Genomic DNA, 144,179 nt, shown 5'->3' on the forward strand with positions numbered 1-144,179 from the left:
TTGTGAAGACACTGTAGCATATGGTTAAGTGCTACCTTGGTAACATGAACAAGTCAATCTACCTGAGAGAGCAAGCACTTTCCACCTCTCAAAAAAATAAGACAACAAAGCAAACAAACCACCCATGAGCAACAGTGTGAATGAGCTATGATCTCCATCCCGAGCACCACAGGATTTGCAGCATGCCTGGTGATGCGGTGGTGAGGTGGCGGGGGGGTTGGGGGGGGAGCATCTTCTCTGACTGAGAGGGTAAGGAAGACCTCTCCAGAGGAACTGACCGTGCAGGCACTCTCGGGGATAAGGAGGAGTAGGCCAATAGACTGTTGAAAGACTGAGGCAGCTTCCAAGTATCTCCCAGTTCTAACTCTGGGAACTTCATCTCTCCCTTGCATTCGTCCAACGAGATGCTAAAGGCGCTGGTGCGTGTCCTGAATCTCCTCTACTAACATTGATCTTAACGTCCAGTGAAGGGACCAGGACAGGACGCCTGAGAGGACCAAAGAGGAACTTTAGTAGGGAAGGCTAATAGGAGGGCTCTGAGTCAAGCACTCTGTCTGCTTCCTGTGGAAGAGGGTGCTGCAAACTCTTCCAGATGAATGGTAAGCCAAGGACCCCATCCAACTGGCACCCCAAGCCCACTAACAAAGCCTAGAGCCAAAAACAACTCCAGCCCAAAGATACTGGTTTCTAATGGAGGGTCAGGACGGTCTGAAGAGACAGTTTCTGATACCTGGCATCTACAGAGGAAGCACCAAGAACTTCCAGCATGGAAGTGTTCAGTGGGCCAGTGGCAAAGCCGGAGGCTGTGGTCTGGGAGCAGCTGCACGGGAGCACCTGGCTTCTGACCCCTGACCCTGCATCCTGCTAACTTTGGTCTCATAGCATCTCTCCAGACACCTAAGGGCAACTGGTCACCGAAAGATCAAAGGCCGCAGGAAAGTCCTCAGGCTGTCCTCACAACGATCTCAGGAAGCTAGGGAGACATGTGCACCGAGAAGATGGAGAGATGCTGGAAGCAGAGTCTGACCTCCCAGGTGAGGGAGAACTTGAGAAGGAATAGAAAGACTTCCCTGTTTACTGTGCACTTAATCTTTGACGTCGTTATTGTTCACGTTATTGAAGAACTGGGTCTTGTAGCAAATGCTTCTAAGAGTCAATATCCACCAGTAGTAACAATATTACATGAGTGGAACCTACTGAGTACCAGCTCTATCACTGGCAGTAAAACATGCCTGCACCAAAACACACTGTGGTATGTCCATACACAGAGTTTGTTTTAAATGCAAGAAATTCTGACCCAAGTTTCAACCTTAAGGATAGCCTAGGAAGTGAAATAAGGGTGTCACCAGAGGACCAGGCCTATATGAGGTACTTAGCACAGTCAGGTTCAAGGAAGCAGAATGTTTGAACTTGGAGGGAGGGTTATGAGGTGTCCTTGTTAAATGGGTGTGGCTGTTACCTCAGGAAGATGAGACAGTTCTGGAGATGGATGTACATTGCTCACTTAGAAGGGATTCAGGGTCTGGAGGTGTGGCTTAATGCTAGAATATTTGTTTAGTATACACAAGGTCCTTGGTTCAATCCTTGGTATTGCAAAACAAATAAAAGTAATACAAAGTTGGGCAGCTAAGAGGAGTCAGAGAGTAAAGCTGGCCTGCCTGAAAGAACTGATTGTTAAAAGATGTCTTCTGATTTCTATACATTTGCCAAGGCGCGCGCGCGCGCGCGCACACACACACACACACACACACACACACACTCGTGCACATGCACTAACTCATCTAAAAGCAACTATTTGAAAAGTAGATGTGCCTCTAATCACAACAAATGTATTATTTACAGGTAAAGCTAGGCTAAGAAGTGAGCCATGAACTTCCGAGTTAGCCAGATCCAGGCATGGATCCCAGTTGCTGGAACATTCTTTGGCAACTGTAACTTGACCTCTGAGTGTTGCCGCCTTCTCTTCTGTGATTGGAAGAGACATAGAGGATTGAGTCAGGGTCGAGCTCACTGCAGTCATTCTGCAGACATCTCAGCTCTTTGAGGCAGATAGAAAGGTACCCGGAAGTCAGGCCTCACAGAAGCTATGTGATGTGTCTTAAGTGGTATAGACACACCAGCAAGCGGTAAGCCGGGGCTCAAACTATTGATGTACCTCTGCATATGCAGCAGGGTTCCAAGTCTGCATGCTATAACCTGCCAGATACCCCATGCAGCACATCAGACTCTTACCTTAGATCTGAAGACTGGGGGGGGGGGGGTAGGAGGGTGGGCACAAGCCCAGATGCCTGCTTTAGGGACTCCCCTTCAGGTGCTGATATAAAATGCGTTGTTTTTGAGACTGTTAGCCAGCCTCTCCCAGTTTACAGCCTCTTTTATGTTTACAAGTCCTATGAATGTGCGATTGAAATAGACCAAAAAATGTGTCTCAAGAATCTTACGTGCCTGGAAACCAAAGCAAGATGCCCTGGTGAAGGGAGAAGCCGTTCCAGAGGCTGAAATCTGAATTATGGGAAGCGAGTTAAAAGCTCTATCCTAGAGGGATGTCACAGCAAGCAGATGAGGTGAGGCATCACTCTGGAGGAAAATGCAAGGAAGATCTTCCCAAAATGCTCACCCTACAGTTCCCAGATACCAGGGATCCTGCCAGGGCAGCACCCAGAGCCCCCACCCACTCACTCAGTGTGCTGTGCATTGACATCAGGCCATGCTGTGTGCCAGACTCATTACTTCCATATCCTGGGGATTCCTGAGGGGATAGAATATGGAGGGGCATCAAAGAAGATGGTGACAGAGAATGTGGGCAGTAGTTCAACTTTCATAAAACCTGGAGCCTGAGGTGAAGAAAGCAGAGAACAGCTTTGCCCATCTTGTCTTACTTAATTCTTAACACCCCCCCCCCATGTAGGTAAGGAAAGAAGCTCAAACAGAGTTGACTTGCCCATGGTCACATGGGGTAGAGCCAGAACAGTGAGGAGCGCCAGCCCCTCCCTTATCCAGTGAGCAGCTGGGAGGACCCTGAACTGGGTTGGTCAGGATTATATCCAGGACACACCTGGCTGAAAGACCTGTGTCAGGCAGATAGGAAAAGTCAAAACCTTAGGGGTGGATTAGGTAAGGGGATGACTTGTGAGCCTCCTCAGTGAAAACTGAAAGCTGAGCCTAACCTGCTTCCTCCTCATTCTATGTCGTGGATCTCCGTCCTCCCAGGTCTTGGTGATTGATGTGCAGGCTGTCCCCTGGGTCCTGGATATCCCGAAGATGGCACCCAGTTGGTCCCGAGGATGATCCCCAGTTGGTCCTTGGGGGATGGGAAGGGGAGAGTCCTCTTTCTTGAGAGCCAGAAGGACTAAGTCTTCTCTTAGCCATATTGAACCCAACATTGGGCACATGACCTCTATCCAGTACATGACCTCCTTCAGCACAAAGAGGCTGCTTCAGGTGGTGCTTTAAGCCTCTTCTTTCTCTAATGCATTTTGGTTTGCTTCTGGAGTCTGCTCACTTCTATCAGAAAACCTGGACTCAGCCCATTTTACAGGGCAAGCTCCTTGGCCTGGGGCTTTGGATCCTGCCTACCTCTGCTAGTCACATGCAAGGGGTCTGGCCTTGTTAGCAGATAGAAGAAGAAATGGGGGTAGAATCATCTCACATTCTTCCTTCCCTGACTCTCCCTCCTTCGTGGATTTTTTTTTAAGTGCCTTTAGTCAGAATTCATCAAAGATTCATCAGACTTGGGATTGGCACAAGCATATGTAGGAAGAGCCCTGTCTGGGAAGGAAGTTGAAGAACAGACGGTTGCAGGTATGGGGAGGGAACCTGGAGAGGCATTGAGGCTCTGCCAAGGTGTTATTAATTCCTGAAGCCCACTAGGAGAGACACTGGAGACAGGGAGGTGTCCTGCCTCCCTAGAAGGAGTCCCAGCCACCTGTCCTTCCTTCTTAGAAGCAGGAAGATCAGTGAGGTGCTGGGTCACCCGTAATAGTGTTTAAATCTAACAGAAGGGGCACTGAGGGTGTAGCTCAGTGGTAGAGTGCTTGGCTGATATATACAAAGTCCAGGGTTCATCCCTGTCACCTCATAAAACAGACCTGTTAACGGCACACCTGTGGTCCCAGCCCTCTCCACGTGGAGGACAGAGGGTCACAACATCAAGGACATTCTTGGCTACTTTCAGGGTTGGGGGTCTGCCTGGGATGTGTAAGACTGTCTTCAAAGAGAAGAATTCTACAAGAAGACTATGTGCATCTGTCCTTGGCAATGGCTTCTGGGAGCTGGGAGGTCCACCAGATTCCCTCTCCTGGTTTCCAACAGTTTCTCCTCTTACCAGCTACTTCTCTTGCCTGCTACTGAAATTTTGTTCGGAGCAAAGGGCAGGGCAGGGCTCATTTTTAAAGCTCCTATATCACAGGAGAGCCCACCCCTTTAGTCAGCAAAAGAGGAGATTGAGGGCTGGAAGAAAGAGTGATCTCAGCTGATCAGTGGCAGAACAGGATTGGAACCCAGGGTGCTAGCCCTCAGACTGGGGCTGGTCTCCTCTCCAAAGCTGGTATCTTTTCCATGAGTGTACCTGGTCAACACACAGCACTGACAACATCCCCTCACCCCTCATCTCTCACCCCTCACTCCCACTGCCACAGCAGTTACCTGCCATACTACAGAAGTGTATTTACAAATCAGCATAGCCAGACTGGGGATGCAGACTGGATTTTTGTCAGCCCTTCAGCTCAGAATATTCTGGTAGGAGCCATTGGTTCAGATATTCACCATGGTGTCCCCTAGCCTCGGTGGCAGCTCTCAGAGCACCAGTTCAAACTGGTCCAACTCTGATTTTTAGAGCTGAACTTGAAGCCTAGGTCTTGAGTGGCATCAGCAGCAGGTGCCAGGCTGGAGCACTGCATCTGGCCATGTCCTGCCTCAGAATTGTCACTGCCACCTGCTCCTGGAGGTGTGGCCGGTGGGAGGGAGGGGACCCTCTGTGTTGCAGAGAATTTGCTCCCTTTCAATACTGGGACACCCACAGAGGACCACAGCAAGACAATAAACCACGATCATCACATTTTAATAATCTCATGGAGTTTGTTTAACAGTCATGGCCAGCAATAAATCCAAATTAAAAGCCCACCTGGGAAGTTTGAGTTAAGCTCCCTAGCTGGAAATAGAAGTGTTGAGGGAGAGAAGAAGAGAGGGAGGTTAGGGCCAGGGGATGGGCAAGGATGACCTTATGAGTCAGCATGTCCCCACCCAGCTCTACTCCCTAGAGTAGAGGCACAGTGTTTACTTTCACATCCTAGCAGGTTTGCTCAGTGGTGCTGATGAAAGAAACAACCAAGACTCCAAAAGTCTCAGCCTATGGTCAGGGTCTTCTTGCCATAATCAGTCTAGGTCTTCAGTCTCTGGCTTCTTGTAGGTAGTCAGCTGAATGAATGAATGAATGAATGAATGAATGAATATAAACAAATGAATGAACGAGATGAATAAGTGAAATAAGAACTGAATGAATAAATGAATATAAATAAATGAATTTAAACAAATTGGTGAGTGAATGGGTAAATATAAATGAATGGATGAATGAATGAGTGACTGAGCATAGATAAATGCTTGCCTATTCATTCATTAATTCATTCATTTATTCACTCTTTAAGAATGTTCCCCCGTATTAAATGTGCATCAAGTACCTGCAGTTCCTGGGGATACAGTCATAAGCAAAATCCTTACTGTCTAGGAACTCGGTACAAAGGAGACATATGACACATGATTCTGGTCCCTGTACTATCTGCTCAGAGTCCCCACAGGGCCCTGGATAGACCTGGGTGAAAGACAGGAGTCACAGAGGCCTCCAGGAGGAAGTCTCTTGAAGTTGAAGAATAGGTCTTGAAGGACAACTGGGTAATAGTCAAACTGACAGAAACATGGTCCCGGGCAGGATAGGTGACAGTACCTGTGGGACAATATGTCCAACCAAAGGAGCAGCATGTGCAAAGTGGAGCAAAGGGAGGGAGGGTTGGTGTGCTCAAAGACTGAGGAGAGTTCTGTAGGAGTGAAGAACAGACCTGGAATCAGGGTGGAGGAGGGAAGGGGAATCCTTGGCAAAAATGACATGTGCAGGGTGACTTCAACCCTGTAGAAGCCTTTAGGCTTTATTCTGAGGTAAAGAACCCACAGTAAAGGCTTGGCTAGAGGATAACATGGTTGCAGCGTAGCTTGGACCATTAAACTGGATTGTCAAGTTGACTGGATCCAGAATTGCCTAATAGTTGTGCCTTATGCTGATAAGGGATTTCTAGAGAGGTTTAATAGAGAAAGGAAGACTCTCCCTGTCAGTGGGCAGAACCATCCCACAGACTAGCGTCCTGGACTGAAAAGACAGAAAACGGAAGAAGGAGGCTGAGTACCAGCCTCTATCCTTGCTTCCAAATATGAATACGATGTGACCCATCACTGTGACCTATCACTTCACCCTGACCTCTACCATGACGTACACTAACCTCACACTGTGGGCAAGAATCAACCCTTCCTGCCTTTAGCTGTTTTTGTTTGTTTGTTTGTTTGTTTTGTTTTGTTAGGTATTTGGTCACAGAGATGAGAAAAAATAACTTAAGTAGAAATATGCAGGAGTGGACCGTTGCAGTGATGAGTCTGACCAGGAGGCTGGCAGGCCTTTGGAATTGGTTTGTAGTAGGAATGTGGAAGACTTTGGGGCTGTAGGATAGAGACGCTCTGGAATGCAGTAAGCAGAGTTTATTGTGCCATTCGGATAGAGTCTTCAGCATTTGGGTCGGCAAACGCCATGTCTGCAGCTGCCCTGAGGTGAGAGCTCAGAGGTCATTCGAGCCTTTGGTTGCTAACTGTGGGCAGGAGAGACAGGAAAGAGCATGGGATACTAGTAGATCTGGCCACCTAAACCTTGCCTCTTCTTCTAGCATGAGCTATGTGTGCAACACCCCAACCTCTGAGGAACAGAAAGGAAATCAAATTGGGGAATGATGAATCAAATAAGAATACATGCATGAAAGGATGGAACTACAGCTTCTTATTTGCACTGTTACTGCGGTGTGGTCTGTACCTTCTGGTCCATTGCAGATGTACATCTAGTCAACCTTTGCTGATCCTATCCTATGGATTGTGCAGATGCTGACCTGAAGGAAGCAGGACAAAAGCAGGGCCTGGCACTCTCCAGTAGACCTTTCTTCCTGCCAATGTCCCCATCCGTATTCTGCCACCTTTCCCACTTTGAGACTCACTCAGACACTACCTCTTCATTGCTAGAATACTCAGCAGCTGTTTTGAAATGCCACTGACACCACCTCTTGTGAAAGGTTCTGCTCAGCCTCTATGTGCAGTGACACCCCCCCCCGACACTCCTCCCCAGCACTTTGAATCTCCCTCAACTCACCTTCCCTGTAAAGCAAAGCCTGGGTCCAGTGGCATGCTCTGGCACACAGTAGGATCAGACAATACATCAGTTAAAATAATAAGCAGTGAGTGGGTGACTCAAAAAAAAAAAAAAGATACTGTTCTTTGGAAGGCAGAGGCAGGAGGGAAGATGCAGGGATGGAACAAGCACAAAGAAGCCAGCCTCCTCTCCAGGTTCTGAGTACTGGAGCAAGAAACAGGAAAGAAGGGGCTGGATCATCTCCAACTGAAGAGAAAGGATGATGAGGCTCCCACTGAGGAAGTAGCTGGGAGAGACAACTTGAAATGGGGCACAAAGAACTTGCTGACAGGGTGAGGATGGCAGGACCACCAGATCCAGGCAGCGGCCATTCCTCCAAAGCAAGGGTGGGGGTCTTTAACAAATGGAGCCAGCATTCAACATCTCTTCACCGAGCTCCAGAACAGAAGTAATCTCTGGGTTTGCGGTTAATTTGTTCTTTTAATAGACCCATCTTGTTATCAGCTACTAAAATGGGCTCGCCCATTAGCTGATGGCACCCAGAGAGGTTGATTTCCAAGGCCCTCATATGTGTGCAGGGACTGGGGGGGGGGGACCATGGCTATTCACTTTCCTATCAACACCAGCTCAACACACACACACACACACACACACACACACACACACACACACACACACACACACGGGGTTTGGGGACAGGGGAGAGAGTAAAAAAATTGAGTCTCTGTTTTGGAACAGAGACTCAGGCCCGAGACATTTGAATATGAATAAGCCTACTAAGGTCCACACAGGGTAGAAGGGAACCAGTGATCCTTGCTTTCAGAGACAAGCAGAGCAAAGAACAGCCCTTGAGAATCAATCAATCCATTCCTCATTCACCCTTGTTTTTAAAACCAGTTTGTAGGTGTGTGTGTGCATATATGTGTGTATGGGGGTGCACACATCTGTGCATGCATGCCTGTGGAAGTCAGAGATCAACATTGAAGTGTCATCCTGTTACTTTCCCTCTTGTCTTAACCCAGAGCTCAGTGACTGGCTCGACTGGCTGGTCATCGAGGCCCTGGAGGAATCCTCCTGCCTCTGGCTCCCAGCACTGTATTACAGGCTCACACTGCCATGCCTCGTTTCTTACATGAGTGCTGAGGGCCCAAACTCAGACCCTCATGCTGTGCCGCAGGCATCTTACCACTGACCCATCTCCCCAGTGCCCCACCTCAAGCCTGTCTTGAGATAAACTCAGAGAAGGAAATTGACTATCCTGAGGCTAGACAGCACTTGGATGCAGAACTAGACCAAGAACTAGAGTTTCCTGGGCCCAGTCAAAGGAGTCCCCAAAGGAAAGGCAGGTGCCAGAAGTCCAGAGGTGGGTGCTCACACTCCCGTGGGGCCTCAGGGCCTCACACTGGTTCATTTTCTGTCTCCCCACCTGCCTCCTCACACAAACCTAGCTGCAGCATCACAGCTCAACTCACAGCACTTACACTCCTGACACGTGGGGGGAGGGGGGTTTACAGTTTAGAAACCGCTATTCATCATTAACATTTGGTCTCAAAGGTAGATAGAGCCAGCGTTATTTTAATCTCCACTTTCCAGATACAGGAACCCAAAAGTAGAGGATTTGCCTGAGCTCATAGCTACGAAAGCTGAAGCCAGCATTCAAAGCCAGATAATCCCAATCCAAGTCCCAGTTCTTCCTCGTGCTGGTGGTGGGCTGAGCAGACTCCGAAGCTCATTCTTCCCAGGCACAAGCACCAAGAAAACACACACACACACTCACACACACACACACACACACACATGCGCGCGCGCGCCTGTTGAACAAATGAGCAGGGTTGAAAAGTGTCCGCAAGCAGACGCCTCCCTGACTCACGCTCCCTCCACCACCCAGCCAAGGCTGGCTCAAATCTGCCTACACTCTGGGCACTTAATAAGCAAAAACATCAACTCACTCAATCAATAAGCCCAGCTGTCGACAGCAAGCGAGGGCTGAGCACTCCTAAGAGCTAATAATGCTTTGAGCTATAAACATGGCCATTAGCCTGGCTCCCACCCTGCCAGGCAGCCTAGCCACTCTGGCCAGGGGCATTTGCAGCCAGAGGTTGTGGCATTTTATGGCTGGCTGAACCCATTCAGCCTGTCTAGGCCAGAATGGTACTCCTGCCTTCCTTTCCTGACATCTTCAGGTTACTTGACCATGACCCAAGGTGAGGAAAGTCGAATCTTTCCAAAGCACATGGAAACCCTGACTCCTAACGGGGAGACCATGCCAGCTTTACAAACACACAGTGTCACCCTCAGAGGGCTGCCAGTGAGGGGTGGGGGAAAGGCACACACAGCCTTTGGGGAAGCTGTCTTCAGGGAGGGCAGGCTGTCTACATTTGAACCTAGCTATTTACTAGCTGTGGGGCGTTGAGTGACTGACTTAATTGCTTTGTGCTTCAGCTGAATTATCTGTAAATGTGATTCCTGTGACAGGTAAGTTTCTTCTCCTTCTTGAGTCAGGAGAGTGCTCCCTGGAGCCACATGCACAGGTGAGAGGAACCAGAACAGGTGAAGGAGGAAGGAGCCAATGAGTGCTGTCTGTCCCCTCCTGGCTCCCTGTCTTGAGACTATACCTGCTTCTAGATCTTTCCCTCAATGACTTCAAGCCTCAAAGCTCTGACTTGGGTTCAGTTAGCCAAGTGTGGAGGTGAGAGATCAGCAAGCCTGGATGGCACAGGATGACAGTGACCCACAAAGATGCCAGCCCCTGCTGAGGGCAGACACCAGGCCCAAATCTGGATCCAAAATCTGAGCTGTCGGCTTCTCCTTTTGAAAGTGTCTCAGGCCACCGCAGGAAACAGCAACATCTGAGAATCAGGAGGGCAAATACTCTCCCAGCTTCCCAGAGGAAAATAATGTGTCTTTTTAGCAAGTAGAGTTATTTGAAAGTGATGTCAAAACAAAAGTCTTTTCCTCTTCTCTGAAGTCTCTAAGAGTTTTTGTCATCCCAGCGACATCTCCTGCCTGCCCACTGCCTGTCTGTGTGTCTGCCTGTCTCTCTGTCTCTGTCACTCTCTGTGTGTCTCTTCTCTGTCTCTCTGTAGGTTTGTGGCTTGCTTGGGGTTCTTTGTCAAACTGTCTCTTTATCTTTGTCTATTTTTTATCTCTCTTTCATCTCTCATTCTGCCTGTGTGTGTGTGCGCGCATGCATGCGTGCACATGTGCACTTCAGAAAAAAGAGGGAAGGCAGACAGATGGATGGACAGATAGACAGATGGGCAGACAGAAATATTCAATCTTATTCCCTAGGCTTTGTGCCTACTACGAATGAGGTTCAGGACCATGGACAGAGTTTCAGGCTCTGGAAGGGCCTCTTTCTCTGAGGAAAGGGAAGTCCATTGATTGGCTCCCTGGATCAACATAGGTAGAAAAGAAGGCCCTGGGTGGATGTGACTGGGGGAGGCTGAGGACAGTGTCCAGGTGAAAGGGTTGTTGAAGGTGCCAGGCCAGGCCAGGCATAAGCTTCTTTGGTACTTCATGTGACCTGATTGAAGCAGTGAGTTAAGAGACGCCGAGTATACAAGTGAGATGCCCATGAGACAGGCATGAGGGTAGGCAAGAGCACAGGGCTCTTCTAGCTCCTCAGGCATCTTGGCATTCTGCTCCCTGCTAACTCCTGGGAGGCCAGAAGAAGCCCTGGGGCTACCGAGCCCAGGGATCAGTAGAAAGGGCAAGCATTCACAGTTGGGACTCTATACATGGATCAGAGATGGGAGGTGAAGCAGGATGTCCCACCAGGCTGGTGAGTAAACATCCACAGGGCTAATCTCTATGTGGATACAGCTCAGAGCATCTGCTAGGTGGGGTCTGCAGGGAAAGGTGCAGTCGAACGAAGCCAACAGTGAAGGCAGCTAAGTCCTAACTCTCATGGCTCTCCCATCCCCTAGAGCAACCAAATCCTGGTTACTTCTAGGCTGAATGGCCCACTGGTATGTGTGCTCACACACCAGCATATGGAGACATAACTAGACATACACATATAGCTCACTGGTTCCTAAACATGTGAAGCCACACACACAGTACCTGGACACATACCACATATACGCACCCAATACAAACAAATAGCTAGGTCTGAGGAGATGGCTCAGTGGGTAAAGTGCTGGCTGCACGAGGTGAGGACATGAGTTCAGATCTCTAGAACCATTTAAAAGCTAGGCACGATGGTGAACATATGTAATCCCAGATCTGGAAGACAAGGGTGTGTGGAGACAATCAGAACCCTCAGGCTCACTCATCCATCCGAACCAAATGAATGTGTTCAAGCTCAGTGAGAGGCTCTGTCTCAAAAGAACAACAACAAAGCAAGGTAGGGAGTGATTAAGGAAACAACTAACATCAACCTCTGTCCTCCATACATGTATACATGGGTGAGCACATCCACCCACACACATGCACACATCCACATGAACACATACCACACATACACAAGAAAAGCAGTGACAGGCTGCATGCTTACACACACACAGACACTCCCCACCCTCCCACGCCACACTGCCCCCATACCCAAACAGACCCCTATCACTAGAAATACCCACAGTGGCCCCACCACTTTACATGAAAACAACTGACTCACACAGTATTATCCACAGCTGTACGCATGATTTGTGTAGATGAAGCAATAGCACATCCACAGAGAGTGTGCACGATTTCATGTAAGGACCAAGTGTGCACTGCAATTAGCACATCACCTAAACACACTGAAACCAGACCTTGCCCTCAACTGCCTCCATCTTGACTCTAGAACCCTGGAGTTATATTGGGGTTCATTTCCAGGATACCTATTCTCGCTGTTCATAGGAGCCTTTCGCTGACGGTAGCAGGAGCTCTTCTCGGGCATGTATTTTTCCTAGTTACATCTTAGTCAGGATCAGCTGTGTTACTCTATAATAACAAAGAAACAACCCAAATCTCCATGCCTGAAATCCACACCATCTGGCTTACCTCACACTTCCATCCCCAGCATCAGAGCACTCTTCCCAAGGTCATCCTTAGACCCCAAAAAGATGGAGTCATGAGGAGCGGTGATCTTGCTTGTTGCCTGTATGTGTGTGTGTGCATGTGTATATACTCATGTGTGTGCATATGTGTGCATGTATGCATGTATGTGTTCATGTGTGTGCATGGATATGTGTGCATGGGTATATGCATGTGTATGTGAGCATGGGTGTGTGCATGTGCGTGCACACATGTGTGTTTCCACATGTGTGTACGCAGGTGTGTGCATGTGTGTGTGTATGTATGTATGTGTATATGTGTGCATGTGTGAGTGCATGTGTATATATTCATGTGTGTGCATGTGTGCATGTGTGTATGTGTGTGTGCATGTGTGTATGTGTGTGCATGTATGTGTGTGCGTGTGTATGTGAGCATGTGTGTGTGCATGTGTATGTGCACATGTGTGTATTCACATGTGTACATGCACATGTGTTTGCATGTGTGTGTGTGTATGTATGCATGTGTATTGGCCTGTCTGACCTAACTCATCTACTCTCTCACCTCACATGGTTTTCATATACTCACAATGTCTACATACAAACGTTTGAAGCCATGTATTCATTCTACATGACTTCAATGCCTCCTCTGGAGCAAGCACTGTTCCAGGAGCTATGGATACTGAGATGAAAGGCTTGGTCTCTCTGCCTTTGGCAAGTTCTCAGTGTCAGTAGAAGGCAGAGGAGGACCAGGCTCTGCAGGGCAATAGCAGGGGTGTGTGGGAACAGAGCAGTGATGAGCCCTGCAGGTTAGGCAGAGGTAATTAGAAAAACTCTCCAGGGAGGCAACCTGATGGAGGAAAGGTCTTGGGGTATGTGGGAGGGCTACACAACACAAGGAATAGCAGCTAACCGTCTCCTGTAATACAGTCAGAAAGAACTCTTTGTCCAGGTATCCAGGGTCTCTGCAGAGACCTCTGCAGGCCCCTAGCAGAGACCAGTGATAAACCCTTTGCCAGACCAGGTAGCTTCTACTTCCTCTCAGCTGCAGCCTAGTGCTGATGTTGTCCCCTGAAGCCAATTCCTCTTTATCCCCACAAGTCTCTTCTATAAACTCTCCTTCTGCTGCAGCCAGAAGTCACCAGCCCTTGAGTCAAGTCTACCCCAAGTCCAGCAGCTAGACTCCAAGGGGGCCCATGGCTGCCTGTTACAGTGAAGTTAGGGCAGTCTGTGCTTTATCAAGTCCCTCAAGACATCAGAGGAAACCCTTAAAGAATGAATGCCATTGTTCCCTGAACAGGGCAAGGAACAGCTAGATTCCTGACCTGAGCAGACAATACAAAGATGTAATAAGTGCCTGGAAGAGTGAGCTCCACCTGGGTGTTCAGAAGCAATCCTGGACACCAGAGATGCAGGAGCACAGAGGAAGTGATGAGGCTCGTCTTACTTAATAGCTTCACAGAAGGCAGAGCTCACCTACCCAACCCCCTCCTGTGGACAGGGGCAGACGCCTTGCTCAAGGTCACAGTGGAGGACCCTATCTGGGCTTGGGCTTAATCTCTACTCTACTGTGGCTGAGTTTCTTTGTTACTAGAAGTGGATAAAGAGCCATCCCAGGAGAGGAGCCACTTCCAAGTACAGCTCCATCATAGGGTCCTGGTGGATGCAGCTGAAATCGGGAGCCCAGCTTCTTTTCCCCTGCATTTTTTTCAAACATTCTGCATATAATTGGCAAGTTCACTCCTGGGAGGGTCAGGCAATAGGGTCTGAGAAGTCATGAGAAGTGGGGACAAGGGCTCTAAAAAGGGGAGAGACAAGGATTCTGAAAGAGGTCCTGGCATCCCCCTCCCAAGCACCTTAGAAGAAACACACCCTGAAGGCACCCCCATCTCAGCCCCAACCCTTCACTAACACTGAGTCCACTGACTAACTCTTCATTTTAGTCTGTTTCTGGGTCCCTTCCCTTCCTTTCTTTTCTTTAAAAAACAAAAACAAACAAACAAACAAAACAAAAACAAAACAAAACAGGGCCAAATGTAGGCTGGGCTGGCTTTCACATCACACCATGACTAAGGATGACTCTGAACTTCTGACCATCTTGCTCCACCTCCTGGGTGCTGGGATTAGAGGAATAAGCTACCATACCTATTTTGTGTGATGTTAGGACTCTGCCCACAAGGACCTGGTGCACACTAAGTGAGTATCCTACAGACTAAGCCTCATCTCCAGCCCCACAGTGGACTGTTTCGACTCAGTTTTACCTCCAGCAAGCAATTGGGTCCGGAGTTAAGACCATCACACAGAACACAGAACGGCTGTGGTTCTGCCCCACCGACAGTAGCCCTCAACCCTTCGCACACTCCTATTCTTCTCGAGGCCTCTGCCACTTCCACCTCCTCACTGTTCGTGGGGGTTCCCTTGCAGCTCCCTGTCCTGATCTCTGTCTATCCGACTCTGTATCTGCCCAGATCTTAATGAGCCTTCGGTCTGGTTCTTCCCAGTTCTCTCGAGGTCCCTGCTGTGGGTCTCCAAGTGTCAATGTCTCTCTCTTTCTATCTTGTTCCCTGTCTCTATGACTCTTTCTGTGATTCTGTCATAGGCTAGACAATAGAAACAGCTTAACTGGGTCCAGACGTGCACTGGGAGGATGAGAAACTGGAGCCAAATTACAAAAAACAAAAACAAAAACAAAAACAAAAACAAAAACAAAAACAAAAACAAAAACAAAAACAAAACTCTCTTGCTTGTAAGCACACATCATTCAGCTACGGTTAAAAGCTTTCTTATTTTCTCCAAAGTAGAACTTTCCCACTGGCTTGTGTTGCTGCCCAGAAGACAGAGGAGCAAGATGGGTAGGCCACAGCAGGGAGGCACAGGAGGTTGAGCTCCAGGCCAGCAGGAAAGACGACAACTCTAGATATAGCTTGCCCATCAACATGCTGTGCAACCTTGAATGTATCAGTTACCATTTCTGAACCTGCTTCCTCTTCTGAGAAATGAAGATATCTAGAGCACCCCTGCCTGCTTTACAAACCTCTGGGTAATCTCTTATTTGAGAAGGGATATGGAGATGCTTTAAGAAAAAATATTATCATGCAGGAATAGAGAATAGAGCAAGGACAGTGACAACAGTGGTGGTGGCGATGGTGGCTGCAAAGGTGGTGGTGGTGGTGATGATGAGGGTGACGATTATGATGGTGGTGATGATGGTGATGATGGTGGTGATGATAATGGTGGTGATGATGGTGGTGGTAGTGATGATAATGGTGGTGATGATGGTGGTGGTAGTGGTGGTGGTAACAGTGGTGGTCATGGTGATAAGGGAAATGATGACGGTGATAGTGTGTTGGTGATGATGATGGTATGGTGATGGTGCAGTGGTGGTGATGTGATTAAAATGATGGTAGTCATGATGCTGAAGGCAACGATGGTATTGATGGCAGTGATGACAGGTGGGAGGTGGTGAGGGTAGCATTGATGTGGTGGCAATTGGGATGTTGTCAGTATTAGTAATTCTGTTTACAATAACACAATGCTCCCAGCACTGAACCAAGAAATACTGGGTTTGCTTAGGGAATAGCTGTTCCCCTACTATACACTAAGAACTTCACCTCTCTGGACCAACCCAGGCCTACTGTGTACCTCATGTCATCCGAGACCTATGAGAAAAGTTTTCCACAGAGCTTAGATGAGATGTCATCTGCTTCCTAAGCCTTGGTGCCACCCAGCCAGTTCTCACCAGGCTTCAACCAGAGCAGAGATGCTGTGGACAGACAGTGAGCTTTCTGTGACAGGAAACAGATATGTCCTCTTCTCCCCCACTCAACACAGAACCAACCAGGGGGATCACAAGGATAAGAAGGAGGAAGGAAACAGAACAGCTCGACAATCAAAAGTCAAGTTCAGAGCCTCCTCTCTGTGCCCCAGGTCAGCCATTGACCAAGGCAGAAGTCTGTTGGATAGCTTTCTTGCAGAAGTAGGCAGAGCCTGGTAGCCTTTCTACCCTGGCCTCTCCAGGGGCTTTTCCAGCCCACACCCTTCATAACTTCTCACCTGCAGTGACTGTGTTTGATGGGACCTCTGGGGGATCAATCATACCAGCTCAGCAATTCCCAGCCTCTGACATTCCAATTAAACACTTCCCCTCTGACCTTGGTTGCATCATCCTGGTTTACAATAACATCGTCTATCTTCTCTGAGTAGACAGACAGATAGATGGGCAGACAGACAAACAGATAAAGACCATGAGGCAGACATTTGGACTAGCAACCACACAGCCCCAGAGTTGCTCTTGGCATCATGAGGACACATTTCAATCACAGGGAACTGCAGTATGCTCAGGGAGGGAGCCGTCAGCCTTCTCAGGGACAGGCATCCATCTCTGTGGAGGAGACAAACAGCCTTGGTCCCCGCCAAGGGGCACCCTACATTTATCCCACAGCCCTACCCATCAGTCACCTGTCACCACCAGCCGGAAAGTCTAGAGTCCAGGTAACAAGTGCAGGGGAGAGATACCAAGGGCATGGGCTGATGGCCCCTGGCAGGTGACCCTTGTCTGATAGGGGACATTCAGCCATTCAAAAGGGGAATCTGAGAAAGGAGAGGGGTCTCTGCTCCAGAACTCCAAACTGTAATGGAGGCAGACATATCAGGGAGATGTCCGACTCCTGGATACCTCTTGGAGAATCATCCTTGTCTTGTAGAGAGCCCAGACTAAACGGCAGGCAATAGAAGTTCCTCTTCAACTACTGTTACAAAGTACCTGCCTTAGGATGCTGTACCTGCAGGGAAGGCATGATCTCTGTCCAATCATGAGCAACCTCCCTGCCTCCACTGAGGACCTGGAGAAGCAGAGCCCTCCATCTAGGGCTACCCAGAGGAGACTTTGTGATCTTTGCTTTTGGGCCAACCTGATATGAACACAGATTCCTGTGTGTCCTTAAATCAGTCACCTATCCTCTCTGAGCCCCCTTTCTTTACCTGGGGAAATTGAACCTGACAGAGGGTGGTGAGGAAAGCTGAGCAGACTACCTGTAGCATGGGAGATCCTCTGTGGAAGATGGGTCTGGGTTAGACCAATTCACAGGAGTGGACTGCCAGGAAAGGACTAGGTGCCTAGGAGGAACCACATCCATTATCTGGGGGCAAAGACTGCAGGTCTGGAGACACAACATGCCATCAATCAGCCTCCCATTTAAACATTAGACTCAATTACCCCAGGAGCAGCCAAAAAGTTGCCTCGTTCGCCCCCATCTCTCAAGAACCGCTTCTGAGCCGGCGCTGTTTCCTCTGCAGTTATTTTTAGTTTGTTTTCCCAGTAATGATTCTTTTGGGTGAATTTCAGGGTTGTAGCTGTGTGCTCTCTGGGAGACGGGAGCCGTATCCATACAAAAGAAGAAGGAAAAGGGAGGCTGTTATTCATAGTAATTCAACTAGATTTGTAAAGTTATTATTAAGCATTTGTCACCACAAAAGTCACTTTGATTTGGCTTTTCCTTCGAGCTGTTCTCCCAGCCCAATTTTGTTTCTTTGCCTTACATGGGAGGCCCAGAGAGCTCAGAGGCCTGTCCAGCACACCCAAAGGCATCCTTGTAGGGAGGGTAGGTAGACCCCTTCATTCTTGTGTCTAGGGGAGCATGATAAAGGAGATGAAACTGGCCAGCTGTCCAGGGCACCAGCCTCTACTACGAAACACTGCATTGCTAAGCAGAGGAATATCAGTAGTCCCAAGGGCCAATGCTCAGCTGGGCACTGAGAGAGTAAGGAAGCTGTCCAAGGTCATACAGTGAGAGAGCTAGGATTTGAACTCAGCCACCTGGATCCAGAGCTTGGGTTCAAATTGCACAATGAACACTGGCTGAAAACCCCTGAGCTGCCCCCAAAGAGACAGGGCTGAGGTAGAAGCGGGGCATCTGTGACTACTGACAAGTCCTTTGCGTTGTCTCCTGAGCTTAGAATATGGCTTTGACCTGAAGAAAACAGTGGGGCCTCCAAGGATCTGCAGGGTCCTTGTCCTCTGTCTGGGGACACTGCAGTTTCTGATCTTCCTCCCTCGAGCTGATTAGTTGCTACGCCAGTGGGCACCTATGCACCTCCCTACCCTCCTCTCTCTCCTAGTGGTGGGATTGTGAAGTGGGCTTGAGGTGTCCCAGGGAGATCAGTTTCAGTCAGGCATGGTCTGAGCAGGGATAGTGAACAGATGTTCATTTGGGAGCCGACAGACTTGGGATTGAACTGCAGCTTTGCCACTTCTGGAGGTTGTAACCCAAAGTGCACTACCTTGTCCCACTGAACTCAGCCACATCCTGTTTAAGGGGACATAAAAAGTGCACGGAACTTGTTGTCTAGTGAAGATACAAAGGGGTGACAGACAGAAAGTATCTGACAAGATGCCAAATGCCAGCATCTAAACTTTCACCTCATGTTTCTGCTATTCATGCATGCACTCATTGGACTAGTAGATGCCTAGAACCACGCTTCTCTATATGAAAGTGTACTCACCGTTGTGAGAGGTTAAAAGATGAATGAAACCCAGCTTTTTGCCTTCAAGGGTTTTACAACTGAATAAAGGTAGCTGAGACAGAGGCTGGGTGAACTCTAACTGGGAGATAGGGACTAATCTATCTAGGCACAAGACACAGCCTTTGCAGAAAAGCCACCAGAGATGGAGAGAACAGAATAGAACCGAGCAAGGGAAGGTTGCCTTAATGGAGGTGGACTGTAAAGCGCTAAATGCAAGGCTGCAATTAATTCTGTAGGCAAGAGGGAGCCACAGATGGCCATACAGCAAGAGTGGGACAAGGAATATGAGAATTAAGATTTGAGAGGTAGGTTGGGAACCTGAAGCAAGAGTACCCATCTCAGGGGAGCAGGAAGGAGACTCTGGGTTCCACTTCCAGTCTGGACCAAGCTCTTATATGAAATCAGGTGAGGTATCTGCAGCTCTGAGGCCTGTCTTCCCCTCTCAGCACACAAGTCCTCTAATAGCTGTCTAGACATGCAGTCTATAGAGAGCTTCTTCCCCAGTCCTGCCTCTGCAGAAGCCAGGACTGAAATTGTCCTCTCAAGGAAGGAAGATTTGTCTGTGCCAACCCTAGAGCCAGGCAGTGCTGGGTGAACAGCTCTGTGAGGCACAAGAACAGCAGAGGTTATGGGGGACACTCAGGTCCCTGCTCTTCATCTCTCAGAATTTACTGCTACTTAGCCAATGGGCTGGGACACAGATAGGGCATTTTTTCTGTTTCTCTGTTACACTTACACACACACACACACACACACACACACACACACACAATGTTCTCAGTGTGTCGCTCGCTTATATGCATTGTTCTCTCTGTGTCTCTGTCTCTCATATACACAGTGTTCTCTCTGCATGTGTCTCCTCTCTGGCCCCCTACACACACACACACACACACACACACACACACACACACACACACACACACACACACAGAACCACCACTTTGCTTTGGAATTAAATGAGGCTATGTGGGGGTGGAAAGAAAGAGGGGAGCCCAGAGTCCAGCCTGCCTGGCCCAAATCCAAATCCTTTCTTGGCTGAGAGCCCAGGGTGGTCCCAGCTTACTGGCCATGTGTATTCAAGGGGAGAAGGGAGGGGACAACCAGGCACGGATGGGGACTGGAAGGAATGTGTGTTGAGAGAGTAACAGAGTGAAGATTCTAGGAAAATATGAGCCCAAGAGTCTTTAAACAGAAAGATGATAGATATGCTATACATTGGCAGTGGATGCATGTACACATGTACACACATACCATGATGGTACTGTGTAAGAATCCTGATGTCTTTGCCTTTCCTTATGAAGTTTCACATGACTGAATGTGACTTTGATTGGACAGTTCTTATGGGCATACATTTTTGCATCTGCCGCTCTCTTCAGTTTCTTTGTCCACTCCACCCAGGCCAGTGCCCTGGGCACGATGAAATTCTCAGTTCTGAAAACACTCTGCAACCCCCAACCTCCTGTTTAGGAAAACTGATCTCTCTTCTGGTATGGCCTCCTTCCTTTGCCAGACCTTCCCATATCAACTCTTCTTTCCTTCCGTACAGTACCAGGTCACCTCCTCCAGGAAGCCTTCCCTCACCTGCCTGATTCATGAGGGCCCAGGGCTTCCTTCTGTAGTGGCACCCGCTGCCAAAAACACTGCATCTGGAGTGTGGTGCCTCTACTGGGTGGGTCCCTAAAGGTTAGGGGCCATTTTGTTCACCAGAGCTCTGGACACACAGTGTGTCGGGGGTGGGGGTGGGGGGAGTAACAGTTCAATAACCTAGTGGCCACTGACTGAGACATCAAGCAAACAGCACACAGTGGGGAACAACACAGATGGTCTGTGTTCCTGGGTCTCCTCTCTGCAGGGAAAGTCAGACAGATCAATACAACCCCAAAGACACATAGCTGCAGGAAGCAGAGGGCCTTAGGTGACGCTTCGCATAGGGCTGAGCCTGGATAATGACTGGGAGTGCTTTACAGAGGAAGACAGATCCAGAGTTTGTGCAAAAACAAACAACTCTTGGTATTTCAGTCCGAGGCCTGAGCTGAGCCAGGGTTGTACCTGGAGCAATGAGACAGGGAGCCTCGTGCACTCTGGGAAAGAAAAGATGAACTCCTAAGGCTGCCTTATGGCTAAGGCAAGCAGTGACACTGGTGTATCACAATGGGTTCATGGAGGGGCAGGAGCCAGGTTCACTTCTTGTCTGTCATCTTCTTTTTATTTTATTTTATTTTATTTTCCATTTTTTATTAGGTATTTAGCTCATTTACATTTCCAATGCTATACCAAAAGTCCCCCATATCCACCCACCCCCACTCCCCTGCCCACCCACTCCCCCTTTTTGGCCCTGGTGTTCCCCTGTACTGGGGCATATAAAGTTTGCAAGTCCAATGGGCCTCTCTTTCCAGTGATGGCCAACTAGGCCATCTTTTGATATATATGCAGCTAGAGTCAAGAGCTCCGGGGTACTGGTTAGTTCATAATGTTGTTCCACCTATAGGGTTGCAGATCCCTTTAGCTCCTTGGCTACTTTCTCTAGCGTCTGTCATCTTCTTGACTGTCAAGTAAATGCCTGTGGGTCTTGAGGTCCATCACTAGCTCTCTGTGTGCCGTGGGTTTTTTTTTCCTATAAAAAGGGAAGAAAGAAGGCTGGGACTCAAGTCCTGCGGTGGAGCACTAGTATAGCTTATCTAGAGTCTTAAGCTGATCACATGACACGATGTTTGCTGGGGGGTTAGGGGTGGGGTTCATCTACTAGTGATGACCAGATAGGGAAGGGAACTGAGCAGGGAGAGGCAAAATTCTCAGAGCACAGGAGGGATTTGGGGCTTAAAACAAAGTCACCAGATGAATGATGAGACTCACTCGCGCCCAGTGTTCTGGTTTCCCTCGATTGCTCATGTAAGGCTGCTGCTCCGACATCATTATTCTGAGCATTCCTCTTCCTCTCAGGGACACCCCAGTGTGGATGGTGAGTTACAGATGCTGTTAGGAGCTAAATTGTGAACTCTTAAAATTGACACATTGAAGTTTTGCCTCTAAGTAACAGAATGCAGCTGTATTTGGAGACAAGGCGTTTGAACAGGTGATTAAATTGAAATGGGGCCGCTGGCGTGGGGCTCACATCCAAAGGACTATTGTCCTTATTAAAAGAAAAGAAACCAAGGATTCATGAGTACCGAGAAGTGGCCATATGACCACACAGAAGACATCCATCTGCCCTCCAAAGACGCAACCCTGCCAACACCTTCATATTGGACTTCCAGCCTTCAGCAAGAGAAGAAGTAAATGTGTTAATTCGCCCAGCCGGTGACATTTTATTACAGAAATTGGAGGGAACTAGGCAGAACTTGCCTTACAGAACGGGAAACAGGTCTCTCTGCCTTTAGCTGCTGATGTCTTCAGGAACAGAGATTAGTGATGACTGTGGAATTGTAGCTAGGATCCCATCAGGCAGTGGGAGGTGAGGAGCCTGCAGACCAGAGGCAGGATGATGGTGATGATAACCCTATGTACAAGTAACCTTGGGGTAGACTCCACAACGAATGCACAGAGTTGTGAGTCAGTGCTGTGGTGGGATGAGGGGACAACAGGCTGAGTTGCTGTGGACAACACAGGGGTACAGGAAACAGTGACCCCTTGTTCCTGGACATCTTGTACTGGATCCTTTGCTCCAATGACTTCTCTAAGCTGAAAGTTCTGTGTATGCTTAGAACCCTCCTGGCCATTAAGTACAACCAGGGATAAACAGAGGCTGGCTGTCTGTGGAGCTCAATGGGATGCAATGGTCAGGTGGCTACTTATCTGACCTCTGGATCTCACATTTGGTTTGGTGCTGTTGGTTTCTAACCCAGTCAGGAAACATCTTGTCTCTGAGGCACCACTGGAAATGGAAACAGTATAGGGGCGAGGCAAGCACCCACCAGAATGCATGCAGATTCCCAAGCCCAGCGGCCAGCACCTCAGAGGCACTCCTGATGCTAGTGCTCAGTGCCACTGCCTCCCTGAGGGTTTGGAGGCTCTCAAACGTCTACCATCTGGGTGTTTGTCTTGCCCAGCCTATTCATTCCAATCCCGAGCACAGCACTCAATAAAAAGGATTTGTTCCTGCCTAGGGAGATGGCTCAGTGGCTCAAGTGTTGTGCAAACATGAGGACCTGAATTCAGATCCCCATGTAAAAATCTGGAAGTAGCCATGAATACCTATAACCTGGGCAGGGTGGAGGCAAGTGGATCCCTGCTGGTCTAGCTGAAACAGTTAAGTTCCAGGTTCAGTGAGAGACGCTGTCTCCCAAATTAAAAAACAAAACGAAACAAAGCTGGATAGCTAAACCAGCTTACACACACACACACACACACACACACACACACACACACAGAGAGAGAGAGAGAGAGAGAGAGAGAGAGAGAGAGAGAGAGAGAGAGGAGTAGTGGGTAGGGGGTAAGTACATCCTAAACATATACATACACCACACACTCACAAAATCAAAGTGGTTAATAAAATGGCAGAGTTAACATAGTGTGATGTTTGCAGTGATTACAAGAGTGAGGGCTAACTTAGGGAATCTGATGAGAAGCCCCAGGAGGTCCCAGGAAGCCCCCCCCCCCCCCCCCGCCTGTCTCCTCCTAGTGGTAGGCATTCTGAAAGCCAGGACACTCTCACAGGGGCTGGTCAGACAGGGAGGAAGCAGTACTGGCTCTGGATTGGGTCTTGATGAGCACCTGTGCAAGGTGCTGGAGCAGAGCCCCACTCCCTCCCCTCCCCCTACTCCTTCTTCTCTCTCCCAAGCATCACAAAGGAGCTGGCAAAGGAGATGGTCCCAGCCATTGACAAAACTCCATCCAGAAAGACACTCAGAAAGGAAAAACAGGAAGAAGACTGCCATGCATGCCAGCCCTCTCTCTGTTCCTCCCTACATCCCTTCCTCCAGCCTAGGCCCCATTTGACCTCTGCCATCTAGGTCCCCAGGGCATGGCTCACAGGAACTCCAAGACCAATACTTCTTGGTGAGACCACAGGTAGCTTATCACATGGCCTGGAAGATCATCCTCTCTCCTGACATCCTAGTTGTCAGGCTAGGGACAACTGGATAAGTACATTTTACTCCAGTTATCTTCTTCCTTGAACTCCAGAATGCAGCTGACAAAAGTAAGGTGTCCCTGCACAGTAAAACTGAGACTCTTTTGGTATTGTACTTTCCAGATGGCTCACTCCTCTGAGTTGGACGAGAGGAGTATGTGGAACCCAGGAACCGACTGGGTCATCAGGCATGCTGACACGGCAAGTCTTCATTGTTAGTGACGAACGTATCACCTTGGGAGGTATGGAAAGAATAGGGCTGGAGTCCAGACCACCACTCTGTGAGGATGACAGGATCACGGGCTAGCAAGAGGTCAGCAAAGTGCTTACAGCACAAGCATGAGGGCCCTAGTTCACATCAACGTCAAACATGTAAGAATCAGGCATAGTGAAGTGTGTCTATAACCCACAGGGTGAAGAGGCAGAGATGTGCAGATCCTTGGAATTGGCTGGCTGGTCAGTCTAGCCCAAACAATGAGTTTCGAGTTCAGTGAGAGACAACGGCGACGATGATGATGATGGTGGTAGTGATGATGATGGAGGTGAAGATGATGTAGAGAGAGATTGAGGAAGACAGTTCACTTTGACCTCTAGCTTCCACAGGCTTGTGTATATCCCATAAACACACACACACACACAAAGATGGCAGTACCCTCAGGTGTCCCCAGAGTCTAGTTCACATGCTTAGCATCTACCCTTCCCTTCCAGAACAGAAGATCCATGGGAACAAGGGCTAATTCTCCCTTGACACCTGTGGCATTGGAGACATCCACAGTACTGTTATGGAAGTTGGGGTGCAAGGAGGGGAAACTGAGTTGGTTTCTTCAGAACTCCATGATGCCCAGCCTACCAGCACCCTACCCAACACCGTGTGCTACTTCCAGCCAGGGCTAGGAGGGTAGGGTGGGCCCTCACCTGAACTGGCTCTTGAGTCAGCTACAGAAGCTGTGGAGAAGGGCAGCCTGGGCAGCATCTTAGAGGAAGCAGCTTTGTCTCCTTCATCCAGCCATCCCTAAGTTCTGGATCCCCAGTGGGCTGGTGGTCAGGGCCAGAAGGATTCTGCTTGTGTTTAGTGGGTCCTGTACTCTATGCCTCAACATCACAGATTGGGGGTGGAGGAGAGAGAGCTGGTAGCTGGCTTGCCTCTCCTTGGGATGGTTAATAAGCCCTTAGGTGACATTAATTGCCACCAGGCATTAGGGACCTAATGAGAATCATCTTCTTTGACTACTACAGCATAGTCTTTCCCCAGGGCCTCCAATAGACTGTTAGCTCTCCCCACTGAACCTCTGAGCTATGAGGGAGGAGCAAGAACAGCTAGGCAGGTTCCAATATGAAACCTAAGCAGGGATAGTCAGCAGCTGGGGGGGGGGGGGGCAAGGAAGGTTCCTATCGTCATCATCCAAACCCATTTTCCCAAAAAGGACACTCACAGGATCAGGAAGGCTAGAAAAGACCCGAGTATGACAGATAAAGTGTAGACGGAGAGTCCCACCAGCCATTGCTCTGATCTGTCTAGCCCATACTCCATCTGGTATAACGGGTGACTCTCAAGTTCTATTCTCTCACTATGGGCTATGCCCATGGGACAAGAGACTGCCCCTCCAGAGTAGGACTGATAGAGATCAGACCTCTCAGGATTCCCTCGTGACATCCAATAATGCTGTCAGATCATTGCCATTGATCTCATGCCTGATTGACTATTGGCGGTTGACGGTCGGGTCTGATTTGGGTTGCGTTCTAATGGAAAAGGCGCGATGGTGGGAGTGAATGTCTGCCTCACACCCCCCTCTCTTCAGCTGATGACTGGGTGAGAGTACAGAGGGGCAGTTTCTCGCACCCACCCACCCACCTCCGCGCCCGGACACCTTTCAGAGGTTTGCAAAACAACCTGTAGGCAGAGGCAAGTCTCTCCTCGGCCTCCAGCGGCGCCCCTTGCCTCTTACCCGAGGAGCTCCAACCAGAGGAGCTGGGCGCGGCAGCTTGTCTGATTCCCACCGGGTGCCCTGCAGACCCAGGAGGACTCAGAGGCTGTGGGAGGCTGCCCCCTACCCGCGCCTCGGATAGAACCACCGAAAACATCTCCGGCACCCTGCGGGGAGCTGGCATTCCCTGAAAAGGGACCTCGGTCGGCTTCGGCTGTGGCGTCTGCTCAGGAGAACCGCAGTCGCAGCAGCCGACCGACCCCTCTCGGATCGCACCAACCTTAATCTCAGAGGGGGAAAAAAATTAAATGTAAAGCGGAGTAGAACTGAACGGCGAGGCCAGCCCTGGGCCGGCTCTCATTAAGGAGCCGCGCGCGCCCCCAGGCTGGGAATGCGGAATGGACACGTGGACAGACAGGGGAGCCGGGGGAGGGGGAAGTCTCCGTGGCGCGCGAGCCGTGGGCTGCGCGCTCCGGGGCCACGTGATCACGGGGAATCTGGGAGGGGAGGGAGGAAAAGGGAGCGAGCGCGCCAAGCTGGGCGCCCGCCCGCTACGGTCCTGGTGGGCGCTGGATGCCGGACCGAGGAGGAGGGCAGCGAGCATCAGTGTGTGTGTGTGTCTTTCTTCAACCATTTACCGAGGAGCGCCGTGGAGGTGGCAGCGACTGCTTCGGTCAACTGTGGCTCCCCCGCCTCTTTTTTTTTTCCTCTGGTCCTTGATTCTTCTTCTTCCCCAACCCCACGTCCAAGGAGAGCTGGACCCCTATCGGCATCTCTATCTTTTCTAGGCCGCCTAGGTACCCGCTGCTGCCTCTCCGGCCAGGGGCTGCGCAGGTGCGGTTGCCTTAGCCCACTGGCCGCGCTCCCGCTTCTTGCCACCCGTAGCTGGGACTGGAGCGGCGATCTACTCGCCCAGACTGACTCCGAAAGAGCGACAGCCTGTGCCCTGCCGCACCGAGGCAACGGGCGAGCGGGTGTCCAGGGGCAAGGCGGGGGTGATGGGTAGGACGAGGGATCGGAGACTGTGAACCTCGGAAAAGTTCAAGGTTTGTGTAGGTTCCCCCGGGAAAGCGAGGAGAGGTGTGAGGCGGGGCAAGGTACCCCTGTGCTGAGACAGCGACACCCTACCGGAGAGGAAAGAAAAGGGTAGCCGGTGCTGCCGAGGGCTGACCACCCCATCTCTCATCCTACAACGCTTACGGGCTGGATACTGGAGGAGACGCTCTGGGAAGAAACGGCTCGAGCTGGGGCGCCTTAGCTGGCGCTTCCGCTCCTTCGCTTCTCCTAGCTTCATCTCCATGGGGCAGCGAGTGCCTAGAGCTCCACCCTTGCTCCAGCCACCGAACCCCAGCCTGGCCAGGCGGCGCCGAGTTGGCCTGTGCTAGCGCAGACCCCGGTCGAGACTGGAGAGAGTGCTGGAGTCCAAGACCGAGCACTGCGAAGGGACAAACATCTGGTCCCCCACCTCAGACGTTTCGTCTGGGCGTCGCCTAGGGTGGTGGCGACCCGCGTCGCCTGTCTCATCCCTGCAAGGAAACTTTTCCTTCCCCGGATGGATTAAAGTTGCCTGGATTTTCTCTCTTTGCGAAAGAAATCATCCGTTTCCTCCCGACCTGGGATTTTCCCTACTGCTGCAGGGCGCTTGGGAGAGGAAGAAAGCCGCGCTGTGCATGTGGGGTTACCACCGAAACCGAGGCGATTCGAGTTCGCGTTGGGGTTCTGTACCTACGAGCGAGTACGGATCTGAGCGGCGCGGCGAGGCCAGGGGCTTCGGCACGCGGCCCTCGGCAGCCACCGGGACGTTGGTGGCCACCGGGCCCTGGGACCGCACGTGCGGCTCCCCCCTCTCCTCGCAGATCCTGCAGGGGGCACCAGCCCGGGGAGGTGGAGACTCCTCCCGCCCCGAGCTGCGCCCCCGCCGGCTCCGAGGGTGTAGCCGGTGGTGCCCGGGACGCCCCTCCCCTCAAAGTGTCCCCGAATTGCGCTTTCTGGCCCCCGAAGCCTCAACAGACACAGCTGGGCGCCAGTGAGTTGGAGGCGACCGAGCCCAGCCTGAGACCAATTCGCCGTGGATCTCTACACCCTCGGACCCCTCCTGCCCCCGCTTCGGCCATGGCCCCAGGGATGTCGGGCCGCCGCGGCGCCGCCCTACTCTGCCTCTCTGTGCTGCTCGCCCACGGTAAGTGTCGCGGCGCAGACTCGGGGTGAAGATGCGGCGGGCGCCCCTGGAGGGGGCGCAGAGAGAACCGAAGGAAGGAGCACCTCATCCCAGTGTTCCCCTGGACTCTCCGCCGTCGCTACCAGCACGGTTCCCGGCTGCAGCGGGAGTCCGCTGAGGGGACCGAGGTCGGTCCAGGGGAGATTGGGGCGGGGGGGGGGTAGATTCCTCGGTCTCAGAGTTAGAATTCAGGGAAAAACCCGAGACCCTGGGGGCGTGTCAGCTCACGGATATCTAGAGGGGTGCGAGAGATCAGCTAGGTCGAGTCTCGGGTACCCGGCCGCAGCTCCCCATGCAGCGCGAGGGGCTGGGGACCACTGGGACCGGCGAGATCGCGGCTTCCGGGCCCGGCGCGCAGGCGGGTGCGGGCCGTGCCGCCGGCTGTCTGGCTTCCTGCGGCGGGCCTAGGACAGGGACGCGCACGGTTGGGGCCCGGGAGGCTTGTGAGCAGCATCTCAATGGCCGGCCGGCTCGCAGAGCAAGTCGGGCGGGGGTCTGGGCAGCGGGCGCGGGCCGGGAGACTGGCGGCGCGCGAAGGCAGCGGGGCCGCGCTCCAGCGTTCTGCAATCTGTTGCGTCTGCTCCCCAGGCTCGCCCTGGGCTCTGGGCTCTGCCGGAAAGGGGTGACGGAGGGAGGAACCCGGGGATGGTGCGCCCCAGCAGTGAGATGGGGGATATGAAGGTTGGAGGCAGGGGGTAGTAGGACAACCTCCCCCACCCAGAGTGGGAACTCAAGATGAGCCAGGAGGGCGCTGCGGCGGGCTTCCGCAAGCTGGAGATGCTCCAGGAGGAGAGGGGCGCAAACCTAAACGAGAGAAAGGGAGCTGTGGAAGCAAGGGGGCAGGGGCGGCGGGGAAGCGGCCCTCTGCTGCGCCCAAGTGAAACCAGCTGACCCGGGACAATTCCCCAACCAGCAAAGGACTAGCTAGGGATATAAGACTCTGATGCCCCACTCCCGAGAGGGTGAGCCAAGGACAGAATTGGAGAAGGCCTTAGTGGAGCGAGCCATCTGGATGTTTGAGAGAACCGTCCGTTTGTAGTGGTCAGCTTTTGCCCGAATCTGTGCAGTCCCTGGCAGCCTGATTTGAGTGTGCTGTGAACCTCCCCACGGTCTCTTAATTCGTTTTTGCTCCGCAACGAACCCCCCTCCGCGCCCCTCGCCCCGAGTAGGGTGTATTTTCAAGGTTGAAAGAGTAAAGAGAAAGTGGTCTCAAGGAATCATAGGGCCCAAGAGCTAGGAGGCAGAAGGGAACAAGCTGAAGCTCCTCTGGGTGTCTGGGTTTCTCCTGCTGTGGAGTAAGCTGTTTTGCCTTTGGTTGGATTCCCTGGGGATTGCTTTTCTCTTGATTCTTCACGGGAGCAATGAGCAGGCATTGACCAGCAGGAATAAGGTATGGAGTTGTGACTAGGGATGCAGCCAGAGAGAAATCTTCATCCCGCCCCCCCCCCCAGGATGGTTGACAGTGGGTAAGGGTAAGACAGCTGTGTGGGGCTGGTGGAGTCCTAAAGCTCAGCCTAGCAGGCTTCTTGTCTAAGCATGGCTCTTGCCCTTGTTGGAGCTCCATTCCCAGGTCATTTTGGCCCTTGGGTAGCTCAGTTGCTGTCCCTAGGTCCCAGCTACTCACTAGCATACTCTCAGGCCCAGCCACAGATCTGTTCTTCCTGACCTGCCAGAACTGTCTGCTTCCCAAGTCTTTGCCCTAGGCAGGCCTTCTGGAGCGTCTTGCCAGCTGTGAGCCTTTTATCTAGGGCTCCCGGCTGTCCCTGGGCCTAGGGTGTCCCAGAGCACTGAGCAGGGACGGTCATCCATAACCTGTCCACACACACAATGCTAGCACCGTGCAGGCATGCTCAAGACAGAGGTACCGACTTGCGGAAGGAAGGATAGTGGAGGCAGTACCACTTTGTCCCCACTCCTAGCTCCCTTTCTAAGTCCTTCTCTGAGATCTAAAGTCCCTTTGTCAAGCCATAGCCCCAGTTCTACTCTCATCCCACAACAAGCGAGAGCAAAATGAGAGAAATACATCTCGTAAAAACAAATCAAACCTGAGCCTCAGGCCCTCATCCTGCAGGACCGACTGCCTAATGCTCCTCCTGCCAACCTCTCCCAGTTAGAGGAAGGTATGTGGACATATTGTCACTCATGCCAATTCTGAATAGGTTTTGTAGGCTGTTCTGAAATCCAGAAGTTGGGGGCAGGGGCTGCAATTTTTAATGCCTGCCAGGCCACTGAGGTAGCGGGTTTCTGACCACACAGCCAGACAGGAGACCAAGCAGCCTGGGCTGCTGTTTGACAGTGGCGCCATTGGGCCGGATGACCTTGGGTTGCCTTCCTAGCATCACGTCCCCATCTCCCCTCCCCCGAAGCCACAGCATGTGGTCTCTGATGCACCACTTCCCTCCTCATGGTCTGCCAGACTGTTGGGCAGAGCCCTTGTATGACCAGAGAGAGCCCCACACCCCTTGTGGGCCCAGCTCAGGGTGGGCAGAGTGAAGTGTCTGGTTATCTCCTGCCCTGTTCCCAGTCTTAAGGCTACCTCTGAAGAAGAGCTAAGAAGGTGGTTTTCTTGTATCTGTCTCTGGAGAGATGAGGTTTTATCTTTAGTTTGAGGAGTCTGGGGGTCAGGGCGGTTGGTAGCTGTGCCTGCTGGAGATAGGATTGCCTGTTCTCTTACTCAGCAACTTTACTGGCTTCCTATGGGACCAAAGACCCACTCTCTGCCCTAGTATCAAGGTCCTGCTTGATCCTGGTCCCAGGTACATCTTCCCTAGAGTGCTCCCAACCTCTCTCCTTCTTCCATGTGCCTTATGAACACCCCTGTCTTGACTTACGAGTCTTCTGTAGGCAGCACCTCGACTCTGGAAACCCTTACCCAACCTTTAAAGCTGAGCCCCAATGGCAGGTCCCCCAAGGGACACTGAGGCCACCAACAGCATCTCAAGGTCCTTTCCTGGCTCTTCCAGCTGGTTGCCTCTTGGGCCCAGTTCACAGCCGGCATCCGCATGCATTAAGCCCCCCTCCCCAACCCCAAGGCTTTCACACACTCCCTCGTGGTAGTCTCATCTCCAGTGGGGCATACACAGCTCAGAAGAAATGCATGGGTGAAGCAAGAGAGGATAGGGAAAGAGAAGAGTCAGCTTTTATAAGAAGAGAGCAAGGTGGGAACAGGTCCAAGCTATACTCTTTGAATGACTCCCTCAGGCTGTACATTCCAGGTGACACATTGGGTCATGGTCTTAGGAGGCCGCAGGCTGACACCCACAAAGGCTTTTTCCTGTAGGTTGTATCTGCCAACCCTACTGCATCTCTCAGAAGGATTGGGCAAGCCGCAGGCCAGGGAGAGAGGCCTGTGTTGGCTGTGCAGCTCAGCTCTGTTAATGAGTGAGGCCAGTAGGTGGGGATGTGTTCTAAACTTGGTGGCAGAAAATGAGCTTTACTGGAATGCTTTCTGATGATGGCTGGGTGCTGGGCTCCAGCTTCACGAGGCTCTGTGGAAGGCCAGGACAGAGACTGAGCCTTGTAAAGGCATCCATGAGGTTGGGGTGGACAGGGTGCTACAGAAGCACTGCCTCCCACCCCAAGGATGTGGTCCATATCCCTGGGCAGGGTCTGACCTTGTCAGCATCCAGCACTGAAAGAGGGGACCCCAGGATAGCTGAATCCAACCCTAGAGTATGCATAAATGAGGACAGTAGACATGCAGGAAAGAGCCTGGAACTCATGTAGCAAGTCAATGCTGGAAAAATAACAATGCCTGGAGCCTAAATGGGGTTCCCGGTTTAGCCCAATGTCACCAAAGGTGTTTTCTATTTCTGCCATTCCAAGAGATTCTACCAGTCCCAAGCTAGCCCCTCCCCCCATGACTAGCCATCCTAACATTATCCTTATTAACCTTCCCTGATACCCCTGGTGACACAGCACAGGACAGCCAGTAGAACTTGAGGGCTGAGTCTCACTCCCTGCTGGACTTCGCAGCCCAGTCAGAGCCCAGACAAAGACCCCACCTTGCCTCTCTTTTCAAGGCACTTTGTCACAGTTCTGTTGGTACACACTCATCCATGATCACTCTAGCTTCTGAGGGCTGAGACAGGAGGAACCCAAAACCAAGATGTTTGGCTGCAGATCCAAGTTCAAAGCCAGCCTGAACAACTTGGTGAGGCCCCCCTACCCCCACCCCCACCCCCGTCTCATAAAATGAAAAAGAAATCTAGGTCATTGCCCAGTGGTGCCATGCTTGCCTGCCCTGTGCAAGGGCAAAAGTTTGAGGCACACACACCCCTCCTGCCGCCCTATACCACAAAGGCAGTTTTGTAAGGCAGTGTGACCCAGAGTTTGCAGACTACAGGGCATTCAGTGTGCCTCAGTTCAGGGAACCCACTTCCTCCTGAGCCTGCTCTCCTCCTCCACTGAGAGACCCTCCTTAACCTCCTAGTTCTCTGCTCCTTTCCACTCCTCCGCCGGCAGCAAATGCCAACCCAAGGCTCTGACCGCCCTCCTCACCCCTCTGTCCCATCCCCAGCTGTCCTCCCTTCTTCCCTGCTTGAACTCGACACAGAATTTTAATAAGAAATTAGTGAGCCAGGTGTGTGTGTGTGTGTGTGTGTGTGTATTTTGAAGAAAATAAATGTCTTTTCCCTTCTCTGCCCTTTTAGCTGCAAAGCAAAGTAGGTACGTCTTGCCATCAATTCAGGTGGGTTGTGTTCTGCCTCACCATCCCCGCGGTTAGGCTCCATATCTGGCAAAGACTTGCCAGTGCTTAGGCAGCCAAATGCTGTCAATGAAGAATGACAAGGTGTTTAGAGAAGGGGACAGGTGAGCCCAGAGGCAAGCCAACCATCAGGGTAGTCCAGCACCCATGGGCTTGGAGGCCAGAAGTCACTGCTGTGTCTTGCCCTTCATTTTGCCTCCCTCGTCATCTTCAAGAAGAGTGCACACATGCAAACACACAAAACACATACATACACACACAAGAGGGGGAGGGGAAAAGGGAGACCAAGCCCTTTGGCTCTCAGCACCCAGCAGGATGAGTGGAAAATGGAAGCAATTACCTAGATAATTCAATGCTTGTTGCATGAATGAATGGATGCAAAAATGAATAATTTGCTGCAAAAAAGAAGCAAGAGTAGTAAAGATAATTGAAGAAAACCTTGGTTTTCTTCCTTTCTCTCTCTCTCTCTCTCTCTCTCTCTCTCTCTCTTTCTTTCTTTCTTTCTTTCTACAAAATTATCTAGGTAATTATCTACTTTTAGAAAGCACCCCCTTTATCAAACCTGAGTCCTTCTCTTTGCATTCTCTTCCCCCAAACTTTTGTTCCATGGGAATAAGCAAGTAGTTTGCCCTCTTCGCTCAAATGGCTTTTCCAGTTCTGTTCAAATAGCTGGGAAGTGATGAACTTGCTCATAGAGCCAGCCAGCTCTTTTCTGTTTCCCTGGCCCCATCTTTGGGCCTCAGGAAATGACATGCCCAGGATCCTCAGGATGGATGCCTATCTCTTGCAACGGTCAGACATTCAGAGACATCTCCATCACCTATCCCAAGTAGGAATGCTGTGGGCTCTTAAAGAGCAGAGACAGAGACTCCTTTCTACCTACCCACACTGTGACCAGTGGTCCCACTGTGTCCCGAGGTGTCCATTGTGTGAAGCCATTTCCCAGAGAGCAGTGCCGGCCATGTCTACAGCCAGGCTTTCCAACTCTGTATCTGGATCTGTCTTGCCATCAGGAACAGCACTGGCATGGGCAGCGAGATGCAGGAGCTGGTGAACCCCCAGGCTGCTTGAACTCCCCCTTCTCCCTTGGTCTCTTAGGTGTGTCCAGGCTCTTAATAATTTACACTTTCTCTCATGTCATTCCCTAGACTAGAGCCTTCTTCTACCTTCTCGCCAACCTAGTCTCCAAGAGAGAGCACATCCACTCATTCCATCCAGAAAGCCACTGTCTTAGGGTTTCTATTGCTGTGATGAAAAACACCGTGATCAAAAAGCAAGTCGCAGAGGAAAGGCTTTGGCTTACATGTCCATATTGCTGTTATTATTGAAGAAAGTCAGGACAGGAATCTAATAGGGCAGGAACCTGGAAGTAGGAGCTGATGCAGAAACCATAGAGGAATGCTGCTTACTGGCTTGCTCAGCCTGCTTTCTTACAGAACCCAGGACCACAAGCCCAGGAGTGGCTCCACCTACAGTGAGCTGAGACTTCTCATATGAATCACTAATTAAGAAAATAACCCCACCAGACTTGTCTGTGAAAGCATTTTCTCAGTGGAGGCTCCTTCCTCTCTGATGACTCTAGCTTGTGTCAAGTTGACAGGACAGCCACCCTGATTCTCAGATAACAGAGGACTCACTAACATTGCCATACATACTGATTTGCCCCCATTGGAATGATACAGTGCCTGGCTTCCCTCCTGGTCATGATCATAAATGTCTATGTGGCATATGACCCTTTCTCTGCCGTTACCATCCTGTGTTCCAAGGAACACCCTGGTGCACAGTGAGTGAGTGATGATTGTCTATCAGCTGGTCTCAACCTTCCTAACGCTGTGACCCTTTCATGCAGTTCCTTATATAGTGGTGACCCCCAACTGTAACATATTTTCCTTACTACTTCATAGCTGTCATCTTGCTACTGTTAGGGAATCATAATGTAAGTATTGGCGTTTTCTGATGGTCTTGGGCTATCACTGTGAAAGGGTCATTTGACCCCCTCCAAGGGATCACAACCAACAAGTTGAGAACCTCTTGTCTGAATGAACCAGTGCACAAAACTTTGCATATATCCACACGTATATAGACAAGGTCCTCAGCACTCGGAAAATACTCAGTGGGTGCTTCCTGCAGGGGGCCAGACAGTCTTCTAGTGAAATGCTTCAAGCTGCTGGCGAGCTGTCCTTGGGCTTAAGCAGGAAGGCAGTAGCCAACAGTATACATGGTCCTTGGGTATGCTATGCTTGGTTGAGACAAAATGGCTAGTAAGGAGAGTAGGGAGTTCCAGAGGTACTGAGTGGTTTGTCATACAAAGTGAAATCCCGCTGAATGGGGCGTCGTTAAGTATGTGTCAAGAGATGAGGAGACAAGGGTCACCATCAGCATCTACAAGCCTCCACCCTCCACTGAGGGAGCATGATGAAGAGCCCTGGATAGCATGGCCACTTGAGAAGGTGAAAGGCCAGCAAGACTGGGGTCTGAGAGAACAAGAGAGAGCAAAAGAGGGCGGGGGAGAAAGGGAGGGAGGGAGAGAATGAGGGAGGGGGACCACCTGACAACCCCAGAGGTCTAAATGCCAGTGTCCTCACCTCACAGGACCCCAGGTGCCACACTGCTTCTCTTTCTCACAGTCTCATCTTTTGGCTAATTATGTAACTTTGCAAAAATCCTGCTCCCTGAGACCTGGTCATGACATGCACTCACTTGGTCTGATTTTACACAATTTTGTTTGGGGTATGTCAATCAAGACGTGGAGGCTTTGCCAGCATTCAGGGACCACAGAGCCTGCTATATGCCAGTCCCCGAACAACCTGCAGCCTAATCTGTTCCGGGTCACCTGCTCTGGTACGCTTCAACTTGCCTCGTCACTGACCTGCAAGTGTCTTGGTATTATTGGCTTAGCCTCCCGCAACCAGACACTAGCCATTGATCGTCTCTGGTGTCCACAAGGGGGGTCCATCTGTCTCCTGCCTTGTTCTTCCTCCGGTACCATAGCTGTTTGGGGCCTTTGTCTAATAGGAAGAAACTCTTCCATTTGAAATAGGAAAAATGGCCATTTTCTCTGCTGCCAACACAGCAGAAAAATGATCTCAATTTTCTGTGGCTGTTCTGGGAGGGAAACGCTGCCAGTAGCCAGCCCATGAGCGAGAGGGCTGAAAGGGTAGGGAGGATGGGCAGTGATGGGCTTAGCCCCCCCCCCAATGGGGCACTGACAGCCCTTCCCTGGATATTTTCCCTGCTCCCTGTTCCCTGCTTGGCCACACACCTGTGTTGGGCAGCCATTGCTCTGTGTGCTGAGCACTTAATTGTGCCCTCCAGTTGGTACTGCGTACTGACCCGTCCCCTGGTGCTAGCGCAGGACTCTGATCTGTTTCCACCTGGCTGTGACATCCATAGCTTTCCTCCTCCATCCTCTCCCTGTGCACAGCGATAAACTGCCTGACTCCACGGCCCCTTGTGTGATTTGTGCCCAAGTTACTTAGCCACTCTGTGCTTAAGCTCCCCACCTGTGCACAATGATGATCAGCCCGCTGCCCGGACTCCACCTGTGGGCTTTGCTGTGACAATTCAGTGAGTTACTACATGCCAAATGTTTCAAACTGAACCCAGCCTAGCTCAGAGCAGACTCGTAAACATGACGGTTGTCAATATTATCATTACTAATGTTATTAGTATATGCTAGGCACCATGTTGAGTGTGAAGATGAGATGACTTGCCTCTGCTAATCTGTTCTTAAATAGGTTTGTAATGTGATGTCCTAGAGAGAAGAGACTGGTCTGCAGAGATGGTGACCAAACAATTGGAGCGACTATAGAAGGGACTGGAAATGTATGCAGGGAGGGAGAGCTGTGTGACTTGAGCGATCTGGCTGGGCGTCTGGGGAGAGGTGTCTCAGGAGCTCTGGTCAAGTTCCAGAATGCTGGTCTGGAAGTGAGGCAGTCAGTGTCGTCTTCCCCAAGGAAGAGAAAGAATGGGGGCAAGATGGCTGCTTGCCTGGTGCTCAGAGCCTAAGGGTGAGATGAGCCAGTGGAATGTGGTTGCTTGCTGGGGTGCAGTATGGAATGCTAAAGTTTGTTATGTCATGTAAGTTTGTTACTGAGATCTTCTGTCTAGAGACCTCTCAAAATGGTGACCCCCACTATGTTCCACGAAGTTCTCAGAAGCCATTGAGAGTTGTGAAGAGAGAAGGACCACAGAAGCTGTGTTCTTAACAATGAATGACCAGGTCAGGGAAAGAACTGTCGATTGGTCCAGAGTGTGGAGGGGAGTTGTAGTGCTGCCATCTGCAATTGTGGGTCTTGGCATGGAAAGTGTCCGTTAGCTGTCATCTCAGGGACCATGGTGGATGGTGAAAAGCCACTTTGAAGGCTGGATTTGAGGATGAGGGCTGTCTCCATGGGGAGCTGGGAGCTGGCACTGCAATACTCTGTGTCTACAATGCTGGTTTGCAGATGTTCAAATGGAAGGTGGGGAACCTGTGGCCCAAGGCTCAGGACATGGAACTGTCAAGACCCAGAGTTCCTGAAGGCACTGGTTTTATAGTCTCCTGGACAAAAAACTCATCAGAATCCAAGCCCAGAGACCCCAATTGGCCTCACTGTGTGATGGAGGCCCAGCCAGTCTCACTTCACACCCCACCCATCAGTCACAGGGCTTCTGCCAGCCTGTGGCCTGCAGGGAGACCTCAGGAGCCAGGCATACGGACAAATGTTGGGAGGACTCCACAGCACCCAGCCGGTTCCAACCCTTCCCAACACAGTGCAGCCAAGAGGCCCGAGAGCCACAGCAGGCACCTGCCACAGGGATTAGTAAGCATAGGTTTCTTTCTTTCTTGCCCAGAGTCATGGACAAGCCAAAGCCTTCCAGGAAGCGTGACTAGAATGTGCCAAAGACTTCCCAGAGAGAGGGTTTCTGCTGATTGGGTTTTTTGTTTTGTTTTGTTTTGTTGGCGTCTTTTTTTTTAAGCCTTAATGCCTTCTAGCAACACACGGTTGGGTTTCAGGACCACAGAAGCCATCCCAGTCCCTCCGTCCTTCTCACCGTCCCTCTCCCCAGATCTCTGCCGCAGACCAGGCAGACCAGGTCCCCCCTGCCTCGGACTCTGCTGTAGCACAAGCATGGCCCTTGCCTGGAGGGGGCGTGGCCTCTTGAGATTCACATCCATATCAGGCAATTCTCAAGGTAAACAAGGGTTACTTACCTCTATTTAGCCAGCAGCGCCTAGGTTGTGGATAGTTTCTGACTCAGGACCCTGGTCGCCTTGATCCTGTAGCCTGAAAGCTCACAGGGAGACAGCATGGAAGGAGTCCCTGGACGACTCATTATATGTGCATCAATACACATCTACAATGGAAAGAAAACCTCTTCTGTCCTAAAGGGTCCTCGAAGGTGGGTAGTTAAAGCAGCATGCCCTGCGTGGCACCTTATGACAAAGTCACAGAGCCACTGTTTTTAGTGATGTGTCATTGACACCAAGGAACCCTCAGGAGTCGCTTCATGCAGGCCTGTCCCAGCAGCCCTCACACCCACTCCTGCCCCCACCATCTGCACTCTTCTTCCTCTGTAATTTTCTTTCCTGCCCTGTCCTCTAGTGATGGTGCTGGATGAACACACATACCTTCCCAGGGCTTGGGGGTGGGGTTTAGGGCCTCTGTCTGTATAGCCCAATAGATACCAGAAGCCATATGTATGTTTGTGCTGCAAAGTAATTTTAACAATATATCCCAATCCATCTGTCCAAAGCATGGTTGTTTCCTTTCGGAAGCCCATAGGAAGCTGGGAGTTGGGAGTTGGTGTTTGTAGCTCCTGCTTCCTTCTGGTGTGTGTGTGGGGGGGGGGGGGGGGCGGGGGGGGGCTGGGTCACAGCTTCAGAAGTCTGAACTTCCACTCTGCCAGCAGCAGGCAGAGTTCAATTCTGAGCCCCATCCCTAGGCAGTGCTGCCCCCTGCTGGCGAGGTGCATCCAGGGCCTCCTTCCCTCAGAGGCAACTTCTGAGCCCTACTTTCTGAGGCCCCCACTAATCCCGAACAGCTCCTCCTCCTGATTCTTGGAAGTCCCTGCCTACTTAGAGCTGGCTTTGCCCTTCCCAGCTGGGGTGATTCATGCTGGCACTGGTGACCCTGTCCTCTTAGAAGTAGCTGTACCCTGAGCTCCTGGGCCTCACCTCCAACCACTGTCACACTCTGGAGATCAAGGTCAAAGGCAGTCACCCTTCTGCTGAGAGTCCCCTCCCCACCCACCTCACTAGGAGAGGAAGCCAGTCCTTGCAGCATCTCCCAAGCCTACAGGGACTGTCCTTCCTTCCCACCCTGCCCCTGATCCCTCAGCAATAGCCACGTAGACCTCGAAGCTGTCCTCCACATGCTGGGTGTGGTGCCTCAGAGACTTGGTCTTGTGGTCCCTCTGTGTGTCCTTTTAGATCCCAAACTAATGCTTCTTACCACATGGGCACCTCTGTCTACTCCCTTAGCTCTGGGGTTTCTCCTATGACATAGTACAGAGCTATGTGTCTGATTGCTCAGAGGTTGGGCCTCCAGCTGAAGGGAGGCTCCTGCCAGCAGGAAACACATTCATTTTGTTGAGTGTGGTACCCAGCACCTGGACCAGGGCCCAGCACAGGGAGTTTCATCTATATCTCAAAAGGAATATGTCTTAGGTGTGGCTCCCTCCCGTCTGCTCTCTTTTCCCACCTAGAGTGCTGCTAGAGAGACAAACCAGTCCTTAAATGGGTGACAGGAGCCAGAGGTGGGGAAGTTACTCCTTCCTTCACTCACTCATTCACACATTTGTCTGTCAAATTCTAACTGTGTGATCTTAGAGAAGTGGCTTACCTTCTCTGGGCTTGCTTTCCACATTTACATAATGGTGTACTAGCAGTATGATCCTCTTAGTCATTACAGTGAAGGAAGGAAGGAGATAAGGTGGCCTTGGAGGAGGGTTTGGCTTATGGTACAGGCTTAATAAATGGCAGTGATTGTTAACTTACTGCAGTTGAAAGCTTCCCCCCCCCCCATGCTGAGTGTGTAGCACACAGCAGGCAGGCATCTGACAGTCACAGGCTGGCATGGGGCGAGTGTGCAAGCAGGTTCGGTGCAGTGCGGTTGTCGGTGTAGTGCGGTTGATGCCAGGTGGCAGAGGTATCTACAGGACACCTAGTCTCACCTGGGTTTGGAGAGGGCCCGTGGTGGCTTTCGGCCATTGAAACCACAACTGCCAAACTATGGGCCAAGCAATGTGTTGAATCCCAGGAGCGCCATGGCAGAGAGGTTGAGGGGGTGGGGGGTGGGGGGGAGGGAGAGGGAGAGTGAGGGTGGTGGTGGTGGTGTGTGTGTGTTTTGTCTCGACCCTGCTTACTGGGCCCTATAACATGGAAGGGGTATTCCGAGGAGGCAGGAGGCAGGATGTGTTTCAACTCTGGACCACCCTGGGGGATGGAGTACTGTTCTCTGGCTTCATCCGTGAGTTATCGAGCCAGTAGGAGCTGGGGGCTCCAGAAGCAGATGGTAGGTACCCTGTGGGCAAAAGGGGAAGCTGAGGCTTGGAACGACAGACATCCTCCCTCACTGTCTCAGCTGCTCCCTGTCCTCGTCCACAGCTGTCCCTCAGGTCCCCTCCTCTGTCATAGGGAACCATAACCCTACAGCCTTCACGCCAAGACTAACACTCCTGCTCTGAGGCCAAGAAAGTTGGTTTGCATAAAACTATCTCTGGGCCGTGCCTTTAAAAGTCTTCATCTTTTCTCTAAACAGCCCCTAAATGGTTTCCATAAATTGTTCTAAGTAGGAAAAATCAGAAAAAAAAAAAAAAAGAAAAGAAAAGAAAAAGAGAAAGAAATGATAATGTCCGTGCCTGACTGAAATGTTGATGACTCTCTCCTGTCTCTACTTGCTCCTTCCCACAGGGTACTGGGACTCAGCTTGCCTGGGGCTTCATGGCCACAAAACCCAAACTTTGTTTCCTCCCTCAGGCAGGAGGTGACCATTAGACAGGAAGTAGTCCATCTCTCCCCCCCCCCCTCCGACATCTCTGCCACTCCAGGTCTCCTTGGGGAAGTGGGCCTCCCTTGTCCAGTCTAGGACTCTTCTGGAGGAACTGCCCTTTTTGTCAATCTAGGGGCATCGTGGGAAAAACTGGGCTTGCCTATCAGAGGGATTCGGAGTCCCTCTAGGCAAGGATTGGGTGGGGAGCATTGGGATGCCCTCTAAAGCCTGTTTTCCCCCTCCCCCTCCCACCTAGTTCAGAAACGGCACAGGCTGGCTCCCATCCCTTGGGTACTGGCTCCTCTAAGCACATGCTAATTGCTTTGGTCATCATTCACCCTGCAAAGCATCCCCTAGGACCTTTGTGTGTCAGGCCTTCAAAATGAAGCTCCCCCAGATAAGGCCTGAGTCTATGGGTATAACATAAATATTTAGACACCGTTTGATACTATGTACATTTAGCAAAATAATCACGGGAGGGGGGATGATCTATCCAGCTATGGCTTCCTGTTTCTGTTACCTGTTCCAGGCATGATTTCCATTCTGAGAAGAGGGCCTTAAACAACCAAAGTGGTTGGTTACTTTTTCCTGCAGCTTTGGCCCCTTAGAGGAGATCTAAAACCAAGCCCCAGGTTCTAGGTGTGTGACCTGGCTCTCCTGAGGCAGAATCTGCAGCTAGAGGCTCAGCATGGAAGTCATGGCCTTGGACTTAGGCTCAACCCAGACCACTCCCATGCCATCATGACCACAGCTCTGTTGTGGCCAGAGGGCAGGGGTGGGACCAGCAGCTCTGGGGGGTAGGGGGGTCCAGTTTGGGCCTACTTCCTTCAGCATCTGTCCTGTGTGTTCACCACACTTGCTACTGTGAAGTGTCACTGTTACCTGGTATGGGAGCCAGAAACAAGGGTATATTCTTCCTGGTAGCCTAGCCCTGACATGATCATGTACGAGCCTGGACCATTTTCTCTGTGCGAAATGTGACAGGATTGGATGAAATCAGTGACTTTCTGTAACTTTAAGCAGGGGAAATGTATATCACACACTATATACAACACAACATAACATTTTCATGTTACATACAGATAACAGGTGACACAGACGGAAGCCAGCAGCTGGGTGAAGGAAAATGGAGGGGCTTCCCAAGATTGCATGAGTTCCCCTTTTCCCATGACCCTGTGGCATCCCTGGAACACATCCATGGAACCAATAGACAGGCACCGAGTCTGCCATCCTCAGCCTACCGAACACCTGCAGGGCACAACTGTGAGAGCTATCTCCAGACCTTCATGCCCCCTTTCCCTGAGACCCCACTCTTATTTTCCAATGGAGATGAGTCCCAAGGAGATGGGCTGGCTCCGGAAGCCATGGGTACTGGAGGGAGTCCAGTGGGATTAGAGCCACAGGCACCAGAAAGGTGTGGGTGGCGGTAGACAGGTGCCCATACCAATCCTGTCTACCTCCCCAGCAGGCAAACTGTCCCAGATACCACAGAGCCAGGGTTTGTCATCTTCTCATGCTGCCTTTGATGTGCCGAGAAGGAAGGAGGACGAACACAGACACAGCCTCCGCTCCTTCTCCCACTTAATTGGAACCCAATTAAGTGAATAATTGTTACAAATGTGAAATCACCTTCCACAGCTTGGGGATGTGGCCTGAACACAGCATGAGCTGCAGGCCTCTCTAGAGACAGCCTTGCTACTGTGACGTGTCACCATAGCACTTGGAGTGTGTTCATCTCCAGAGCTCCCTACTCTTCCTTCTCTGTTACTTGCCATAAACCTCAGCCAGCTCCCACCATGGCTGCTCCAGCTGGGTAATCCATCCAAGGCTTCAGCCTCTTCTCAGACAAGTCACACCTAGCTAGATTGTCTCTGTTCCAGGCATGGCTCACTAGTCCCCGAGCTCATGCACAACTGCACAAAGGTTCTCACCCCTCGTAAGTGGCACACATGCAGAGGGAGTAAATCAAGGCAGAGAGATGGGTGCCATGGAGAACAGTGGGAGAGACCCAACTGGGACATCCAGAGCCTCAGGCAGAAGATTTCTAAGGAAGAGGATGTGTTCCTGGGACTGTCCACAGTCAGTGTCTCCTGACAGGGAGTAGGGTCAGAGGTATCTGGAGAATCAGAGCATGGAAGACAAATGGCTCCCTTTAGGGAGTGTTCTACAAACCTGTGCACCCCATAAGCACTGGCTGACATCACTAATACCTACTGTCCTCTGCTCAGTGGAACCATGTCGGGCTGGTTTCTTTCGTGCCAGGCTCTGCACATGGGTTTTTGAGGTAGAATGCCTGACACAAAGTTAATGGCAAATTCCTTTGTAGCTGTGTGATGGGTTGAATTGGGTTCTCTGGGATCTGGCCTTGTCTGGACTCAGGAGCTGCTCAGGCAGAGGGTGTTGATCTTGGCTAAACACTTGGTTCTGCCATCCAGCTTAGCATCTGAAAGGTACTAGGTAACTGTTGGGGCAACTCAATGCCAAAGCAAGGCAGGGAGTAGTACAGGTGGGGCCCAGAAGCCAGCATTGCATAAGGCATCCAGCACTGAGACTAGCCTAGGGAAGTTCCCCAATGCTGAAAGGCCCAGTATAGGTTTTGGGGGGAGAGGAGGGAGGGGGATCTTGGAAGCTCTCAGGGTTAGGGGACAAAGGATTGTAGAGGGTCGACCTGTGCTATATTAGTAAATACGTGTGTTTGCATGCTTGGTATGTGTATGTGCACATGTGTGTGCACGTGTGTTTGTGTGAGCAGGCTCATGTACGTGTATGTACATGTGTATATGCATGCGAGGTCCAGAGGACCATGTTATATGTTTTGCTCTCTGCCTTAATTTTTGAGACATGGCCTCTCACTAACTTTGGAGCTCACTGACTTGGTTAGACTGACTAGCCATGAAGTTTCTTCTGTGTCTGCCTCCCTAGTGCTAGAATTACAGTGCTTGCTGCTACACCTGGCCTTTTATGTGGGCCTTCATATTTACACAGAAATCACTTAATCAACCGACCTACCTTTTAAGGGTTTGGGGAGAAACTGTTTTCATTTTCTGTCTGCTTCTTTGGTCCTTACCTTTGTCACTTGCTCTCTGTTCTGGGTGCTCCAGGCAGGCTTCCTGGAGCCATGGTTGAGTCTCACTGTGCATGTAGAAGGAGTCATTCAGTGTATGCATTGTAAATAACATGTATGGTGGGCTAACCTGGGACTGTGAGTACTGATACCACAAGATCTGAATGCTCTGAACTCAGAAATGTTTTAAGCACAGATGTGACATCCTCAAGTGGAAAATTCCACACCCCACTCATTAAATAGGCCTCAGTCAAAATGCTGATTATATATATATGTGCGTGTGTGTGTGTGTGTGTGTGTATGAGTGTATATATGTATTTATATGTATATATACACACACACATATATATATATATACACATATATGTATAGATAGATAGGTCGTATTTTAAGAGGTATACAAGACATAAATGAATTTCTTGTTTACTCTTAGTTCCCATTTCTAAAAGGTCTTCAACCTAAAGGAATCTGAAATTCAAGACCCCTTTGGTCCTGAGAAATGCTTCCAGGTGCCACCTGCCAATTTCCAATCAACTGTTCATAATCAGACCACTTAAAGAGTTGGAGAGTCAGGGCGGTGGTGGTGTAGACCTGTAATCCTAGCATCTGGAAGCAGAGGCAAGTGGAACTCTGTTGAGTTTCAAGGCCAGCCTGGTCTGTCTATACATCCAGTTCCAGTCATGACTACACAGAGAAACCCTGTCTGAAAAAAAAACCAAAGCAAAGCAAAGAAAAATGTTGGAGAGTCTGAGTAGAACCTGAAGGGAAGGGGGGAGGGGACACAGGAGCCGGTAGATATTTCATGTAACCCATCCTAGCAGGAGTCCTTGAGTGTCTTCTCTGAAATGTTATTTTAGTCCCTGTGTTAGCAGAGGCCTGGGGACCAAAACAGCCAGAGAAGAGCTGACAGGGGCAGGGCAGGTCTGGCTCTGACCCAACAGGGTGGAGCTGGGCTCTTTTCTTGAGGCCTGGAGGGAGAGCCCAAGAAAGCAGCTCCCATAAATCAGATTCCAAGTGAGAAAGGGAAGTATGCAGCTGGAAAGGGGGAACCGTGAAGCCAAGGCAGGGGGTCTGTGAGAGCTGGGACACCCAGGTCCTAATTCTACACGGGCTTCCATTGATGTTCACTGTAGCAGAGAACATGACTTCCAGCTTGGACCATCAGGATCTGGTAGACAAGTGGCCTGCCTACCTGCCTTCTTAGAGTATAACATTCTGGCAAAAACAACCAAAGGCATCCTGTGGACAAAGTTGTTTAGGGAGCTCTGAGCTGTCACTTTGTATAGATATTCATGCTACCCTCTAGGAAGCCCCAACTGCAAAGGCCATGTGCAGAGCATCCCGAGACCCCCTCCCCCTCCAGGCCTTTGCCATTGACCTCAGAATAAGGGGTTTAGGGCCTCTACTGAAGCCCTTTTGTCAACCCCATGGAGTAGTAATGGTCTTTGACCAGAGGCTGTTCCCCCCACCCCCGCCTGCCCCAAAGTCCCAGCCCTGCTTCCTGGATGGAAGACTCAGAGAGTCAGCCATTCACAGTGGAGATGACCCTTGTGGCCTTAGGGGAGGGGCTGTCCCTGGCCACACGGGGTGACAGTGATTAAATGCACCAGCAGCTGGGCCATCGGGCCTGTCCTTGCCTCTAATTTGGGTCAATTAAGCCAATTTGTCTTTGTTGACTGGATGTCCCTTCTCTGTAATGGCTTTGGCCCCTCTGGGACCTGGGAGGAAAAGATGGGGCGGAGTCTCCTGGCTACAAGGCTCTTCTCCTCCCCTCCACAACACCCCAAAGCCCTGGGCTCAGGGGTTTTCTGGTACCTTGTGAGCTGCCCATTGTCCTGGGGGTGTTGTCAGCGGCCTCCTCTGGCAGCTGCCCCAGACTTCACCTCACCCCACAGAGGGGCACTATGAACTGTTCAGAGTCAGCACAGAAGGGGGCTGAACCTAGCCACAGGGCTCTAGGCTCAGTATTACCCTGTCTGTACCTTCTGACCTCTGCCCTTTCCCTGAGATACTTGCTGTGGGAACTCGCCTGCTGTTAATGAAACCCCTTCCCCCGGTTTCCTTGGAAACTCACTTCTGAGGTAGGAGAAAAAAAGAAGAAAGATGAACACTTGATGCCTTCAGAGGGAAGAGTGCCACCTGGCACTGGGCATGCTCTGAGAGTGCCCCTGGCTATGGGATTATAGTGAGACTACCCCAAAGCCTGGCTTTCTCACGGTGGGGCTGGGTAAGCAAAGGTCAGAGATCGGGCCGCACAGCCCTGTCTCCTCTTGCTGTGAACATTGGCATGCCTCTTCATTTCTCCGGACTCAGTTTACCTATCTCAAGCTCTGCAAGCCTAAGAAGATGGTTGACCTGGGCTCCCATAGCACTCGTATTGGAAGGGTTGGCCTGGAGGTAGTATGGTATGATAGGAAATGTTCTCTTGTTTTTGCTTAGGAAATGTAACATCACCTCTTGCTCCACATGTATAGGGACACTTAGGGACCAAAGAAACACAAAGCTTGCGTGTGCCCCCTGAACAAGCTGCATCATCTCCAAAGAATCAGTGGAGGGAGGGTACAGCCCAGAGCAGTTGCTCAGGGGGGAAAGGGCAGCAGTTTCTGGGGAAAACAGATCCAGAGAATCAAGTTTGGCAGGCTTCATCTTCACCATGCACAGATGGGATGAATCATGCAGGGGTCCCTTTCACACACATGAGATGGCTTCCTTAGCCTCTCCTGTGACAGGTGAAGCTAGGAACTGGTCAGAGAGGGACAGAAGCCAGTGGAGTTGAGGTGTGAGTCATCGCTTGGAGTGTTCTCTCTCTAAACACAGCCCACCGGACTCGTTCCGTGTACCATCCAGGACCCCTTCCCATCAGCTGAGGTCCTCAGTCTGAGCTCCTTCATGTTGGCCCAGCGGTCTCCAATGCTAAGTCTCAAGTGTTCATCTGAGTGGATGAATCTGGGTGGACAGAAGGAAGAGTAAGGAAGGCTAAGGTGCAGACTGGGAGCAATAAAGGAGACCCGTACCTCCAACCCCCGCCGAGTGCCCTCCCAGACGCCAAGCCCCATGAGACCTGTCAGATGTGTGACGTGCTCATCTGCCATAGGCACCAGGCTTGCTGACTCACTGACACCTCAGAGCCCTGGGCAGGGACCTGAGGGAATGGCTCAGTCCCTTCTCTTAGTGCTGGTGTGACATGGAAACCCAACTGGTTTCCAGCCAGCCAGCTGTACCAGATGTATGCTGTGGAGGCCAGTGCATGGTTCCCAGGCCCAGAGGCTTCCTCATCCATGCGAAGTGGACGCCTGTGTTGTTCCAGGTAGCCACAGAGAAGGAAAAGTGTGTGGTGAGTTGCCTGCCTAGGAGCCTGTTAGGTGATTACAGATAGACCTAGAGTTACATTGGCTTAGACCAAGGAGAGACCCTCGCAGCTTCTCCTTCCCTAGGTGTGATCTGGACAAGATCCTCCTCCAGACATCTGTTTTCCCAGGGGAGGGGGTGTTTTGGGCTCCTGGGCTAAGACCTCCTACCTTCCTAAGGCTCCTCTCTGCAGTGCCAGTCCCCTAGCTGATGTGCCCTTCTGAGTACCCCATCTGTGCTGAGAACCTCAAGATCCAGCAGACCCACTATGAATGTCCTGCCCTTCCCCTAGGCTGGACTCCCTTCACTCAGATGTTAAATACAAACCGTAACTGTGAGCCTGCATCCTTCCCTTCCCGCACTCGCGCCACACCTGGCCTTAGCTCATCTGGTGTCTGGACTCTGTTCCAGGAGACCTAGAATAAATGTGCAGAGGGAAATGGGTTGCTCTCACTGGCAAAGCTTGGGACCCCAGAGGATGGATGGGTGTCTCAGGCATGCTGCTGAAGTGAAGCAGATGGGAAAGCTTATTGGGCAGAAAAAACCCAAGCATCGCAAAGTGGTTGACCCTTCTTTGCTATATTGCTTTATTAATAAATAACGAGAAGTAGATCGTCTGGCATGCCCATTTTCCATTGGTGTAAAGTTGGCAAAAAAAACCCCAAAAATATAGTGGAATTATTGTAAAAATATAGTGGAATTAATAATAATAATAATAATAATAATAATAATAATAATTATTATTATTATTATTATTATTATTATTATTGGGAAATACATATGTGAAAGGAAAAAGTAATGGCAAACTGAGTCCCCATCACAAAGCAAATCGCATCCATTGCAGAGAGTACTAAATGCAGTTTCAAGGTGTAACAACTCAGGCTGTATTCTGAGAAACTTCCTTGCTTTTTTCTTAAAAACAAATGTTTAAACTTAATAATACAGTAAGCACCATGCACCAAGTGCCTAGATAGTCATGGGCCCTGACCTGGACACTCTTATTTAATTCATTTGTAAGCTTAAAATGCCACTAGCAGCAGCAGCAGCAGCAGCAGCAACAGCAGCAGCAGCACATTGCAGACCCAGAAATGGCAAGAAGTTGCCCATGGGTCAGGTAGCTGTTGTCATTGTGGATCCAGGCCAACCAAGCTCAGCAAATGGACTCTGGAGCCTGGGCTCCTCATAGAGCCCCTAGGAAGGCTCTTCTGTCTGTCTTCATGCTCAGGAATAATGCCACTCAGTTAGACTTAGGCAACCACATCCTTAGAGTGTCCCCTTCAGGATCTCTTCCCTGCTGACTGCTCAGAGTTCTTTCTTCCATGGTCAGCTGATCTGTCCACACACCTTCTGCCACCCATTGCCCATAAGGAGAGGAGGTGTTCCCTGCTCCAACTAGTAACCCCCCCATTGCCCTGTCTCCTGACCCTCCTCATTCCTTACTACCTTCCCCAAACACAGGTACCTCACCCCATGCAAATGACCACTGATGTAAGAACCCAGAATCCTGAGGGCCAGGTTCTCACTCTGAGCACCTCCCACTTGCTATTCTTGGCTGTATTTTTGGTCGGTGTTTTGTGTTTTGAGACAGGGGCTCAGTGTATAACCCAGGATGACTTAGAACTCACTGTAATCCTCCTGTATCTACCCCAGAGTGCTGGGATTGTGGAATTCCTAGATGCTCTTCTTGCTGGGTGCTCTGCTCGGGCCTCCAGGTTGGAGCTCCTTAGGCCTGGGTCTATGCCTTCAGCAGCTCTGTTAGTTGTTTGCAGGTCTGTCCCCTCAGAGACCAGTTGTGACCTCTCTGTGAACCCCCTGGCATCCAGCAGGGCTGAGAAGAAAGAAATCAAAGAGTGGATGCACTCCGAGGAGAGAAAGCCCCGTGACTTGGGCCGAAAGGTCCCTATTTGTAGCAGATGCCAGCCTCCGTTACCCAGCTAGTTCTGGAGCAGGCCCTGTGGAAGCCCTTCTTTACTGCCAGTCCAAGGGGACGATGGGAAGGTGGATGGCACTGTATAGTACAGGTGACATAAGTCCAGAGAGGTTACTCAGAGGCCCACAGCAGGAAAGAGGCTGGACTAGGATTTGAAACCAGGTTCTCTGACTGTTCAGAACCTGAACTCGGCTGCCCAGGGTGTCTCTGGGAACCAGATAGCCTGGGAAGGACCAGAACGCTTGGAAGTTGCAAGAGCAGGCTGGGCTGCCCCTCAACTGCCTGCAAAGTATTTGTATTTCCTTCTGTAATCATCCGTGACATCCTGAGTGAGCAGACACAGGTCCCTTGCTCTCAACTGTTGCATGGTCATTTGAGACCCTCAGAGCATGAACTGTATGACATGTACTGATAGGCCCAGCTGAGAAACCACGCTATGTGTCAAGGCTGGGTGCAGCCAAGTGGCTCCTTTGGGAATAGAGGTTCGGGTGCCCTGGGAACCCACTCTGCTGCAGGTGGGATCATGTAGGAAGTAACACCTGTGGAAGCTAGTCTGCCCCAGCCTGTGCCCCATTCTGGCAGAGGATGAAAGAGTCCTGTGCTAAGATAACTCTAAGCTGTGGCCATGCCTCTGGGCAGAGGGAGGGTGGGGCAACCTTCAGAGGCCCCTCCACATGTCGGTGAAAGAGTTTTTAGTCCGATACTGTCACAGAAGTACCACATAACATGTACCCTCTACACATACACACTCAAGAAGTCCCATGATCTGAAATAAGTGAGGTCAGCAGGTGCCTGAAGGGTGACCAAATGACGCTGGGGTGTTTGCTTGACTGCATTCCTCCTACAGGGTGTATGTGTGTCTCTACATGTGTATGTGTGTGTGTGTCTACATGTGTGTGTCTTTTGCGTATCTCTGTATGTGTCTGCGTGTGTGTATCTGTGTCTGCGTGTGTGTACCTGCATGTGTATGTATGTGTGACTGTATCTTTATATGTGGTTGTGCATGTGTGTGTGTGTATCTACCTGTGTGTGTGTATGTGTATGTATGTATCTCTGTGAGCATGTCTCTGTGTGTATATCTGTGTCTTTGAGTATGTCCTATGTGTGTATGTGCATGTGTATATATGTGTGTGTGACTTGTATTTGTGTGTATGAGCATGTGTGTGCATACTTGTGTTTTGCCTAAGGATGAGCCCAAGGTTTGAACCACTGAGCCACATCCCTAACCCTCTTTTGAAAATTACATTAAAAATCTTTTTAAAGTTTGTGTGTGAATGTGCGCTCACACATGCATGCCACAGCATATGTGTCAGAGGACAACTTTCAGGAGTCGGTTCTCTTCCACCATCCCGGGATCTGGCCATTGAGCTCAGTTTGCCAGACCCACACAGCAAGCACTTCTGTGTGTTGCAAGGCTCCCAGCCCTCTTTTCACTTTTCCATTTTGGACATGGTCTCGACAAGTTGCCCAGACTGCCTTGAACTTGCTCAACAGACCACTCAGGTCTTTAACTTAGGACCCTCCTGCCTCAGTCTTACAAGTAGCTTGGATTACAGACTTGTGCCACAACACTGAGCTATTAACAGACTGCTTTTAAGGGAAATGTCTTTGATTTTGTTTTGTGAGAGAGTGTCTTATGTAGTCTAGACTGACCTTGAACCTGCAAACTTCCTCAGCCTCTCAAATGCTGGAGTGACAAGCCTGTACTGCCACACCTGGCTTTCCCACTCTGTATAGGCCGGTCATGTCTTAGTTAGGGATGACCATGGCAGCTCTTATAAAGGAAGACATTTAATTGAGGCTGGATTATAGTCTAAAGGTTTATCCATTATTATCATGGCGGGAAGCATGGCAGTGGGCAAGCAGGCATGGTGCTGGAGAGGTAGCTGAGAGTTCTACATCAGAATCTGCTTGCAACAGAGAACTGGCTTGAGCTTCTGAGGCCTCAAGCCCACCCCCACAGTGACACCAAGTATTCAAACACATGAGTCTGTGGGGGGACCATACCTATTTGAACCACCACATGGCCCAACTTACAGTGTGAGGTATTCTCTTAAAAATACCCTGTCTTGCAAGCCTCTATGGGTATCCTGTGGCCAAAATGATTATGTTATTACAAGTCCAAGTACTTCCCAAGTCCAGAGAGGATGCTGTTGTCTCCCAGTCTAGGACCAGGCTGTAGCTTGTCTTGCTGTTTTAGGGCCTACAGAATTGGGACCCTATTGCCCAGCAGCAGAGTAGGCTAGAGGTTAGAACTGGAAAGAGCCTGAAAACAAACACCTGCAAAGGAACTGATGTCCAAGGACAGAAAGGACATGCCCTGCTTGAGTCACACAGCAGGACTGGACAGAACAGAAAACCACAAGCCTGGTTGTGAATTTGCTAAACCCCAGGCTCTTCCTGTTTGCTCTGGATATGCTCTGCCCTGTGGGCTCTTGTCTGCCCATCTGCTGCCTCCCAGACTGCTGGGAAGTGGGTGGTGGGATGCCTAGCCTAGAACTGTGTTCCACCCAGTGGCGTCAGTCATCCATCACTAGTAACTAGATGCCACAGCTTGTGCTGTACTGTCTGTCCCACAGAGGCAATGAACAGGGATGGGAATTGGATCTTTAAGCTGTGCTCTCTTCAGAGAGCCTGCAACTAGAGAAGTCAGCAGATTAACATCTTTGCCAGCAGGCTTTATAGGGAGCTAGGAGCAGGAGTGGAGAGAAGGCAGACAGTCATTCCAGAACTGGGCCTTGCTGCTCTGGGGAGGTGGTTAGACACAGTTCTGAGACTTAGGATACGCGCCTCCCTCACTGTCATCCCTTAAGTCCTCTGCACTTTGAAAACACAGAGTCTAGTTAGTGCCTGCCAGTATCAACCTTGGATCCCTCCAGGAGTATGAGGACTGGTGTAGGGGAGGGGAGCTAACAGAGAACAAACAAACCGTTAAGTGTGTGTGTGTGTGTGTGTGTGTGTGTGCACGCGCATGGTGAAGTGCAAGTGTGTGGGCACAACAGAAACTGTAACAACAGCGGCCCATCCTTCCACTTCCCCCAGCAGCTATAGCAAGTAGCCAATATCACCACCTTCAGAAGAGAAACAGTTGCTTTTCATTCATGGCTTTACTGATCCCAGTCCATGGTAGAGTAAATCCATTGCCTTCATACCTCTGGAGGAAAAGCACTCCCTTTCCAAGTCAGAGAGTGAAAGGGTGTGTGTGTGTGTGTGTGTGTGTGTGTGTGTGTGTGTGTGTGTGTGTAAGGTCCCAGTAAGTGGACGGTCCACGTCAGTCTTTGAAGGATCCCTCCCCAGTAATCACCGTGCTAAGCCACACCTCCCTCCCAAAGATCCCCCCCCCCCCACCTCCTAATAGTGCCAGGCTGAGGACCGAGCCTTTGAAATTGCCATCAGACCTGAATCATAGCCACTCTGGATCCCACCAACCTCCTAATGAGCAGAGAAGTGGCTGCTTCTATTTCCTTGACTGCCATCCTTCCTACTCTCCAGCTGTAGCCCACACCCAGATGAAGCTGAGTGTTCCGAGTGGTAGCCACTCACATGGAAGATCACCCAGGCTGTGAAATTTCCTCAGTGAAGGCTCAGGGTTTCTCATGCCTGGGATACTCCTGGGGATGGAGAGCTCACTGTGAGGCAGTCCTGTGGCATTTCTGACCTGAGAAATGGTTCACTCATTTCTAACTCTTAGGACTGCTTCCCCGGTGTGCCATTCTCAAGCCAAGTTCAACTGGGATTTAGGAAGAGTCTCAGACATATCACTTAGGGACTGGGGAGAGGTAAGAGTCCCTGTGGCCCTTGGACCATAGGGAAGAAAACTGATGTAGCAACATGGTGTTGAGGGAAAGGTTTAGGTGAGAGATATGGGCTCATGGTTGTCCTGGAGATCTCTCTCTTTCTCTCTCTCTCTCTCTCACACACACACAGAGAGAGAGAGAGACAGAGAGAGACAGAGAGAGAGAGAGAGAGAGAGAGAGAGAGAGAGACTGACTCACTGTTTCCAGTTCTTGGGGGAATTAAGAAAGAACACAGATAACAACCCCATGAAGGGGTTGGCAGCCCCATTGCATTCCGCCCAGACTACAGTTCCCCAAATGCCTAGGGCCAGTGGGTGGGGCTGAAAATGTCAACTCTCCAACCCTGTGGTTGAATTTCCTATCAACATACCCTCCCACATCAGCACATGAGCATAATAAGCTCAGGTGTGTTTGGAAGAGCTTACTGTGAAAGTTAAACTCTGCTCCTCTTGCCCTTCTCAGAGGAATTCCAGAGTCTGGACAGTCCCTTTAGGGACAAAAGAATAAGACAAAATGCACACATCTTATATGTCACCTTTCCCCAAGACAGTAGACCTGGACCAGAGTCCTAGATCTGGAACCTAGGAAGCAGCTGAGCTGCTATGTCCTCTGACCAAGGTTGAGATCATGGCTATGGTCCAAAGGGGTGTAGGGCAGAGGTCTGAAGGTAGTGGCTTGATGCTCCTGCCTTGCTATCATGCTGACCTGGCCCCAGGGTGGAGTTTGTGCCACACAGTTGCACTTGTGAGGTTCAACTTTGACCTTTTCTTTTTAAACCACGCTGTAAGAGCCTCGTGCCTGCTAGCCGAACAGTCTGCCACCCAGCTACATCCGAGCCCCAACTGTGACCTTCTGAGTGGGTCCTTGACCTTGCCCCTGAGTTGGGAGTGTTGACTGCCAACTTCTCTGCCTTCTGTCTCTCCCATAACTGAGGACCTGGATCCAGCCTGGCAGCCAGAGCCACACAGAACACAGCCAGGGAGCTTATCTTGTTAGGGAGCCTGGGGAGCAGGTGGCCTCAGCAATGAAGAGGATGTTGGTGCTTTATGTGGTCTTTCCAGAAGCTGTGGGCTTCAGAGAACTCAAAAATGTCTAGCTGACCACTCCATCCAACATTTGGAGTCTGGAGAGGGAGAGCGGAAAAGGCATGACTGAGTGGCCTTCCTCCCACACGACCCTCATAGCAGCACCACGCATCAGTTTTGACTTTCCCCCAAGGTGGTGGAGGAGGGGGAGGAAGGTCTGAATGGCTGCCATCTCAGGCTTCTTGGAATGGGAAAAAAAATCTTCTGTGGGGAGGTTCTGGGTTCTGTTCTGTGCATGACTTCCGGACACCAACTGTGCCCCTATGCTGGGCTTCCAGGCCCCCAGAGTAGAAATAGATAGGGGCAGGAAAGTGGGAGAGCATGGTAGATTGGAACATAGTGGTGTGAGGCAGATGGGCTACACCTCTATACCAAGAGGGCAGTGGGTGGTACCCTTTACCTCCTGCCAATAGAACCCTAGGTGAGGAACCTTGCCCAGCTGCCCTGGGTGATGAGCTCTGGATACCATCATGTCACAGGTTTCTCTAGCCTCTTGGCAGCCCCTGGGAACAGCAGCCCATGTCCCTTGCTGCTGTTTGTACATATGGGCAAGGGCATGCTCTAGAACACAGTACCAGTCTCCTGCTCGGGTGTCCAAGTGGCTCACTGCTGCTATGGCTGAATGGGTTAGCATTGTTAAGGGTCTAGAATCCATGAGACAAGTAAGTGCCTGTGTGCAAATCCATAATGAAGCTGCTGCTGGGAGTGAGGGCCCTCTGCAGAGCCCAGGGGCTCCAAGGACTGTTGGAGAACCGTCAGAACTTAACTCCTCAGCCTGGCATTTAAGACCTCGGGCCTCTTGACATCATGCTGCCTTGTCTGGTCTCAGCATCCTATATGTCTCTACCACATGCCCCTCCTTCCAAACTGCCTTTTGACTCTAACCACACTCATGACCCTGTTCTCCCTTTTTAATTCTCTCTGACCCTACCCTACCTCAGCACTCAGAAGTCCCCAAACCTGATGTCCCATGTTTCCTTTTCTCCGTGTGGGCTGCTGGCGCTAGAGCCACCTTTTAGCAGGTTATTTATGTACTTGTCTGGCCTTCTTCCTGTTAGCCAGCAAATTCCTTAAGGGCAGGTCTCTCCCTTCTGTATCCCTCTCTCCAGTGGTTCCCAGCAGGGTCTCTGAAGAGCTGAGCTGGATAAATATTTATTTGGTGCATGCCTGTGAGAGTCAGCTACAAACCCTAATATTTCACAAGGCGCTCCAAGCCGGCTGCTCCATAAAAGCTCGGCCTGTGAGAAGTTGGAGACAGTAGACTGCCTTGGCAGAGGCAGAGGAAGCACAGAGACGTGGGTACTAGCAGCTCAGAGGACAGGGCCCAGCAAAGCCCCAGGGAAGATGTGCCATCTGCAAGAAGAATGAAAAAATAAATGTGGGAGTCCAGCTCAGCAGACAGAGGAAGCAAGTGCAAGTCATGGAGACCTGGGAGTGGCTGGGAGGGCTTCGGAAGAGGCCAGAAGATGGGTAGCAACCACACTGAGGGACTACTGAGGTATTTAGGACTGTTGGCCAGGGAGCAGAAAGTCAGCACCATGCAGGGAGGAGAGAGCTGCAGGGAGGCAGAAGCCTGTGGGCTCCGGGGGAAGGGCTTTCCTCCTCTCTGGACCAGTCTTTGTGTCTGTAAAGTAGACAGATAAAATGGGAGAGGCACAAAGCCACAATAGAGATGCTGAAAATATAGAAGCTTGCCACTGTCCATCTGCATGGTACCCAGAAAACCTGCTACTGCAGGACTTGGCTTTGAGTGATACCTGGAGGGGGGAAGAGCCAATCGGAAGGCCCTGTGAGGAGAGGAGTAAGCCAGCAGGGGTTTCTGGTGGGCCAGGGTGTATGGAAAGCATGCTGTACGGTATCCTCATATCCCTTTTCAACTGTGTACTGAGGGTTTTGTGAGCCTGTTCTGATTTGCTTTTCTGTTGCTGTGGTAAACACCAATACCAAAAGCAGCTTAGGGGGAGAAAAGAGTTCATTTCAGTTTCCACTTCCTGGCCATCAAGGATCATCACGGAGGGAAAACAACGGGAAGTCAAGCAGGAACTCAAAGCAGAGTCCACAAAGGAACATTGCTTACTGCCTGCCTTGCTGGCTCTGCCAGACTTTAAAGTAACCTAAATCCACCTGCCTAGAGATGGTGCCACCCACAGTGGGCTAGACCTTCCCACAGATTGTATCAGTCAAAACGATCTCTGACTGATGTGGTCATGGGCTTATCTGATCTGGGCAATGCCTCTACTGAGACTCCCTCAGAAGACTTTACACAATGTTGAGCTAACTGCTCAAGCTAACTAGGACAGAAACCATTTTGCTGATGAAATTCAACAAGGAAGTGGCTGAAGTCTAATGCTATGATTTTCAATCATTCATAGGCAGATGATTCTCAGGAACTCCCATTCCCCTTCCTGCATGGAAAACTGGTCCAGACCACCTAGGGCCTAGCCTGATGCATGCACTGTATCTCCTGTAAAGACCTCTTTAGGCCATGCCCACTACCCTGTGGGAGAGAAGGAAGAAGGAAGTTCACCCCCATTCTGAGGGTGACCAACTGTTGGTCAGACCTGAGAAGCATTGAGTGTCAAGCCCATGACGGGCCCAGGCAATCCAGGACATCTTGGTTGGTGACCTTCCTCATTCTACCTTGTTACCTAGCAGGTAGCAAGGTCCCGTAGAGTTTCTTCCCCTTTCAAGGTACACACACTTGGGCTTTCTGTTCCAAGCATCATGGTCTCTAGCTTCTGGTGACTTGGTCCAAGCTGGGAGCTCATTAATACACTTGGAAAATGGTGAGCTTGGGACTAAGGTAGAGACACCAGCCTAGACAGAGTCCAGGGTGAGGGACAATTGGAGGAAAGGAGATCGGAGGACTCAAAGGGTTTCTCCTTCCTCCCACTGTGGTGTTCCCTAGCCGTCCTTGGCTTCTCTGCACCCCCTCCTTGCCAGAGTCCCTACAGAGTCCCACCAGAGCTGGGCTAGCCAGTCCCCACTCTCTACTGCCTCTCTAGAACCTTAGAGCAGTCTCCAGTCTGCAGTTACAATGAAGACCAGTCTCATCTCTCAGTACCACTGTCGCGACCCCCAGTTCGTGCATGTGCAAGGAAGCCCCTGGGGAAATGGCTGACAGGGTCTCCCTCCAGCTGTGTGTCCTTTGAGCCTCCCACTTTGAACTTCTCTGGCAAAACTAAGGATGCTGTTGTTTTCCCCAGGAGTTACAGTGAGAGCCAGTGGCATGGCCCAGTCCCTAGCACTCCAAATGCTACTCTGAAGGTTAGCTGGATTCTTGTGTACCCTATCTCCCTGCACAAACAGGGCCCTGCTATTTGCTCTAATTCTTATCTTTGTTCCACCCTCATCAACAGGCTGGAGGGGAGGGGTGACTTATCTCCCCCCCCCCAGCTTTTCTCACAGGGATCACCCCTACTCTACTACTCCATCAGGCATTCTAGCATATAGGTGTCCTCCCCTCCCCCATCTCTCTCTCTCCCTCTGCCTCTGCCTCTCTCTCTCCCTCCACACACACACACACACACACACACACACACACACACACACACACACACATACACACAGAGTCAGTCTCTCTCTCTCTCTCTCTCTCTCTCTCTCTCTCTCTCTCTCTCTCTCTCTCTCCTTTTCTGTTGTTCGGGGCTAATTGTTTATTAGAAGATGCATGCCGGCAGCCCACGCTGGTGGGGGGCTCAGCTTGCTCCGCTATAATTAGGATAATGCACATTAGTCATTTAGCATAACTCTCTGCGCACTGCGCCCTCCCCCGCCCTCCCCCGCAGACTCAGCTCCAGCCCAGGGATGCAGCTTTGCACAGGTACTGGCCTCCTTCTTAGTCCTCCTCCTTCCTGGGCTCCCTTCTCCCTCTCCTCACAGCAGCCACTGTACCTACTTCCCTCCCTCCCTCCCTCCCTCCCTCCCTCCCTCCCTCCCTCCCTTCCTCGGGCCTTCCCTCCAGCCTCCTCTTAGTCTGTCTTATTTCAGGTTCTTTCCCTCCCCAGACCCTGCCTAGCCTGCTGGTTTAGGTAGGTGGGTTCCAGAGCAAGACAGAAGCCTGTGGCAGATAGACGCACCCCTCTCTCAGTCAGTCTCTCCCACACTGACCTTGCTGCTTGTGTGTGCCCCCTTCCTGGTTGGCCAAGACAGGCCTTTTGTCTCCAAAGGTCCTTCAGTGCCACATGCCTGTGGCTGGTTTCATCCCTGTGGTAAGTGGCTTTTGTCAACAACCTAGATGTAACTAGGAAGAAGGCATCTCAACTGAGGAATTGCCTCCATCTGATCGGCCTGTAGACAAACTTGTGGGGTCATTTTCTTGGTTAATGACTGATGTGGGAGGGGGTCGGTGCTACCTCTGGGCAGATGATCTGGATTATAAAAGAATGCTAACCGAGCAAGCCAGTTAGCAGTGTTCTCTCATAGCCCGAGCTTCATTCAGTCCCTGCCTGCCTCCATGTTCCTGCCTTGGTTTTAGTCCTCCTCTGGCGATGGACTAAAATCCTTTCTTCCCCAAGTTGTTTTTGGTCACTGTGTTTTATCACAGCCTGCCTCAGACACTCACCATCTTCCCCAGCCATTCATGCTTACTTCAAATGCTAGAAACCTGGCCTTGCAGGAGGCTCAGTCATTGGCTAGTACAAAAGGGATCTCATGGAGTGAAGGCTGGCCAGGAAGATTTCCATGACATGGGTACTGGCCTAGACAGGGGCTGCAGGTAGTAGGGACACTTAGGGACAAAGGGCAAGGCCCTGAGTCTGAAGGAGTCCTTTCATCTCTAGATGTATACTGACTAACTGACCCCAGACCCAAGACCAACGACCCGGTGACCTCACTTCCTCCATCCCTGCCCATTTCCTTTATCACAGAAAGGCCCTTGAATGGGAGCTCATGGCCTTGGACCTTACACAATAGCAGCTCCAGGGCAGACTTGCTGGGCTAGAAACACAAAGCCTCTTGTCTTCATGAGCCTCTGGAGGCAATCCTGGGGTCACAGATGCAGACAGACTGGCAGACATAGGCTCTCAACACACAGACAGACAGAGGTAGACAAAGTCACTGCACTTGCAAAGGAAGACTCTCTTCCATGCAGCTATTCACACACACACCCACCAGCTCTTCAGACTTCTTTCCACGACCCTGAGCCTCTGGGGTCCCTGACTTGGGACTCTGTAGCCCAGGGACAGCTACCTGGATTGTACCTTAAGTAAGTCACAAGGTACTTACACCACATGCCAGCTTCCCTTTCTTATTCTTTCCTGTCCCCAACCCTCCACGAAAGGTTCTCCCAGAACCCCACTACAGCAGAGACTAGAAGAGACAACAGACTAACCAACTCCCAAGACCAGAGGAGAGAGCCTTTCAGTCTGGTGGTGAAGTTCCAGGTTGGCAGACAGGGACCCAGAAAGTGCTAGTTCTGGTATTGTGTGGCTGTGTACTGTGATCAAGTCTCTACTCACTGGGCCTTGGGTTCCCCAAATCAGCATCAGATAGCTGATTCTACTTTACAAGGGCTGTCTCTACAGCAGCTTTGTGGGCCCCTGGTCACCTTTCCTTGGGTACCTGGTCCTCCTCCTGGCTGTTAGAAGCATTCACTCCCTACGCCCTGTCAGGACTGCCCCAGTAGCCTTCACTCTAAGGAGCAGCTGCTTCTTGCTGGTGGAGGCTTATGGGTAAAAAGCAAAAGGAGTAACCAGTTCAGGACTGATGAGCCAAGAGAAGCCATAGCAGGGAGCCTGGCAGGGGTCCTGAGACTATGCACATGTGTTTGTAGGCACAGCTTCCCAGAACCACCCCATTAATCTACTCATTCATTCATTCACTCATCCATCCATCTGCACATTCATTCATTCACTCATTCATTCACTCGTTCGTTCATTCATTCATTTCTATAGTGCTCCATTCAGCAAGAAACTCGTATAAGACTTTGTGCTGGGTACCAGGAATCAAGGAAAAAGCTGGGTCTGCCCAAAGCAGAAAACAAACCTCACTGTCAGCACAGGAGCACTAGTGCTGGGCTTCCACATGGGAGGGAGGGCATTCAGTAGTTGGCCTTGGAGCCTTAGAGCAGCTGCTCCTTAGAGTGAAGGCTACTGGGGAGTCCTGACCCTTGAGATCACGGGGGGGGGGGGATGCAGTTAATGGAGATGATAATCACACTCAAATATCAAGCCAGGCTGGGGACACCATGTGGGCAATCCTTCATGAGAATATTAGAAGCATCCTCCTGAAAAAGGTGCTATTCTCACTCCATTTTATAGAGTGGGAAGGATCCCAAGGTGGAGTGCAGAGCCCCCTACTCAGCCACACAGCTGACAACTGCAGAGACCACTGTCCACAGCCCTCCTGACATATGCCCTCTTCTTGACGCCCTTTTAGTGGAGAGATGGGTGCTCCCCAGCAGATGGGTGGTGGTTCCTGAAAAGGCCAGAGCAGCAGAGAGCAGAACCTGTCATCCATCCCCCAATCCAGGACGCTCTGAAGCACTGGGTTCTTGCCAGCGTGGGGTAGGGGGCTCAGTTCTTGCCAGCGTGGGGTGGGGGGCTCAGGAGTGGTAGTCTTTGAGGCCACCTCCAGATTTAGGGGTGCAGAGAGGCTACTGATGGCATCTGGGGGCTGTGGGATGCTGGAAGCTTCGGCAGTCTTTCTTTCTCCACACACCCCAGTCTGTATGGAACACAACTCTAGAAATGGCATCTTTGCACGACTCACAAACCTCCAGAAGCAGCCCTGTGCTAATCACTGGGTGGGTAAGCAAAGCTGGAGTTACTTTGTTCCTGGGCTTGAACCAATCTTTACTCCAGACACAGAGAAACCATGCTGGGAGGAAGGGGACCCAGCTGTCATTGCTTTTATCTCACTGAGCTCTACTTTGGAACAAGCCTCCTTGGCTCACCCTTGTGGCAAGCGCATCAGGACTTACCTCCAGAGAGAGGATTGGCCCTGACATAGGTCACACAGCAGGCCACTGGCAGGACCTCCTGGCTGGCTGCTAGGGCCCCAACAGCTGGTACTCCTCCCAGCCTCTGGGCCTCTTGGGACCCTGCATTATGCACCTGTCACCTCTTAACTTCTCCCATTTAACCTAACAGAAGTTGACAGAATGCTTGCCATTGGCCAAACAGTGCTCTAAGTACGGAGGAAACAGGGTCGGTCAGCTTTTCCTTCCTCCCGAGCTAAGAAACCAATGAATGTCGATGAGTAAATGCAGGAGGAAATGTGTGTGTGAACCAGCTCCATCCCTAAGGACACCAATTTATTTAAGACAGCTTTGTGAAACAGACTGTGACTCTCATTTTACAGAGATGTAAGAAGTGGAGGCTCAGAGAAGTTAAGCAACTTGCCAAAGGTCACACAGCTGGAAGTGTCAGAGTTGTTATGTAACTATGAGTTTGCACAGCACCAAAGTTACACACGTTCTTTTCCCCTTCCTTTTTGTAAGTCCTCTAGAACAGCTTCTACCACTTTGCTTCATTTAAAAGGGGTATTTCAATTTTAGAAGCCACGTGTGTTCATTGTAAACAACTGGGAAATACATCAAAGAATAAAAAAGTAAAAGAAATGGCATCACCCATAACCCCTCCTAGGATGCCACACTGGTGCCTCGACACATCCCCTCTCTGGTCCATTTACATCTGCTGACAAACCTCACATTCCTGGTCAGCCTTTCTCATCTTGAGCATTTTCTCTGAATAACAGCCCCTTTGCAAACATCACTCACAAACACACACACACACACACACACACACACACACGCACACGCACACGCACACGCACACACACACACACGATCCAGGTATCTATTTCCATACATTTGCATTTCTAACTCAACCCTCCTTTCAGACATTTTAAGTTGACATTCCTGTCCTTTTGGCTGCAAGCCTCTTTCTGCGTTAAATCTCATCATGGTCCTGCTTCTGATTGTCAAGGGAGGGTTTGCTAAGAAAAAGGATGTGAGTAGTTTCAAGTCCTTTAAAGTGTGTGTGTGCATGATCATGTGTGTGTGGTTGTGTGTATGTTGTCTGTGTGTGTGATTATGTGCGTGCTTGTGTATGAGTGTATGATCATGTGAGTATGTGTGCATGATCATGTGTGTTCATGATGTGTGTGTATAAATTGTGTATGTGTGTCTGTGTGTGATCATATGTGTGCATATGTATGATTATGTGACTGTATATAAGTATATGACCAAGTTGTATATGATAATTTATATATGTATGATTGGGGGTGTACATGTTTGCATGTGCGTGAGTATGTGAGTGAGTGAGTGAGTGTGTATGTGTGTGTACATGTTATTGAGGATCGAACCCAGTGCCTTGCTTGTGCTAAGCTGGTCTGTGAGTGGCATCCCCAGTCCCTTGATAACACATTTTGAGGCTAGAATGTTGCTCAGTGGCAGGCAGCTGCCTAACACACACTAGGCTCAGGCCCTTTGTTTCATCCTGAGCCCGGGAGGAGGAAGGGTCAGTATACATACTTTGGAATTGCTTCCTAGACAGTTTGTGTGGTTGACACTGTTCCTGTGGAGCAAGGCAGCAGTGCCTTTAACTCCTTGCAAACAGTGGATGCTGTTTATTTATTTACTTAATTTGCTGAAAGATCTTTCTCCAAAGCAAAGTTCTCCCCATAGCAGTCTGCGTGTGGAGTCACCCCTTGCCATTGGCTATTTCCTTTTGCCTGCTGGGACATAGGTCACAGAGGGCAGAAAACCGCATACCAAGCTAACTGCTCAACCCAGAGAGAGCAGGTCTGGGCTCAATCCTCCCTGCGGACAGAGCTCTCTTCCACGCCAGCTTTACAGCATAGGGTTGGAGATAGGCACCAGGCTGAACCCTGAACATGGAACACATGGCCCCTAGGAAGCTCATCACCTGCTTCAGTACTGGTTCTTGCCTCCGCTCATTTGTTCATCCATGCATGAATCCACTCACAGGTCTGACCGACAGGCTCTCTTTGGCACTTTAGACCAGGAACTGTGATGAGCTCTGGATATTTGTCATCATAAACTGTCATCTTTACTGCCCATAGACCATGAGAATCTGCCTCTTTGGTGCCCTTACCTTCTTTTTATTAAAAAATCTGTGATGCCAACTACATGTATCCAGGGTGAGGGTGGACATAGATGTCCAGAACTCTCCTTTGGGATCCTAGCTTACTGGCCTGCCTGGGTCTCAAGGCCCTGCCTGTTCTTATTTTTCATTTTAACTCAGAAAACGCGCGCGCGCACACACACACACACACACACACACACACACACACACACACATACACATCTCCTAGCACACAGACCAGCACCCATGAGCACAGCTGGGCTCTACTGCCTCAAACTCACCAAGGCTTAATGACACTTTGTTTTTGAAAGTGATTAGTTTTAATTTAGGGACAATTAGAGGTAGAGGCAGGAGGCATCTGGTCCTGATTAGATGCAAGGAGGTAGCCAATGCCTCCAACCCTGAGCTTCCTGGAAGATTTATTTATGCATTCAATAAAGAAGAAAGGGTTAGCCTCTGTGTCCAAAGAGATGGTCATCCCATGTGCCTAAGGTCAGTCTGAAATGAAGAGGGAGATAACTCCTACCTCCTCCTCAGCATCATACAGGAGAGTGAGACTTCTGTCGGGCATCCACTGGGAGCCTCACTGCACTGCACAAAGCCAGTCCAGGCCCTGTCTGTCGTATCCTAGCTCAGATGCAAAGGCATATGCAGCAAAACATGGGCTCATGGGTGTGATGGTGGAAGTGGTTTGTGGTAACTCTATGCAGGCCAACTGGCATGTGATCCAGCATCCTCTGGTCCCAGGGAGATAATCACAGAAGTAGCTAATGTAGGAGTCCTTTGATCATCAGCTTGACAGTGGATCCAGAGCTGGAGCTACACAGAGTGATCAGAGGAAAGAAGAGCTTTGGGAACTGGGGCTTGCCAAGCTTGAGTAAAATGCATCCTTCTGAGCTGCCCACCCCATGTGCAAACCTTCCCTTGGGTCCTAGTAGATAGGATGCCCTTCCTGCAAGGCACTTGTCAGCATTTGTCATTCCTTCATCCTTCTAGTGGTGCAGAGGGTAGACCTGAACCAGCTCTTATGGTAAAGATCCCTTTCGAGGGTTAGTCTGGAAAGGAGTTGGGATGGCCTCAGGTGGCCATCATCCCATGTGCAGAAGCTGGACAGTCGCAGCCTGTTTTCTCCCTCCCTCACATGCTACAGTCCACTGCTAGAGGAAACAGGCTGTGAGGGCAGAAACAGCCAGTTCTCAAGTCTTCATTGCCAGGGACACCATGATAAGGTGCAGCCGGTGAGTGGCCTGGGCACCTGAGATGTCGTGACACAGTTCTAAAGGCAGACAAAGGAGATCCTGTGGGCAGAATCTAGAGCAGTGAGGGGCTCTTCCTGCTGGTCTCTCCTGTCTCATGTAATCTTGCCTCTGTATGTGTGTGTGCACATGTGTATGCTGTCTCCCTACAAAGTCTCGTTATGACAATATCTGCCACACTGGCCCCACAGCTTCACAATACTTTAGAGCCTCTTGAGAGACCTGCTCTGCAAACAGCTGCATTCAGATTTTGGTTGTATGAACTAGGAGGATATAGTAGAGCTCATGACCCCATCAGAAGACAAAGACAAGACAGAATCACCTTGTGCCGAAGATAGCAACAAGGGAAAGAGTTCCATGCGCCCCAAAATGTGGCCAGAGACCCAAAGCAGAAGGAAGCCACCAACCACATGAAGGCAGAGTCAGGCACTATAGCTGAAACAGTAGAGTCAAGCATCATGCCAGAGAACTGCAGTGGGCAGCCCGCTGGGGATGCTGGGAGCTGCACCGGCATGATTGGGCTTCTGCATTTGCATATATGTGTAAGGCAGGACATGTGTGGGCTTTCAGGCTACTCTGGAGGTCATGGGCAGCTGGTATGTGTGGTCCCACCTGTCCTTACCACTGTCCTACCCCTAAAGCACTTGCCACTCCCCCACTACTGGATCTCTCTGTGGATCCCCTACCACTACCCAATATCTGTCTGTCTCCCAGCAACCTTCCAAAGCAGATACAGGGGTGTAAATGTATGCAGTCTCAGAACTCAGGAACCTGAGGCCGAAGGATCCCAAGTTCAAAACCAGCCTGGGTTACACAGTGAGACCCTGTGTTAAATCCTGTCTTTAGTTAAGGTTTTACTGCTGTGAACAGACACCATGACCAAGACAACTATAAAAACAACATTTAGTTGGGGCTGGCTTATAGGTTCAGAGATTCAGTCCAGTATCATCAAGGTACGAACATGACAGCATCCGGGCAGGCATGGTGTAGGCAGAGCTGCAAGTTCTACATCTTCTTCTGAAGACTGCTAGTGGAAGATTGACTTCTAGGCAGCTAGGGTGAGGGTTTTATAGCCCACACTCACAGTGACACACCTACTCCATCAGGGCCACACCTTCTAATAGTGCCATTCCCTGGGCCAAGCATCTAGAAACCATCACATTTCATTCCTTGGCCTCCATAGGTTTGTTCAAACATATGAGTCTGTGGGGGCCATACTTAAACATAGCATAATGCAAAATACATTTAGTTCAATTTCAGAAGTCCCCATAATCTATAGCAGTCTCAACAATGTTAAAAAGTCCAAAGTTCAAAGTCTCTTCTGAGATTCATCCAATCACTTAACTGTAATCCCCAAAGCAAGATGGGAAACCAGCTGGGCAATCTCCAAACTCTGCATCTCCCTGTCTGATGTCAAAGTGGTCTTCAGATCTCCAACTCTGTTTTTCATCTTGCAACAAAGTTCTCTCTCTTGAGCTGGTTCCACTCCCTGTTAGCAGCTTCCCTCAGCAATGATAGCCCATGGTTATGGCTTCTTGAATATCTTGGGGTCTCTAAGGCAACTTCAATGTTACAGCTTTTTGTTCCAATGTCTAGGATCTACACATGATCTTCTAGGCTCCTCCAAATGGCTACTGTCACTTCTCCAGCTCTGCCCTCTGTAGCACTCTAAGCTCACGTTGATCCACTCCACTGCTGCTCTGTTCTTGGTGGTCATCCCATGGCACTGGCACCTCCAATACACTGAGGTCTTCTGCCAACTAAGCTTCACCAATAGCCTCTCCTGGGCTCTCTTCATGGTGCTAAGCCTCAACTCCTTTGCATGACCCCTTCAGTCCTGCGCCATCACTGAGACTGCACCTTCACCACTGGCCTTCCATGGCCTCTCACAGTGTCAAGCCTCAGCTGCTCTTCATGACCTATTAGTGCTTTCAAAACCAGGACCACCTGGGTGACTCTTATACATTACAACCTTGGCTCTCTCTGGAACACAGCTTCTTTATGCTCTCAGAAAACACACCTAGAAGATCTCACCTGAGTTATGCTGGTCACTAATTTCTTAGCTCCAGCTAACCAGCATCCATTGTCCCAGTAGTCACTTCTATTCTGGACTCTAAAGTCAGAGCCACATGGCTAAAGCTGCCAAGTTCTGCTGCTTGCTGGGGCTGGAACATGGCCCCCTTGTTCTATTACATTATCGACAGCTTTCTGTTTTCCAACTCCTTCACTGCCTAAGCTTGGGTGTCTTGGAACTTGTTCTGTAGATTGACTTTGAACTCAGAGATAAACACTGGGATTTACGATGTGGGCAATCAAGCCTGTATTTTAAGTTTTTGTTCACTGGAAATTGCTATGTTCTAGGTTGGCTTAGAACTCAGAGATATGCTTGTCTTTGCCTCCTGGGATTAAAGGCTTATACTACCATGCCTGGACCTAAACTTAGCTGGGTGATGTCTTGCCCCAAGGTCACTACTCCCTTAATTCAACTTAATATCCTTGAACACATGCTCCAGCTCCATTTTACTTCCTAGTGCCCCTTTAACACTCATATATGCTATATTTTTCCTTTCTCAGCTTGCTACACTTGTTTAAAATATTCTTCATGAGACTTAACCAGAGAACAAAGTCTCTGCTGGGTTTTTGTGAGACTTCCTTTGTCCGTGCAATTAACACAAATCTCTTTACCTTAGCCTCAGGTAGACTCTTCAGACAAGGGCAAAAAGCAGCCACATTCTTCACCAAAATACTGCAGAAACAGTCTCTAGGCCACATACTGAAATTCTTCTCCTTGGGAACCTCGTGGGCCAGATCTGCACAGTTCAAATTACTCTCAGCAACAAAGTTTTCCATATTCCTACTAGGATGGCTCATTAAGCCCCATTTAAAACATTCCATGGCTTTCCAAATCCATATTCTTCGAAACAAAAATACGGTCAGGCCTATCTGATATCAACTTCTGTCTTAGTTAGGGTTTTACTGCTGTGAACAGATAACCACGACCAAGACAATTCATACAAGGACATTTAATTGGGACTGGCTTACAGGTTCAGAGGTTCAGTCCTCTCATTAAAGTGGGAGCATGACAGCATCCAAGCAGGCATGGTGCAGACTGAGCTGAGATTTCTACATCTTCATCTGAAGGCTGCTAGCAGAATACAGGCTTCTAGGCAGCTAGGATAAGGGTTTTAAAGCCCACACCCACAGTAACACACGTACTCCAACAGGACAACACCTTCTAATAGTGCCACTCCCTGGGCAGAACATATTCAAACTATCACACACACTCACACATGCAGGCACTCGCACACACACACACACACACACACACACACACACACGAGTGAAAGAGAGACAGATAGGCAGACAGACAGAGACAGACAGAATACAGTATTTCTACTCCCCAGGTCTGTGCCTTGCTCCATGAAGTGTGGTATTTAGAGCTGTATTAAATCTCAGGCCTCCATGTATATTGGCACATATACTGAGGCACTATCCACTGCCCCTGAAACCTGGGCCCCTGAGTGACGTCGTAGCCCCATCAGCCCCACTTCCTGTAGTCTCCACTCTCCAGCCACCAAAAGTAAAAAAACCAAAAACCTCCCAGAGCCTCTCCTACTTCCCAAGGGAAACAAGAGCCTTTAGAGGCCAGGCAACTTCCTTCTGGGTAAAGACACAGGATCCGAGCCAGGGGCCGACCCTGTTCCACCACAGAGGAGACCTTAGGGCCCCAGCAGGATGCAGTGACTGACTCCAGGGTGACAGGCACTTCTGTGGGCCACCATGCCACAAACAGGAAAACAACAGTACTCTGATCAACTTGAATGCTGGCAGTCCCCTTTTCAGCATAGTGTCCCTATCCACAGGTCACTGAAAGAGGATAAAAGCCACTAAGGCCTGGAGCCTGAAGCCCTCCTGGCTTCTCTTGGAGGCCTACCCAACAAGAAGCTCATTACTGTTCAGAGAACTTCATCCTTTCAGCAAACATTGGTTGAAGACCTACTATGTGCTGGCCATGCCCTACGTGCTTGAATAATGCAGGACACCTGTTGATGTCATTGTCCTGGCAGATCTAAGTTCTGGTGGGCAGGAACAGCAGATTTCTACACTGTCCACCTAGCTGCTGAGTGACAGGCCTATGGGGGGACTAAATCAAGAAAGGCTCTCTGCTTCTCTGTGCTTGGGTTTGAGACACAGATCTGTTAGTAGAGTATTTGCTTAGCATGGGGGGGGGGGGTCCTTGATGCAGTGCCCTGCCTGAAACCCCCCAAAAGGGGGGGAAATCAAACAAACAAGCAACCAAAACCCCAAACAAACAAAAAGCAGTCTATCCTGCAATACCAGTGATTCCAGCACTCCAGAAATAGAGGCAGGAAAATCAAAGACTTCGTGGTCATCCCGTGCTACATAGCAAGTTTGAGACCCTATTTGGAAAAGGGTGGGGGTGGGGGGGTGGGGGTGGAGCAAGTTACTCACAGGTACAGAAATGACTCAAAGCTGCAACACCAAAGCCCAGCGCAGCATAGGTGACAGTGCACAGAGCTGGGAGCCTGGAGCTCATTGCACAGCCTGTAGGCAGCTCAACAGGTTGGAGAGTATCCTTGACTCTCTGTCTACGCCTCTTGCAGGCAGCCGGTCAGCTCTGCTGCTTTTTCTCTCTGCAGAGCTCAGCTTGTCTTGAGTCCTAGCAGCTCAACTCGTTTTTTCCTCTGAGAGGGTGGCTTACCTTTGTTGTTTACTCTGCCAGGGAGGGGCTTAGAGAATCTGGTCCTGTCTAGGGGAAATTGTGAAGCTACTTTTCAATTGTTTACCTTCCTGCTGAAGGAGCTCCGAGGCAGGATGGAACTGTTTTGATCTAGGGACAACTAGTTACACAGCGAAAGGAAAGAAGCAGGAGAAATGGCTGCCACCCCGGGAGGGGGCTTCAGGTCAGGGAACAGCTCTAGCACACCTGAGGCAGAAAGGGCGCCTCAGATTCATGGGGCAGAGAAGGTGTTTTGGAAGATCTGATGGTTGTACTTGGCCAGGCTAGCTCCTGACCCCTGGAAGCAGAGGTACCTTGCAACTCATCCCCATCAATTCCTTCACACCCCTGGGAGTCCAGTGTCCATCTGATGGCCTCTGCTCTCAGGCTGCCTCCAAAAGCTCCAGATGGTCAGCCATGAAGAGAGTAAAGGGGGCAAATGGGACTAAGTGCCACTTAGCAGCCTCCGGGGATGGGGTGGGACCTCCTGGGGACTGTTGGCAAGGGCAGGGTCAGAGAGTTCTGACCTTCCACCCTGCCTGGATCTTCCTGTCTCCATTCAGAACACCACCCCACTGATGGTTGCTTCTGCAAGCTAATAGGGACAAGTGTGGTGCATACCCACCATAACCACAGTATTCAAGGCCTTTCACAGAGAGCAGAGCCCCCACACTCCTGAAACTGTTCTCCCCACTCTCCGGATGCCTGTTAGGGCTGCAGCTGGAAACGTATCAGCTCAGGAACCCCAAAACCAAGTTCTCAGCATGACAAAAACAGTTGTCGCAACGGAGAGCGGGAAGTAAGAGACAAAGACAAGAGATAGGGAATGGGGTAAATGAAACAAGAGACGGGGGCCAAGGGTATGTGTCCCAGAGGACAGGGACTGGATTGTGCCCCATAGAAAATGGCAGTTTATAAAGGTACAAAGGGAAATCCCATGTTAGGATAAGGTATTTCATTTTAATTAAGCATGTTAGCTAAGTGAGCCAAAGGGAGATTTTGATTGCTGGACCTTGAGTCAGCCTCAGGAGGAAGAAGGAGCCAAACAAGGGACCAGACCTTGGTGGCTAGGCTGGCTCTAGGGATGTAATCTAATGGTTTTTAGCGAGGCAGAGAGAATGGGAGAAAGGGCAAGGCCGCCCAGCGCCATGCTTGCCTGTTCAACCTTGCCAATTTTAGACATGGAAATAGAGGCTCAAAATGGGAAGCTACTTATGGGGGGGGGGGTGCATTCTCAACCTCTGGGTCACGACACCTTTGGGGATCAATTGAACCTTTCACAGAGTCATCTAAGGCTCAGAAAACATACTTACATTATGATTCATAAAAGTAACAAAACTTAATTTTATGGTTTAATGGTATTAAACATGGTATTAAAGGGTTACAGCATTAGGAAAGTTGAGAACCACTGGCCTGTCATATAGGCGTGTAGGCCAGTGTCTATTCGCCACCTTCCTGCTGCTCTCAGAGCTGACTGGCTACTGTGCCCTGACTCAGGCTGTCACCCTAAGTTCCCACACTGCCTAGACGCCAGCCCTCAAGCTGCTCTGCTTACGGGGACCTAGTACCAGGCAAAAGGGCTCGCCACATCTCCACAAACACCTTCCAGACCCCATGTGAGATCCTCTGTGCCAGTGAGTACCAGGACTTCTTACAGGGAGCAGTGTGTCCAGCAGGGATGAGCTGCTAGGGCCTATGGAACCCTGAGAGCTGGAGAAGACAGTTTAGTAGAGAAATCATTGACTTCCAGGGACCAGTAGTGTCCCAGGCGGGTCCTATGGGCTGCTGGAGAGAAGACCTGTGAGATCAAGTGCCCCTCACGCCACAGTGGATTCTGGGGCTCAGCAAGAGCCTTTTGTTTTTGTTTCTGTTTCCTTGTTTATTTGGTTTGAGTCCATGTTCTTATGTAGCCTGAGCTGGCCTCAAACTTGCCATCCTCCTGCCTCTGCCTCCTATGTGCTGGGATGATAGCCACCACATCAGATTCAGTTACCTAATATTTTTCTTTCCATTTTTTTGTGTCTGTGTGTGTATATGTGATATCCATGTGTCTATATGCATGTTTGGATGTATATGGGCACATACAGAAGAGTGGTTTATACATACGTGTGTATACATATTGTAGAGGCCAGAGGTTGATGTTGGAAATAAACTTTTGATCATTCTTCCACCTTACTCACTGAGGTAAGATCTCTCAACCTACCCCACCCATAAGGTTAGTCTACTAACCAGCTTGCCCTGAGAATCCCGTCCTCACCTGCCAAGGCTGGAATTACCGGTGGGTTGCCCTGAGCACAGCATTTGTGTGGGCTCTGGAGATTCAAACTCTCATCTTCATGCTTACATGACAAGCACTTCAGCTACTGAGCCATCAACTCAGTCCCATTACCTTAGCCTTTGAATTCGGAAATTAAACTGCAGGGTTTTAGGTAGGTTAGAGACAGCAGAGCCTGAAGAACATGGTGCTTGGAGTTCACAGCATTCCTGAGGAATCTGGCGTGGGTGTTTGTAAATCTGGCAAGGTCTAACGGACATTGATGAAATAATGAATACGAGAGGATTGCATGGCATGCCAAGTACTGACCGGGGGATCTCCACTGGCTGACATGGGGGAGCCGGCAGTCATTCATGGTAGAGTACTGCTGACTGGCTAAAACTCATAAGTAGGTATCTACTTAGGTGAGGCTCCATAAGTAACTGCCACACAAGAGCACCTCTCTGAGAAAGAAATGTCATAGGGTGCATCCTGGAGGGCTTCCTGGAGAAGGTGGTATTGAGGCTGGACCCTGCTTCTATAGGAGAGAGCCAAATGGAAGAAGAAAATATGAACAAGGGGAGGCTGTAGGGAGAGAATGACAGGGAGGTGTTGAGGCTAGGAAGGAACACTAGGGCCAGGGTAGCCCTAATGTCACATGTCAAAGACACTGATCGTCACAGTCAGGCACCAGGTAGGTTGGGGGTTTATTGTGAGAGCAAGCAAGAGAAACCCTAACGCCTAAATACATCTGCATGGTGTTGCACAAATTCGAGGGTAGGTGGTGGTTGTTGTTGATTATGATGATGTAATTCTCAAATGCAAATGACAAATGGCACCCATCAGCATTCTAACCTCTAGATTCTAGTGGTAGGAAAGCTTGCAGAAAGACATGCAGAAGGACAGTAGCCCTTTATCTGAGGTCCTTTCTTGTCCTGGGAATTAAGCAAGGAGGGACACCGTGGTCTGTCCCATCTGTGCCCAGGAGGAGGAGAGAGGTAGATGAGGGGAGGGGTGGAGGGGGAACCCAGTTGAACAGCTTTGGATCATTATCAGCACAAAATGAGACCAGTGCTGGGTTAGGGAGACAGGGGACAGGACCCAGCAGTGACCAAGACAGAATTGTTAGAACCAGGGTAGATGGGAGAGGGGCTGCATTTGGGATTAGGAGATCAGGGACAACGTCTTCCAGTTATGTAGTGTGTGCTAGGATGGAATCAGTGTGACAGGGGCTCCTGGGAAAGCATCCACCAGGTTAAAATTTCGCTCCTGGGCTTTGCCCACATACGTTGGGGGTGACATGTACCTTCATTTTCAATCTTCATCTGTAAAATGCAAGTGACTGAGTGTTTAGAGACAGCAATGCTATTCATAAGACAGATCTGAAGATCACTTTCAAGCTTGACAAGTGCTGAATGCCATCCCAGCATACAGTGACAAAGATCACCTATGTCAGCTGTCCCCTATGCAAAGCACAGCCTGGGCAGCCACCCTCTGTACACAAACCCACACTTTAAGGCAGCAACCTCTTATTCATTTTTGCAAGGTCGGTTTGTTTGGTTGGTAAGTTTGGTTTGGTTTGTTTTCTGAGGAGAGCAGGTTGTATTTGTATTGTCTGCCAGAAGATAACTTGCAGGGGTCAGTTCTCTCCTTCCAACGAGTTCATCCAGGGGGTCCATCTCAGGTTATCAGGATGGACGATAAGTTTCTTTACCCACCGAGCCATCTTGGGGACTCATAATTTTGCAGGTTTTAAGGACACCAGGGGATAGAACCTCACTGAAGGCTCTCTGCAGGAGATGGGATGAATGTCGGGGAGGGTTTGTAGGTTCCCAGAGGCCTCTTCTGACGATTCTGGATTTCTGTGCTCTCTGTCCACAGCCGCCAGCCGCTCTCATCCGGCCAGCCCTAGTCCCCCGGGAACTCAGGCTAGCCCTATACTACCGGTTAGCTACCGCCTGTCGCACACCCGGCTAGCCTTCTTCCTAAAGGAAGCGCGGCCACTGACGCCGGCAGCGATCAACGGCTCCCTACAGCGCTCGGAGCCCTTCGTGGTGTTCCAAACCAAGGAGTTGCCGGTCCTCAACGTGTCCCTGGGGCCCTTCAGCACCAGCCAGGTGGTGGCACGGGAGCTTTTGCAGCCGTCCAGCACCCTGGACATCCCCGAGCGCTTGACGGTTAACTGGAAAGTGCGCGCCTTCATCGTGCGCGCCCGTGTGCCCGCTTCGCAGCCCGTAGCACAGGTGCTTTTCTATGTGGCCGGCCGCGACTGGGACGACTTCGGGGTCACCGAGAGGCTGCCCTGTGTCCGCCTGCATGCCTTCCGCGATGCACGGGAGGTGCGGAGCTCATGTCGCTTGGGCGGGGCTTTGGCCACCTGCTTGGTGCGCGCGGAGCTGCCCCTGGCCTGGTTCGGACCCCCGGCCCCGGCCGCGCCGCCCAGCGCCCGCCGCAAGTCCCCCGACGGACTGGAGCCGGAGGCGGCAGCGGAGAGCCAGCAGGTTGAGCTCTACTATACGCTGCACGCCCCCGATGCGTCGGGCGGCTGCGGGAGCGCGCGGCGCGGGCCCGGGCCCGGGCCCGGAGCGGCTGCGCGCGCCGAGAGCCCCACGCAGCACCCACTGCTGCGCATCGGCAGCATCAGTCTGTTCCGGCCGCCGCCGCGCAGGGCCGTGCAGGAGCACAGGCTAGACAGCAACCTGATGATCCGCCTGCCCGACCGGCCACTCAGGCCTGGAGAGGTACTCAGTATCCTCCTCTACCTGGCACCTAACTCCTCCTCAGCTGCCAGCCCCAGCGTGGAGCACTTCACACTTAGGTAAGGGGCCTGAGATGGGAGGGGCACCCCTGCTAAGGTCAAGTGCATCTCTGACCCTGTGGGACCTCAGCATCCTCATCCCCTCTCCTCCAGGGTCATCTCACAAAAGCGGCTAAGGACAGTCTCTGAGCCTATTGGCTCCTGCTGTCCAATGTAACAACAATTTCTTTTTAAAATCTACATGTTTGTTTTGTATGAGTGAGGCCCATCTGGTATGGCCCTCTTGTGGAGGTTAGAGGGCAACTCTCAGGAGTTGGTTTTCTCTGTCTGTCATGTGGATTCCAGGGAACCAATTCAATACAGGCTCAACAAAAGCCTCTATTCACTAAATCAGTCAATATCCCCAGTTACCGACCACAACCTCTGCCTCTTGCTCTAGAAAAAGATTTGCAACATGAGTAAATACGAGCCCTTTTTACAAGCGTGGTCATGGGAAGGACAGGATCTGGGCTGGAAGGATGCCCAGGCATAAGCCGGTGTAGGTGACCCATTTTACAGATGAGTCCAGGACATGGAGAACTGAGAGCAGCTAAGAGTTGGTGCCCTGGGGATGAACAGCGGATGTCCTTCTGGGACACCTTCCTGGAACTGGCATGCCTGATCCAGTCTATACAGAGAACATGCATTCACAGATGTCCTTATCATATCCCCGTTCCACTGGACATTATATATTTTTAGCAGGAATTTAGTAAGCTTGAGTCAGACTGGGACTTCTGAAGACATTAAGCCGGCCTTACCAAACTGCTCCCTTGTAATGCAAAATGTCTTCTTATTGCCATGAGCCTCCCAACTTCTTTCTGGACTCCCTCCTGGGGCACACTCCCACAAAGCTCACAAGTCTCTATGGAGGATCCTACCTGATTCTGTGATGGAGACTTAAATGTAAATGGGTTTTACCAGCCATCCTGGGCTGCATTAACAGGAGCAGAGCATGTAGATTTAGGGAGTAGATCATCAACCTGCCTTTAGTCAGCAGTAATTAAGGCGCAGCTGAAGCGCATTTATGGCAGGGTGCATCTCACCTGCATTTAGAGGAAGGAGATGAGGCCTTCATGAGGTCATCTGAAACCACGGTGAAAGAAGCAGTTGGAGAGACTGGAGCCGGAGACTCAGAGGACACCTCCACCTCTTGGCTGTCTGAAAAGCTGTCCCAGTGAAGATGGACAGATGTTTTTCTTTGTTGCCCCAGCAAAACTTGGTGCTGTTATGTCTCATGTCAATCAAAAGACAAGGTTCCAGGGCTGGGGATGTATGTAGTAACTCAGTGCTCACCCTGCATGAATGAAACCTGGGTTTCATCCCCTGTACCCATAAACTGGGTACCATGTTGCATTCACAATCCTAGGGCCCCAGAGGTAAGGACGGAGGATTTGAAGTTCAGGGTTATCCTTGGCTACATAGCAAGCTGGAAATCAGCCTGGGCTACATAAGATCTGTCTCTATAAAAGACTTGGGTGTATTCTGAGTCCTAATGGACTTCCTGAGAAAGACCTGAGGGTGTATAGAGGCTGTGTTACTGAATAGAGGCTCAAGGGACAAGACAGAAGGGGTGGCAATTCCTAAGTTTCAACTTTTAGAGAACTGATCACCCCCATGTTAAGTGTAAACCCCAAGTTCAGATCACTTCATTCTTGGCTCTAGCCTAGGGTTGGTGACCAAGTGAGCAAGCTTTGGCTCAAAAGCCTGACCCTCCAACTCTTTTTTTTCTCATTTTTGTTCCAGGGTGAAAGCCAAGAAGGGTGTGACCCTCTTAGGCACCAAGTCTCGAAGTGGCCAGTGGCGTGTGACTTCAGAGCTGCTAACTGGGGCAAAGCATTCAACAGCCACTGTGGATGTGGCCTGGGCCCTGGACACACCCCTACCCCCTTGGTGAGTTCCACTTCTGCAGAGCAGGCACTTGGGGGCTGGGTAGCTAGCCTCCGTGGAGAAAGATGGCCTTTCATCGTGATGGTGGGACTCTGTTTCTGAGAATCAGAAGAGGGGCTCTGGGCTGAGGCTTTACTCCAGTTGGTTGGGGGAGACTCCAAAGGCTGAGGAGAGCAGCTATTCCTAAGAGGCACATTCCTGTGAGGGCTGCAGAGCCCTGCCCTCCGACCTCCATTCCTGCCCTGCCTTGCAGGGAGGGTCAGGGACCCCTGGAGATCCTGCAGCTAGACTTTGAGATGGAGAACTTCACCAGCCAGTCCGTGAAGCGGAGGATCATGTGGCACATCGATTACCGAGGCCACAGTGCCCTGCCCGACCTGGAGCGAGCTGTCACTGAGCTGACAGTCATCCAAAGGGATGTCCAAGCCATCTTGCCTCTAGCCATGGTAAGCAGGCCTTGAAAAAAAAAAAAAAACTCCCCCAACATGACTTACGAATTCAAACATGTGTGGTGAGACTGGGCAGGGCGGAGCATATGTCCATATGGAAGGGGCAAGGCTGGAAACAGGGAGGAAGGAACACCTCTGAGGAAATGCCTCTGAATCTGGGCGTGTACACATTCATGGGAGGCAAACGCAGAGCTGCCCTGGGTGAAGTCATCAGAGAAGAATTCTCTGGAAAGGGCTGCTTGGGGGAACTCTTCTGTATGACGGGTGCCCCCCTAAGTTCAGAGGAAACACTCATCCCATCTGAGATAAAGAAAGGACTGTGCTCTGGAGAGACCCAGCTCCCATAGGGAAAAGCCACCTGGGGAGGAATATGGGAGGTTTGTTCAAAGAGGCAGTGGATGTAGGCAATACCTTGCACTACAAGGCTGGTGGATGTCTGTGACCCACCCTGACTGCTGTGACCGGCCAGGAGTATGTGCCGATGTCACTCTGAGAGCTCTGGTTTAGGGGAAGGGATGGTCCCTGCATGCAGAGTGAGGCTTCTGGGAGCAATCAATCTGTGCCGATCATCTGAGGAGGAGCCTGAGAGTAGGCAGAGGCAGGCCCCTGCACACATGTGCAATTTCCCCAAAGGAAAACGGGTATCTGAGCCAATGGTAGAAGCCAGGAACCAGGGCAGTGGGTGACATGTCCCTGGAGAGAAACACGCAGCAAGCAGAGCGCCTACCACCCCTGCCTCCCTGCAGGACACAGAGATCATCAACACTGCCATCCTGACGGGGAGGACTGTAGCCATTCCCGTCAAGGTCATTGCTATCGAGGTGACTGGCCTTGTCCTGGATGTTTCTGACCTAGTGGAGTGCCAGTCTCACAGTGAGGACATCATCAAGGTGAGTTTTTGACGCAGGAAGGAGAGCAGAGCTTCCCTCCCCCTGCCCCAAGCTCCTCTAGATCATCCTTGAACAAGGCATGCCTCTGCCCTGCTGTGGACCAGCAGTTGCCTCTCCTCTCTGCCATCCTAAACAGCACCCCAGTGTCAGAAACAACTCAGTCCCACAGATGTGGACATTCCCGTCCAGACTCGCATTCCCTCTCCTAGACCATCAGATTACTCCATCCAAACCTGGTGAGCATCTTGGCAGAGATACAGGCCAGAAGGGGACAGGCAGTGTTGATATGTAAGCCCAGCCCAGCAAGTCATTATCAAGTCCTATATATGAGAGATTCAAATAAGGCAAGATATGGGTAGATATTCCCTGAGTTCTTGGCAGGAGGCTAACAGGATGGAGAATCTGGAGCTAAGGAGGGCAGCCTAAGCAGTAGAGGATCTGACATACCCTGGCACTTACAACCTCCCTGTGACCCTCCCATCTGTGACTTCCTCCTACCCACCTTAGCCCAGGACACAGAGCACTCAACTGACTTGATGACCAGATTCAGCTGCTCCCAAAATTCTGTATACAGTGCTTTCTCAGCCACCGCATTGTCCCATCCTGGGATGGCTATGACACTAGCAGTACGCAGAGACTTCTAAATGAACTCTACTACCAACCTCTATAAACATGGCTTCTTTATGGAGGCCACTAGTGGAACCTTCCTAGCCTGTAATTGCAATCCCCTGCCTTCAAAGGTGTGTGAGTGGGGCATTCTTGTTTCTCTCCACCTCACTGCTAAGATGATATAAGAAGCTAACCACCAAGAGTTTGGGATGGTCCACGGGTCCATAAATAAGACATGTCTTAATTACTCTTCTATTCCTGGGCTAACATACCATGACCAAGGCAACTTATAGAAGAGTTTATTGGGAGCTGTCTTGGTTTTCTATAGCCATGACAGAACACCATTACCAGGGCAACTTATAAAAAGGAAACCTTTAATTAGGGGCTAATGATTGCAGAAGGTTAGTCCATGACCATCATGGTGAGGAGCATGGCAACCAGCAGGCAGATACAGTGCTGTAGCAGGAGCTGAGAGCTTACATAAAGTCCAAGGCAGGAGGCAGAGAGCACACACTGGGAATGATGTGGTCTTCTGAAACCTCAAAGCCTGCCCCCAGTGACACACCTCCTCCAACAAGGCCACACCTCCTAATCCTTCCCAAATAGTTCCACCAGTGGGGATCAGGTTTTCAAATACATGAACCTCTGGGAGTTATTCTCATTCCAACCACCACGAGGTACAATCCAATGCTTACTGGTCACATGGTAACTTTTCCAAGACCCACAGAGGGGCCCCAAGGTGTGTTCTGATGGGAGTGTCCAGGTATGGGTGTATATGGCATCCACTCTAAGGTGTGTTGGGTGTGTACATGGATACTTGAAGTACACTAAAAGACACCTGTTTCTACCCTGATGCCTTGACAATAGCCCCCACCCCCACCCCAGGGAAAGATTGAACTCTTCTTAAAGCAACGCATCTCCAGTAGGCATGTAGGTTCCATGAGGGAGCCTCTAGGCATGGGGTTGCTTGCAGGTGGGCATACATTTGCAGAAGCAGTATGTACCAGTGGCCACCATCCACCCACCTGTGCTCATGCTTCCCTGATTCCAGATTTTCCTCCCCATCCCCTCTCCACCAAACCTGCCAGGAACAGCCCTTCCTTTGAAATTAGCCAGCTGCCCACTCACCTAGCAAATCATGCTACTGTGGCACGGAGGAGGCAGGAATCTGTCCCCCATTCCAGTTCCTCTGTACCACTCTGAAGAGTCAAACATCCCCTGTAGGGAGGAGGAGTCCATCTCAGACTTCTGGCTCCAGAGCCCTAAGCATGCTGTAGTAGCGAGCACCTCCGGGAAGCCTCTCCCTTAGCAATCCTCTCCACATCCTCCCCAGCAGCCTCCTTGGCCCAGTAGTCAGACCCAAGTACCCTGAGCTGCCTAGCAGGAGGACCTGCAGGGCAAGCCATGCCCGCGCTACATGTTCCTGCCTTTCCCCAGGTGTCCAGCAGCTGTGACTATGTGTTTGTAAGCGGGAAGGAGTCTCGAGGGTCCATGAACGCCAGAGTCACCTTCCGCTATGATGTCCTCAGTGCCCCCCTGGAAATGACAGTCTGGGTCCCCAAGCTACCTCTGCACATCGAGCTCTCAGATGCTCGCCTCAGCCAAGTGAAGGGATGGAGGGTGCCTATCCTTCCCGACAGAAGGTACAGCCCCAGGGCATAGTGTAAACAGGGGACAGAAGTCTAATCTGCATGCATATAAGGCCCTGGGTGGCACATGGTCTATGGACAGCGATGCAACCAGCATGATTGTGTTGGGCAGCTACGGTATTCTGGGCACTGGCAGGTATTTGAGATGTGAGAATAGTATGGCTATGGCCAGCCAGACTCTCATACACACATTCCAGAGTATGATAGGATCTCTGTGGACTAGAAATGAAGGGTATGAGGGAAGGAGTCATTCTTTCTCCAGAAATCAAGCCAGACTTCTTGATAACACTGCTGCTTGTGCTAAGTCTTCAAGAACAAGTGGATAGAGGTCAGTTGGGGACCCAGAGGCTCCAGGGACTGGACACACAGTCAAACACAGTGTCACATGCTGCACCCGAGACCCCCATCCAGGCATACCCACACAAATAGCATCAGACACACACTACATCTTCCTGGCTGGACACAGGCTCACCATAACACACAGGTACAGACAAGGTCCCTGGCCAAGGTTCAGACTTCACATCTCAGTGCCTGCCTGTGGGCCACGTATATGTATACTTACTACACCCAGCCATTCAGAGCTACCACAGTGGAGCCCAGCAGGGCTGTGTGGGCAGGGAGGAAGGGAGAGCTGGGCTGCATTCAGGGCTGCAGTGATTCAAACAGCAGGACCAGTAGTAGCAGGGCCCCTCCAGCCTGAATGTGGCTTTCCATACCTGGGCTTTTGTCAGAATGCAATCTCTTTTTCAGGGCAAGGGCAGGATAATAGTTGAGGTAAGCAGGCTTCTAGCTGCAGAGCAAGGACCATGCTGCTTTGAGTACTGAGGGTGTAATAATAAACCCTTTGGCCAAGTAGCCTGGTTTAAATCCTGAGTTTATCATCCACTAGTAGTGCAACCTCACAGTGAAGTGGGCAATACAGTGCTTTACAGGACTGCGATGAGGATTAAATTAGTTAAAACAGGTAAAAGAGACCTCTGTGTGAGTGGGTGTCTTAGTTGGTTAATTCTAACAAAGCGTTAGTGCATACCTTCCTGGCAGGGAGTCTCCCTGACTTTATCATCTTTTCCAGGCAGTGTGGGCTGAGGATTTCCTAAATCATTAAGTCCAGGTTCCCCTTTGCTTAATGCCCTATTTCTTTTCTCTTTTATTCTTGGTCTTTCTCTGAGCAACGAAGAGGGGACTAGGGGTGTAATTCATGCAATAGAACACTTGCCTAGCATGATTGAAGCCATGCCTTCACTCCCCAGTACCACACAAACCAGGTGTGATAGTATGCATGCCTGCAGGGCCAGCAGTTGAGGAGGTTAAAGCAGAAGTACCCAGAAGTTCAAGGGAGAGCGATCCTGAGCTGTGAGTCCTTGTCTTTGCCTTCTAGCAAGCACCAAGAAGAAACTGACCTCTACCCTTTGCTTGGAAATCTCAGTTACACATCAGACTTTGTCACTCGCATTCATACACCACTTGTGACCACAGGACACACCAGCTGAGCTTGCTACCAGAATCCCTTCTTGCTCTAGTTTGAGGCTCAGCGCAGTGCCTCGTGCATGCTCAGTGCAGAAGAGGCCACACTTGCTCTTAGGATTGGATGCCAGCTCTTGGTAGGCTTAGATTGCAAAGGTAAAAGAAGACATCTCTCCAGGCAGATGCTGGGATGGCTGGCTCTGTACATAGTCATAGAGGGCATAAGCCAAAGAGGGCTTGTATATAGACTGGCAAAGAGGTCAGCTCAAGTTCAAGGGGAGAGATGTGTGTGAGCCAGAAAAAGCCAGCTTTGGGACCCCTTTTAATCCCCTAGCCCTGATTTGGCATTCCCCAGGTCAGCTCGAGAGAGTGAAGATGAGGAGGAAGAGGAAGAGGAACGAAGACAGAGTGCCAACAGAGGCTGTACCTTGCAATACCAGCATGCCACCCTGCAGGTCTTCACCCAGTTCCACACAACGTCCTCTGAGGGCACTGACCAGGTGGTCACCATGTTGGGCCCCGACTGGCTGGTGGAAGTCACTGACCTGGTTAGTGACTTCATGAGGGTGGGTGACCCCCGAGTGGCCCACCTGGTGGACAGCAACACACTGGCAGGACTGGAGCCAGGCACCACTCCCTTCAAGGTAGGAAAGGGCTCTATCCAGGTACAAAATGGTAGACCTGGGAAACCTAGTTTACCTGCAGGTAGAGAACGCAAGGTGTACCCAGGACCAACACATTTTTCCCCCTCTGCCTGAGCTTGCACCTCAGTGGAATTCTCATCCATGCCTCATCAACCTTCATAGCTATCCTGGGGGGGGTGGGGGTGGGGTGAGTCAGAACAGCATCTGGGACCACAGCTGTGGAGAGACAAATGGTGCTACTGAATTACAAAAAGAAACCTACAGTGGCCTTAAGAAATCAGTTCTAGCCTTCCTCTGTGACAGTGGGATGGCCAAGTAGAAATCGGCCATCGATAAGCTTATAGATGACCACAGCCTACAGATGTATTTTGTTTATAAAACAATTGATCCTGCAGCTCATACCAGTTCCTATTCGCTGTTCACCTCTCTTATCTGTGGCCGCACTTCTGCCTGGTCCCCGGGGGCCCTTGACTCTCCATTGCCCCTGCATACAGAACCTGTGTGTGAGAGCCAGGAGCCCCGTGCACTCCTGCCCATCGGTGCTGAGAGATCCCCCTCGGGTGGGGACCCTAAGCCAGGCAGCTCCTTCCCAGCCATCTCCCACCGCCTGTTCTGTCTTAGGTGGTATCCCCCCTGACTGAGGCTGTGTTGGGGGAGACATTGCTGACGGTGACGGAGGAGAAGGTCAGTATCACACAGCTGCAGGCCCAGGTGGTGGCCAGTCTCACCTTGTCCCTGCGGCCCAGCCCTGGGAGCAGCCACACCATCCTGGCCACCACAGCTGCACAGCCCACCCTCAGCCTTGTCAAGCAGGTAACTGACTCCTGGAAACCCCGCCCCCCCCACCAGCATGTCAGATATGGAATAAGACCTGGAGACTCCACCCCACCCTGGGCCATCAACCTAAAGACTAGGCCTTTAGATATACAAGGAACTTTGTACCCTATCACCTAGTCCTTTACAGGGGTGAGTGGGGAGCCCCAGTCTCCCTGTTAATGGTCCTCTCCTGGTTTCTCAGTGGGTTCTCTCCTCCACATCTTCCAAACTCATCCCTGGAACTCCACTTATGTAGTATAGGTATTAGCTGTAACACAAGAGGTGGAAAGATGGTGGATGATGTCAGGTCATTTGGGTCCCTTGTCTCCTACTCTTTGACCCAGTTCCCTCTCCCCACTTCCCCCGGGCTTTATTAGCCAAGGGTGAGACAGTTGTGGGGTTACCTCTGTAGCTTATGAGGTAAACCCCAAAAGGGAGGTCAAGAGAAGAGGGGGATCTTCAGGGTGGCAGGTAAGACCTGGAAGCCCTATTCTCTGCCCCCCTCCCCACAGTGCAAGGGGCCTCACATTATACTTCAGAGATGGTCCTGAGTCTCAGCTAGCACCTAGCATTTCCAGTGTAAGGAACCCAACAGGGGGCAGAAGGTCTTGGTACTGAGCCAGGCAGCTGGTATTTATCAGAGAAGGGTAAGTCTGGCCCTGACTCCTGTCTCCTCTCTTGTCTTCCCCTCCCTTCTTTCAGGAAGCCCTGCTGAGTCTGTGGCTCTCCTACAGTGATGGAACCACAGCCCCGCTCTCTCTGTACAGTTCCCGGGACTACGGGCTTTTGGTGAGCAGCCTGGATGAGCGGGTGGCCACTGTGACCCAGGACAAGGCTTTCCCGCTGGTGGTGGCCGAGGCAGAGGGGTCAGGAGATCTGCTCCGTGCAGAGCTCACCATCTCCGAGAGCTGTCAGAAAACCAAGCGCAAGAGTGTGCTGGCTACTACTCCTGTGAGCCTGCGGGTACACTTTGGGCGGGATGAGGAAGATCCCACATACGACTACCCAGGGCCCAGCCAACCCGGGCCTGGTGGGGGCGAGGACGAAGCCCGGGGAGCTGGTCCACCCGGCACTGCCATTCCCGCTGGTGAAGTCCCTGGATTGGGCACTGCCGGCCCAGTGCCACCCACAGAGGACTACTTGCCGCTGCCCACCGGCTTCTTGCAGATGCCGCGGGGGCTGACGGACCTAGAGATTGGTATGTACGCCCTGCTGGGGGTCTTCTGCCTTGCCATCCTTGTCTTCCTCATCAACTGCATCGTGTTTGTGCTGCGATACAGGCACAAGCGCATCCCTCCCGAGGGCCAGACCAGTATGGACCATTCTCACCACTGGGTGTTCCTGGGCAACGGGCAGCCACTGCGGGTGCAAGGTGAGCTGTCGCCGCCTGCAGGGAGCGCGCTGGAAACTGTGCCTGCCTGCTGCCACGGTGATCACCACAGCAGCGGCAGTTCGCAGACCAGCGTCCAGAGCCAGGTGCACGGCCGTGGGGATGGCTCCTCTGGGGGCTCGGCCAGGGACCAGACGGAGGACCCTGCTAGCTCGCCCACTTCTAAGCGCAAAAGGGTCAAGTTCACGACCTTTACCACTCTGCCCACGGAGGAGCTGGCTTATGACTCAGTGCCTGCTGGCGAAGAGGAGGACGAGGAAGAGGACCTAGGTTGGGGTTGTCCAGATGTTGCTGGAACCACGCGGCCCACTCCGCCTCCGGACCTGCACAATTATATGCGCAGAATCAAAGACATTGCATAGTGGTGACTTGGAGGGGAGGGGGATATCCCCACACATGTGGTGGCCTCTGACTGGGGCTCAGCCTGGACCCACCCAGGTCACAGGGACTCGGGGCAGCTGAATGGATTTTATAGTCCCTGCCTGCCACTGCAGCTTTGGTCTAGCTGGTTGTGGCCAGATCCACTTTGACCTTCTGCCCCTTGCCGGTAGAAGGCTCCATCTAAACCCAGCGTGAAGCAGGGAGACAGTTCAGCCCTGTTCACCCTTTCCAAATCTCATTCCATCTTAGACATCCGTCCACTGCCCCAAGATTGTGTCGCCATGGCCAAACTTGGGGTCACGTGGGCCCACACTGTGCCCTGCTATGCCTCCCATGTCCCCAGTGGTGCCCCCTGTGCAGGGGACCCTAGTGGGGTCTTGTGTCACAGGTTGCACAAAGACTTTTCTTAAACAAATATTCAGGGATTTCTGTCCTGCAGGGTGGGAAGTGGCGGCTGCCCGCCGTGCCAAGGATCTTGCTGCAGACAGAACATTTGAGTGTTGGGGAACAGTTGTGATGTCTGCTGGTTTCTGGGTGGCTCCCAAGCTGACTGCAGAGGGTCCAGTGCGAAATAGGCACATTTCCTGTGGCTTCCACGGCTCCTTAGACTTGGGGGAGGGCTCAAGTAAGAGGGGCTTTCCTATTTCTCTGGCCAAACCCCACCCACACAGCAAGCGCAGGTGATGTGAGCCTATCCCCACAGCAAGATCAACACTACTGCGCCTTAGCCTGGGCTCTGCTCACTCCTGCTACCCTCCACACCACAGGGCAGGCAACCACAGCCAGCATCCCTGAGATGGAGGGGGCCAGCTGGGTGTATTGCAAGGGCCCATGGGGTGGGTGAAGGCAGAAGGAAACAATTGCTCAAGCGCCTTGCCCATTTACCCAGCCACACCTCTTGGGTTCTACCCACCACTGTGTCAGTTTTTCATAAATAAATCGAAGGCATCGGCCTGGGTTGGGGACAGCAGCTCCCTGCAAACAGACAGTACACAGAGGCTGGCTCTGTCTCCTCCTTGTATGCTCACCACAGGACACCATGGGGCAACACTGGCTACCTGAAGGCTGGTGTTCTCTTCCTTACACAGTTTGTCTCTTAAGACATATGGGTACCATGTAAAGGTGGCCTTCAAATTTAGGTCTTCTCTGGGAGTCGTCAGTGATCAACGCAGGAGGAAAGAGCTGGCCTTGAGACTGGCCTAGGAAAGAGGTTTTATGGGGGAAGGGGACAGGAAAGAGCTATGTTGGACTTTGCACGCCCACCAGAACGTCTGTTTTCTTTTGCCTGCATGGTGGAAGTCTTTTCTTGCATCCACTGTTGTGGGAGCGTATCTGTTCTTACCTATAGATCAGGTGGGAAAGCCCTGTTGGATGTGGCTCTGACTTTGAATGGGAAGAGCTTCTCTGGGCTTGGGAGCATGTACAAGGTCTCCCAGGCGCCTGAGAGACCACATAGCATAGGTAGCAAGGTAGCTAGCAGGGAAACTAAAAAGATCCTTCCACGGTAGCTAACCTAGATCATACACAGGACTGTAGTAGCCATCTTGAAAGGGGAAGGACCTATGGAAGCAGATGGGTTGCAGAAACTACCAGAACATGTTTTGTTGTTGTTCAGCACAGAAAGCCAGCTGACTTGCGTGGCTCTGTCCCACAATCACTGTAGGCTTAGGCAAGGCTTTGTCCATTCACATGGTAGTCTCTGCACCTAACAGATCAAAAGCTCAGAGAGTCACAGCAAGTGGGACCAGAATCCAACTTCCCAAGAAGGCATGGGTCTGAATGGGGGAAACTGACATTTCAGTAGCTTACCTTGTATTTGGTAATACAGCTCAGTGGCTAGAGAGAGCCACCCCAAAAGCTGAGCATAGGGTGGGACCTGGGCTTAGGTCAGGCTTCCTGTTCAGAAACCAGGGCATAAGCATTTGCTGTACCTAGAGCTCATGCAGGATCCTTATAGAGCAGAGGTTCTCAACCTTCCTAATGCTGCAACCCTTTTAATACAGTTCCTCATGTTGTGGTGAACCCCAACCATAAAATTATTTTTGTTGATATTTCATAACTGTAATCTTGCTACTGTTATGATTCATAATGTTGATATTGATACTCAGGATCTCTGATATGTGACCCCCAGAGGGCTCACCACCCACAGGTTGAGAACCACTGCCTTAGAGAACTATGGGAGTGTCCATCATTTTTCTTAACCCTTCGTGCCTAATATGGTGCCTGGAATTGGTAAGTGATCAGCAAATGTTTGCTGACTAGATTAAAGTTCAAATGCAGACGCGGTGATAGTTCATCATCCTGGGCTTGATTGATTTTTCTAGTACTGGGGACTGAACCGAGGACTTTGCATGTAGTAGGCAAGCCCTCTGCTGCTGAGCCACTAACTCATCCTTCTTTCCATTTGTTTGCTTAAGGCAAGGTCCTCACTAAGAGCTAAGTGACCCAGGATGACCTTGAACTCACCCTGTGACCTGCGTAGGTCTTGAACTTGTAAGCCTTCTACCTCTGCTTCCTGGGTAGCTGGTAGCATCCCTGTAACAGTCTGGGATGTCCTGTACCATGTTTACCAGTGAAGGAAGTCACAGATGCCCCAGGCATCCTCTTGAAGCTTTCAGGGAGACACAGCAGCATCTCAGAATAGTCCACAGTGGGGGGTGAAAAGTCACTAGTGTTAAATGTATTTAACACACTAGCTTCCTACTGTGTGCTAGATTCTGCCAGGAGTCAGGGCTGCAATGTGAACCAGTCCTCAAAGGCACCAGGTTAGCACCTATGACCACCTGGAACAGCCATAGAGTTTTGCCTTGGATCCATCAAGGGGAAGGCAGAGGATACTCAGTCAGTATGGAGACCCAGGCTGCCGCTCAGCACTGTAGCCATGCCCCAGCTCCTGCTGGCCCTAAGTCATTGGCAAAAAGGAAACAAGCGGCTATGAAAAGGCTAGGGGGTGGGGCACAGAGGAGAGTTGCAGAGTCCCGTGGGTTTGGGCATCAGGAGCCAACATGAGGTTTAGGTTTTTTTTCTCTGTCCCGGTGAAGGAAGGATGACGGTGACCAGACCATGAGGCAGATGCTGCAGCAGATAGAATATAGCCAGGGTTGGGCATGGAGAATAGAGTTGGTGCATACAGCAGTGTGCAGAATCAGGACTTGCCAACTGCTTCCTTCCGTGTAGAGACACTGGGGAGAAGAATGAGCAGCCACTTCCGTGTAGAGCCCTCATTCCCACAATTCCCCGGGGCTGAGGATGCTGCAGGAGCAAGTCAGACACTGTTGGAATGGTCTTTGCTCTCACGATTGCCAGCAAGATGTGAGGGCCCATAGTGGAGGCAAAGAGGGCCAAAGCAACGCAGCAGGCTTTGGACCCGGGCCCACAGCTGTGCCTGCCATCCTGTCCTGTAATTTGTGACCCCTTCTCCTCATCCCTCACACTGTCCACGTTTGGGAGCTCAGAAGCAATCACTAGAAACCACTTTGCATGACCCTGGAGGAATTCGAGCCGGAACAGATTTGACAGGAATGAGGTGAAGACCTTAAGTTAACAGCTGCTCTGAAACAACCCAGACACTGAACTCTTTTTATAAAAAGTTGTCTTCAACCCCTAAAGTGAATGGAGACCCCTTGTACAGAATAGCTATTGACAGAGGGATACTTGCAGGATATTGAGGAACTGGGCCCGGGAATCGGTTCACTAGCAAAATGTGATTTCTCAGGCAGATAGCACAGGGAGGCAAGGCAGAGGACGCACTCAGTTGGGCTCTTCCCAACAACAGGCTCCAGAGTCCCCCTAGTCCAGCCCCCACCCCAGCAATGGAGTATGCCTATCTCCAGTTGGGTATTAACTCCCCTTTAGACAATGATCACTTAGGCAAGGTCTACAAGCCAAATGTGGAGACTCCCGAACACAATAAACAAACTTCCCAAGGCACTTTGTATATCAGGGGCTCCTACAGCTTGCGTTGTGCACTTCAGCTAAATGTATCATCACCTCTGGTCCCTCGTTTTTTTTTATATTTGTGAAAGAATAGCTATCTACCAGATGTTATCGACGGTCCTGCCTTAAGTGGCCCCAGAGGTCCAACACTCGTATCTCTACCAAGACTATAGAGGAGTAGAGGTCCCTACTCCTTCATCTCAGGACAACAGACTCAGGTAGGGCAGGGCATTTGCTCAAGTCTCCAGCTTAGATGTGATCTAGTGAGGGCTTTGAAGCAACTCCTTCCTGCCCCAAGGCAACTGACGATCTCAGCAGGTATTGTGGATAAAGCTGGAGAGGATTGTGATGGAGAGGTGGGGGAGGTGTGAGGGGAAGATGGATAAGGATTCTGTGAGGGAAGGCTGCAGGTTCTCACCTGCAGCATAGGTAGAAAAGAATTTGGAACCATCGTCTGAGGGACATATATCTCTCTCTCCTGGGACTCTTCTCAGCTGGCTGTCTTACCCAGCAACCACACAGCCATCACAGCAGAGTTCCCCAGGGCCTTTCCTCGGCAGGTGCCCCCTTTGGGGAGCTGATGGCACAACACAGATGCCAGTGCAAGCAACTGAGAATGAGCCTGTACTTGCCCTTTCCCTGGGGCACTGGGACAAGGCAGAACCTGGGAGGTTGGAGTTGAGGCCATCCCTGAGGACTCCCATCCCTGCCTCAGTGGGCCAGACAGTGCTACCCTGTCCCATCTCCCATACAGTGCAAGCACGGGAGAAATGAGGTTAAGAAATTGTTACTAACTTGCTGGGGGTTTACTACCTACTCAGTGCATTAGAGCTGTAATTTCATTAATATCCCAGATGCCAGGTCAGCTAGGTCCAGTTATACCCATCTTAGAGATGACCATACTGAGGCCCAGAGAACTTACATCACTGGCCTCCTGGGTAGAGACTGTGAACTCAGTCATTGTGACAGTGGCCAGAGCACCAGACAGAAGTCCATGGGTGTGATAGGAATCCTTACTTCATTGGTGTTGGTGGGGAGGGGTATGAGCCTTGTGCTACTCACATGTGCAAAGAGACAAGACCTTTCTCTAAAATCCCAGGCCCGGATCTCCCTTCAATGCCTTTGGTGGTCCTCAGGTCCCAAGGTTTGAAGCCCAAGTCCTACCCAGACCTGCATCCTTTTCTCCATCCTAAGGAAATGACCTCAGAGAATCCAAAGAGGTGCATAGGGATGGTTGTGCATACTCCACACTCAGAGCAAAAGCAGAGAGCAGGCAGTTAATCCAGAAGGGCAGCATGCAGCAGAGTGGGGTCTACAGATGACTAAAATGTCACTCTAGAGTCGACAAGAAGGTCGGGGCCCCGTCCCTTCTTGGTTCCCAGCCTGAGGAAGAACCAGTGAAAGAAGGTGCTGGATACAGGACCCATTTTGAGGAGACCTGAAGTGGGTCAGGGGTGTGACTAATTATCCTGGGCATCCCAGTCTCTGGCCCACCTCTGAGAGACGGGATGGCCTCTTGAGAGTCATCTGGGCCAGCACTGCCTTGCTCCTACTGTAAAAACATGTTCTCAGTGGGCTTCCTCTGAGTTGGCTGGGGCAGGGTCTCTGTGGCAGCTGGGAGGTTGGTGACAGGACAGAGAAAGGAGAGTGATCCATTCCCGGGACCCTTCCACTCTTCAGTAAGAGGAGACAGACCGCTCATTGCCTGCTCTGAAAGGCTCCACTCGACATCCCACCCATCAGAGGTAACCTAGAAAATAAAAGATGGGGGTGTGAGGTGGCTATAAGGCTTCCTCTATACGCTCTGTTTCTGCTCCTCCTGGATATTTGCCAGCCCCACCTCCACCCCATCCTGGGCACAACTTCACTCTCCAGGAGTCAGAGGTGGGGAGGAGATGCTATTACTCAGAACTGACAGGAATCTGGAATGCCATTCCCCTCCCTCTGCCTGCACTAACACACACCTGCACACTAGTGATGTCGTATCTTTTCCATACTCTTCAGGTTCAGATCCAGGTTCTCGCTGTGGGAAGCTGGCTATAGAGTAGGTGAGACTGAGACTCGGCTAGTCTCTGCAGGGACTGTATCTCCCACCAGAGGCCGAAGAAAGAACATTCCAGCCATGTGCTGCCTTTAGGAAATCTTCAGCAATGCCTGCTTCTCAGTGACCTCAGAAAAGTCCACTCTGAAGCCACTGGTCCAGTCAGGTGATGAAACGGTAGCCTTTGATAGATGCCCCAGACATGAGGGGCCGATCAGCAGAGCACAGATAGGCCAAAGTTGCAAATATACAAACAGTGCACACACCAGTGCACACACTCCTCACAAGCACACACGTTCCATGTATGCACATGTGCACACTTCCGTGTACTCTTGTATGCTGCGTGACTTTTCCTGGGGGGTTGGGGAATATGAACAAAGGAGTTTGACCACCCTAAACAGGGAGCCAGTGACAGGCATGGGAATTCATTCCATCCCAGTCCTGCTTGGCAGGCCTGTGAGCTTTCTTACAGGAACATGGGGCACTCAAGTGGGGCATGCAAAGGCAGCTGTGTCATGGATCTCCATCCTCAGATCTCCCTGTGCAGCTCAGCAGGAAGAAGAGTCCCCTCTCACTTACCCCAGTGACTGCTTCCATCACCTTGGGAAGGACCCTTGAGGGTCTGGCAACTCCCTGAGTTTCCAGAACCTTCTAAGGTGCCCAAGATTCCCTCCTTGCAGAAATGACTATATGAAACATGTGCACATCTTTAACACATGTGCATACAAGCCTCCTGTACAGGCTCCACTCACGCATGCAACTCACATACTCCAGTATACTCTTCACATCCACCCTTACGCACATGTCCTAATTGCATGTGTGCGTAGAGGCATCTGGAGCCTCCTAGCAACGTGGCTGCTCCCCCATTTTATCACCACCGAGCTGTGGTTGAGAAGACGCAGGTCACAGGTGAGAAGTACAAGCTTGGGTCTAATGAAGGAGGTCAGTAGAATCAGGCAGCCCTTGAAGCTCCAGTGCGTTCCTGTGGGCAGGAGCTGCAGCCCATCTGCATAAATAACCTTCAGGAGTCCCAATGTGTGCTGAGCTTGTGGAAGGCAGGGGGGTGGGCCAAGAGAACAACCCATACTTACAGCAGTAAATAAAAGCTCTCCCAGCATTCAGAAGACTGCCATTCTCATGCAAGCCATCACTGAGTTAATTACAAAGATTCTTATCTGTTCATTAAAGTGACTGGAGGGCCCTCTATTTGGAAACATTGCAGTTAAAGGGGTTGTGTTATTAACTCTAATGAAACGATTCACTCAGGGCTGGTGCCTGGTGAGGTGGAACCTGGGGACAGAAGCCCTCCTTCAGGGTGCCAGGTTGTCCTTTGCACAACTGTCAGAAGAGATTGTGGCGGGAGCCCCAGTGAGGCTGGCAGAAGCAAAAGCTGCCAGGTGGTACATCTTAATTCACTGGACCACGAGCAGGGCTGATTCTTCCCAGAGCTTTGGGTCCCCAGCCATGAATAAAATGCCCATCCCGGAGGGTTCTCGGGAGAATTAAATGAGTCACTCATTGTGCCCAGATAACAGAGATTGGCTAGGCCTCCAGAGCACCTCAGTGAATGCCAATGATCATTTCATGATCTTTCAAAGAAGGATGCATCCCTAAAGTGAGGAGACACGGAGGGCTGGTCTCAGTGGCTATCTAATGCTGCTGATTTTTTTTTCTTGGCATTTAGAGACAGATCTTCCTTTTTGACCTGAGTCATCTTCTCAGGGACCTTGAACGGTTCCCAGAAGACTATTTTATTTTATTACAGAGAAGTTGGGGTATGGCATGCGTGCGTGCGTGCGTGCGCATGTTTATGTGAGCTTAGGCAACTCAAAAGATGGTGCCTGTGAACTGGTGTAACATTGCCTACTTTAAGCATTCCTCAAGATATACCCTACCCTGAGCTCCTCAATCCCTGGGATTCCTCTAAAATGAGGAGCCAAATTCAGAGCAGGGACAGTCTGTCAGTCTTCCTAGCCCAGATTCTATCATAGGGAAAAGAGTGCTTAGAGAGGCCCGGCCTGGGAGACTTAGAGCCAGGCCCTCTGATACAATGGGCCAGCTGCTGTTTGCCATGCAGGACCACACTGGGCTCCGTTCCCCTTCCCAGACTGGCACGGGCTCTAAGGACACCGATGCCTATCTGCGGGGTGAGGAGCAGATAAGGCCAGGCCCAAGCCGGGCAGCTTCTCCCTTTCCGTTTTTCTCTGGGCTGTGTTCACAGGCTGGTGAGGACACAGTCTGGTGGCTGGCTGCCAGCTCTTCTAACTCCATCCTTCTGTCCTCCTTTCCCAAAGCTGCATCTTAGTCCTCTTGAAGGGGTCTTTCTGGGGGGGGGTGAGGTGGGGGAGGGATTTCTGCAGCAATGGCAGCTGTGGTAAAAGAGATGAAGTAACATCAGGAGTTAAAAGATCTGGATCAGGGTGGGTGTGGGTTTTGGTTGTTTTGTTTTTTTTTTTTTCCACGAAAACAGGGCATGACCAGGGAGTATCTATCTTACCTTCAAACCCTTTCTCCTGGGTGGGATGTGATTCCTAGCCATGGATGTACACAGGGCTATATACCAGGCTTCAAGGTCCCTGAGATAGTTCAGGAAGCTGTCTTCTGCATGTGTCTTCCAGATCCACACTAGGCTATTGAACCCAGCTTCTGCTGAACTGCTCCAGGGCCCTGGGAACTGCTAGGAAAAATGGTGTCTTCACCTCTGCTCACTGTTGCACCTCAGGGGCCTTTCTGGGCTCCTTCAGCGAGACCTCCACAGGACTCACCCTCCAGCAGGCCTTCACCACCCCTGGGATTTCTGTTTAACTAATGTTTTACTGCCCCCACCGCTGGAATGTGGTCAAAAGAAGGATGCTTGGTGAACAGGCCCTTGGGTGTCCGTGAGAGAGGCTCCTGGGAGAAAAAGCAGAGGGCCTTTTACCTCAGTTGTCTTTGTTCCCTGGATTGTTCTTGGACGTGATTTCAAGCCTCCTCTGTTAAACATTTACATTCAATTTATAAGACAAGTTTATTCTTGTTGGATGTTCGAACAGAGCTATAGAACCCAATCTGGTCAGTGTACCCAGAGTCTGGATATGGCTTTCTGCCTTGCTTTCATGTTCTCCCAGATATAATCTATAGTTCGTGCCAGGCAATTGTGTTTATTGGTTGGTCCTGAGAGAGTTCTGGGAAAGGGCTGCTCTGGTAATATTTAGTAAGTGCTTACTGGCATTTGTTTACACTTATTTTTTTCTGATCACGTTTTTTCTGAACTCAAACAACCTTCCTTGGATCATTACTCTCTTTGTTACATTTGTGTATAAAAGGTACACTAAACTGAAGTAAGATTGTGCACAGCATTGGACTGTGATCCACCATGTTCTTTCAGGTCCTCGGATCCCAGGTGACAAGATCCATCAGATAAGAGCTGCACAGGTGGACAAAACCCGATATGCACCCCGACACTGGAGTGAAACCCCCTGTGGACACTGGCTTTCTTAACTCCATGCTGCAGCCTTCATCAGCCTTGGAGCCTGGGACTCAGGAGGAATATCATGTGTGTGCTTTGGACAAGGCCACACTGTGTTGGTTGGGGTTGGGGGTCTGGGACAGAGGCCCTGCTTTTCACATGTACACCCCCCCCTCCCAAGGAAGAGGACCATGGAATCAGCTCTAACTCCAGCCAGGGTGTACTCTCTGGGAGCACTCCCCCCTCTCTGGGTTGAATGGGAGCACAACACAGCAAGTCTTGGGGCCCATGCTCCTCCACCCATCAGTCCACCATCTTTCCAGTAGCTCTGGGTCTGTGAAGTCGCTTAGAGATGTGTTGAGATCCAGGACAGCCAGCTACCAATCTGGACTGCCAGTGTGAGTCCAGAATCCTAATGATGGTCAGCCATAAGGGAAGCAGGAGAAGGTGATACAGGAGTGAGGGGGTCACGTGCAAGGGCTCACATACTTTCATAGCATCTTGGAAGGGAGGTAGGCCCAGGGGATGAGCTTTGAGAAGTCCACAGCCTCCCAAAATGCTGTTCAGAGGGAGAAATGTGTTTGCCTGCTGACGTCATTCCATTCTTAGGGAGGCCAAAACTGCACAAAGATCAACTTCCGGGGATGGGGAGTGGGGGAAATGATAGCATTTAAGTCTTATCCTAGGCCATTTTGTCCCTTTCCTTCAGTTCCAAAACTGAGCAGGGATCCCTCCCAAGTCACACCAGGAGAGGCCTACTTTTAAAAATAAATAAGCCCACTCTCTCATCTCAGCTGGAAGTAGAAGTTACAGTCAAAACAAAATCAAACCTCTAGCCTTTACTATCCCACAATGCACTCCAGCCAAAATGGGATATGGATACAATACTGAGACTCTGAGGGACTCTGTACATATGTCACCTATCTGACAGAGGAACACCCACTCTTAGTTCCTCTCTTGTGGGGGCCTATGCAGGCTGGGAGGCCTCCTGAATTCACCACTCTGGCACAGGAGGACTTGATGTTCTGCCCCCCCCCACCCCTACAACCCTGTCACTAGGTAGTCATTGAAGCAGTAGAAGGCATTAAAGAATCCTAGACTTGGAGATGGTTGTTAAAGTGCTAACAGCAGTGAGGACCTGAGTTAGATTCCTGGGAGGGGGGGGGGATAAAAGTAAGGCTAGGCATGGTGGAATGAAGGAGAGATGGATCCTTGGGGCTCGCTGGCCAGCCAGACTAGCCTACTTGGTGAGCTCCAAGCAAATGAGAGACGATCCCAGAGCCACTCACAACCTGTACAGCTGTGTCTTACTTCAGGTTTTATTGCTGTGAAGAGACACCATGACCAAGGCAACTCTTATAAAGGCAAACATTTAATTGGGGCTGGCTTACAGTTTCAGAGGTTCAGTCCATTATCATCATAGTAGAAAGCATGCATGCAAGCAGACTTAGTGCTGGAGGAGCTGAGAAGTTTACATCTTGACCCAAAGGCAGCTAAGAGGATACTGTCTTCTGCAGGCAGCCAAGAGGAGACTATCTTCCACCCTGTATGTAGCTTGAGCTTATATGTGAGACCTCAAAGCCCGCCTCTCACAGTGATACACTTCCTCCGACAAGGCCACACCCACTCCTATAAGGCCACACCTCCTAATAATGCCACTTCAATGGTCAAACATTGAAATACATGAATCTATGGGGGCCAAACCTATTCAAACCTGTCTGTCTCCTGTAAAAATAACCTGCTGTGTTTTGTTGAGTCAGGGTCTTTCTATGTATCTGAGGCTGACCTTGATCTCACTGTGTATCCAAGCTGTTTCAAACCCTCCATCCTTTTGCCTCATTTCTAGAGTGCTGGGATTACAGGGACAAGCCACCACACCTGGTCTGTAGCTAAACCTTTTCCCTTGCAGCCCTTCCCAGGGATGTGTGCGGCTCAAGAAGGAATAAATCTGATGGACAGGTGTATAGGAAAGGCATTAGAAAAGCTCAGATTTTTCTGTGGATAACATTCAGGCAGAGAACGGAGGACTCACACCCCACAGGGGAAAGCAAACAGAGGCAAAAGAGCCTAGGAGTTGTAGAAGCAGCCAAGGATTCACCTACTAAATTGAGTGAGCAAGCCAGAGCCACAGCAGTAGGATACAGGCCAGCCCAGCAAGGACCAAGACTTTACATACTTATCTGAGCCCAGTGTGTGCCAGCAGAGACTGGTAAACACAGGGTGGCCCGAGGAGAGCATCCCACTGGGTTTCAGGAAGTTGGCCATGAGGTGAGGGAAGACTGAGGGTTTGGGTGAATTGGAAGGAAACGAGGCTACACTAGTATTAACTGAGTCACAAGAGCTTCTCTCCAGATTCCCCAGCTCCCTGTTTTAATGTTGTATTCTCTGGAAGGTTCCCTAAGGGCTAGGGGTGTGTCACCAAGCAGGAAGAAGGGACTTTTGCATCTTGGTAATGCCATTGATTACACATTGCTTTGAATCTCTATGACAGTTACCCAATCTATTAAACAGAGCTGACTTCCTCCCCTTCCCCCCACCCCAAGTTATGTTGACCAGTGGCCATTTCCATACAAGCTTAGACACAGTAAAGTGCTTCCTAAATGGGACCATTAGTGCCCTGCCTTTAAATGCCCCACATACCATTAGTCTGGAATAAGCAATGGGAAGAATCCATTCCAGTCTGGAAGAAACCAAGACCCTGAGCCTGGAATGACTGGTCTATAGTACTAGGGTTTGTAGAATAGAGGAACAGGGATTCAAAGTCAGGATCCCTGACTACTGTCCTCTGCAGAATCGGCTTTTGAGAAGTCAGTGGATGTCACCCTTCACTATGCTGTTTACAGAAGTGAGCAGGGATGGACCACTGTCATCCTTCCAACTCTGCCAGACCCAGCTTTACCTATCCTGTGTTGTAAAATCTCTTTGCAAAGCTATTATGGTCAGCCCAGCCAATGGAGGCAGTCAGCAGGGATGGGGGAGGACCACAGCAGTAGGAAGAGATGCTAAATGTTCACCAGTCTGTCCCCTGGGCCTCAGTGTGGGGCTGAAGGATGGGCCTGTGCTCTGTCAGTGGCCCCAGTCTGCGATGGATGTGCAACCTGGTAGGATGGTGTCGGCAACACTTGGCGAGATTCATTTTCCCCACTGCTATGGGAGAAAAATGGGGCCTGCGAGCCATCCATCTGCTCGCAGCAAAGTGGCAAGCAGGAAAGCCTTGCAGAGAGCAGCCTAACCAGCCCAGCTCAGCAAGCAGTCTGTGAACAGGGCCAGGAGGAAGGAAGCAGCACAGGACTGATTTCCCTGGCTGCCCAGGATGGACAGGACTCCTAAGGGTGGGCACCATGTAGAACCTTCAGTGCAACTACCTGCACCATCAAGAACTAAACGTTAGAAAATCACAGTCCACGGTTCATGCTACAACCTTTCTCTGAGAAGAAGATCCTGGAGAGAAACTGCCCATTTCCCCTCCCACAGAAGAGACCCCAGCCTTCACCCTCTTTATAGCATTCCTGGAATCCTGCCGGAGCCAGTTACATAGCACCTTATCCATGAGTCGTATAGAGCCTGCCAGTCACCCCTGCCAGCAGTCTCAGTATCTACCTTGCCACTGAATTCTGCTCTGGGGTGTGGAACAGTCTATTCCACCCCAGCCACATCACTTCCTTTTATGTGTCTTTAGATTTGTTTTTAATTATTTGTGTGCATGTGTGTCTGTGTGTCACATATGTATAGAGATAGCCTTGGAAGCTAGAAAGGGGCCATGAGGTTCTCTGGAGTTATGGGTAGTTGGGAATTGCCCGACATGGATGCTGGGGATGAAACTCAGATCTTCTGAAAGAGTAGCACACACCCTTAACCACTGAGCTATCTTATCAGTCCTTAGCCACACTGAACCCCTCTCCCCTCAGTATCATCAATATGGAAGCACTCATATTCCCATGCAAGCAGGAGTGGACTGGAACACAGTTTAAAGCCAAAACTCCCTGCTTTCTACCACATCAATGTCTACTACCTCCCAGCAGATGCTGCCAAATATACATGTCAAAAGCATTGTGTTTCCAGGAAAGTGACTACATCACAGGCGTTCCTCCATCTATAGTGGGGTTATGTCCTGTTAAACCCATCAGAAGTTGAAGACATCATAAAATGAAAATGCATTTAATCCACCAAATGCTACATCTCAGCACACCATACAGAGGAGACTGCTGTGGGTCCCCCGATGATCTCATGGTTAACTGGGAACATTGGCTTCTGTCCAGCATCCTGACAGTATATCCCAGTTCATGTCTCTGGACTGGGCAAACATCAGCATTCAAAGTACAGTTTCCGGTTGAGGCTGTGACTTGGTTGATAGAGCACTTGGCAAATGTATAAAAGGTCTACCTGCATTGGTTCCCCAGACCCCGTAAGTCAGGTGTGTAGTATATGACTCTAGTCTGAGTACTTGGAAGGTGAGGCAGGAGGATCAGGAGTTCAAGGCCAGCCTCAGCTCTGGAGCAAGTTCAAGGCCAGTCTGAAATACGTGAGATATAAGAGATTGTTTTAAGATGAGAGAGATGTGTGTGTGAGAGAGAGACACAGAGACACACAGAGAAGCAGAGAGACAGAGAGAGATGGGGGAGATGGAGGAGAAAGAAAAATACCTTTCCGGTGGTTCTGTATCTCATCCCCACCATCAAGAAGTCAAGACATTGAATGTCAAGCCACTGGAGGTAGTGGACTCTCTATAGAGACCAGGTGAAGTTTGACTCATCCAAAGTCAGCATTATCACAAGTTTAGCATAAAGATCTTTCTTGTCTCCTATACAGGATTGTAGAACTGAGTAGCCCCCAGAACCAGAGCAGGTTTAAAGAACACCACACTGCACGTGGTCAGGAGGAATTTCAGGAGAGAAAGTGGAAGTGGTGGTAGGAATAGGAGTGAGCTACAAAGTTTTATTGGAATGACTTCTTCAGCCTGGCTTGAAATGGACGGCCTTCCAGCAGTGACAGCCGCTCCACTGCTACAATTGACCGAGACCTGGCTGTTTGTTACATGACGGCATCCCGAAGTTCATTAGCTTGGTTTAACCTAAGTAACTCCATATTGGTTTGGTCTATAGGGCCAGTACCGGACCTTGGTACAGATCAATGGCCTCCTATAAATTGCATTTGCCAACTGCTCTGGCTTTTGGCTTTCCCCACCACCTTTCCTTCTCCTTACAAAGGGGTTCTCTCCAAAGATACATAAGCAGGGAACATTTGCTCGGGGCAGATGAGGATCTACCATGGAACCTACCATGCTGCCTACAAGTGGGGCAGAGAACTCCAGGGAGCAGTGTTCGTTAGTCCTTGTCCAGGCTGCACTGAGAACTGCCAGATGGACTGTCCTTAAAGCTCCACAGAGGCCACATTCACATTCCCTATGGGATGGCTCTTAAGATCCTTTTCACATTGCAGGTCCCATGAGAGGGCACGTGGGAAAAGCAACTGGTCCTTCCCTGTCCCCATGCAGCTAGGCCTGGCATTAGTAAGCTGTAGAGAGGCTTTGCTCTCATCCCTCAGCCGGGGTCTTAGTGGAACCAGCAGGACCATTACTTATTGAGCCAATCTCTTGCTCTCATGCGGACCCACCCCCACTCTCGCCTCGAGAGAACAAAATTAAAAGAGATTTGTCCTCAAGCAGCGACAGCTCATCTTGCTAGCTCCGGCTCCACGATCAGCAGCCCCCTTAGGCTGTGGCTCAGCTTTCTCTGCAGGAGCGGCAGGGGCAGGTGGGAGTCATTTGTCCCTGGCCTGGGTGGGTCCCCAGCTCTCAACAGCCCTCCATGTTTGACCTCTCTGCTAACTTCCCCTGTCCTGCTTTCTCTGGGGGACATTTTATAGGGATTCCGCTGAAAACTTCAGAGACAATCCTGTCCCTCATTTTTAAGGTTCTCAGCCTGAGCATGAGGCACATCTGTCCCCTCTTTCATTCAACCGAGGCTCCATTTGTCTCCGTTTTCCTGAGGCCCGTAGATTGTTCCTGGCTGAATTATGGAGCCTGGTTAGGAAGCCTCAGATTGAACATGTCCCTGAGGCCATTGTCCTCACGGAGAAAGTCTGCTGGTCTCTCTGTCCTGCCCACCTGCCACAGTCCCTCTAAATTGGTGTCTTCCCATCCCTGGAATGGCACACAGAGTGAGCCAAAAAAGAGCTATGACTATAATCTCCAGTACCACCATGTGCCAAATACAAAGAATGATGTAGTTAAGGGAGGATACAGATATAGAAACAAAATAAAACAAAAAAGCCCCCCGTAACCATGGCTCCAGGGGTACACATCTCCCGCATCGCACAGTGCTACTTACATCCACACTGACCACAGATGGGTTGGGCTCCTGGTCAGACAAGGGGCCTAGCTCCCCTTGGCCTCCTGCCCATTCCCATCACCATCCAGGACACCGGAACCAGAGGAAAAATGAAGATTCAGTACCAGCTGTGCTCTTTAAGAGATGAGTGTGGGATTGTGGGAATTCCCTCTTGTGTTTTCCTATAGATGATGAAGGGCTAGCACCAATCAGAAAGCGAAAGTGAACCGTTAGCATAACCCCTTGCTGCCTTTGTGCTCATTAGTGAAAAACCATTGTCCCAGTTGCTTCAGACTGTGATGGTTAGCTTTGCTTGTCAACTTGACTGCATCTGCAACAACTAAAACACAAGCTGTTGGGCACCCCTAGGAGGTATTTTTGATCTGATTATTTAAAGCAGAAAGACTCACCTAAACGTGGGTGGCACCTTATGCTGGCAGCCCAGATAAAAGGATACAAAAGAAGGAAGCGTTGCTTTTTGCCTGCTTGCCTTCATTCTTACCATCAAGCGTGTCTCCTCTGACGCGGCAACATTTCTTCACTGGTAATAGAACCAACTTCTTCAGTGTTCCGAGAATAAGTCCTGGAACCCTCCAGGCCCTCGATACTGAGTTGAGACTGCTAAGATGGCCAGTCTTGTGGACTATTCTCAGAATCTTGGCCTCTTAGATGTGAGATGCCAACAAAAGTCACAGCCCCTGCCATGGGAACCTTGTAAACCCCTTCTAGGTCCTTGCCAGCAACTGCAGCAGAGGTGGCTGACCAAAACTCATGTACAGAAGGCCTGGACTCAAAGAACCTTCTTTAAAGGGGAATCACTAAGAGGCAGGAAAAAAGGGCCCCTGAGTAGGGTCAGCAGATTCTTAAAGGACCAGCTAATATGTCACATGGTCTTTATTGAAATCACTCCATCTTTTCAAGGCAAAAGCAGCCTTGAACAGCAGCCGAACAAATGGGCAGGATTGTATTCCATTAGGGATTTATTTGTAAAGAGGCAACCATCTGCTGGAATGCCAACACACACACACCTTCAGTAAAACAGATGCAGGGTTTTATGTATGCCCAGCTCTGCCATGCTATAATCCAGTAGCCTAAGCATTATGCTCTCAGGATTCACACTGTTCATATTCCAGGGAACGACTTCTCTCTGTCTTTGGGTCTCAGTTCTTAAAGTCAAGACGACTGACTGTATTCAAATGCAGAAAAAGGCTGCCAGGACCTGCTACTGGTGACATCAGCTCCACTCCAGCATGTGGAGAGGGCCTGAGCCACAGAAGCCCAGATGTAAGAAAGTAGAGTAATGAATTAGCTTTCCAAACCCTTGCTTGCTGATAGCAGGAGCGTAATCCAGTCTTGAAAAACAAAGCATCATTTTCAAGAAGTGCCAAGTATCCATTTTCTGGCGGCCTTCCTGCTCTAATGAGTGGTTCTGGAAGTAGCCACGGGTTATCAAATTATTATTTGTAGCACTGCTCCCCTTGACATCACAGCCAAGAAACATTTTGCAGCATTAGCAATTCATATATCATATGGGATGGGCATAGGTCTACAGGTCTAGACATAGGAAACAGGATTTGCTAAAGTAACCAAAAAAATCCCACTTTCCATGCAAAACTTGTGAACATTTTCATCTTACTAAAATATTTAATAATATTTAAGTCTTTAAATTTTTTAAATAAATGCCAGCTGTATATAAATGACTTTTACTTAGTTGGTTGATATTAATTCCTTGTAATATAAATTATGCCTTTTAATTTTAATAATTCATTTGAAATTCTATTTTGAAATCATATGTGAGAGAGATCTGATTTTTAAAAATTTTTTTTACCATTACTTGATCTTAAATGCTTAATGAAAATATATTCAAATTGTAGACACAGGATAAATGGTGTTCTGTTCCCTAATACTTTATGTGAGGGATCCGCTGCAGCTCTATTGTCTACATATGAACCATCAAGAACTTGAACTATGTTCAGTTTGCAATGAGATGTGCTGTAAATATAAAGTATGCACCATATTCAAGAAATCTGGTGCTTTACCAAAGGACATACAGGCTGGAGAGATGGCTCAACCGTTAAGAACGCTTGCTGCTCTTGCAGAGGACTGGGATTCAGTTCCCAGCACCCCGATAGGTTGGCTTACTAAGTTCCCTACTTACCCATTGGGGAGCTTCAACTCCAGTTCCAGGGGATCAGAACACCCTCTTCTGGCTTCCATGAGCACTGGCACTTAACTGCAGACACCCATACATGAATAAAAATGCATCTTTAAATAATAATGTTTTTATATTTGGACTGGGCTTTATATTTTTATATGGTTTTTATATTTGGATGGCTTAGTGCATAATGTATTTGCCATGCAAGCATGAGGACCTAAGTGCAAATATTCAGAGATCATATAAAGCCAGATGTGGTAGCACATGTCTATAATTCCAGCACTCCTACATACAGACGAGAAGTACAGATGAGAGAATCTCTGAAATTTTCTAACCCCTAGCCTGGCATACACAGAACAGAAGGACCCCTCATCAAACAAGGTGGATGGTAAAAGCAGGCACCCAACATTATCCTCAGAACTACACACACTCCCTACACAGAGACACATGTACACGCGCGCGTGCGCGCGCACACACACACACACACACACACACACACACACACACACACACACACACACGGGCACAAGATGAGATAATAGTAATCTTTGTACTGACTTGCCATGGAGGTGCAAGCCTGCAATCCCAGCACCCAGGAGATGAAGGCAGAAGGATCAGAAGTTCAAAATCATTATTAGATCCATACTAAGTTCTAAACCAGTCTGGGATACATGAAGCCAGTGGTTCTCAACCTTTCTAATGCTCTGACCCCTTGATGCAGTTCTTCATATTATAGTGATCTCCAACCATACAACACTTTTTTGTTACATCCTAACTAAAATTTTGTTACTTTTATGAATCATGATGTAAATATTTTTGGAGATAGATGCTTGCCAAAGGAGTTGCAACCCCACAGGTTGAGAACAGTTATATGAAACACATCTCAAAATAATAATGGTAACAACAATGATATTTTTCTGTTGATTACCTGTAGAAATAACAGTTTAGACTCTTTTGATTGACTCAGTCCATTGCTAAAACTAATTCTGGGTGTTCCTTTTGACTATTTCAACTTGACAGCTAGCTTCGCTTGTGACAAGTTTCCCCCTAGACAAGCTTACTTTGGAACGGATGGTTGTATTCTGTTAGTGCAACACAAAGCATATGAAAAATCCCAATTTTAATCACAGAATTGGCAATTGTTGCCAAAAAATATCATTCTGTGGTCAGTAGATGATTATGGAAGCAGGGTGCATGTTTGTTTTGTGTGGTTCCTAGCAATGAGTAGTTCTACATTTCTCATTAGTCTGACATCATTAGGCTTGGCTGTGTAAGAGGTTTAGTCTGCGTGCAGAAACATGTTCTTAGTGTGTTGATGGATGAGTTTAGATGAGTGTAAACACATTCTATGGCATCCTAGTCTAGATGTAAAGGCCCCATCACCCAGACAACTCTTCCATAACCCTGTGCAGTTAAACTAAGCTTTCCTGATGTTTTCCATTGTTGAGGGAGTTTGTTTGTTTGTCTGTTTGTTTGTAGCATTCAAACCTGAACCTAGGGTCTGGAGAGGACTGGGAAGGGAGCCTATCCCTGAGCTACATCCTCAGATCTCTTCTACCTTTCTGTTTTGCTTTCTTCTTTGTTCTTTGTTTCTCTGTGTAGCCCTGGCTGTCCTGAAACTTGCTCTGTAGACCAGGCTGGCCTCAAACTCAGATCTGCCTGCCTCTGCCTCTCTGGGACGAAAGCTTCTGCCATCACGCTTGGCTTTCACCAGCTTCTTATTTTCCATTTTGAGACATGGTTTTGCCCAAGCTGGCCTTGAATGTGCAATTCTTCTGCCTCAGTCTCTTACATAGCTGAGGTGACAGATCCCCACCATCAGGCCTGGCCCTTCTTCTCTGCTTCCAATTTCCATGGATTCATTTTGTCTTTTCTTGACCTCCATGTAAGCAAGATCACGTAATATCTATTTGTCTGAGTCTAGCTCCTTCCATAAGTCTATTTTTATGACTTATCTAAACACAGACTCCCCCTGCCAGGACACTCACAGGAGAACTTCCATGCAGGTGTCTTCCATGGGTATCTGTCACTGTAGCTTTATACATGTTTTCTAGTTTTGTCATAACACAAGGACTCTTGCAAGGTTTTTGTTTACCAGTCTATTCATTGAATGAATAGCTTTTAGACATTTAGACATATGGTGTGTGGGTGTCTCTTTTACACTCTTGCCCTGTGTATACTTGGATGGCCTAGAAGGCCATCCTGGGCTGTAAATGAACCTCTGCTTCTGCGCAGGAGCCTGGCAAGCACCCTCCCTGCTACCTGAGGAGCCAAGAGTAGACTAAGAAGCTGTACACCAATGTAAGAGGACAGAGGAAGGGCCTCCGGGCCAGCTGAAACAGACACAGGTTAGCTGGCACTAGCAAAGCCATGCGTGATGGCCAACTTTGATCAACAAGTGAGAGGACCTAGAATTAGCATAGCTACCTCAGCACGTCTCTGAAGGATTGTCTAGATTGGACGAAATGAACCGGGAAGACCTACCCTGTGTGTGGGTGGCGCCATGCCATGGGCTGCGGTCCTGGACTGAATGTGAAGGAGAAAGAGAACTGAAGAAGAAAGAGACCGTTCACCCCTCTCTGCTTCCTGACTATAGGTGCCATGTTGGCTACTTGTCTCTTGCTTTTGGAACTGTGGGATAAAATGAGTCAACGCCCTTCCTTCCTACCTGCCTTCCTTCCTCCCTCCTTCCTTCCTTCCCTCTCTCCTTCCTTTTCTCTTCTTTCCTTCCTTTCCTTCCTCTTTCTTTTCTTTCCTCCCTCCCTTCTTCCTTTTTCCTTTCCTCCTTCCTCCCCCTCTCCCTCTCTCCTTCTTTCAGTTGATTTTGTCAGACACTGTGTCACAGTAATAAGATGACACTGATATACCACACACACCTTTGTTTGCTTTTAAGTTTTATTTTATTTATTTGTTTGTTTATTTGTTTATTTTTGCTTCATTGTTTGGGGGACAGGGTATCTCTGTGACCTTGGGTGGTCTCAAACTCACGGTGATCCTCCTGCCTCAGCCTCCTCAAGGCTAAGATTATAGATGTGTACTATCTTACCTGGCTGGCTGTCTTGCTTATTTGTTCATTTGTTTGTTTCTGTGCTGGGCCTTAAACTCAGAGTCTGATACATGCTAAGTAAGTACTCTCCCACTGAGCTACATCCTCGCCTTGACAAATTCCTTTAAAGCACCTAGCATTTGGCCCCAGTATGCCACTCTAGTTTAGAGTCATTGTGGCAAAAATAAATAAATCAATGAGATACACGTCTCCTCTGGCCTTATGTAACTCACAGACTGTTGAAAGAGACAGATATTAATGAAATAGGCATACTCACAGCACCAGCCCCGGGCTCCTGGGAACAGTCATTCCTGTACTTGACTCCTCTCCGTTGCCCAGGCTCTTCTGTCTCTTCCAGCTCTGGTGGTCACTACTCATTTAGCAAATCTCTCTCTCTCTCTTCCCCTCTCTCCTTCCTCCTCCTCCTTCCCTCCCTCTTCCCTCCTCCTCCATACAACATCACATCTTCCCTGGAGCCTCCCTTCTGAATCTGAGCCCATCTGTCCTCACTTCCAGTGGGCACCCTGCTGGGTGGGCACCTCTGCCTCTCTACCTTCTCCCACCAAGAACTTTGAGGAAGAATTCTCAGGAATGTGGAGGTGAAGAAAGAGATGATGTTCTCTAGACCGCCTCTGAGTCTCTGCCCACCACCTAGGAGCTCCTAGCCATGAGTCCAAGGGAATCGCCTACCTGGGTGATGATGGTGGCTCTGTTTGCCTAGGGGAAGCGTGTAAGGTGTCAGTTGACAGATAATGCTGAACAATGTTTTTCACCCTGTCACTCTGTTGGGGAAGCTCAAGACCTAGTTGACAAGGCAGTTAACTGGCTTTTGTATTCAGGGCCAGTGCAGAACCTCAGTACAGAGAAGCAGCTAGGACAGGGTTGAGAGGTGGCAGGGGTAGCTGAAGCCTGGGGTCCTGTGTGACTCCCATCTACAAGGTAGCTGATGGTGGGAAAGAGGTGCTGCTGCTGGCAGCACCCAGGCTGGGAGTGAGCTGCTAGGGTGGTCATGTCTGGGGACAGAGCAGGCTCACAGCAGCTGGGATCCAGGTGGGTCCTGCCAGGAACAGATCCAGCAGGCTGGACCACTGCCCAGCACCGCTTCCCGAATCCTATCTTCTCCCGATTCCCAGAGTGTGGCCGTCACTCTGCCAAGTATCCTGGCAGCCTCTGGCAACTCCACTTCCAGAGCAGCCCAGGAACCTGGGAAAGTGCCCAGCCAGCCACCAGTGGGCTGAGGCGTCCCTGCCTGAGCCCTGACAGCAAAGTCTCTCATCCGTACCATCACTGAACTCCAGGCTCTCAAACTTGAGCGCAAGCTGTCCTAGAATAAAGTCCCCACCTAAGGCCCGGCAGCAGCCCCCTCCCTGCAGAGAAGGAAGGTAAAGTCTTAACCTTGAACCCACCACTTATTGTTGACACCTTTTGCTTAGGCTGGTACTTGACTATGTTCTCATCCATTACACGATGTTTTCTCCTCTTCTCTCCCAGAGCTCTGTGCCTGTAAATGAGGCCATACAAAGGCTGCATTTTTACACGACGCATCGTGTTGTGTGACATCAGCCATATTGCTGCTCCTCTCTGTGCCCTTAGGCAACACTAAGAAGACACTAACATAATACCCAACTCCCAGCCTCACCCTAGCCCAGCCCCATCTCAGAGACACTGGGTTGAGTATTTCTGGAGGGTGCTGCTTGGAATGGATACAACGTTTTCTTTTCTTTTTTTAAAAAAGAATACCCAGCCTGTATCCCTTCCTATCTCCATCCATCCTCCAGGGAGTTTGGGAGAATTCCTGCACCTGGAGGGTGTCCCTGCCCTGAGAAATAAATCTCCCAACCAGATGCCAGCTCCGCTCCCAGCGGCAGGCCTGGCTGAGCCCTGCCTTTCAACACTGGTGCTGGCCTGCACTCTTGGCAGCTACAATTTTTGCACCCTGCTCAGCCTGGTCCCCCCCACCACACACACACACACACACACACACACACACACACACACACACACACACACACACACAATCTTTTCTTCCCCATTCCTATTCTTATGTCTTCTGTGTTCACTCAGATAGGAATCCCTGAGAGCTTGCTTTGGTCTATAGGGACATAGACCAGAGTCCTGGGGCTTGTCAGCAGAGCCAACCCCAGGGACCTCAGATGAGCGGTTACCTTCCAGTTATGTAATAATAGCTAACTTTATTGAATCTGACAGTTGTCAGGGACAGGTCTTGGCTTTATAAACATCATCTTCTAGAACCATCATAGTAGAGTGTACTGGAATAGAGGGGTCTCCCCATCATGCTAGACAGAGGCAGGAGCCTGGCTGATGGGGGCAGATCTGGTTAGTACCAGACCACCTGTCTTAGTCAGGGTTTCTATTCCTGCACAAACATCATGACCAAGAAGCAAGTTGGGGAGGAAAGGGTTTATTTGGCTTACACTTCCATACTGCTGTTCATCACCAAAGGAAGTCAGGACTGGAACTCAAGCAGGTCAGGGAGCAGGAGCTGATGCAGAGGCCATAGAGGGATGTTCTTTACTGGCTTGCCTCCCCTGGCTTGCTCAGCCTGCTCTCTTATAAAACCAAGACTACCAGCCCAGAGATGGTCCCACCCACAAGGGGCCGTTCCCCCTTGATCACTAATTGAGAAAATGCCTTACAGTTGGATCTCATGGAGGCATTTCCTCAACTGAAGCTCCTTTCCCTGTGGTAACTCCAGCTGTGTCAAGTTGACACAAAACTAGCCAGTACACCACCTGACTTAAAGTACTTGTCCTTCACTGGCCACCCTTGCCTATGACCACTGTTGAGGAGGAGCCGTCTGTGATGACTGGGGATGGTAATGGGAAAGTGGGTTTTGAAATAGGTTGGGTCTAAGTGTATACTAGAGAAAGGAAAGAAAGAAAAAAGAAAGAAAGAAAGAAAGAAAGAAAGAAAGAAAGAAAGAAAGAAAGGAAGGAAGGAAGGAAGGGAAAGGGAAAGGGAAAGGGAAAGGGAAAGGGAAAGGGAAAGGGAAAGGGAAAGGGAAAGGAAAGGGAAGGGAAAGGGAAAGGGAAAGGGAAAGGGAAAGGGAAAGGGAAAGGGAAAGGGAAAGGGAAAGGGAAAAGGAAAGGGAAAGGGAAAGGGAAAGGGAAAGGGAAAGGGAAAGGGAAAGGGAAAGGGAAAGGGAAAGGGAAAGGGAAAGGGAAAGGGAAAGGGAAAGGGAAAGGGAAAGGGAAAAGAAAGGAAGAAGCTTGGACCAGGGGAACCAGATACTAAAGCAACAGGACTGAGAGTGACACTGCTTTCTTGGACATAAATCACCTCCAAGAAGCTGCATTCCCAGGGATCTGTGCAGACTTGCTGATGTCACCCATTCTTTGCAAGTGAGAGGCTGAGGCACACAGGGCTGCCCTTCCCCATCTGCCTGGCAGTCTATGCAGGCCTGGGACCCTAGTCCGGGCTCTCATGCTGAGACCCAAGTCTTTTGCCTCATTTTCTCTTCTTTCTTTTGTAGATCTTCCCTTTTTCCCCTTTCCCCACCCAGCTGCTAAAGCCAACAGAGCCTCCTAAGCCTGGACAACCTCAAGACTCCGCCTCGACCCCCTTCTGCTTCCCCTTAGTCCCACCCCGTCCACCCTCCCTTCTCTCTCTTACTCCCCTTAGCCCTGTCTCCACTGATTCTTGCCAACACCTCTACTCCCCACAAAGAGGATACCTTTTCCACCGGTGTGAGACCCCAGGGTCACTTCATTGTCCTGCACACAGTGAGATATCAGAGCAGCCACCTAATTCAACCTGCTAGGAACTAGTGCCAGCTGCACAGTCCTCAGCACTCAAATGTGGAGGCCTCCACTGAGAAGGGTCCCCAGTGTGGAGATGAAACACCGTCCCCTCTGGTGAACACTCCCTTCCACACATCCTTGACCCGCTGGCATTCTGGTCTTAACTGGGTAAATTCTGTAGAACGGTGATCTGCTCTGGGTGGAATTCAACCCTTTTCTGAATGACTGACAAGATGGCAGGTAATGGATCTGCCCCAAAGCGCATCTCAGCGTCACTTCTTTGCTGAGCTGGGTGAGATACTGGATTCTCCTTTGAATGGGTAACATCTCACAGGGTCTCTTAGTAATTCCTGAGTTAAGTACATTGACTGAGACATGTTCACTGCTTTTCTGTATGGAGTGCTTGGCTGTACCTCCCACCCCCAAGCTCTTCTCAAATATTTCCCATGTGGTGGCCAGTGTTCTCTTAAAGGGCTTCACCCACAGTCTGAATACTTCATTGGCCTTCCCAACCACATGCAACCCCTGAACCCCAAAGGGGATTCTGGATGCCAGCAATGGGGGCTCCAGATCCTCTGACAGGTTCCTCGGTCAGCCATTTATCCGGGTTTAATGGCCATCTACTCAGTGTCCTTGCCGACGAGAAGGACTGCCTAAGGATCCATCCCTTACCTTCTGTGGGCCTTAACCCTAGGGTCACTAAGGTTGCAACCCTAGAAGGGCTTAAAGATCTAGAGAAGTCCTGTGTGCTGGTATTTTGTTGGCTTGACACAAGCTAGGGTCATCTGGGAAAAGAAAACCTCCATCAGATTAGCTTTGGGGCCATTTGCTTCCTCCATCAGATTAGCTTTGGGGCCATTTGCTTCCTCCATCAGATTAGCTTTGGGGCCATTTTCTTGATTAGTGATTGATGTAGGAAGGCCCAGACCACTGGGAGCATAGCCATCCCTGGACAAATAGTTTGGCTTTCTATGAGAAAGCATGCTGAGCAAGCCATGCAAGAGCAAGCCAGTAAGCAGCACTCCTCCTTGGCCCTCTGCTTCAGCTCCTGCCTCTAGGTTCCTGCTGGGCTTAAATTCCTACCTTGGCTCCCCTCAGTGACAGTGATTGGGGTGTGTCCACCAAATAAACCCTTTCCTCTCTAAATTGCTTTTGGCCATGTGTTTATTATAACAATAGAAATTTAGCACCCTGGATTCCAATCCACACCCAGCCCAACAGGGTTTCCACCAGATTCAGAGGACCTGGCTTGTCTGCAGGAAGAGAGTTTCTCTAAGTAACCTTTCTCTCTAGGGATAAAAGGCACTCCCCTAAGGAAGTCCCCCTTCAGAATGCTAGCCTGTCTGCACCTGGCCCTCTAGACTGCTCCTGCCAGCAGGGAACAGAAGCAAGGTTTCCGGAAGCTCCATGAAGCCTTGGTAAAGAGCTGCAGAGGCTCCACTGGCCTTGCAAACGGAGAAATATGTGGATGGGAGGGCAGATCGGGCTTCCTAGAAGACCACAGCCCTCCTCCCTGCTAGGTCCAGCTCAGTTGGTTCTGGAAGATAGCCAGACCAGGAAGGCTCAAGACCTTTTAGGGTCACTGGCTAGGACCAGGAAGTACTCAGAGGGCCAGAGCCCAGGGGAGTGGGGCTTATGTGGGTCACAGCCTGTTACAGGCCAGGCACAGTGCTATGGAGAACAAATGACACTCTCTGCCCAAGCACTGGTCCCCACACACTGCATGTGCTATTTGTTTAAACCCCCCCAACCACCCTTGCAAAACAGCCTATGAGCAGAATCTTATAAACAGGAAACTCAGGTGTGGAGCAATTGGCTTGTCCAAGATGGGCACTGTGCATACCAGACATCATGGAATTGTTCCTCCTATACAGCTCCATGGTATAAGGAACTTTATTTAAGACATGGTCCCAAACTCTCCATCCTTCTGCCTTCAGATCCTGAATGTTGGAACTATGGCTATGTACTGCCACATTTGACTCTAAGGGGCTCTGTGTCACAGGGAGGTTATAAAATTTTTAGGAGGCCACACAGCCCCGAGGCAGGGCACTATGAGATAGACCACAGCAGTTTCTGCTAAAGCTAGGATCCTGATCACCTCACTATATTGCATCAACCCCTACCCCCAAACAAAGAGGTATATTATCAGCAAATCCATTTTCCAGAGAAGGAAACCCAGGCTCCAGAGGATGATGAGACTAGGCCAGAGCACCCCACTAGTGGGTAGGAACACCTTAACCAGGACCTGGCCCTAGCCTGTCAGCCTCCAGCACTATGGAGGCCGTGTTCCCAGGTCTACCGTTTCAAGCTCTCTGTTCCCCAGCTCCTGCCTGTGACAGCTCTGTTTACTAAGGACTAGCCGCTTGTTTGGGCACAGTAGTCTCAAAAAAGAGCCTCAGATCTCTTAAGGTCTGTATCACGCTGGACTAGAGGTCTGTGTTAGGGCTGACCAGGGAGGAGTTGGGTTGGGTTGCCAGAAAGGAGGTAAGGTAGGGGAGGTTTTGATTGGCATGACCTCTGAGAAAATCCAAATTCTACCCAAGACCCACAAGCTTCCCTGCTATCCTTAACTTTTGAGTCTCCTGACCCACCTTGGTCCTGTGGCTGTCAGCTGCAGAGGGTTTCCTGTTCTCTCCTCCAGTGCTGAGTGGGTAGCCTGGAACCGCAGGCTGCTCTGCTCTGGACTCTGCTGCTGCCCAGAATGCAGAGGGCTCTCCCTCAAGGCCCTGTGTCCATGAGTTTCTTCATCCAGAAAGGCAGCCAAGGCCCAGAGCTCCCAGGCACTAGAGGAGAGACGCAGGTCTGAGACCCACAGCCCAAAGATGTATCTGCATGGAGTGAACAGACTATAGCCAGAGGGGGAGGAAAAGAAAAAAAAATACAGGAAGCAAGAGGGTGGTATGGAGAAGAGACAAATGGCAGAGACAGAAAGGGGGAGACAGAGACACATAGAGCTGGGAGCTTCCTGGAGTGAATCAGAGAGAAGGGAGCATAGAGACAGCAAGCACACAAATCCACAAGCACAGTTTGAAGCAACAAGAAGAGAAGAAGTGCAATGGCAAGGGTATGGTGAGGAGCCAGGGAGAAAACAGAGTCGGGCAGGCAGAGGGGAAAGATGGAATGCAGAGCTGGAAGGGAGGACCAGCGATTCAGACCTTTGCAGGGCAGGGAGGGGCCTTGGGCGGCTCTGGCATATGGCTCCTGATCTCCCGAAGGCCCACGAGAGCATGGCCATTCATCTCTATAAATAATTTTATCCGCCGAGCCTTCTAAATGGCTTCTCTGTGTCTGAGAAAGCTTTTAAACCCCATTTGCTTAGTAAACAGGCAGGAAGCAAACAAAAGCCTCTCCCTGGCAGTGAGGGGGCTGAAAGACCAATTAGACCAAGGAGCGATTAAAAGGAAAGCCCTGTGCCAGCTGTGGCTGCTGGGGTCCCCTGGCCCTTCATCCCTTCTGGACAGCACTGCTCTCTTCTGGGGAGGGATGCACTCTGGGCATCTGGGCCACGCGCCTGATCTGCCTGAGCACCCGTGGGCAGAGCCATCTTCTTAACACAAGCCTGAGGGCGGATGAGCCTTCAAGGGCTGTTGTGCCTAAGGAGTGAGGAAGTTCTTCTTTGTCTCTGGCCAGAATCTCCATGTTGTTTTCTGCCCTCCAGACTTTACACCTGACAGTTTTCCCCCACTGCAGAGATGGGAGGAGACTGGAATGTTGTCTAAATAAGGAGTTTCACGTCTCTGTGTCTGAATGCCAGTGTTCAGGATTGGCTTGAGCCCTATTTCCAAGAAAGACAGGTCTCAGGGCCCCAGCTAGCTTTCTCCTGTTCCTAATCTTACACAAGGGACTGTGTAAGATTTCCATTGTTTTAGGCTTTTGTATTAACAAAACCCAAGACAATGTTGGCTGTGGGTTTCCAACCCCTCAAAAAGCAACAGCTACACAGGACCATCTGTCTGACCATTTGCAAAGCCAATGTCTGTGGCACTCCTTCTAGCCCCAGCCATGGTCCTTGAACCACCCATAGTAGGACTGGCCCTTTGTGCCCATTAAGACGGCTCAGGTCTGATTCTGGACTTGGTCCAATAACTAAGAATCCCCTTGGATGTGGATTCTGCCACCAGCTTGTTCCCTGGCCCCTCTGCTGTTGAGCAGCAGCTCCAGGTGTATCCTTTCGGACCAGGGACTCTGGTGAGCTTTCTCTCCAAAGTTTATGCTTTATAACCTGCCATGGCTCCTGACCTGCATACTGCCAACCCCCTACCTGTCCTTTCTGCACACACACAGCTGATGGCTGTGCTGCAAGTCCAGTGAGGCCCAGCCTCAGGGAGATACCGTGACTCCAAGAGCTCATGAGTTGAAAGCAGGGCCTCCAGATTGTGATGCTATTGGGAGGTGGCTAGTTCTCGAGAACAGTGTCTTCAGCAGCAGATCTATGCATCAATGAACTGATAGCTATCTTCATCCGCTGATCTATGCATCATAGCTGAATGGGCTGTTGAGAGATGGGATCTAGTTGGAGTGGTATTTGCTGGAGCCTGTGCTCTCTGCTTCCTGGCCACTACGAGGCTAGCTCTCTCCTCCATCTGGGCTTCATCTCAGGCTGGAAGTCAATGGAGGAGCCAAATCACCGTGGGCAGAACCTTCTGAAACCATGAGCCCAAACAAACCTTTAAGGTGACATTCTTACAGATTTGTCCTTGCGATGGAAAGCTAATACGTGTTTTATGTCCCCGATGCATGTGGTTTTGCCAGACTCACACCTGTCACCTCAACGACTCCTGAGGCTGAGGCAGGAGGTGTGAGTGCTCCGGGTCAGCCTGGTTAACTTTGCAAATCTTTGAGCATCACAGAATCAACTGAGACTCATAAAGGCTCCCAGAGATCAGGGAGACTGTAGGAGCCTGACCTAGGTCTATGCTATGGCAGAGTAGCTTGGTGTTCTTGTGGGAATCCTAATAGTGGCAGCAGGGATTATCTCTGACTCTTTTGCCTGCTTGTGGGACCCTATTCCTGGGTTGCTTCATTCATAGGTGATGTGATGGTCTTATTGTAGCTTGTTTATGTAGTGTTTGGTTGCCATTCCTGGGAGGCTTGCTCTTGTTGTGGGGAGGTAGGGGGTTGTGGATCTGGGAGAAAGGGAATGTGATGGTGGGGGGAGAGACTAGAGGGAGGGGGAGGGAAGAGAAACTGCAGTCAGGGCATAATATATTAGAGAAGAATACAAATTCTAAAAAGAGGACTGGATTTGTAGCTCACTAGTAAGAGTACTTGCCTGACTTGTGGTCGTTATTCCCAGTATGGGGTGTGGAGGCAGTCATGTGATTAGTATCATCCACTTGTCAGAATCTAGAATGGCCTGGTAGACGGGTCTCAGAGCGTGCCTGTGGGGGATTATCTTGATTGTATGAATTGATATGGAAAGGCCCATCTTAACTGTGAGCAGGACCAGTCCCTGGCAGGACTGTGTGAAACTGAGAAAGAACGCTGAGCATTAGCTGATCACCCTAGCCTTCCTGATTCTGCACTCGATGTGACCAACTGCTTCAATCCCCCACAGAACTGACTTGCCCTGCCATGGTGAACCGCATCCTTGAACTGAAAGCCAGAATACGCCTTTTGTCCCTAGTATTGCTTGTGTGTGAAGGTGGGCTTTTTGTTTCGTTTATAGTTTTGTTTGCTTCCTTTCACAACAGTAAGAGAAACAGAGATGATTTACTTCCTCAAACTCCCAGGGTCCAGCTGGAGAAACTGATGTCAGAGTGAGGCGGTAACCTTCGCATCTGCATCTGATCTATCCCTCATTCAGTTGCTTAGTGCATCAGGGCCGGGCATTGGGTGGGGGTAGAGAAAAACTAAGGTAAGAATGGTATGCTATTCAGCTGGCTTGGGTTTGGTCCCCTCCCAGTTACAGAGGCCAGAGCTCTGTCCCCCCCTCCCACCCCCAGCATCCCTAGGATCTACTTCCCCTGCATCCACTTGTGCTTCCTCACCTTTGCATGCATCCCTGTGGTTCTATGAGCTTTCATTGCTCCTTTATTAATTGGCTTTCCTGTCCTCGGGATTATTTGATTGCCACTTAATTGCTTGATGGTGGTGAGGTTTATTTTTGTTCTTCTTCTCTCTTAGAAGGAGGGCGGATGCTGAAGAATGGGCCAGGCTGGCTGTTGAGGGCTGTCTCATTTCCAAACAGGGTCCTGTTGTCCCCTTCCCATCTGCCACCCTACCAGAAGGGAAGTGAAAACCCCAGAGGCTGCCCCAGCTCGAAGCCACAGACCAGGCCTTCTGGGGCTTTTGAAGCAAGGACAGCTAGGTGTTCGTGGACTCATTAAACTGCTGTTTTCAGAGCCTTGCCCTGAGTCAGCTGGATGAGGCCTGAACAGGCCTCCATTTCACCTCTGTAAGTGGGAGCCACTGGGGTAAGGGGAGCCCTGAGGAACTAGCCTAGGGCCACAGAACCAGAATGGGGCAGGAGAAGAAGCCAGATGTAGGTGGCAGCCTCCAGAGGTGGGCGGGTCTCTGGAAAACACACAGTTTTCCATTTATCCATGGAGCACACACTAGACACCCATGAAGACCCAGGCACATCATTGAAAACGGGAGGGTGACTGTGATATGCTTCAGTACTGTTCTCCTGAACCTTAGAACAGTATAGGCCAGTCCCACCTCCCCCCTGTAGGGGTGAACTGAGTCTGTGAGGTATACAGGGCATTTGCTTAGGTCCCTAGCATTCACTTTGCTTAACACTCATAGAAACTCTGTACAGAAGAACCAGAAAGGATTGTTGTCCAGCTGTGAGCTGCAAAATGAACAGCTGGAAGGATGTGATCATTTGCATAGTTACAGATGGGAGGCAGGATTTGCTTCAGATCTTTGGGAACCCACATGTTGAGCCCCGGATGTTTCATGTTGGGAGGTAGGGGGTTCATCTGCTTCTAGACTGGGCAAAGGTAAACCTGTGGATGGCCCATGCTCACCGGATATGTGTTGGAGCACAGATATGAGGACCTCATATGAGAGGAAAGGATATCTGCCGAGAGGAGGCCCCTCCATTTACAGCATTTACAGGGATCATAACCCACACCTGGCATGGACCACCCTGCATAATGAAGCTGTCCCCAATCCTCAGGGCTCCCTTACTGAGGACACCCATTCCCTTCCACCACACTGGGGCTTAAAGGGCTGCTCTAACTTCAACTGGATTCTCCCCACCACTTCCCCAGTCAAGAGACTTAATGTGAATGTCACCTGGCTGGCCCTTGTAGCCTGCCGGATCATAATCCAACCTCTGCGGGCCTCTTTCTGGATGCTGAAGACCATCCTACCAGGCTTCACCAGATCTCACCAAACCAGGCATCACAACCTAAAGTTCTAAGAATATAAACTTTCTCATGCTAACATAATGAACTCTTGGTATGGGATCCCTGAGTTTTTCTGTCCCCTCCCTCCCTCGTGTGTGCCACCTCCACCCCTTCTCTTTGCCACACACCACCTACCCCCATCTGCAGAGCTGGCAGGGCTTTTGCTTGTCTGGCACCAGTTCACCCATTCTGGCTTCCGGTTCACTGGCTCTGGCTTCTGGTTCACCGGTTCTGGCTTCTCCCTAAGCTTCTTGCCCACTCTCCTGCTCACTGCCTCACACTGACTAATTGTCAGGATATTAATTTTAGTCCCCAGGTGCAGGCTTCTGGTAGGCTTCACATAGCCTGGCTTCACTTCTGGCCCAATCTCTGACCCAACCACTTCTGGCTGTGTCCTTAGGGCATGGAGCCCCATGGCTGCCCTTGTTTGAGCAATGGGCAGCAGACCAGAAAGCCATGAATCCATGAATGACATCGGACTTTCTCTTCTCCTTCATACCTACACACACACACACACACACACACACACACACACACACACACACACACTTGTACTTGCAAGCCTCTGGCCTCCAACCTGGGACTCCTCCCCACAAACCTCTGTCTTCTATAGTTCAAACCAAGTCTAATTTCTCTAATCCTCTATTGGGTATCAGACTCCAAGTATCGTTTAATGACCCCTTCCTTACCCTTATACTATAATTGCTGCCTACTTGTCCTCCATCTGACCCAGCCCAGCGCCCTCCCTACCACCACTAGCTCTGGTACATCATTCTTTACCCCTTTCTATTCCCTATCTCTATTCAATGTCCAGTACTAATGCTCTAAGTAACTGGGATGCCACCTCACAGGGCGACCTTATTACCCACCTCTTCCACTGCCCAGCTGACTTTCTGCTTAGACTGAGAACATTTCTCCTCCCAACCCAACAACCACACAACCCCTATCCTGTTGGCTGCCCCTCCAGCCTCCCCCATCCCCACTCTCCTGCTGGCACTTCCTCCCCTCCCCTCCCCTCCATAGTAGACCTTTTCAGTCTAGGATCACAGCATGTCCGTGCTTAGCAACCACTCACAGCAACCTCAGCTTTCTCCAGCTGACTTTGTGGGCTTGCGCTTCCTATTGTCAGCCCCGTGATTTTCTGATGTCCCTCCCAGCTTCTTTTTTAAACACGGGATAATTTCAACCTTCCTTTCACAGATGAGCAGCTTTCAACTTTGGCTCTGGAACTTGGCTTTGATTTATTTTTTGATCCTCTGAATAGATTTTCTCCAATCAGAGAGATTCCTGGTCCTTGGGGCCATGAATGGAGCTTTAGCAAAAAATGACTGCTGAGACTCAGGAAGCAGAGGCCATTGCCCGAGGGCACACAGGCTCATTAGGGGTGAGGACCTGAATGTCCTACCTCCTCCTGTTTGGACTCTTCTCACCCTGCTGCACAAGGTCATTTTCTGTAACCTGCTAAAACTATGCATTAAAGAGGAAAGGTGGGAGATTGGACCAAGCAGCCTCACCTTGGAGAAGACCAACCACACCAGGCCAGACAGGCCCCCAAAGAGACTGGCTTAGTTAGAGAACTGTCCTTGTGTGGCCCACAGAGCTGAGTGTATTAGGACAACAGCTGTCCCACCCCACCCCCAGAGACCACAGTCTCTAAGCAGAGCCTTGAGTCCTAATGGCTCTGGGAGCTTTGCTTCCTGACACTTGGCACTACAGGCTCCCATCATGGGCCCATTCTTCCAGCTGTTGCTATAATAAAAACGCAGCTTTATCGGGGGCTTTCTACTTACTCCTTCCTTTACCTGCCAGTCACACACAGCCTTCCAGCTGTTGCATAGATGGGAAACCATCGTCACGCTGACCACTCCACCTATCGGTAGTTACAGATGCTCATAGGAACTCAGAGATTCAGGAAGTCCCACAGCAGGTATAAGGATCTGACGCGGAACCGGAAGCCGCCTGGCTCCAGAACCCAAGCTCTTCCTCTCTGATTTAGGATGGAGGCCAAGTGAAGATGGATGGGAGGAGCAAGGCAGAGGGTGAAAAGAAAAATAATGCTGTCTGTCAAGACTGTCAGCCACCTCCATGAAACTGGCTGTGCAAATAAGCAGACAGCCAAGGTGAGGCAGGAGACTAGAGAGAAGCAAAATGGCAGAGGAAGACTGGACGTACCACCCTGAGTAGCAAAATAGAGCATGTGCAGAAAAGTGCATTGTATGTAAATGAACCATAAAGAAATTAATGTTCCCAGCCTGCCCCTTGCTCTGTCTCTTTGGGTTCTTGGCTTCTCTTCAGAGCTGGCCCATTTTCAAGCTCAGAAGTGGTTTCCTTTCATAAACCATCTCCGTCACAGTTACCGACCACTCGTCTTTTCTTAAATTCTGGTTCTGGGAGACAGGAACTTGAAGCTTTTGGTGGGTGCCCTCTGAAATCAGATCTGTGTGTATAATAAGGGTGCACCTTACCAGCACCAGCAGACCAGACATTTCTTCTACACCATGCTCCAAGTAGAAGTCGTGACCCTGGTTTCAAAATGGAACTAGATGCACACAGTGTCCCTGGGGCAGTGGGGGCAGGCCCTTTGTCCCCTGCAGACTGCAGATGGTGACTGGAGGCAGGGGAGATAGCCTTGGCTCTATTGGGTGAGACATTAAGCCACTGTCTTTTGGGCTTCATTCTTAGAAGGACACTGCCTAGGGGTTGGAACTTACCCAGAATAAAAGCCAGGATTAATTCCTGCAGTGACTATCTGGCCCCATGATCCCCAGGGCTTGTGACCTCACTGACCTGATTATAGTCCCTATCTCTGTTTTCACCGACACAGGGAAAACAGGCAAAAGTGTGACCTCTCAACCTGTGGCATCTTAGCCCCCGGGCTCTGTGTTAGCCTCACTCTCTTCCCCTTCCTGGAAGTGCTGATAAACCCCACTTCCGTGGTCCCACCTCCACAGCCCCACCCTTTCTCTCACGTCTCTGTTTCTGGCCACCTAACCTGTACAGTCCTGATGTCTGGGTGTGTTTGGTTGTCTCCATATAGAGGCTTATGAGGCAGGGTTTGGTCCATGGTGTTGATTGCTAGCCTGAGTTTCTAGCAGAACCTAGCATGGGAGTATCTCATCACAGATGGAGGTCTGTGGCTTCCTGCAGGCAGGGGCCAGCACCACCTGGGCCACAGGTAGAGGAGGTGCTTAGAAGTCACTAGAAAATGTCAGTTCCAGGCACCTGTAAAATTATTCAACTGCAAATGTTTTCGAGGGAAATAGGAAGCCCAGATGCAAAGCCAGGGAAGGCAGTCCTACTGAGTAGCCTCAATGATTGTGCTGACTAAAGCCTGACACTGGTTTCTACTCCAGCATATGTTTCTCTTCAGTCAAGAAGAGCTAGGCTGATACCAGGCATGAGACTGTGTGCGTGCGTGTGTGTGTGTGTGTGTGTGTGTGTGTGTGTGTGTGTGTGTGAGAGAGAGAGAGAGAGAGAGAGAGAGAGAGAGAGAGAGAGAGAGAGAGAAACCTGATAACTATATTCAGAGCTAACAACAGCCATAGAAGGGAGTGAAAGGGAGGCAGAGCTGCCTCTGGTGACTTGCAGAGCTTCAGGGCCACTGCACCTCATGCGCTTAGGATTCCTACTGTACCATCATCTCTTGGGGGTGTGGTAGGTGTGCTTGTCTTCATCTCTCCTGCAGAGGTGCTGTCTCTTTAAGGGTATGGACAATGTCACCTGGCTTTGATCCTTGAGAGTTTCTGGCAGAGAGCCAGAGTACAGCAGAAATCCATTTGCCTTAGCTGGAGCAGGGACAACAGCGGCTACCCAAACTCTGATCTTCGTTAGGTGAAACAACAGGAACACACCTTGCCATCTTTGGCCTCTTTGGGGCACCCATAATATAAGTGATCCATGTATTTCTCCAATATTATGTGGGTGTGAGAGAGTTCCAAACTCCAGGAGCCATTTCAAAGTGGTGGCAATAGCTATTCTTTCTTTCCAAGGTACCAACAAGGAGAAACTGTGCCAGAGCTCACTGTGTGCCCCAGGGATCAGCCCCTCTTTGCCCTGTGGTATCTCCAGCTTCCTTGGATTCACTCTTTCCTTACATAGGGTTATTGTCCAATCCATGTATGATGTCAAGACCCAGGAGTGTCCAGGGATCCTCTGCCAACCTCATTCTCACCCCACCCCACCCCACCCCGCCACACACACACACACACACACACACACACACACACACACACACACACCCTGTACTGAAGTGTGGCTTTGAATAAGCTTTGCCTTTGGGACCATCAGTGTCTCCCACTGCCTACTAGGCTGTTTGTAGTCCCTCATGGTACTTAGAGCTGTCCAGGATGTGATATCATCTCTGATGATTTTTAAACTCTAGTTCCCTGTGGTGTGTTCATTTCAAAACAGTGTTCCCTTTAGCCATATGGTAGGGTCTCCCAGCCCAGCAGCAAGTCTACTTCAAACATCCAGGGCCTCTCCTCACACCCCACTCCAAGCCTCCAACCAGCAGAATACTGACCCTGCCAGTCCCAGCCCCTGCTGGGTTTAGTGAGAACATATGGAGGCTTGTGAAGGATTCCTCTGAAGCTGACCTATGCGCCCTCCATGCCAGCCAGGGGCCTTGCACACGTTGGTGCTCTATACATGTGTCAAGATGAGACATGGAAGATTCCAGGCCAAAGTAGAAGTGACTACCAGTCTGGGAGTGCAGGGCCTGCTCATATCTTCACACTTCCTAGTTCTACAACATAATAAAAACCACGATTCTTGTTCCCAGCTCCTGGCACAAAGTTTCTAAAAACCCTCCGAGTCTCCTGGGTGACAGGCATGTCTTTGTTGGTCTGTAATAGGCTACCCTCATCCATCTCTGAGTCTCTACTGCTAAAGAGACTATGACTGCTCTTCCACATAGTAGCTGAGGCTTAGCGCCTGAGTATCCACACTGGTGATTAGAAAGTTCCAGAACTCCCAGTCCTACGTTCCAGTCTCTAAGAAGATGAGAGAGAAGCAAAGCCTGTTGGTCACCAAAAGTCCTGGCATGCTTACACAATTAAATCTGAATGGAAATCCCCCTAGAGCTGTCAGGGCTCTAGGGACATCCAAACTAGGGAAGAACACAGAGTGGGAAGATAGAGTTTTCCTCATAGCTTAGAGGCACATCTGCTGCCTGTTATTAATAATGAAGAGCAGTACAATATTGTCCTGAGTGGGAAATTATGAAACTGTGGGTAGAGAGCTTTGTAGCCACAACAGAGGGAAATGAGCGTGTCTGACTGGTATGTCAAGTGCAGGTGGACCTTGTAGGACTGAGCTATTGGACTTGTGCTCACTCTGGATAGTCAGTGAGATTTAGATGGTGTTGAAGCATCCACACATGTTGTCATAAAATCCGAGAATTAATTAGATGTTGGAAACATTTATCAAGCTTTTGCTTGTAGTAACATATGTTGTGGATGCCAGAGACTGAATCCAGTGACATATGTGCTTGCTAAGCTATAACCCTAACCCTGAGTGAACTGATTTGCAATGCAACACTGGCTCTCATCTTCATAGATTCTAGAATGGCTATAGAGAGAACCCTCTGGGTTTGTCTGTGAGGGATTATCTAGATTGGGTTAACTAAGGTGAGAAGACTCATTTTTTTTTAAGATTTATTTATTATATGTAAGTATACTGTAGCTGTCTTTAGACACTCCAGAAGAGGGAGTCAGATCTCATTACAGATGGTTTGTGAGCCACCATGTGGTTACTGGGAATTGAACTCAGGACCTTCAGAAGAGCAGTCACTGCTCTTAACCTCTGAGTCATCTCTCCAGTCCCTGAAGACTCATTCTAAACATGAGGGAAACTGCTCCCAGGGCTGTGGTCCTTGACTGAATGAGAAAGAGAAGAAAACCATCTGGACATGAATCTCTCCCTCTCCTGCCTGACAGAAGATACAATGTTTCCTGGCAGAAAATACAATGTTACCAGCAGTCTCCTGTTCTTGCCTCTGTATCTTCCCCACTGCAGTAGACTGTTTCCCTTAGAACTGTAAGCCAAAATGAACCCTTCCTTCCTTCAGTCACTTTTATCAGGTATTTGGTTGCAGCAATGAGACAAGTAACCAATATATTCTCTAACAACAGCCCTAAAGTAGACACTGTGTCCACACTCCTATATAAACAGGAAGGCTGAGACTAGAACCCACAAAAGGCTACAGCTGGCAGCACAGCTGGCTTGAGAATGTGAGTGGTCCAACCGCTCTTTCAGCCATCCCTTGGCTCCTGAGACTGCCGCAGACCTCTCCATACACTGGCCAATCACATCAGGCTCCTCTCTCTGCCTTTGAAGCCCTTGAAGCCCTGCATCTCCTTGGTCAGGAGGTACAGAGAGCCTCAGCTTCTGCCAAGGCTAAGCAGGGCAGGGCTGGTTTCCTGTAGTCTTGGTCATGGTGGTTGAGTCATGGAAGTGGGGAGAGCTATTCAGATAGATGTTCCTGAGTCTGGCCTGGGAAAGATTCAGGGAAGAAATGCAGGAATTCCTATGAGAGATGCTCAGGGGTTCCTGCCAGAAAGATCAAGTATGATTGACAGACGACAAGAGTGAAGAGTCTAGAGGGAAAAATGGGTAGTGTATCTCATACCAGTTATTCCCACCATGCCAAAGATATTCCCCAAGATACCCAGAGGGAATGGGAGGTTCCTTATGGGGTCTCAAGGGATCCCACAGCGAAGAAGAGGAGTTCTAGCAAAGAGCAATCAAGAATCCTATTTCAAAACACAAAGCAGGCAGTGATAGAAGATACCTGATGTCGACCTTTATCTCCATACATGTGTGTATACTCCTACACATGTGCACACACATGAACACACACACACACACACACACACACACACACACACACACACACACACACAAAGGACCCCCAGGCTCTGCTTGCCTGGCACCCAACATCTGGATAAAAAGTTGAAAATTATCAGTGCTAAAGGCTGCTTTGATTTTTCTTTCTCTGGGCATGGAGCCTTGGGCATTTAAAAACATCTGGAAGAAAATGTGCTGGATGACTCTACTTTTCTTGCAGATGTTCATCGCTCTGGGCTCAGCCTGAGTATGGATGTTGTGGAGTCTTCTGGAGCATGAAAAGTTGAGAGCTCTAGCTAAGGAAAGGGAGGAAGAGTAATATGTACTGTGGGCCCTTTTGTACCCACACATCCAGCTTCATTCAGAGACCCGACCTCTTGGCTGGGAGTATTTGTTCTCTTTCCACCTCTTACACAGTCCCCAGCTGCAGGCAGTGGGGGCAGCATTATGTTTATACATCTTCCTCTGGGATTCAGCCAGCCCAGCACGAATTAGCTAGCGTCTCCTAGCTTTGGATTATGCAGGCAGTGACTCTTATCGAATCTGGCAACCAGATTTATGAATCAGTCGATATTTATTGCAGAGAACAATCTATCTTCAAGTCTGGTCTATGCTCTGGGCACACCCAAGGGGTCTTGATGCTTAATTTTGGAAAGGTCCTTGTGAACACATCAGAGGTGGGAGCGACAAACAGAAGGCTGGCATCAGTCAAAAAAGAAGGGAATTACAAGGTGGGATGATGGATCAGTTAGAAGAGGGATGTCTACTCTTTGGGTCCCATGTTTGACCTCTCCAACCCTCTCCCACTCTCCATTCCACCTGATTGGACACAAGTCAATGAACTGTTGTGTGACTTGAACTCAAGCAGAATGCAAAACTCGATAGAATGCCGTGATAATGCATAGGCAACATGCTGTCAGCTCTTTCTAATTAGTTACTCTTTTGTTCCCTTCCCTGCCCACTGGCCTATTAAAGAAGATAATGGAGCCTGAACTCCCTCGCTGTCTTCTGATGGACCAGTCAGGAAGCCAAGGTTATGACTCAGCTAGAGTGGACAGGAAAAAGACTTTTAGGATGCTCTCATTTACATATCTGCATAGATTGACTAAGTCACTGCCAGCTCTCAGTTAAGGCAGAGGGAACCCAGGTATCCTACCCACTCAAACTCTCCTTTAGAGAGCTAGGAAGAATGGCCTACTGAATAGAGGCGAACTCCTTGGAAGGATTGGAGGAAGGGGCAGAATTTAAGATGGTTGAAAAGGAAGAGAGGTTTCCCAGAGCCTCCACTCTGCCTCTACTCAGCCCTAACTTGGTCATTTTAACCTGCCCTTCCACTATTCCTCTGGCCCTGTACCTCAAAATGACAACACTTCAGGTCCCAACCCCACAGCTCACCCTATATACCCTTTCTTAAAGGAAATCCAAGGCTCTAGGGGAGTGAAGGAAAGGCAGGGAGGCATACAGTAGCTTAGTCCATCTCTCTGGTGCTGTAAAAATGGTTTCTCCAGGCAGAAACATCTGGCTGCCTTCATGTTATGTAGCCACATGGAGGCTGTTCTCCCAGTGACTGGGTCATTGCTGGGAACCATCTTTAACCCTGGGATTGTTAGTCTTTGCTTTAAGTTTGGCTGGATTATGAGCCACAGAGGAGGTTGAAGCCCACATCTGGGTATGTCTGTGAAGCATTCTCAAAGGATTAGCTAAAGGAGACAAGGTCTGCCCTGCATGTGGATGGGATGATAGCTATATAGATACTGATGCTCACAGATAAGCACTGTGGAAACCAGGAATGTTCAACACACAGGGTTATCTCTTATTTTCTACCAAGAAGGCTGGGAGCAGAGGTGGTTCACGGCCTGATGACCTCTGTTCTCTCTGTATCCCCAGGCCACAGGGCTCCCCAGGTTCTTGCCATGAGACTGTTTACCTTTCTTCCTTAGTCTATAGAATCTATCCTAGTGGAAGATGCCACTTGTACTTCACAAGAGTGTCAATGCAATCAGGTCTTCAGCTCTGTTGTGCACACGGGACTGAGTGCACCTGAGGAAACTTTGTTCCAAATTGTGTTGTGCTTAAATATACCTAAACTAAATTATCTGGTGTAAGACTTTCAAAGTGGCTACTGAGTCATGCTGAACTGGAATTCCTTTTTGCCTCCCCTGGATGACAGTCTGCAGGCTGTGGTGTTTGCAGACCCTCCCACCACCCTACCTCCCGCCCCAGCAGCATCCATAGGCTGGAGAACCAAACAGAATAAAAGGAGAAGGTCCTAGCATAGAACCTGTGTTTTCTCTTTCTGTTTCCATGTTGAGAACAACTCTCCTCCCTGAAATACTTTTGCCACCATGATGCATGGGAAGAAGCAACCATGTGCAGAGCCTGATGAAATTGTGGGCCAAATACATCTTTCCTCCTGTAAGTCAGTTCTATTGAATAGTCCATCAAATCGATGCAGAAGAAATAAATACACACACATGCACACACACACACACACACACACACACACACACACGCACATATGAGTGCATGCATACACACCTTTACACATCTGCATGCACACGCATACATATGCACACAATTAATGCACATGTACACACACACACACACACACACACACACACACACACATACACACACAGCATGAATCCACAGTTGGCAAGAGTGCTTTCTTGACTTGCAGAGACAGGCATTTATGAGTGATACACATGGATACATTGAAAGGACAAATCACAAACATACTCCACTGTTGGCAAGAAAGCAAGAAGTGGGTGGAGCCATCCCCTGGGTGCCTGACTGAGGTGAAGAGGGAAGGCCACCCTTCTCGCCTTGGTCCCTACTTGGGCCAGGACAACTGGACACTTGAATTCTTAGCCTTGCTCTGGGCTGTCCTGTCCAGACCCCTATGAAACAAGAAACTCTCTTTTCAGAAACCTGCAGAGATAGACAGCAAGACAGTATATGTAAAGGGATTGAAGGATAACCTGTCAGGGAGGCAGGTTAGAAGAATGAAAGTATGCAGAAGAAATTCCTGTATTCAAAGTTTCTGGCAGTAGAAGCAGGAGAGAGAGAGGGGGAGAGAGAGAGAGAGAGAGAGAGAGAGAGAGAGAGAGAGAGAGAGAGAGAGAGGAGAGGAGTGATCTCCCCATTACCAGAGGCATCCAAGAGTACTTTGGACAGCCATCTGTTGTAGAGAATGATTTCCGGACACTTCCCTGCACTGGATGGGAATTTTGCATAATGTGTTGGCTGTTTCTAACTCTTTATGATTCTATGATTCATCCCATGAATGTTGATCAGCTACCCACTGGACCCAGCAGTCTTGCTAATGTGCCTGTCTACTGCTTCCCTCTCCTAACCCAGTTTCCCCCTCACACAAAAGAAACGCGCTGGGTCCACGACCTTAGTGGGCTTATCCAGCTCTGACAGCTGCCTTGTTCAGAATGACACTGGAGTAAGAAGGAGCCATGCACCCGCTCTCCTCTCCCATCTCTGCCCTCCTCTCTTGCTCGGCTACCCCTAACTTAGTGAAGTTGAGACAGAATGAACTTCTCCTGGCCTAGGATGCCATTAGAAACAGATGGCTCTGTTGCTATGGAGACCAAGGAGCTCCTTGTCCTGGGGGGCTGGGACTGGGGGGGGGGTGAAAGCAAGCAAAGTGATTTACTTCGGCAATAGCCCAGCCTGGAATCCACATGAATGTTAAACAGGGGTGGCTCCAGGCCATCGCTCAGCCAGACAGATTGGAAACCACTTAAGATGAAAAGCCCAGAACACTTGCACATCCCTTCTCAGGGAGGCCTGAGACTTCTCTGGCTACCCACCCCCCACCGTACAACCTTGGGCAGTCCAGTGCATTCTTTCTGCCTGAGATTTGACTTCTGCCTTCCACAGGCAAAGCTGGAGTCCTAAGAAGGGGGATTTAGGCATCTGGGGGTGAGAGGAAGGGGACTTACTTGGGACTAAGGGAGGTTCATTTCTTGTACACATTAGAAAAATAGAGTTCTTTGACTTTGTCCAGCCACAGATGGGCTACCTTGGAGGGAATTAAGTCCCACCTCCAAAAGTATTCAAGTTGGGCTGGCAGATCTTCAACCGGGGACTCTCAGGATGACTTTGCTCGTCAAGTAACAGATGCACAGGGCAACTTCTAAGGGGATTCCTTCAGGTCTGAGACCTGGTGTTGGCAGCAGCAGCCATAATGCAGGGTAGTGAACTGCCTTGCAGTTATATAGATCTGGGCTCTGTCCCAGCTCTGCGGCATGCTCGCTTATGACCTCAAGCAAATTCACTTTCTCTGAACCCATTTCCTTACCTGTGAAATATGAATCTTAATACTGGACATTAAAAGATGACTTAGTAAAATGCTTGCCATGCAAACACAAGGGCCTGCATTTGGATCCCTGTTACCCATGTCAAAAGCAGGGAGTGACAGCACGGCTGTGATCCCAAGCTGGGGACGTGAGGCAGGAGAGTCTGTCCTTGGGGCTCACTGATCACCTAGTCTAGCCAAATTGGTGAGGTCCAGGTTCAGAGAAGGATCCTGTCTCAAAACATTATATGGAAAAATATTGGGAGGATCTCTACACACATGTGCACACAAACAAGCACAAATATATGCTTATATACATGGACACATACACATGGACACATATACGCACACATGCGCATGTGCACATGCACATGCACACGCACAACTTTGAGGGTGTCCTGGCTAGTTTTATGTCAGCTTGACACAGGTATAGTCATCAGAGAGGAGGTAGCCTCAATTGAAAAAATGCCTCCATAAGATAAGACTATATACAAGTCTGTAGGGCATTTAAAAAAAAAAAAACTAGTAATTGATGGGAGTGATGGCATCCCCAGGCTTTCTAAAGAAAGCAGGCTGAGCAAGCCATGGGGAGCAAGCCAGTAAGCAGCACTCCTCCATGGTCTCTGCATCAGCTCCTGCCTCCAGGTTCCTGCCCTGTTTGAGTCCTGATTTGCTTTAATGATGAACAACAATGTGGACAAGTAAGCTAAATAAATCATTTCTTTCCCCATTTTGCATTAAATTGTCTTGCTATTCCATCACAGCAGCAGGAACCCTAACTTAGCCGGGGTGGAGGATAGATGGGAAATGTCCTCAATAGCCTCTGGCATTTGAATATTTGATCCCCAGTTGGTAGCTGTTATGGGAGACTTAGGAAGTGTGTCACTGGGGGAGGGGTTTGAGAACTTAAAGACACCATTTTGAATTGGCTCTCTCTGCTTCCTGCTTGTGGTTGTCATGTGTACGCTCAGCTGTTGCTGCCATCATGCCTGATGTGATGATGGTGGATTCCTATTCCTCTAGAACTGTGAACTCAAAATAAACCTTTCCTTCTTTAAGTTGCCTGTGATCCAGCCCTTAGGAGGCAGAAGCAGGCACATCTCTGTGAGTTTGAGGCCAGCCTGGCTACATAACCAGTTCCAGGACAGCCAGGGCTACACAAAGAAACCCTGTCTCAAACAAACAAACAAACAAACAAACAAACAAACAAACAAACAAACAAGTGCAACCAAAGTGCCTTGGTCTTGATGTTTTATCACAGCAGCAAAAAGATAACTAAGGGATGAAAATGAAACAATGTATCTAATGTGGTTACTATGAAACAATTTATCTAGTGTGGCCGGGGCAGAGTCTTGTAAATGTGAAACACTCAGTGCACAGTCATCCCAAGGGTTAATAAATGTACCCAGGGATGAGGGCTCCCTGAGCTGAGCTTAGATAAGTCCTCAGCAGAGATTCCTGGCTCCTGGTCTATCAGTTACCGAGGAATTTTTAAATCCTTTTGCCTGTGTTTCCTCTTCTGTGAAACGAGGCTATTCATGAAGCTTATGTCATGGGGTTGTTGTGAGGACTGAAGCCTATAAACCATCTGAATAATCCAGCCTGTTGCTCACTAGCAATATATCATCATAATCAACAATGTTCATGTTCACAGTCTATGTGCTGAAGTCCTTACGCACCAGTAGGGTGGCATGAGAAGCTGGAGACCTCACCGGGCAATAAGATCATGCAGATGAGCCTTCATGAATATGATTAGCACCCTAGTCAGAAAGACTGGGAGAGATTATCCCCTCCCCATCCCCATTTTTTGAGGTGGTGGTCAGAGGACAACTATTGGGATTCAGTTCTTTTTTTCCATCATGTGGGTCCTGGGGATCTGAACTAAGATGATCGGGCCTGACAGCAGGATGCTCTTACCTGTTGGGCCATCTCACCAGCTTTTTTGTCTGGATGAAACAAGAAGCCAGTATTCAGTGACCTGAAAATGGACACTCCCCAGCACCTAAGAACGCTGCACCCCAATGCTGAGCATGACTGAGTGAGACAAGTCGATCAGCCTGCCTATGGTGCTTTGGTATGGCAGTCAGAATTGATGAAGACAATGTTATCACAGCCTTCATTGTCATCCTCATCCTCAGCTGTGGTCCCCTCTCCAGGTTCTGCCACTTACAGCTTTTTCAAAGGACCAGTGGGTAGATAAGTCAGAAATGGAAGACATGGAGAACCCTCTCCAGCATGAGCATTTGTGAGGATCATCCGTGCTTCCAGCCCTGTGCAAGCTGAGAGGGTACAGAAGGCTGTCCTCAAGGCTGTGTGCTGAGTGTAAACAACCAGCAACTAAAGAAAGAAATGCAAACATTAGTCCTGTCTATAATACATCAGAATGAGTCAAAATTCCCCTGACAGAACAACCAGACAGGATTCCCAGATGGGAGTTGCATGAGGTTTGAAGGAGGGCAGAAGCTTAGCAAGTGTGCCTGCATGGGGGTGGTAGGTAGACTCTTAAACCTGGGGAATGGAGAGGGAAGAGGCCAAGGATAACTGTGTACAAGGCCTTCCTGAAAATCGGTGCCAGCATAAGGATGGCTTGCCATCAGTTTAGCCCCCTGAAGACAGGGGAGAGTTTAAGAATCCGGCTTGAAGGCGTCACATGTAAGATGGAGGGTTGGATTACATTTCCACTTGGCAGGTGAGTGACCTTGGTCAGCCACTAAATCTTCTAAGCCTCCATTAAGGCTCCATTTCCTCATCCTTTCACGGAGGCCAATGCAAGCCCTCTAAAAGGAGCCATGATTATAATATGGATGCAGATCCTGCTGTGTAGTAGGTGCTCAATAAATAGCAGGGGTTTGGGTTTGTTTGTTTGTTTGTTCTGCTTTTTGGGTTCTTTTTGTTGTTTGTTTTTTATCAGTGAGTAGTGAAAAGCTGAGGAAGTTTTTCTCCTGGCAATGTTCCGGGTAAGCAAGTCACAATATGGGAGGAAGGAAGGAGTGCAGCAAGAGCGGGGACACGGCCAGGAGATGTGTTTAGGGCTTCTGAGTGAGGTGTGGCTGCTCCACAACTCAGTGGAAGCAATGGAGACAGAAGTATAGAAAAGGAACTGGGGAGGCCACCAAGAAAAGCTGATGGCTGCAGAGCAGAACAAGAGGCCAGCGGTGGCTGCACACTTGAAGAAAGGGACCCAGGAGAGGGATCTGATGGACCGAAGTGGAGGGGTTCCACACGGAAACCCTGATTCTCATATATGTCAATGTTACAGATGCAATCAACAAACACCCTGAAAACCCGCAGTGCGCTAAAGATGTAAATGCAAGCAGATGGGGCTCCTGCCCTGAAGGACTTTGTGGAATGGTTGGGAGAAAGAAAAGCATCAACAAATGCCCACAGTGAAATGCAACAGACTTTCTCCACTCCATCTGACCAAGCAGACTGCAGAGCGAGGAAATGCCTGACCGAGCCAGGCTTTGCCAGAAGATTATGTAGAGACAAAGAGAATGTTCTTTAGAGAGACGGAAGCAGCAGCCATTCCACAGGAAGAGGCATGAGAGAAGCGTCAATTAAGTCTGGTGCAGAAAACCTATAACCCCAGCTCCACGGGCCCAAAAAGTGGCGGGGGCGGGGGGGGGGGGTGTCACGAGTTCAACATTCTCTTGGGCAACTCAGGAAAACCCTATCTCAAAACAAAAATGAATGGAAACTGGGGCTATTATTGGTAGTAAAGCATTCACCTAGCATACACCAGGCCCTGGTTCAATGCCCAGTGTTACCAAGAAAATGAATCAAAAGAAGAAAAGGTAGGACATAAATCTGCAATTTGTGCTGCTAATCAGGCTGCTTTAGAGGCCTAGGGGGACCATGGTGTTGTCATCAGTGAACATCACAATGTTGAAGGAGGAAGGGATGCTAGGAGTGCTTGGACCACAATGGGAAGGAGATGAGAGAAGACGCATCCAGTCTCAGGCATAGCAAAGGTTGATCTGAGAAGGTTTAAGGATAACTCTTCCCCTAAGACAGAAGGAATGAAGGAAGCGAAGTTGAAAGCATTTTGAAGCAGACAGACAATGGAAAGGCCTAGAAAATCTACCACTGACCTTTGCAGAAAAGCCAAAAGCAAGGGCTTTAGTTAAAAACAAAAACTAAAGTAAAGGTCAAGAGATCTAGACAAGCTAGATCAATGAAAGAAAAGGAGAGCCCAACTTATGGGTACCAGAGGGTACAGACAAGAGACATGGGCAGTAGAAGCCATATTAGTAACTTAAGCAAAATATAAATATTCTTAGAAAAACTCAAACTAGAAAAAAAATCCTGGCACATGACAAAATGGGTAATCTAAATATTCCTATACTTGTTGTATAAAAAATCCTGCCCAGAAATGGGTGATTTCTCTGTGAACTCATGAAACATTAAGGAAGAATGGTAGCAGTCCTAGACAAATACAAAAGGTAGGTATTCTATCATTGTTTTATGATGCTTAATAACTCAGATAGTGGATTGTCCCCAGTTAACTTTGACACGTATTATCCAAAAAAAGGGTAAAAGAGTGGAACACTACCTATCAGGAACATAGCATTGGAGAAGCAAGCCAGGATAAGAAAGCAAGAAAACAGAATCAAACAGAAGAACTAGAATTATTTCTCTGTACAGATGACATAATTGTTTACATAGAAAACCCAACACAATCTACAAACTAGCAGATAAAACTACCAAGTAGCTTTAGCAAAGTCATGGGGTGAAAGACACTGCATAGACCTATTTGATATTCATATAATAGCAGCATACTACTGAAAAACAAAAAAAATCCACTTATTATATGATCATATCATAACATACTTAGGAATATATTTAATAAAAGATTCATAAAACTTATATACTACAAACTATAAGAAATGAAACGGGGAGGGAGATGGGATGGGGGTTGTGGAGGGGAAACTAGGAAAGGGGATAACATTTGAAATGTAAATAAATAAAATAACCAATTTTCTAAAAAAAAAAAGAAATGAAAACAAATACATTAAAAATGACCTAATTGAACAGCATATATTATAAAGGTTAATGTTGGTAAAATGTTGATTTTCTCCAACCTATAAATTTATTTTTAATTATATAGACTGAAGACAATCTCAATTTCTAGCAGTCCTTGTTGGTCAAAGTTGATGAGCTTATTCTAAACTGTATATAGAATATAAGAATCTGAACTCTCCAGGGCAGTCTCAGCAAAGAAGAACAAAGTGGAAAGACCTATGGGACCCATCTTCAAGGCTTGATGCAAGGGGAAGACACTACAGAGACAGGATAATGAAAAGCTACACGATCAGATGCAAAAGGACAGAGAGACTCCGGAAGTAGATTTGTGTGGACACAGTCATTTGATTTTCAAGAAGGACCCAAGGCAGGTCTGTGAGTAGAGCCTAAGACAACTGGCTACTCACATGAGAATACATAAACTTGACTTCCATCCAACACAATGCATAAAATGTACTGCAAGATGAATCACGCATCCAAGTGTACAAGGCAAAATGATAAAGATTTTTAGAATAAAACAGAAGAGTTGTCTCACCTGCCAGAAGGCAACCTTTCTTCAGTCAGAGGCAAAGCCTGATCAGTTCAGGCTAGTGAGATGACTCGGCAGGTAAAGACACCTGTCACCGACACCTGTCACCAAGCATGATGACCTGAGATCTATCCGGGAACCCACATGGTAGAAAGAGAGAACCAAGTCCTACAAGCTCATCATGAAAACAAAAACAAACAAAAACAAAAAAAAAAGAAAGAAAGAAAAAAAGAAAGAAGAGAACCCCCTGAGCAAGTTAGGGCTTTTGTTTCAACCTGGTAAAAGTCCTACAGCTAACATCAGATTGACTGATGTACATGAGCACAAGCTCTCACACAGAGGTAAGTGCACGCACACATAAGAATATTCATATGCATAAGTAAATGAAATGTAATAAAATGATCATTACAGAAGAGAAGGAGGTCATTTAGATTTCATAAAAATGCAAAACGTCTGTTCATCAAAAACAGTTAAAATGAGCAGAGTCACACTAGGAAGAAATGTTTTGCAAAAATATGCCTATTAGGGGCTTGTACTGAAAACATAGGAAGACCTATCACAGTGCAGTAATAGAAGCACAAACAACCCAATGGAGAAAGGTAGAAGCTACGCCCAATCCTCGCTGGCTGACGCCTCACAGCACCTATGATGTGACTGCTGGCTTCTGCCTATGCAATGACCCAGCAGAGGTGAAAACACGGGACCCACACAAAGCCTTGGCTGAGGATGTTCTTGGTGGCCCTGGTTTTTTCATTTGTTTGATTAATTGTTTTTGTTTGTTTGTTTAACTTTTTCAACTGGAATCTGTGCTGCTTCTGCAGGATGACAGCAATGACAAGAAGGAGCAGGGACAGATTTTCTGAGTGACCCAAGTACTCTGTCTTCATAGGGTTTGGGGCCATACATGTGTGACATACTTAAGATTTGAGCATCTTGCCATTTCACTGATGTAAACCCTGCCCCCTTGCCTGCCCTCAGGTACACACAGAACCACAAACAATGAGAGCTTTACTTAATGACACACATACTAAGTGTTTGACGGAACAGAACACTCTCTAATATACTGTGAGAAATGTTTTGTTGTTGCTGTCGTTGCTTGCTTTGTTTGTTAGCAAAATTACTTAGCCTCACAGGGACTCCTAGTCTGGAACCTTACCCTGTGCACCAATTAGCCGATCATGCCAGATTGTAAAATTGAGCTCTCACCAATGGGATGAGACATAGTCACTACCTACATCCCAAGCTCTGGTATGCTTGCTAAATGGGTTTGATTCTAGGGACAGCCCTTTTTTGTAAAAAGAATTGCCTCACAGAGCCACTTTGACTTTGTGTGACCCTTTGTGAGAAAGGAGATCATTCTGTTTGTTTCTGGCATATGCCCAAAGTAAGGTTTAACGATAGATACTGGCATAGGCTCCTCTTGGGGACAATGATAATGGAAATGTTGACAGCTATACAGGCTATACTTCAAGTTGTCCCACATGTTTAGAAGGGTCACAATAAACCCTGGAGAAAGGAGAGTGGGGAGGGGATAGCATGGCCAGTCAAGAATAGGGAAACTCTCTGAATAGCCCTAAGTGAGGGTAAAATGAGTTGGTCAGGATGGCTCACAGTAACAGCACCCAGCTGGGACATTGTTGCTTCCTGTGCCAGAAAGTCCATGCCATGTTCCCAAGGATTGTCCCTCAAGTCACCCCAGCCAGGTTGAACTCCTTGTCCAATAGAACATCTGGAGACAGCTTGTCCCTTCCCATCCTGCATCTCCTGAAGGAAGGAATCTGCTTTAGACCAGATGGTTCGCTAGGGTGAAGAGGTCTTCCTTATCAGATGAGAAGCCCCATGCTGCAGTACGACCTCATTATCTATAGTTCTTCCCATAGGTTGGAAACTCCCTGGAGATGAGGGACCACCTCCTCCATCACAAGGTCCCCTGGATGCATCTTGCTTAGGGGAGGGCTTCTTAGCGGGCTGTCATTAGCTTATCTGCATTTCCCTGAGACTCTCACTTGGGATCTTCAGACTGAGCAGAGAGTAAGAGGGATGTGATTGACAGGATCCGAATAGAAACACTCTGACTTCAATCATCCCTGGGAGATGACATTCACTCGCTCGGGTGCCAGGAAGATGGCATTAATTCCCTGCGGTGAATGAGACTTTACATGCCCTCAAGTGAAGACAATTTAACTGAAAACTCCCTCTGCAACTGTAGAGCAACACAGGTGTTAGCAAGAGGTCACAGGATCTGAAGTTCACTGGCCAGGCAGGAATGCTGCTGCGTTCACACACCAGGACCAAAGGAACCTGGGGTGGGGTATGATGCCCAGAGATTGGCAGATGGGAGATGACATTAAAGCCCTAGAAACAGGATTCATGACCCACTCACTATTCTGCTGCCTAGAAGGTCTTTCTGAGCGAAGATCTGAGGAAAGCAGAGAGAACTATGTAGGTGACAGGGAGGGAATGTCCAAGAGCCATCTCGAACACATCCACAATGTGATTCCCCCACACCTGCTCAATGTATGACTGTGTTCACAAGAGTAAGTTCCCTAGCAACTGATGATGCATTTCAAATCATTACCTGATCATACAAATGATGGTCTCTAGCTGAGAAATTAAACACTCTGGTATGAATAGGAGATATATCCTCTTCCAGCAAGCTCCCTCGAGCTCTCACACCCAGCAGCCCCTCCAAGTCTAACTGAACTCCTGGATTCTCTGAGACTCATATCTTGATAGCACAGCAATATGTCTTTTTCTGCATACGGTGGAGATGAGGAGCATTCTGTTAAGCCATGAACACCAATATCCTTTCTTCTACATCAGAGTTTTGAAACCATCATCTAGGGTTAACACTTAGCAGAATGGAATCCACTGGGAGCAGGCCAGGTAACTGGAAATCTCTTCTCTAAAGATGACAAAGAGGGAGGTATTGTGTGCTGGGTCAGATGTGAGTGAAAATTAGGAGATCACACACATACACTCACACACACTGAAAATCATACACACACTCCCACACACATACACATGCACACACATTCACACACAGACTCACACACTAACACTCATATTTACACACACACTCATACATACTCTCACACTCATGTACTCACACACACATACACACACATACTCACACACACCACACACATACACATATGCATACTCAAACACACTCACACATACTCACATACAACACATACACACACTCATACACACATACTCACACACACCACACGCATATACACCACCACTTAAATGCTTGAGACAAAGGTGAGGAGTTTTAAGCATTGAAGAAAAAAATGACAAAGATGCCTTCTCTCACATTAGCATTTTAAAATCCCACCATAAGAGCAATTAGACAAGAGAAATAACCAAAAGTATCCAAGCTAGAAAGCAGGAGGCCAAGTAACATCTGTGAATAAATGACCCAGTTATGGAAACATAAAAGAATCTCCAAGTAGCTGTTAATGTCAGTTTTAAAAAATAAAACAAAAATGCAAAATTAACAGTGACTGTGGTAGTGTGTGCCTGTAATCTCAGAACTCAGGAGGCTAGGAGGAATCACTGCAAGTGTAAGGTTAGCCTGGGCTACATGGTCAGTGTAAGGCTAGACTGTGCAGCAGATTGAGGCCCTGTCTCAAAAAAAAATTCAAAACAAAATTTCAGGACACAGTATCACAAAAAAAGAAATCAATTCTGTTTCTGTATACTTGAAATGACAATAGGGAAAATTTAAAAAGCAGCCCTGTTCACAAGAATGTCTGAAAGAACAGATTATCTATGAATAAATTTAACCAAAAAGGTGGAAGGCTTGCACACTGAAAACTATAAAACACTGCTAAAAAAAAATAGTAAAGACAACGTAAACCAATGGACAGACATTTTATGTCCACAAACAAGGAGACTAGTTATCTTTATCATCCAAGGCAATCTATATCAAAAATTTGATTTTAAGGGTAGAAACATAGCAGCTAACTTCCAATTCACACAACATCACATGAGATTTTTTAGTAACCAAAATATAACCTTTACTGCAAAGCTATAGGGATTCAGAGCCATGCTGGTGTAAGAATAACCTTATAGACCAGTGCTTCTCAACCTGTGGGTTACGACCCCCTTATGTCATATACCAGACATCCTGATGATCAGATATTTGCATTACAATTCATAGCAGTAGCAAAATTACAGTTACAAAGTAGCAAGAAATAATGTTATCGTTGGGGTCACCACAACATGAAGAATTATGTTAAAGGGTCACACCATTAGGAAGGTTGAGAACCACTGATATAGGGTGTTGAACTGACAGTCCAGATATAAATTCATTGACCATGGTCAATGGATTTTTGACAAGACTCCAGATCTCTTCGATGGAGACAAAGTCTCTTCAACAATGGTGCATACCCAACTGGATTTTCACATGCAAAAGAGTGGACTGGACTCCTCCCTCACAGTAAATAGATCAGTGCAATGTGGGTCAATGATTGAAATACAAGAGCTAAAGTGTAAAAGTCTTACTAGAAGGCGCAGGGTGTCTCCATGACTCTGAAATTCCCATGGATTCACAGATAAGGAAGCAAAAACACAAGCACAAAAGAAAGACATTGGACTTCTCAAAATTAAATACCTTAGTATATAGAAGGTCATTATCAATAAAGTAAAAAGGCAACCCATAGAATGGGAGGAAGGGTGTGCAGATTTTTTGATAATGATTTGATATCCAGAGAATTTATAAATTTATAAATGAGAATTTCTACCTCCAACAAAAAAGGCAACCAAGTTAAAACATGGACAAAATACTTGAATAGAATTTTATTCAAAGAAAGTAGGTAAGTAGGTAGGTAAGCTCATGAAAAACAGCTCCTTGCCACCAATCTAAGGAAACACAAACCCAAATGAGACTCCACGTTATACCCGTCATCATGGCGATATTAGTAATAATGCAAAATACTGAGTGTTGGCAAAAAGATGGAAAAATGAGAGCATTAGTTCATTGCTGGCAGCCATGTAAACAGAACAGGCTCTAGAGAACAATATATGGGTTCCTTGACACACTAAACAAGGGCTGGCACATGACCCAGAACTCTGCAGGTCAAATAGACAATTGTGTATCAGGGTTTATTGTAGGCATATTTATAATAGCCAGAAGATGGAAGCAACCAGAGTTCTTCAGCACACAGACTGATAAACAAAATGCTGTCTGTCCATGGGATTCTATTCAACCATATGAAGGAAGGACATTCTGACACATGCTCAGTATGGCTGAGCCCTGGAAACTTCAGGCCAAGTGAAACAAGATAGACACAATAGATATTTTACAATATGGTTTCATTTGTATGAAATATCCTGAATAGGATGGAGAGACAGGGTGTAATAGAGGGATGGGAACAAGGACTCGGTGCTTAATGGTAACAGATTTTCTGTTCGAGTGTGAGAAAGTTTTGGTAATTGGGCCAGGGGTGTAAGTAAGTTGGTAGTTATGTACAAAGCCTTGGATTTGATTCCCAGCACTGCATGAATCAGGCATGGTGACACAACAACAGTCAGCAGGTTGGAGCCACAAGGATTGATTCAAAGCTGGGATAGCTCATGGGTATGGTACTTGCTGTGAAAGCCTGATGATATGAGTTCAGATCCTAGAACCCATAAAAAAATGGATGCAATGCAATCCCAACACCCTACCAGGAAGTGGGAGATGGAAAAATCTCAGGAGGCTCATCAAAATCTCACAGGCCAGCTATCCTGTTGTGAGAAGCAGCAAACAAGAGAGCCTGTCTCAAACAAGGTGGAGTGAAGACCAACACCAGAGGTTGCCCCCTCTGACCTTTACACACATGTTGAGAGAAAGAGAGAGAGAGAGAGAGAGAGAGAGAGAGAGAGAGAGAGAGAGAAGCCTGCATGGAAAGTTTGAAGGCAACCTGGGTTGCGTGAGGTCTTGTCAAAAAGAGTTATTAAAATAAATAGTGATAGTTATATAACACTGTGAATGTAATTAATAACACTGAATTAATTATACACTTGGAGTGTCTGAAATGGAATGTTTAAGTTTTTACCACACTTACTTTATTTGTCACAATAAAAATATTTGAGGCAAGTATTTGCCATGGACTGCTTCTGACTTCAGTGCCTGTGCGGGTGGAGATTATCTCCGGGAGCATTGGTAAGGTAAGAAAACTGAGCAAGATTCCCACCTTGCTCTCAAAAGTGATTCAGTTTTATTTTTCAAAAGAGTAACATTTGCCTGGCTCCCAAATGAAGCAAATCCAATGAAAATGCCTCTGAATCTATGTCCCATAAGCTCCTATAGATTGTGTGCAACCAGACGTGAACTCACAGTCAAGAATTTTAACTATATAGTAAAACAAACAACTGTTAATGAAAATATACAGAAGAAACCAACAATAAATACAGGTTTGCAATGATTTCCAGTACTGAAACTATCTGCTAGATGCAAATTCCGTAAAGTCAAATATTTATGTTTTCTTTAAAAATAATATTTCTATATAATATTCCAAGACATTTTTTTAAAAATTAAATGAATTCTCAGTAAGAGACCATACAAATTTTCATCAAAGATTATTGAAAGATCAAATGATACTTCTAGAAATGAAAGGCTATAATAAATTAGACATAGTTGAAGAGAGAATTTGGTTGACTGGAAGATCAACCTGAGAAAATTATTCAGAGATAAGATCATGTAAAATAATGAAAAGTTAAGATGTATGGAAAAGAAAGTTAAAAGATTTAGCATGCATTTAATTAGAGACAAAATGAAAAAATAAACATATTAAAGACAAGATAAAAAATGAATTAACATTTTCCATAATTAATAGAAAAAACAGATTTGTAACAGTACAATATGTAACATGTAGGATATGTTAGAAAACAATTAAAGTGTTGTAAAGTACAGGATATATTACATAGATATTACGTATATAATGGGAAATTATAGGATATCAGAAAAATGACTGACAAAATCCTAAAGAAAATCACTATCGGTCCAGAAATGTGTACTCTATAAAAGCTGACTCACATGAACAAACGTAAAAAAACTATCTTTACAGAAAAATCAAAATTTGAAAGAATTAACCACTAACAGCACTTCACTAAATCAACTTCTTAAAAAACATATTCCAGAAAAAAATTAAAATGATTCTAGAGAGGAGATTGCAAACACAACAACAGAACTGGCTACCAAAGCAGATACCAAGGAGAGGTGGTGCTTATACTTAATGGTTTGCTCAGCCTGCTTTCTTATATCACTCAGGAGCATCTGTTGAGGGGTGGTATCACATATAGTGGGCCGCATTCTTCCACATCAAATATGAATCAAGGAAATGCCTCACAGGCTTACTACATGCAGGTCAATCTTGTGGAAGCAGTTTTCCAATGAGGAGTCCTCTTCCTGAAATGACTCTATTTGTGTCAAGTTCACAAATAACTAACCAGGACAATTGATCCCTTTTTAACTTCACAACAATACACTACTATTAAACCATAACCTTTTCTTTCTTGTTTATCCCTAAGGTCTCATATTAATGTCTCGTGACCTTAGCAGATGCCAAACCTCAAGTTCTTTCTATGACCCCTTCATGCCTTGGCCCCCTCTGGACCACAGCTTCTGTGTACTGATTCCAAGAAAATGCTTTCAGAAAGCTTCATGTCAATGATGCTGGTTCTTCTTAATTACAGCTGATTCTTTAACACCGGTTGACCAGTATCAATTGTTCCACCAAAACAAAGGTTTCACTTTAGAGGTGCTGGTCTTGTGTTAGTCAAAACTGATTGATCATCCCTGGGAGATCAAGACCACAGATTATCAATTCAAAATATCACTCAAATGGCCATGGTATTTACTTCCCTTTGAAACTTCACAAGCTAGGCCTCCATTGTCTAAATTCCTCTCACCATTATTCTCCAAGCTTCCACGATAGTAGACCTCTAAAATGCAAATGCTCAATAACTTTTCTAGTCCAATGTCCTATTGTTATTCTATATCCTTCCCCAACACAATATGGTCAGGTGTATCACAACAATACTCCATGAACCTGGTACCAATTTCTGCCCTACTTAGGTTTCTGTTACAACCCTAAGATTCCACCTCACACCAGTCAGAATGGCTAAGATCAAAAATTCAGGTGACAGCAGATGCTGGCGAGGATGTGGAGAAAGAGGAACACTCCTCCATTGTTGGTGGGATTGCAAGCTTGTACAACCACTCTGGAAATCAGTCTGGTGGTTCCTCAGAAAATTGGACATAGTAATACCAGAGGATCCCGCAATACCTCTCCTGGGCATATATCCAGAAGATGCCCCAACCGGTAAGAAGGACACATGCTCCACTATGTTCATAGCAGCCTTATTTATAATAGCCAGAAGCTGGAAAGAACCCAGATGCCCCTCAACAGAGGAATGGATACAGAAAATGTGGTACATTTACACAATGGAGTACTACTCAGCTATTAAAAAGAATGAATTTATGAAATTCCTAGGCAAATGGATGGACCTGGAGGGCATCATCCTGAGTGAGGTAACCCAATCACAAAGGAACTCACACAATATGTGCTCACTGATAAGTGGATATTAGCCCAGAAACTTAGGATACCCAAGATATAAGATACAATTTGCTAAACGCATGAAACTCAAGAAGAATGAAGACCAAATGTGGGGATGTGGACACTTTGCCCCTTCTTAGAATTGGGAACAAAACACCCATGGAAGGAGTTACAGAGACAATGTTTGGAGCTGTGACGAAAGGATGGACCATCTAGAGACTGCCATATCCGGGGATCCATCCCATAATCAGCTTCCAAACACTGACACCATTGCACACACTAGCAAGATTTTGCTGAAAGGACCCAGATAGAGCTCTCTCTTGTGAGACTATGCGGGGCCTAGCAAACACAGAAGTGGATGATCACAGTCAGCTATTGGATGGATCACAGGGCCCCCAATGGAAAAGCTAGAGAAAGTATCCAAGGAGCTAAAGGGATCTGCAGCCCTATAGGTGGAACAACATTATGAACTAACCAGTACCCCTGAGCTCTTGACTCTAGCTGCATATGTATCAAAAGATGGCCTAGTCGGCCATCACTGGAAAGAGAGGCCCATTGGACTTGCAAACTTTATATGCCCCAGTACAGGGGAATGCCAGGGCCAAAAAGTGGGAGTGGGTGGGTAGGGGAGTGGGGGGGGTATGGGGGACTTTTGGTATAGCATTGGAAATGTAAATGAGGAAAATACCTAATTAAAAATATATATATATATAAAGATCATACTTAGAAGCAACTGGAGGAAAAAGGCTTTATTTCTTCTTACAACTCTCAGGTCATAATCCATCACTGAGGGAAGTCAGAACAGGAACTCAAGGCAGGAGCCTAGAGGCAAGGACTAATACAGACTATGGAAGAGTGCTGCTTATTGGCTTGCTCCTTGTGGCTCACTCAACCTGCTTTCTTATACAACTTAGGACCACCTGCCAAGGAGTGGCACAATCTGCAAAGGTCAGGGCTCTCCTAAAACCATCATCAGTCAAGAAAATGTCTCATAGCCTTGTTCATGGGACAATCTTGTAGGGGCATCTTCTCAATTGAGTTATTCAATTGAGAAGACACCATGACCAAGGCAACTTTTATAAAGGATGGCATTATTAATTGGGGCTGGCTTAGTTTCAGGGGTTCAGTTCATATCATCATGGCAAGAAGCATGTACTGGCTGGTTTTGTGTCAACTTGACACAGCTGGATTTATCACAGAGAAAGGAGCTTCAAGTGAGGAAATGCCTCTATGAGATCCAGCTGTAAGGCATTTTTTCAATTAGTGATCAAGGAGGGGAGGGCCCTTTGTGGTTCGTGCCATCCCTGGACTGGTAGTCTTGGGTTCTATAAGAGAGCAAGCTGAGCAATCCAGGGGAAGCAAGCCAGTAACTAACATACCTCCATGGCCTCTGCATCAGCTCCTGCTTCCTGACATGCTTGAGTTCCAGTCCTGACTTCCTTTGGTGATCAACAGCAATGTGGAAAATGTAAGCTGAATAAACCCTTTCCTCCCCAACTTGCTTCTTGGTCATAATGTTTGTTTAGGAATAGAAACCCTGACTAAGACAAAGCATGGCAGCATCCAGGCAGACATGGTACTGGAGAAGGAGCTCAGAGTTCTACATCTTGTTCCTAAGCCAGACAGAGAAAGTCTGTCTTCTGCCGGTAGTCAGAAAGGGACTTTCTCTTCCACACTAGGTGGAGCTTAAGCACTAAGAGCCCTCAAAGCCTGTCTATGCAGTGACACACTTTCTCCAACAAGGTCACACCTACTCTAACAGGGCCACACCTCCTAATAGTGCCACTTCTTATGGGCCAACCATATTCAAATCACCACATTCTACTCCCTGGCCCCCATAGGCTTGTTTAAACAAGATTCTATGGGGGCCATACCTAGCCATAGCATAATGCAAAATGCATTTAGTCAAACTTCAAAAGTCCCCATAGTCTATCACAATTTCAACAATGTTTAAAAATCCAAAGTTCAATGTCTCGTCTGAGATTCATGCAATCTCTTGATCATAATCCCCCATAAAAACAAAATCAAAAGCTAATCACATACTTCCAACATCACAGGATATACATTACCACTCCAAAACATCATAGTCAGGAAATACTGGACCAAAGCAAGACCAAAAATCAGCTGGGCAAACTCCAAACTCTGTATTCCATGTCTCATGTCCAACTCAGCTTTGTTGACTACAACATAATCCTTTCTCCTGGACTGGTTCCACTTCTTGTTATCAGCTTTCTTCAGCAGGTATCCCACCACTCTGGCATCTCGAACATCCTTGGGTCTGCAAGGCAACTTCAACTTCACAGCTTCTTGTTCCAATGTCTGGGATCCACACATGATCTTCTGGGCTCCTCCAAATGACTTGCATCACTTCTCCAGCTCTGCCCTCTGTAGCACTTGAGGCTCTGGTTAACTCCATTCCACTGCTGCTGCTGCTTTTAGTGGTGACTCCATGGTTCTGGCATCTCCAATATGCTGGGGTCTTCTACTGCAACTAAGCTTTATCCATAGCCTCTCAAAAGCTCTCTTCACGGTGCCAAGCCTCAACTTCTTTGCATGACTCCTT

At 49.3% G+C, this 144,179-nt stretch overlaps 1 protein-coding gene and 1 long non-coding RNA gene across 4 annotated transcripts; one reads left to right on the forward strand and one right to left on the reverse strand.

Annotated features, from left to right (window-relative positions):
* Positions 1 to 21,379: 21,379 nt before the first annotated feature.
* On the reverse strand, positions 21,380 to 26,387 carry Gm38577. Its single transcript, XR_880073.3, has 3 exons — positions 25,903 to 26,387; positions 21,742 to 22,018; positions 21,380 to 21,502 (listed from the first exon to the last, which is right to left on the reverse strand). It is a non-coding gene; the product is annotated as a predicted gene, 38577 (long non-coding RNA).
* Positions 26,388 to 27,798: 1,411 nt separating this feature from the next.
* Positions 27,799 to 86,568, forward strand: Tmem132e (transmembrane protein 132E). 3 transcript variants are annotated; one of them, XM_006533452.4, is made up of 10 exons: positions 27,799 to 28,060; positions 73,190 to 74,126; positions 75,849 to 75,995; positions 76,246 to 76,438; positions 77,188 to 77,331; positions 79,378 to 79,583; positions 81,409 to 81,697; positions 82,319 to 82,510; positions 83,216 to 83,711; positions 83,794 to 85,422. In XM_006533452.4, exons 1-10 carry the CDS (start codon positions 27,994 to 27,996, stop codon positions 84,171 to 84,173), a joined length of 3,051 nt encoding a protein of 1,016 aa, XP_006533515.1. In that variant the 5' UTR covers positions 27,799 to 27,993; the 3' UTR covers positions 84,174 to 85,422. The 3 variants fall into 3 exon arrangements, with proteins under 3 accessions (XP_006533515.1, NP_001291368.1, XP_006533512.1); NM_001304439.1 differs by having other exon boundaries at positions 27,847 to 28,060; positions 83,216 to 85,308; XM_006533449.4 differs by lacking the exon at positions 27,799 to 28,060 and having other exon boundaries at positions 72,857 to 74,126; positions 83,216 to 86,568.
* Positions 86,569 to 144,179: the final 57,611 nt, after the last annotated feature.

This window comes from Mus musculus, chromosome 11, assembly GCF_000001635.26.
Source record: "Mus musculus strain C57BL/6J chromosome 11, GRCm38.p6 C57BL/6J".
NCBI lineage: Eukaryota > Metazoa > Chordata > Mammalia > Rodentia > Muridae > Mus > Mus musculus.

Coding starts and splice junctions, on each gene's coding strand:
- Tmem132e (XM_006533449.4), top strand. CDS start 73,117: ATGTCGGGGAGGGTTTGTAGGTTCCCAGAGGCCTCTTCTGACGATTCT. Junction 76,439..77,187: donor CCATCTTGCCTCTAGCCATG/GTAAGCAGGCCT, acceptor GCCTCCCTGCAG/GACACAGAGATCATCAACAC. Junction 81,698..82,318: donor CAGGCACCACTCCCTTCAAG/GTAGGAAAGGGC, acceptor GTTCTGTCTTAG/GTGGTATCCCCCCTGACTGA.